This window comes from Scaptodrosophila lebanonensis, unplaced genomic scaffold (genome assembly GCF_003285725.1).
Source record: "Scaptodrosophila lebanonensis strain 11010-0011.00,11010-0021.00 unplaced genomic scaffold, SlebRS2 tig00000072-arrow-pilon, whole genome shotgun sequence".
NCBI lineage: Eukaryota > Metazoa > Arthropoda > Insecta > Diptera > Drosophilidae > Scaptodrosophila > Scaptodrosophila lebanonensis.
In genome coordinates, this window is record NW_022060558.1 from 7,056,459 (window position 1) to 7,167,743 (window position 111,285).

The following is a 111,285-nucleotide window of genomic DNA, read 5'->3' on the forward strand; positions in this document are numbered from 1 at the left end:
GAGTGATAGCCCAGGCCTCAGTTTATATCTGTAGTCGGTAAGGGAGGCGATGTAAACTATATTACCGTTATTTAAGATCAGCAAATTTGGTTTCGGACATTGTAATTCCAATGTATTTTTCTAACTTCGCATTGAAATTCGCATCTGAATTAAAGTGTGGGTGCCTCCTACTGTTCGTAAAATGAACATTGAACAATTGCGGCAATGGGAAATGGGAAAACGAAAATCTTTGTATTTTCCTTTTATTTCCGTTTGAAAGCCATGCAGTGCTTTACGTAATTTATATATTATTTGCTGTTTGCTAAAAAAGGCTGAGATACTGTATATGTCGACGATAAGTCAGTTTAATAACACGTTCTATAACAATTACCTTTACTCTAACCATGGTATTTGCTGGATAAATTTAATATTTTAATTTAAAACTCGATTATTTCTCCTAAGTGCAATCTTTTAACAAACTGCTGCCGCAGTAGAATGTGTATTCATTGTGAGGTTTAACAAAAAATACGGCAATCAACAGGTGTGCCATCACTTATCACACTCTTCTATTTGGAAGGGAAAATGTTGATACACGCCAAAGCCAAAATGATTGAAAACTATGTATTTAAATGGGTTTAATATATACCTAAAATGCTTCTTTAAACATTTTTAAAATTGTTAGTATGAAATGAATTACAAATAAGCAGAAAAACTCATTTTCGATGTACCGACTTTGAAATATTCGGTACCTATGTATGTGTAAAATAATTATATATGTAAATTTAAAAAATACTAACAGAATTGATCATAAAATAGCTCTGTGCAATTATGTGCTCAGTTTAAAATTGAGCCAAATCAGCAACAACAACAGCAATATTTAAATACACTTGATGCAAACATATAAGACATCTATGTATGTGCAAAATGTATCCAATGTCACAAACTCTTATAGTCAAGAATCTACATATATATGTACTTTGTGGGGCCAGCCACGACCGTCCGTCCGTCTGTCTGTATGAGCGCAAGGATCTCAGGAAGTACAAGAGCTATAATAATATCGAGGTTCCCCTAAGTCCTAGGCAGGTCAAGTTTATTTTTATACTCTGTACATGAAATGTACAAGAGTATATTAGGTTTCCGCGAGCTGAAAAATGTAACAGGCAGAAGGAAGCGTGGCATACCCCACAAAGTATATATATTCTTGATCAGCATGACAAGACGAGTCGATTTAGCCCTGTCTGTCTGTCTGTCCGTCCGTCCGTCTGTCCGTCCGTATGATCACCTAGATCTCAGAAACTATAAGAGATAGAGACACCAAATTTTGCACAAAGATGCCTTATGTGTGTATTCTATACGAGTTTGTTTTATTTTTTGGTTTCCCCGCCCCCCCCCCACTTCCCCCCTATGGGGGTTTCCCCGATTTCCCATTCGTATAATCGCCTATATCTCGGACACTATAAAACCTAGGAACACCAAAGTTTAGTCCAAGATGCCTTGTGTGAATACGCAGAAAATGTATATTTTGGAATTTCCCTCCCTCCCCTCTATCCACCGCAAATCGCGATTTTCCCTAACTCCCGTAATTCTTGGAATTTCGAACTAAAATTTTGGAAATACCCCCAGTTGGTTATTATGTGTCCGTGTGCCAAGTTTTACTATGATAGACCGATTTAACAAGAAGTTATAGCCATAAATATATTTGCTGCTGCAGCGCTGAGCTGTTAATGCTTGTGCTTTGGTTGACTGCACACATGTTTACACAGACTCGAATTGATGCGCACAGGCATACATACATTCACACAGACGCAATTGCTATGTAAATGTGCGATATTACACCATTTACGTGAGTTCGAATACCGAGAAAGGTAAAATCAATCAAAAATTGTTTTTTTTAATTTTCTTCATTTTTTTCATTTTCTATAATTATTGTAAACATGTGTACAGAGTATTTCAAAGTCGGGACACCCGACTTTAGCTTTTTTACTTCTTTTTAATAATTTAATTTTTTTTTTAAACATTTCATTTTAGTTTTTATTTTTTTGTGGAGAGTACAGGCTATTTTACTGTCGGGCTTGCTCGACTGTAGCGTTCTCTCTTGTTAACTTTGTACCTTCCGGGTACAGAGTATAAAACAAGAGAGAACGCTACAGTCGAGTAAGCCCGACAGTGTAATACCCTGTACTCAGACAAACTTCCGTCACTGAGTTATATGCATCCCTAGCAGAAGCAAAAAGAAGAATAGCGAACTTGATGCTGATTTTAAAACAGTAGATATTTATATGTAAACTACGTGTACAAAATTTGGTTTATGTAGCTTTCGAAATGTGGACAGTATTGACAAAATTCTGTAGCGAGGAGAGGGGAGGGAAAATCAAAAAAATAAACCAATGTTGTTTCTCTCGTCATACTGATCAAGAATATATATACTTTATAGGGTGGGAAAGGCTTCCTTCTGCCTGTTACATACTTTGCACAAGCCAAATACAATATCCATTTTAACTGTCAAAATTGATTCCAAAATTCCAAGAATTACGGAAGTTATACAAAAAAACACAAAAAGCAGGGGAGTGGGGGGGTGTATCAGAATAGAAAAATAAACTTGACCTGCCTAGGGCTTATGGGCACCTGCATACAAAATTTGGTACTTCTAGCTCTTGTACCTTCTGAGATCCTTGCCTCGTCCAGACGGACGGACAGACGGTCAAACGGACGGACAGGCGGACATGACTATATCGACTCGTCTTGTCATCCTGATCAATAATATATATACTTTTGTGGCTCTGCCTTCTCCCTGTTACATACATTCGTACAAAACTAGTATACCCTTTCACCCTTTGGGTACAGGGTAAAAAAAAAAATTTTTTTGGGTTTCCGCTTAAGAGCTATGGATAGTTGAAGGCTTTCTTTTGTTGAACCCCTTAACAACGTACCCCTTGCCAAGCCCTGCTAAGAAGCTCCTTTAATCTTGAGATTTGGGTATTTGCTTTTGAAATTGTTGTTGTTAATTGACCATTCTCATTATAATATAGACCAACGCATTAGAACCAAGAATGAAATCCCAAAGTCGATCGGTCCAACTCCTATGTACCCTGTATCTACATATGTGAGCAGTTGAGGCAAATCAGCAACAACAACAAAAGCTGCTGGTAGAGTATAGGCAGTGATTACAAATAAAATACAATTTAAAAAATTATAAAATCTCTGACCACTTACTGCTGTGAGTCGGGGCATAGCTTGCCGGACTGGCTTTCAAATTTTCCCCCACCGGGTTGGAGATTTGCCTTTTACTCTATATCTTTATTCTTAATTAGCTGTTAAGTAGAATTACTTTTCCTTCTGTAATTACTATTTTTATACTCTGTACATAAAATGTACAAGAGTACTATATATTAGGTTTGCGGGAGCTGAAAATGTAACAGGCACACAAAGTGTATATATTCTTGATCAGCATGACGAGACCAGTCGATCTAGCCCTGTCTGTCTGTCTGTCCGTCTGTCCGTATGAACACCTAGATCTCAGAGACTATAAGAGATAGAGACACCAAATTTTGCACAAAGATGCCTTATGTGTGTATTCTATACGAGCTTGTTTTATTTTTTGATTCCCCCCCCCCCCACTTCCCCACCAATTTTCTCTAACTCCCGTAATTCTTGGAATTTCGAACTAAAATACCCCCAGTTAGTTATTATGTGCCCGTATGCCAAGTTTCACTATGATAGACCGATTTAACAAGAAGTTATGGCTATAAATATATTTGCTGCTGCAGCGCTGCGCAAGCGCTGCCCAAGCGTTGTCCGCGGCTGTTGTTGATGTTGCTGTTTGGTTGACTGCGAAAATGCTTACACAGGCACAAATAGACGCGCATAAACATTCATACATTCACATAGACGCAATTGCTTTGTACAAGTATATGAGCAATTATACACCCTTTACGTGAGTTCGAATACCAAAAGAGGTAAAATCGATCAAATTTTTTTTTTAATTCTCTTACTTTTTTAATTTCTATAATTATTCTAAACATATGTACAGAGTATTTCAAAGTCGGGACACCCGACTTTAGCTTTTTTACTTGTTTTTAGTCTGTTAGGTCTATAATGTCTATGACCACATACGGCTGTGATTCGGGGCATAGCAATCAATCTATGCATCGGAAAACAAATTAAACTTGATCTTCCCCTAAACCGGGATATCAAACCTAACATACCCTTTTTACTCTACGGGTAAAGGGTATACAAACAACAAGAGAGAACGCTACAGTCGAGCAAGCCCGATAGTGTAATACCCTGTACCCAGGTAAACTACCGTCACTGAGTTATATGCGCCCATAGCAGCAGCAAAAAGAGGAAGAAGAAGAGCGAACTTGTTGCTGCAGTTTGTGGGGGTTGTACTGGCGAGAATTTGTTTCGCTAATAACTTTTCTTAGAATTGACCGAATTGAATACAATTTTGAACAACAGTAGACAATTATATATAAATTATGTGTGCAAAGTTTGGTTTAAGTAGCATTTGAAATGGGGGGGGGGGGGGGGGGGGGGGGGGGGGGGGGGGAATTAAAAAAAATAAAATAAACTCGTCCTTACTCGGACCTAGGAGATGCCAACTTTGGTTATTCTAGCTTCTATAGTTTCTGAGATCCTCGCGTTCATCCAGACGGACGGACAGACGGACGGACATGTCTAGATCGATTTCTCTCGTCATGCTGATCAAGAATATATATACTTTATGGGGTCGGAGATGCTTCCTTCTGTATGTTACATACTTTGCACAAACCTAATATACCCTTTTTACCCTACGGGTACAGGGTATAATAACATGTAAATGAAACATGTACAACATTCGACGTATAATGATGAAACTTAGCATAGACATATGCACCAGCGGCATATCATTACCAAATTTGATTTATTCAAAATTGCACAAATTACGGGTTTTTTGAAGGAAGTTTAAATCAGAAAAATGAAACAACTTGATCGACCTAGGACTTATTCTAGCTCTTGTACTTACTGAGATCCTTGCGCGCATACAGACAGACAGGCGGGCAGACGAACATGGCTATATCGACTCGTCTTGTTATACTGATGAATAACATATATACTTTGTGCGTTCTGCCACGCCTATATTCGCACTAAAGAAAATACAATTTTTTATCGATTTCAAGCAAAGTTTCAATCAAGTATGTAAATACTTTTATAATTGAGTTTAAGCTGATTTCGGTCATTTTTTCTCTGTGTATTACACAAACCATCAAACTGCCAACTGTTCAACCAAAGAGTTCAACTAAAAGAGACTTCGACTTCCCCATGGCGATACTAACAAGAAGTGACAAATTGATGGTGTTAAAGCTCATTAACTTATTTAATGCAGCTATGTGTACCAGATATACCATAGCACTAACTACTTAAGCTTTATGCTCGCAAAACCCCAAAAACCTCAAAATAAGGCGCGCCAATTATCGACATGACAAATTCGTTATCATTTATTTCGGTAACTTGCTGCTGGAGACCGACAAAGAGCGCTCTACAAAGTATGCAGAGGGCGACGTATCAATGCCCGAGCATAGCCCATAATAATACATGTTAATAATGCTCAGAGAAGCTGTCCATAAATTGACAAAGACATGCGAGGCGACGGCCACTGGTCCTGGTCCTGCTTCTGCTTCTGCTCCTGCTCCTGCTGCGGTTTCAACCTGCAACTGCGGTTGTGAATCGATGATCTTGCTAAAAGCGGCCTGGGGTTGCACGTAAGCTGTGTCGAACTCTCCACCGGCCAGCCATTCATGAATTCAAACTAATTGTATTAGCAAGCAGTTGCATTTTGGCTCAAGATGATGCTGATGCTGGAACGGACTCCACATCGAATCTGTGCAGCTGCATGCAGGTGGCAGCGAATAAGAGAACGGACCCTCGGACAACCGGACAGTCGTCGGTCGGCTTAGTTCAGATGCACAAAGACCAACATAAAGCTCGACAGGAAGAAGTTGCAACCGAAATCGGACCGCATCTTTTGTTATTTGGTGTCGTGGTGAGTCGGGGCTAAACAATTTGTGTAATTGACAAATTGACGGCTGTGCTTTGTGCGGAAGCGCTCGTAGCCGTAAATTGTCGCCAACAAGGAGCTACTTGTAAATATTGCACATTAATACATATGTATTTGTTCATAGTATTAGTATATTAATACTTGTACATACATACATAGTATATATACGAGTTAAAATATTCTATATGCTATGTATATATTTGTCGGCCATGAATGTATGTAGCTGGTAGCTACCAAGGCTCGCGTTGTCGATCATTAAATTAAGTCATTAACTATTTAGGCAAGGCGGCCAGTCGCGCACAAATCTTTTATTCGCAATGCAGGGTCTTCACCGTTTGGCGACGCCCAAAAATGCTTTCAAAAAACAAATAACAACAGCCCAGGAACAGGAACAGCGTGGCGCTTCGCAAACAGCGACATAATTCCCATAGTCTGCGGTAAATGAGAGGCGCAAAATTCGTTACCAATCAAGAGCAACAGCAAAGACCGTTCTCTCGACAAATTGGCTTCGTATCTTCTGAATGATTGAATGCGTCGATGATGGGACAGGGTACGAGAAGTGCTTTGCTTTCTGCTGCTGCTGCTGCTGCTTCTGCTGTTGATGTGGCTTCAAACAGTTATGAATTGGCCGCCTGCGCTGAGCCTTAAAACAGCTTAGCCCCTTTGTCGGTTATCCGCCGAAGATCATCGATGGATGTTGCCTTCAATGCGCGTTTGTCGAAGTCTCAGCTTAAACGGTATGATGTTGTGAAACTTTAGTTTTTGTCCTTTTTTATTTTGGCTCATCGTCGGATTTCGGAGCGGTGTTGTTGTTATTATTGTTGCATGCGACTGCTGAAAGCAGATCATCCCAACACTTAACTTAATTTGGCAGCCACACTCTGGCGCGCCGTGGCGTGTAATTATTGGCACAATACTGCTCTGACCTTTTTTTCAGGTATTGGGATCTTTGTTGAGCATGTGTCGCGTATTTGTTTTGGCAAGTAATTTCGAGCGAACTGTCTTCAAATTGATCGCAAAGCGCTAAATCGATCACCTTGCCCATATAATAAAGGTTAATCCAAAAAGTGCGAGTCTCCGTGAGAATTGATACACTGAGATAAATATTGCGCCTGAGATGCAGATGCTTGGAAGTAGTGGACTTCCATGAAAGAGACTTCTAGCAATCAAACTGTTCTATATTGTGTTTTAATAAGCTATATAAATACGTAGGCCAACTTGAAAAATGGAGCCCAAATGGAACCTGCTTAACAAATAATAATTACAAATTAGACTAAGGTACTAATTCGAAACCAAATTATTCACTTTTTATACGTTGTACCCATAGGGTAAAAAGGGTATATTAGGTTTGTGCAAGGTATGTAACAGGCAGAAGGAAGCATCTCCGACCCCATAGTGTATAAATAACAGAGTAATTCACTTTCACGCGTGTATGTAAGCAGCACAACGTTGAGCCAAAGCAGCAACAACAGCAACAGCTGCGGGCAGCGCTGCCGACAGAGCTGCAGGCGGCGCATGAGCAGCGATTTTTCTTATGGCTATAACTTTCTTCAGAATTGACCTATCATGATGAAATTTGGCACACGGACACATTAGTACTAACTGGATGTACCTATCAAAATTCCAAGAATTACGGAAGTTATAAGAAAAAACACGAATTGCGGGGGAGTGGAGGGGTGCATCAGAAAAAAAACACAAACTCGTCCTTTCTCGGACTTAGGAAAACCTGGATACCAAATTTGGTTATTCTAGCTCTTATACTTTCTGAGATCCTTGCGTTCATACAGACGGACGGACGGACGGACAGACGGACATGGCTATATCGACTCGTGTTCTTATCCTGATCAAGAATATATATACTTTGTGGGGTCTGCCACGCCTCCTTCTGTGAACGCAAGGATCTCAAAAACTATAAAAGCTGGAATAACCAAAGTTAGCTCTCCTAGGTCCGAGAAAGGACGATTTTGTTTTATTTATTTTTTTAATTTTCCCCCGCTACAGAATTTCGTCAATACTGTCCACAAAGTTATATAAACCAAACTTTCTATATACACCTAATTCGGTTTCTACTCGGTCTTTTTTTACACGGTTTTGATCTAACACGTTTTGAAAATTAAAACTGGTAGAGAAGCTAAATTCGGGTGTACCGACTTTGAAATACTCTGTACATATGTCTAAAAAAATTATAAAAATTTTAAAAATTTAAAAAATTAAAAAAAAATGATCGATTTGGGCAGCAAATATATTTATGGCTATAACTTCCTGTTAAATCGGTCGTTCACTAATTGGGGGTATTTGCAAAATTTGAGTTCGAAATTCCAAGATTTATGGGAGTTAGAGAAAATCAGGATTTGCTGTGGAGAGGGGGGAGGAAGGGAAATTCAAAAATACACATTTTCTGCGTATTCACATAAGACACCTTGTCAAGGGAGTAGGCAGCTTTTACCAAAGGGGGGGCCAAAAAATGAAAATTTTGATTAAATAATGCAAGATGCATTTAAAAAACAAGTAAAAAAAGCTAAAGTCGGGTGTCCCGACTTTGAAATACTCTGTACATATGTTTAGAATAATTATAGAAATTAAAACAAGTAGAGAATCTAAAGTCGGGTATCCCGACTTTGAAATACTCTGTACATATGTGTATGTCTCGTGTGCCTGAGCAAAGCAGTAACAACAACAATATCTGCGGGCACTACTTGGTCCTATGTACATATATGGCTATAACTTCCTGTTAAATCGGCCTATCATGATGAAACTTGGTATTTGGACTTATAATAACTAAATGGAGGTATTTGCCAGTTTGCAGTTTGAATTCGAAATTCCAAGAATTACGGGAGTTACGATTTGCGGGGGAAAGGGGGGAGGGAGGGAAATTTCAAAATACGCATTTTCTGCGTATTTACATAAAGCATCTGGGACTAAAATTTAGTGTCCCTAGGTCTTATAGTCTCCCAGATATAGGCGATTATACGAATGGAAAATCGGGGAAACCCCATAGGAGGGAAGTGGGTGCATCAAAAAAATAAAATTTGGTGTCTCTAGCTCCTATGGTCTCTGAGCTCCAGGTGTTCATACAAACAGACGGACCGACAGACAGACAAAGATCGACTCGTCTTGTGATGCTGATCAAGAATATATACGATCCCCGACCACTATTAATTCGTACGGCATGCTTTTTTACCCGTATGCAATGTTCAATAGACGATATTTTCAATACTAATGAAGATAACACATGCAAACATATTTTCTTCTGAAATATCATTTTATTCTCTTAACTTTAGAAAAAAAACTTTTGTTGTACAACAACAACTAGATCTCATATTTTGATCCCAGATACCTTATATAAGTACAAAATACACTTCCCCGCTATCAGTGATTTTTCAAAACTCAATGTCTTGGAATTTTTAGCTAGAATTTGGTAAGTGGTTATGTGTCTTTACATAAAGTTTCATCATGATAGATCAGTTATGAAGAAAGTTATGAAGTTATAAAAAGTTATAAGTGTAATCTGTCCCCCAGCTCTGTCCGTAGCTGTTGTTGTTGCTGCTGCATTGCCTAAAGTCAGAAATAAATTCTTTTGGCTGATTACAATTTGGCCCACCTTTTATAAAAACAATTTTACGGCTTTTGGTATCACTTTTTCAAATATAGTTAATACTTATCTTTCTGAGTCATGAATGAATAAAAGATACATTAAAAAACGTAAATAATTTAAAATTTGTTGTTTTTTTATTTTCAGCTTAAATTATAATATCTTAATCACTGTCTTCCATCGGTATATTATCTAAATGAACAATAATATTTAAGTAGTAATTTTCTACTGGATTAAATACGACCTACACCTACCAATCTTGTTAATATATAGTATATACAGAAAAGGTACACATTTTGGCAACTAACAATTTATATTCTCGTAGCTCTCGCTCACCGCAGCAGATCGCCCAAAGCAGAAATATAAGTTTGAGCCATTTGCAGTGTTTCATGTTTGGAGAGCTGACGATCTTGGCCCAGGCACGGAAGATATTGACGTAGTCTATCGAATGCCTGGTTCAAATTCTGCATTCTTCGGCGCTCTCTGGCATTGGCAGCTAAGCGGCGCTTTCGCTTAACTACTGGCGAGATCTGCTTGTTACGTCGCTTCTTGCCCTGGGCAGGCGTCGCACCATCCTGAGCCGCCAAGGCAGCATCCTCGCTATCATTCTCCCCCAGCTCGAAGGAGCCATCATTGCCATCGAAGTCCTCGCCGCCACTGCCAAAAAGCAACATGTCGTCCTCATCGTCGACACTGTCATCAAATAGCGCTGCATTGTCAAAGTCAAAGGCCTGAAAGTCATCTGTATATACATTGACTGGAGCAGGTGGAGCGGGCGCTGAACTAGTAGGCATTGTGGATGAGGAGGGGGCAGCTGCTGCTTCTGTATCTTGGTGCTTACGTGTGTAGTTGCGTTTCGGCTTTGGCGCGGGAGCTGTCGCCGATGTCGTAGATATTTTTGCTGTTGCGGTTGCTGTTGTTGTTTCTCCAATTGGCGTTGTTAATGTCTTGCAGGTACCTGCATTTGGTGAACCCAGAACTGGTAACGCTGGTGGTTGAGAGGATGCAATCTGCTCCAGAGGCAGTCCAAATTGCTGTTGTTGACCCTGCCCCAAACTGTTGCAGCCGTTTGTATAAATGGTGTTCAGGTCCACATATTCGGGGCTCTCCGAGCGATAGCTGGCCGGGGACGAGGTAATCCAACCATCTGAAGAGGCCTGCTCAAAGCTAATAAATCCATTGGAGGACAAATAATTGCTGGAGTTGGCCAGTGAGGTACAATTAAACTGATAATGCGTCATGGTGGGGTTATACGCAGCCATCGGGTTGAAGTAGGGCTCTGACGCGTTGGCTTTGAAGCCTTGCAAGTCTTCCGAGGTCTTGTAGTAGTATCGGTAAATTTCACTAGACGACATGCTGCTTCGGTTTCGGCTTCGTTGAAATAAAAACTGTGCGTTCGCTCGGGCTGCCAACTAGTATCTGACTGAATACTTGTCCTGTCGTGCTATTTATACGCGCGCAGGCAGACAACAATGAAACCTACCACAGCAGGTAAGGGACAGGTAAGAAGCCGGCGATGTTGCCGGTGGTTGTTGCAAACAAGTTGCCTGTCTAGACGTCTGCCTGTTGGTTGGCCTGCTGGCCTGCAGCACGTGCTCACAATCACTCACAGTCGGCACACACTCCACTCATCTACAGCCGGCCAATGGGGGACGGTGGTGAGTTTAAAGTATCCGTCTTGGGAAGCTTAAAAGTGCACGCTTAAAAAATGGCTGCGATGCTGCGAATTGCTCAGCTATCGGTAGGCCACATCTCGACTGAGTTCTACTTAATAGTAAAGTCGACCCGTGGCTATCAGCACCTATCTAAAGCCACTAACAAGATAATTATAGGGTTGGGTAAACCGGAACAATGGCGGAAATACAAACAAAACCCAAGCGCCGCCAATCTGCGTAGTGCAATCGAAGGAGTAACACATTTATTCAAAACAAAGTACTGCGAAATTTGCAAAAATCCAACCGCAAGCCACTACAATCCTAGTTATGACAGTTGGCTGTAGGCAGAAATGTTTACCGAAGATCTAAGGCGGCGTGACAAAGTAAGGCACTCGAATTGTCAGCACCGAAATGGCAAACTATCTTAAGTATCTTATCTAAATCGGGAGACAGCATGAAACAAACAGAACGAGTAACAAGCAACGGACATGGACTCACCGTTGACCGCAGGTATACCCAACTCCGGTCTGACCCTCACAAATTTGCCGCCGACAGGCGATTCGCCATGCTCATTACCCATACCTACCCATAAAAATATCGTAATGAAAAATCTTGTTTATTACAACTTGGCAAATTTTCCCAAATGATACGCTGGTTCGGAAACCTTCCCTCTTTCGGCTCTTTCTTATTAGGTGGCGTCAAGCACACAATTGACCGCTCTCCGTCCGATCAAAGGACTGGCTGGTCATCTCTGTAATCCAGTCCGCCTACCTTCTATTTCGCTTGCCTAATAAGCGTGCGCGGGCTAACTAACCTGAATAGTTGAGCGTGTGTTTTACTGCACGCAGTAAATACACTGAGATCATAAATTTAATGTTTGATACTTAATATTACATTTGGAAGCGAACATTGCAAGTGTTATGTTTATTCACTTAAAAATTGTCAAAAAAAATTACAACTATCCATTATTAAATGAAAGAGGGATAGCAAAAAAAGTAAAAGGAGACAAAATAAATAAATTAAGAAATACCAGTACAATTTAAGAACCGGTACATTCAACAAAAAATGTCATTAATATTTTATAAGAATTTTAGGATCTAAAAGAAGAAATATGTATCTTTCGATCCAAGTGTTTCGTTTTCAATCGAAAGCATTTTCTTTTATAAAATTTTATATTTAAATAACACTAGTTGCTGGCCGATCTTTCTCCGTGTATAAAGGGGGAGTATTATAAAATATATTTAGTCACTCGCTACTCACTCTTTCACATGCATGACGAGGCAAAATTCTCGTACACGGTGGTCCTGTGAGCACGCCCTTTTGTCTAATGATTCCTAAGAAATCGCAGCGCGCTCGCATTTCATATCGAGCTTCTATTGCTTGCCGCAATCTTTGATGTGCCGCGCCCACCTACCACAAGCAGTAGCACGCCCCACGATGCCTTCAGCGCACACACTTTTTGCAAAACAATGTAACGGCTGCACAAGTCTATATCTTCCTGCGCATCTACCGAGGACACACTGGGCAATAAAACGCTGTCAATTAGATAAAAATGTCACACAACAAACGGAACGCGGAGCAGGCAATCGAATTTATTGGTTACACTTGTTCGAGGGATGTTGTGGCTCCTTCTTGTGCAATTGTGACAGTTGCACAAGTGACGCCTTCGGTTACACCTGCAGGACCTGCACAACCACTCGATCGTATCGCCTATGTTGTTTTTTTTATTGCAATGGCTATCGGCATTAGTTGATGCCGAAGTATCTGCAGCATATCGATTTTAATTTTACTTAAATTTACATTTTAAATGCCTCACATTGCTCTACCCGCTGTAAGCTGCAACAAAGGCATGCGAAGGGAAGGAGCAGCGGAGCAATTTTTTCCCGACCTCAAGAGCGCCTTGCGTGCCTGTCAGTTATTGTTATTGTTATATTGTTTGCTGCAAGCTACCAATGAGCAATGCGGCATATACTACCAAATGGATCATGGCAATGGGTCATTTTCGTGCTCGTACGACACAGACAGAGCAGAATCGACAGCTTGTTACGACCACAATCATATCAACATTCATAAGAAAGTACTTATGTATGGTTTTACACACCCTGTCGGGAATGTTCTTTAATCTTCCTAAGTTTCTCTTTTGGATTTTTTTATGTAGGCTACTTTGAAGGTTCACCCCTTCCTGAAATTATTATATACTTTTGTGGACTATGACTTGTAAATTAGACGCAATTTAAGTGAGAAACTACTTCAATTTGCCGATGAGAGAAACCTCAATATTTTCAATTAAAACCGATTTAACTGTAGTCTCGGAATAAATCAAAAGAATCCAAGAAATTCAAACGCCATTTCCTATACAAATATTCACTATTTCTTTAAAATATTTTATCTTATATACTTTCCGTAATGTCGATCTGATCTGAATTTGGCATAATATATTGGGATCGACTCAAGTTTGAGGTCATTGTGAAAAGCTTCGATTTTGTTTGAGCTCGAACGGTCCGTGCAAAATGTTGACATAATTAGCAATACACTTTTGAGCCAGTGCTTAAAAACACTTTTTAAGCTTTAAATGTAGCCTGCGACTGCGTTCTTATCAATATACAGAATACATTCTGTTTTTTACCCTTTACCTACCGTGAGTTAATAATGCTTAAAGCTCCCTTTCAGATCGAGCTACGAGTAAAGCACGGAAATTCGTTCCGTTTGCAATCGGTGTGGTTTGAGAGCAGCGTGCCCAATTTCATATGAAAATCGATGTGACCTGGTGGAGGTAGCTCTTCTCTCAAAATACTTGTACTACGCGTGTAGAAGCTGGAAAAAAGTAGGCACACGTCAGCGAGTCCTATTAGCAAGTCCCTCTGGGCCGTGAAAGTGTTGTCGGCCAGACGCTGCAGCATTTTTGCTGCTGTAGCCCAGTTTTTTGACTTGAGCAGTGCGTAGCATAATTGAAAAATTTGTATGTTACTTATTTTATTAGCACTTAACACTACACCCTCAAGCATTTAAGCCAATTACGTCAGGCACTTTGCAAAATGAAAGGAAAAGCGAAAACATGCCTGCTGCATGTCAGTTGCATGTGGGTGGCCGAACGATCCCTCCTGCTCTTCGGCATGCGACTTTGGGCGCTTATTAAATTTAAAATTCATTAAAGGCAAATTTAATATGGAATTATAAAAAGGAGTCGCAAGGAATCAACAGCGGCACAGCATTGCAACAATGGATGCCACAGTACGCGTCGACTATTTGACTTGGACTGTTTGATGTGCAAATATTGACGGCACTCGTTGAAGAGCAAAAAATGGAAATAAAATACAATTGCTGGTCAGTCGGGGTAGCAGGAGAGGCGGCAAAAAATTCAAATGAAAATCAAAGCAAATACGGGTGTGTGCATTTACACTTACCAGCAGAGGTCTGCGTAAAATGTTCACCAGCTATTCGAAGTAGGTACGAAGATTAAAGCTAGCTAGGAAAGCCCTTGCGACATAGCCTGATGCCCACAATGAACGCCTGCTTATGCGAAAGTGATTGTCACTTAGTTAAGAATCGCTGTTGCGACGATGCTAATCACGGATACGGAAATTCATTTATTTTAATAAAAATAAAACAAGAAAGGAATGCTAAAGTCGAGCAGGCTCAACTCTTAAATACCCTGTACCACCCCACAAAAAAGTAATTTAATTAATTAATTAATTTAATTTAATTAATTAACTAAATTAATTTAATTAATTAACTAAATATTAACTAATTAAATATAAAATATTCCATGCATGCATACATACATTTACATCAGAATCGTGCCTTATGCGTGTTTGTGTACTTGTACATATGTATGTATGTGTGCATTGGGCCTGGTTATATGGCTATAACTTTCTTTTCGATCATTCTATCATAATGAAACTTGGTATACGGATATATAATTACTAACCTAATGTGACTACCAAAAGTTCAAAATTCCAAGAATTACGGGAGTTATAGAAAATTGGTAATAGGGGGGGAGTGGGGGGTTGGATCAGAAAAAATGAACAAACTCGTCCTTTCTCGGTCTCAGGAGAATCTGTATACCACGTTTGGTTATTCTAGCTCTTATACTTTCGGAGATCCTTGCGTTCATACAGACAGACAGACGGACAGACGGGCAGACAGACGGTCAGACGGACAGACGGTCAGACGGACAGACGGACATGGCTATATCGACTCGGCTTGTCATGCTGATCAAGAATATATATACTTTGTGGGGTCTACCAAGCCTCCTTCTGTGTGTTCCATGTGCACTCGCACAAAACTAATATACCCTTGTACCCTTTGGGTACAGGGTATAAAAAAACAAAAACGAAAATGAAACAAGAAAGGAATGCTTAAGTCGAGCAGGCTCAACTCTTAAATACCCCGTACCACCCCACAAAAAAATAAATTTAATTTAATAAATTTAATTGCAATTGGTGGATGAGAAAAAATGAACAAACTCGTTCTTTTTCGGGCTCAGGAGAATCTAGATACCAAGTTTGGTTATTCTAGCTCTTATACTTTCTGAGATCCTTCGTTCACACAGACAGACGAACAGGCGGACATGGCTATATCGGCTCGGCATACTTTTTGGGGTCTGCTACGCCTCCTTCTGTGTGTTCCATGTACACTCGCACAAAACTAATATACCCTTTTTTTAATATGGCTATTAATAAATTGCTCACGAGCATGCAGAGTCCTACTAGTGGGTGTAAATGCAAGCACTCCACAGACTGCCTTGGTGACGTGCACCACCCCTTTCAAATTTTTTGAGCAAATATCGCATAAATCGCTCAATGTTTACACACAAATTATTGCATGGACCAGGGCATGGGTCCCATGTAAAATTTAAACCAGATTATACACACGTTTACTCGAACGCAGAGGCCGGGACAGAGTTCAATGCTACTCCTACTGTGTCATTGTTTGGGCACGCCCGCAGTTCAGGAGCGGCCGCGGCGTGGCTTTTGAAGAATATATGGCATACTGATTGTTATCTTCCGAGCAGAACAACACAGTATTTGTCGCACGAATTAACTTTAAGGCGTTTGTTTCCATGCCAGCATCAGGTACACGGTCTGATTCTTATCAGTAGGTACATATGTCCTTATCGAGTATGTCGAATTGTTGTTTGCGTCTGCTGATCCTATGCTGTCAAAAATCGCAAGTGCCTGGCGCCAGCTTCGATCTGGCGTGACTTGGCTTATGGCAACTTAAATTAATTCGAGCATATTAATCTTGACAGCGATTTGCCTAGGCAATCAAATATTAATTTTACACGGTGTATGGAGTATATCCCTTTTATGTCGGAAGTAGGCATCATAACCGACAAATTGTGATTACTATTTTGATAGGCGCGCACAGGATCGTTCTAAAGAGCAGCATGGCCAAGTGGTCCGGTCAGGTTATCCCACGTTGCCCTTGCTCTCTTACCCAGATCAGCGCGATGATCAATTCAAATTTGAAACATTGGAAAAAAACAAAAACAACAAAGTAAGCATAATGCAACATGAAAAGAGAAATCTACGCAATCACTTGAGAAAAATCAACAGACAGACTCACTGTGCAAGGACCTCGAAAATGGTAAGGGTGTGCACCTTCGCAGCGCCGAGCAGCAACAACAGGTGGCACGGAAGCCGCACAAAATAAAAATGATTAAAGCAATAAAAGCGCATACAAAAGGCCATACAAAAAATAACAACAATTTTTAATAAGATTTTTTCCGAACACTTTGACTGCGATGCCCAAAAATATTTGTAGCAACATTGCGAGCCTAGGATGCGCAACCAACTTCCGATCCTTGGTAGGCGGGACGCTGGCCTCAGTCGCACAGCGGGTAAAGTGTGAGAACATTTTGCGGAAGGATGAGGATGAGGATGTGGCTGTAGCACAGAGGCAGCGATACCCAATTATGAAAAATGATGGCGAAGGGTTGCGCACCCAGGCAACTATAACCTACTCATGCACGTGGTCAAGATTCACTTTCCTTACTAGAGTCTGTGACTCACTCACTAAATGCCCTGCCTATGTAGGCAATATAGAAGATACATATATAGTACAAACAAAATGTCTTAAAAACATTTTATAAAATTTCTCTAGCTTAAAGAATACTTTCTTTTTAGCTCTCTCCTCCACTGCGGCTTATCCTTTTTATGAGCCACCACCAAATTTTTAATTATCGTTTGTTCTGAAAACCAGAACCTCAATTCAATACAATTATTACAATTGTAATTAAATATCCTCAAACAAATACCATTTATTTCATAATATTTCGATTATTTATCAAATATTTGTGAAAAAACATAAAACATACTTGGTGCAGGACCTTCCGAGTTGATGGTAATTTTGTCGGTATTTGGTGTCAGTCGCTAAATTCCTCTTTTTATACGCTGTACCCGTAGGGTAAAAAGGGTATATTAGGCTTGTGCAAAGTATGTAAAATGCAGAAGGAAGCATCTCCGACCCCATAAAGTATATATATTCTGAATCAGCATGACGAGAGAAATCGATCTAGACATGTCCGTCTGTCCGTCCGTCCGTCTGGATGAACGCAAGGATCTCAGAAACTATACGAGCTAGAATAACCAAAGTTGGCAGCCAGATTCTCCTAGGTCCGAGAAAAGACGAGTTTATTTTATTTTTTAGAATTTTCCCTCCCTTCCCCCACTACAGAATTTCGTCAATAGCGTCCACATTTCAAATGCTACCTAAACCAAACTTTGCACACATAATTTATATGTAATAATATATATATATCATAATAATAATTTAAAAAACAGGTTTAAAATTTAATCCAATTCGGTCAATTCTAAGAAAAGTTATTAGCGAAACAAATTCTCTACAGTACAACCCCCCCAAACTGCAGCAACAAGTTCGCTCTTCTTCTTCCTCTTTTTGTGCGCATGTAACTCAGTGACGGAAGTTTACCTGGGTACAGGGTATTACACTGTCGGGCTTGCTCGACTGTAGCGTTCTCTCTTGTTTCTGTATACTGCGAGTATATGCATAAACTATAAAATGGAGTTCACTATGCTAAAACGTTATGCATGCACTAAATGGTATGCCTATATAAGTTCATTAAAAAGTGTCCGAACATATTTAATAAAATAGATTAACTAAACAGAGCCAATCTTATTGGGATGACACGTTTAATATACTATACAGTAGCATTACTAACAATAATATACGATCCTAAGCAACTTATTCCAAATTTGTTACTAGAAGTCTTTACTGTTTGGACGAAACTTCTCTGAATGACAGTGAAATTACTCAGGAATATCGTAGTGTAATTGAGCGTCTAATTTGCGGCGGCAGGCGACCCTACATCTGTAGACCCATGCCCTAAACTCAGCAGAACAAGGCTCAACATTCTCCTGCATACTCGTGCATAGGTGCTCTTTCATGAATGGGAGCGCGTTCTTCACAACGGCCTGTTTATTGAGCTTGAATGGTGAGCGGTGTATTGAAAAGTGTTTCGCCACTCGAGCGCGAAACAATTAACAAGTTTCGTTTTTACTTACCTCTGCCCCGCTGCTCAGCACGAAAACATACTTTGTTACACTCATTGTTACACTTACCCACACTTGAACATCTAGTGGTTGTAGAAACGCGCATTCCTTCGGGCAACCCTCTATATAGAGTACGTAGACAGAATGTACTGACCTTAAGACGCTGGCTTATATGATGCCTGGGGTAGGAGAGTACGCGCCAGAGTACGTCCAGACGAATGCGCAAATAAGCTGATGGAAAACGAAAATTTATAATAATGAGCTGTGAGCATTATTGTTGTGGTATTGAGGGAAACACAGCACAACACAGAACCACGAAAATAAGTAAACCAAAGATACTATTTATATGCATTATTTCGGCTGAAAAGGAAGTACCAAATTACATTTAATTAGGAACATATAAACGCGCGCAAAATTCGCGTACGGTACGCGGTCAGCAGTCGCCAGTGCAGTGGACAGGCGCAGGAGCACAAGAAGTCAGCCGAGCGATTACCACTGAAGCACTGGCGCATTGATCGAAGTGATCAACTGGCTGACGCAGACGCAGACGCAGACTCTGACTCTGACTGGTGGCTTGACTGGCGGCGTCACTGACATGCCTGCTGCCTTTGCGTTTGCCTTTGGTGAAATTCGCACGTTTAACCTTTGGACAAACAGAATTAACAAAACAAAAGATCAGCGACGAAGTGGACGATGTGGACGATGAGGAAGATCGCGTAAAAGTATAAACCTGTTGAACCCAAATGCAATTTTCATATCACTTTGATTGCTGCCCAGGATGACACGCGTTCGCATCGGCGTCGGCCTAGCTATTGTGCCAAATACGCGTGGTGATCTTTTCTGGGACCGCCGCCAGACCGTTCCAATTTCATTTCTGCCGCCGAGGACGAAAATTAGGGTAACAACCGCTGCAACGATGTCCGCTGTTGCGTCTAAAAGCGAAACTTTCAAACGGTTTCAAGGATTTCGTCAGTCGTTGGTTTGCCTTTTGAGGTCATTTTACACATATCCCATACACATACAAGTATCTCATACATTTCCCATAGGTGCTATTACTGTTGGCACCTGAACAGAAATGCCCAGGCAGTGTTGTTGTTGGTTTATCGAAAACCACTTAACTAGAAGTCAAAAGTGGTAACACTTTTGCCTTGGGACACTCGAATGCCTATGCCTGTCATGTGCTATCCAGCACAGAAGAAATCGAAATTAAATACAAACAAAACCGTTTATAATGAGCAAGTAAGTCCCATCCTCTGGCCTCTGGCGAGAGAAAGATCTGTTTCTAGGAAGGCAGCTAGCCAGGCCGACAAGCAAGAGGGCAATCGGCCATTCGGGCATTCGGGCACCCGGGCAGCCAGTAGCCGCGCTCGGTCCGTCTGCGTCTGTCAACGGCGCTTGACTCTTGGTAATTGATATGTTTACCTTATGTACGTGTATGTACACATATACCTTTGGCAACGATGTAAAATAAAATGTAAATTGTAACTGATATCGATGCTAGTAATTTCTCAACATCAATGTTGATGTCTCGTGCAATGAAATTGAAAAATTGCGGAGGAGATAAATTCCTCACAACTGTCTGGCTGGTTGTCTGCATGTGTCGGGACAAGGGTTTGTTTTAGAAGCCAATGCCTAATTTCAAAATCAATCGATCCCATTCATTCCCATACCTTCCCTTCCATACGAACTAGGTGACAATTGCCTTTTATGAAAATTGATATTTTCAACCGCAATCGCTACACTATAGAGTAGGTATGTACAAGTATGTACATAGTTTCAATTGAAACTGACCACACACAGTTAGATTGCTAACTACTCTTTTATGGGTCATGGCAGGTATCGAAAAGGAAACACTGTTGCTCTCACATTCTCGTCCAATTACTAGCAAAAACGAAAGTGCTTGAATAGAGGTTTCCTATTTACAAACGGAAGAGGCGTGGACTATAATTAGAGCTGCACCAAACGTGTGAAACTTCAAGTACTGAACAATTAGTGCAACAACACGTTACTTCCGCATTGCATCTCATATACGAGTATGTGTCCAATTGCGTATGCGGTCATTTCTAAGTTCAGCAAATGACAAATTTACCACAACCCCATCTTACGATTTACGTATTGATGTCAACTTATCTTAAGTCAACTCCGGATTACGCCAAGCACAAGCCTTTTCGAGTATTTTTATCTAACTATAATACTTTTTATACCCTGTACCCGTAGGGTAAAAAGGGTATATTAGGTTTGTGCAAAGTATGTAACATGAAGAACGCAGCATCTCCGACCCCATAAAGTATATATATTGTGAATCAGCATGACGAGAGAAATCGATCTAGACATGTCCGTCCGTCCGTCTGGATGAACGCAAGGATCTCAGAAACTATAAAAGCTAGAATAACCAAAGTTGGTATCCAGATTCTCCTAGGTCCGAGAAAGGACGATTTATTTTATTTTTTAAATTTCCCCTCTCCCCCCCCCCTGCCCCCGCTACAGAATTTCGTCAATAGCGTCCACATTTCAAATGCTACCTAAATTAAACTTTGCACACATAATTTATATATAATTATCTACTGTTGTTCAATTCGGTCAATTCTAAGAAAAGTTATCAGCGAAACAAATTCTCTCCAGTGCAACCCCCCCAAACCGCAGCAACAAGTTCGCTCTTCTTGTTCCTCTTTTTGCTGCTGCTTTGGGCGCATATAACTCAGTGACGGAAGTTTACCTGGGTACAGGGTATTACACTATCGGGCTTGCTCAACTGTAGCGTTCTCTCTTGTTACTTTTTAATCTCAAGTGAGTTCTCTCGTTCCTCACTAAAATCTTCCCTTTCAGCTACCTCCGGCAGAATCACAGATCACCACTGCTGAGAGTAGGGGCATAGCTGGCCGGATTGGCTAATAAACCCTCCCCCAACGGGTTAGTGATTGTCCACCTTTAGCGTTTAATTATATTTTATCTTTTATTATTTAAGTATATAAAGTTTAATTTGTTGTTTTAATTTAATTATACTTCTTTATCTTTTATTGTTATTTTTCATCTCTTATGTAGGTCTAACAACGCCTCTCTCTTCTGTGAATCGGGTCATAGCTGGCAAATAAAATTCCCCCACCAAGTCGGATTCGTTATTAGATATTTTTGTTATTTCTATATGCCTTGTTTTTCTTTGTGTATTGTGTGATTTTTGTTTCCTACAAATAAAATAAATTCAAATAAAACTCTGAATAAGTTATACCCATATAATCTCTGTCAATGCTTCGCACTCAGTTGTTAAAGCTGCTGCTTTCTTCCAAATCTGGCACACAAAATCATTTACAAACAAAAACCTCATAATATGTATTTGTTTGATTAATTTTATTTAATAAATTTGAATTTAAAAATGTGAATGCTCTCGACCATGTTGGACTACTTGTATAATCCTAAACAAAAGATGAAGATGTAGTGCCAATACCTAAATTAATAGAAACATTGACATATTTATTTTTTATACAACATATCATTAGCATAATTACAAGGGAATTGGGCACTGATATGCGGCACATATTCAAAGGACTATAAGGATAAATCCAAAGACGTCCGTTTATTTTACTGCCGAGTGACGGAGAATATTTTTTAAGGCTCGATAATCATTTTATTTCGAGTTCTCCGAAATGTCCGCATTATTTGATAAATTGACCAAAAACTCGTGTTTGACTTAACGCCCCCGCGTGCGAGTCGAAGGGGTTAATTGCCTTTGTTGAGCTGTAAAAGCAAGGGAAATGAATCGCATGGCCACATATGTTCTATCACGTGTTCATAGAGTTGGCCAGCTATGACTAGACGCTACATAGAACAATTTAATTGCCCCAATTCAAACTGATGCCTACGCTGGACGTTTGGCCATCGTCTGACCGCCGTAAGGCACACAATAGAGTCGAGCATGTTTGCGCTGCACACATACAGATATACAAGTACGAGTATAGACATGCATACAAATATAAACAATAATCAATCTCTTCAAGGGCTAAACAAACAAGCACAAAGGCTGCGCAAGGACATGCTTATGAAAACGCAGCAACCAACATTGGAAGGCGTTTTTAAATTGATTATCTCTCTGGCAAGCCTAGGATTAGGTCAGTCCGTACTTTCGTAATAAACATAATCGACCGTATACATATTTATGAGAAAAATATAGATCACTTCTATAATCACTCAATTATCTACCAAATGTATATGCCATATAGGCGCATATTGTACGCTTGTATGTATTGATACCGCAAAATCCTCTACAAAGGCGCTGTGGCCTCTCAGCTGCTTAAATGTTAACCGTAGCTTTTTTACCACAAGTTGATATTTTTCCGCTTCATTAACTTTTTGCCCACACGCGTTCACATTTCTTGTTTTCGTTACCCTTTTTACGGGTTGTCTGACGTGTGTCTGCAAAGAAGTTAGCTGCCTAATTGCTCGGCTTGGCCATGCGCCTGCGAAAGGTATAGGTAGCCTGTGTGCGATCTAAACACCTCGTGTTTGCCGTATTGGTTCTTAGTTCATACGGTAAAAAATTAAAAAAATGTTTTTATTTCCGATTTTTTATATATGTACTTTATTTCAACACTCTACCATGCGACAGCTGCGACGATAACAGCACTTTATTTTTTGTTATGTTTGGAATCCATACAAGAATCTAGATAGACTACTGTTGGTGTGTGGTATTTTCGGTCGGGAGTAACAGAATAGAAATGGCTTATAATAAACGACACACTTAAACCATTTTAAATTCTCGAGTATCAAATTTCTAAATTATAACGGGAGAGGGCTGGCATCGTGTCTCCACTATCCTACCTCCAACCTCGAAAAATTGTTACTTTCTTTAAATACTTCCATTCCTAAGCTGAGACTGTAATCATTGTGTTATTTAACAAATTAAAAAATAATGATTTTTTTAAATTTGATTAATTCGCTCACAATTTAATGATTAATTTTGAGTTTTACTTTAATTAATTAATTAAATTTAATTAACCAATAATCATTACGATATTGATGAGCAAAAAAATAAAACTTATAAAATAATGTTTATTCTTTTTATACCCTGTACCCGTAGGGTAAAAAGGGTATATTAGGTTTGTGCAAAGTATGTAACATGCAGGAGAGAAATCGATCTAGACATGTCCGTCCGTCCGTCTGGATGAAAGGAAGGATCTCAGAAACTATAAAAGCTAGAACCAAACCAAAGTTGGCATCCATATTCTCCTAGGTCCGAGAAAGGACGAGTTTATTTTTTTTTAAATTTTCCCCCCCTCCCACCACTACATAATTTCGTCAATACTCACAACTTTGTTTTTATTTAAAAACGTGTTTTAACACAAAATTTTCTACTTTAGTCTTAAAGAAGAAAAGTTAGTTCAATTTAAATCAAGTACTATGCATAAAAGCTGCGGGAGCGGGTTTGCTCTTCTTTTTTTTTCTGCTCTTGCTATGGGCGCATATAACTCAGTGGCGGTAGTTTCTTGGATACAGTGATCGTTTGTAGCATTCGCTCTTGTTTTAAATTTGAATTGCTTACCTGACAACTAAATATTTCACATACCGAAGCTCACTGCCATAGAACTGAATGCAGATAATATTCAACCTATCGATATGCACTAATCGATTAATTAAATTTTTACATTTGGTTCTAAAAAATAAATGAATCACAACATGAAATTGTTATATTTTCATCAAAGACAGCAACTACTTATATATTTTTTCAGATATAATTAATCAAACGTGTTACACCTACTATTTTAACTCATAACAAAATAATAGCAACTGAACTACATCAGCAAATGAACTACTAGTTCATTAATCGGTGCGATGCATTTGTTCTAAGCGAAAACTGCTCAATAGAACAATTTAATTATATTACCTGGTCTTAAGTTGTTAGCTCGAAGCTTTCATCAAATTTGAAGAATGCCTACCATAGGAGTAAAGCGAGACCTTCTCTTCAAGGCACTGGGGAAAAAGTACAGTGAGTATTAAACAAGCCACGTGTAAGCACGTTTATCTAACACTTTCTTAATTTCAAGCGGACGACGAGTTCCAGGAACTCTGTTTTGCCTTTGGATTGGAGTTAGATGAAGTGGTAAGAAGTTATGTTGCAGAGAAGTGTGTTAAATTCTTATAACTTTACCTCCAGACAACGGAGAAACAAATGTTAACAAAGGAACAGGGAGATGTTGCTGCGGCTGCAAATGCATCCGAAGAAGTCATTTATAGAATTGATATACCCGCAAATCGTTACGATTTGTTATGCTTGGAAGGCCTGGTTACAGGCCTACTTGTTTTTCAGGGAAAGTACGTATATTTCCATATGTGCACATATGTATACATAAGTAAACATTTTTTATTACTTAAACCTACAGGCTAAAGCCCCCTAAATTTGATTTTGTTGAGCCTGTGGCACGTCAAGTACTGAAAGTCGACGCGTCAACAGCGCAAATACGTCCTTATGCCGTTGCCGCTGTCTTGCACAATGTAACATTTACCCAAGAGTCGTATAATAGCTTTATAGATCTGCAAGACAAGCTGCACCAGAATATTTGTCGAAAACGCACGCTTGTTGCTATAGGCACTCACGATCTTGACACCATTAAAGGGCCATTTAGCTACGAAGCGCTTGTGCCAGATCAAATCAAGTTTATACCCCTCAATCAAACGCAAACACTCAACGGAACTCAGCTTATGGACTTCTATGCTACGCACGCGCAACTTAAGCAATATTTACCTATTATACGCGACTCTCCAGTTTATCCAGTCATTTACGATTCCAGGCGCGTGGTTCTCTCTCTACCGCCTATCATCAATGGCGACCATTCGAAGATTTCACTAAACACGCGAAACGTATTTATAGAATGCACAGCCACAGATTTAACCAAGGCTAAGGTGGTGCTGGACACCATTGTGTGTCTATTTTCTGAGCATTGTCAGCAAAAGTTTACGGTCGAACCGTGTGATGTTGTGCTTTCAGACGGCACAGTGGTATCATATCCCGAATTAGCCGTACGCGAAGAGTACATTTCAGCCAAACGTGCCAATGCTTACATCGGCATCGATGAGACACCGGACAAGCTGGCCAACATGTTGACACGAATGTACCTAGAGGCTAATGTAGATGCTGCCAATGGAGACTTGCTGTGTGTCAAGATACCGCCGACACGCCACGACGTAATACATGCTTGCGATATTTATGAAGATATTGCTATTGCCTTCGGCTACAATAAAATAAAAAAATCACTGCCAGCTTTTATGCAAATAGCAAAGCAGTTTCCGCTCAATAAGCTCACGGAACAACTTCGCGAGCAAGTAGCTCAAGCTGGCTTCACAGAGGCTTTGACATTTACGCTATGCTCGCGAGATGACATAGCGCGCAAGCTCAATAAGTCGATCGAAGCTATGCCCGCTGTTCATATAGGTAATCCAAAGACACTTGAGTTCCAAGTGGTGCGCACCACGTTACTGCCTGGACTTCTTAAAACCCTGGTCGCGAATAGAAAAATGCCGCTACCTTTGAAATTGTTTGAAATTAGCGATGTCGTGATTGCAGATGAGGACACTGAGGTTGGCGCCCGAAACGAAAGGCGCTTGTGCGCCGTTAACTGCAACAAAACTGCAGGGTTCGAGGTAGTGCACGGCTTGCTCGATCGCGTCATGCAGCTACTTGAAGTGCCCTGGAAATCGGGCGATGCTCCAAAAGGCTATTACCTGCAAGCTACTGAAGGTAAGTTTAGTCCATGTGTTGTTCAAAATGAGTTTGAATAAGTTTGTTCTATTTTGTTCGACGAATTATCCGTCTATCAAACTAGCTTATTTTTCATTAGTAATATCTCTTGGTAAGTGTGCAAGGGTCGTGATGGATGTCGGCCCGGATATTCTCCCAACTGTCACTACGGTTGGAGTGATTTGCGTACTGTGTGTTCCGCACGCCGATAATTTTCTTCTTTATAAGAGAAATAATTCGAATATTAGCCATAAATTTCCGAATAATTTGCTTAAAATATGTTTTCAGATCCCAGCTATTTTCCGGGCCGGTGCGCTAAAATCAAGTATAATGATGTCGTTATTGGCAAAATTGGGGTGCTTCATCCTACAATACTTCAAGCATTCGAGCTGACTACGCCCTGCTCCGTCGTTGAGATTACCATCGAACCATTTGTATAGGCTTATATGTACATCAGATTTCGAAAATATATTGTATTTGCTGCTCCCTGATACGCTAAATAAATGAACAGAAGTCACAATAATAACGCGCCGTTTTTGTTTAATTTTATTTATGCTGTTTAATGTTCTTTATATTTATAATAATAATAATCCGTATAATATGTATTTAATATATGTAGTTTTTCATCCGTATGCATACTTCGCTCATGCTATGAAGTATTTATTTTTTAAATTAATAAATCTAAGTGAATAACACGATTCTGCTTTTCATATTATGTTTTTGTTTAAAATTTAATTTCGCTTGAAAAAAAATTCTTGATTTGTTTGCTGTCCTGCATTTCAGCTATCTGTTTTGTTTGTTAATAAATTTGTTTTTAAAGACCATGGGGCATATTCACTTGTATTTAACTTTTTGCGGCTATGTAATGTTCTGCATTAACTCTCTTGCATTTATGTATGTATGTATTATGCATGTATATTTATCAAATACCTTTAACGGCCTTTACTCATTACATAATTTGCTTGCAGCTAAAAAATAATATTTGAAACAAAACCAAACGAATGCACAGAAAAAATGTTCTTCCTTATTTAATGCCGTTAAAATCAAATTTAATTTCATTTGATGTTCATGCATGTGTAAAAGCCATATATGCATAATTTGTATATGGTTGTTTTTATTAGCAACATCTTGTTTTACCCCCCCTCTAGCATTTTATATAATCTTACAAAGCAACTTTTATCCACTGCCATGCACTGGACGCCACTTGGCTGACAGCTTCTTTCTCTGTGTGTTCTCGTGTGTTTTTATACATCATTTGTTTTAAATTTTGAAACAATCGAAAATATGTGTTTGCATATGCTATTTCTATGTCTACTCGTTAGTGGTTGAAAAGCATCGAAATGGCAAGCAAACGCTTTTTTTTGCTATACTTTGTCTATGCTGTTTTAAAGTTTTGTAAGTGGAATATTAAAATGTTACTTGACCTTTATATGTTTAATTATTTAAGCAATTTCTACTAGCTACATTTTAGTTTTTCAAACTGCTCATGTTGTGAATGCATGTGACCTTTTAAAACCTTCCTTTCACTTGAGCAACAAAAATAGATTTGACAAACGAAAATAAACCCATTGTCAATAAATTATAAACCAATCTCTTTTGTTCGTTTGTCTGCTGTGGTTGTTTTTGTAAGCTTTCGTTCCTCAAATATATAACAATTGGGTAGTAAATGTTTATGTTAGTAGTAGTTTTAAGTAATTTCTTGCTGGTTTTTGTTGAATGCTTGTTGTTAGCATTTTCAGATAATCAATTTTCTTCTTTTTGTTTTTGTGTTTCATATTTCATAGTTCCGTTTTTCCAAATTTGTGTATGTTGTTTTATTTTTATGTGTTTTAGATGATTTTGAAAGTTGCAATAAAAAATAAGAGAAACTCTGTCCCTTGATTCACAATTTGAAATTCATTTCTCGCTTTTATTTTTAAATATATATGTAACTCATTTTAGCTTTGCTTCCGCTAATTAAACGTTAAAATTTCATTCATAAGACTGATTTCTATCTTAAAATTAAATATATATGTATGTATGTATATGTGTGTGTGTGTGTGTAAGTATTTATATGCATGGTTGTGTATTCACCCGAAACAATAATTTACTTCATGTTTCTCATTCAACAAAATATTGAATTATCTTTTAAAATAAATAATGTATATATTTTTCCATTTATTCTGTCTTGTATTGGTGTGGCTGTGAATTCGTATAGGTATGTTTGCGTGGTGCCTAATTTCAGATTACCAGCGAATTTAAACACCCCCAAATCTAAACATCAATATCGAAAATAAAAAACGAAGCAAAGAACGTGTTTTTCATGGGGAGGGGGTTAGCCGAATAGAAAACGTAAAAAAAAAACGGTTACAAAATTTGCATTCTTAAATTTGTGTGTGCAACAATAATTGCCGCCTGTTGTTGTTAGTTTTGTAGTTGTCGCAATTTCAGATTTGTTTCGTCCTTGTCGTGATTACCCTGTCACCTTTTGAGTATCATCATATAGGTCAGAGGTAACAGATTTCTTTGATTTTTTCATTTACTGCTTGCTTGTGACGTCCTGTTTAATTTAAACGGACGCTGTTTGTTGCTGTTGGAACATCAATTCGACCAGTTTGTTGTATAAGTGGTCCAAGGCTGCTGCGAAATCAGTAACAATTGTCAATCGCACCTTAATGATAATGCTGCGTGCACCACTTACGTGTTTCTCATGGTGGTCCCAAGATTCCACCTTTTCGGGCATGTGTGCTGGCATGTCAGCGGCGCCGGGTGCTCCAACGAAATGTTGAAAGCCGTACGAGGCCTGCATCATATTAACGCGTTGCTGGCTCTGCCCAATATTGTGCTGCGGTTGCATGTGTGGATAGTCCATTGGCATCTGTTGTGAAGACTTTAAATAAACATTCATATACATAAAAAGCCATCTATCAGCCCGTTTTTAAACTGGGTAGGTTTTTTCTTTACTAAAGGGTGCATTTTGACCCAACAATCAAGATTATAAAAAAAATCGATTTAGATTTAGCTCCGTTGCGATATGAAAAAAACACTTTAAGGACACAGATTTGAAACGATTGAGATCGAGATTTCGCGGGCAGAGATTACATTTATGATTATAATTTCTGTACATTTTAACTAATACTGCTTCAAGCACGAACCTTTCAATTTGAGTAAAAAAAATTTAAAAAAATTAGAATTAAGAGTTATTGAATATTACTTATAGCGGAGGAATGGTGTGGCATGTGTCTCCCACACAAGTTACTCCATTCGTGGACCTAGGAAAATCTGGATTCTAAATTGGTTATATATTGGCTTATCATACTGATGAAAAATGAATAACTGTTGCATTAATCAATTATACCCTTTTAGTGTTCCGAGTAGAACAGGGCAATACAAAGTAGAGCCTCCCCCAAACATACGAACAAGGCTGTATCATCACGCTAAGCACAGTACGACTCTTTTTAAATACTCACATTCATTGCTTCATGTTGCGGCTGCTGGGGATATGGTGCGCAAGCATTGTTATAAGGCCGATAAGGTTGTTGTTTCATCCAGTTTGGAGGCTGGGCCTGCTGCTGTAATCCTGGCGGCTGAGCCTTCGGCTCGTGGGCCCAGGGTGGCAGCACAGTGGCCAATCCATCGTCCATATTCAAGGCCGTGGTGGCAACATTAAAGTTATTGTACTTCCATGAGGCCCGCTCCGTGCCAATAGGGCGCGGCATCTTGCGTATGTCATCGTGATTAGGTGACATGGCAGATGGTGAGCTCATGCCAGCCATGGCTCCATTTTCCAAATGCAATATGTCACGCCCGCTGTATGCAGGATACTCCAGGGTGCCGCCGTACCACCGCTGCGGTCCGGGTCCTGGAACACCTGGCTGTCGACCTCCACCTGCCCCCTGTCGCGACTGAAACATATTGGACTGCGCGACTGCTGCCGCCTGGGCCTGCTGTTGATTGCCTTGCGCTTGTTGTTGGTTCTTGCCGTTACCTGCCTGTGAGAACACGGCGCCTCTAGTATTTATACGCAGTATATTTCCATCAACAATATAAGCCGAGCCCGGGTCCATAGCATAATTCATCGGCTGAGCTGTGTTACCCACTTTGTTATCATAAAGTAAACGTTGAAGGTTCGGCTGCTGTTGTCTGTCAATCATATTTGGTGGTGCCACAGAAGCAACCGTCGATGTTGCGGTAGAGCCAATGGCGCCGAAGTTTATATTACCCTGCGAAGGCTCTGAACCCGATGCTGGCATTTGAATTTGACTGCCTACGGGTCCGGGTCCTGGTCGCTGAATTGGCGCTGTAGGCGGCTTTATAACCCCAGGCGAGTGCCCTGTGGGCACATTGTTTCCATCGCCTACGCCCTGGCTGCCGTTCACTGTTGCATTGACTGCTGCTGCTGCTGATGCATTATCAGTAACTAGTGGTGATCTAGCCGCTGTCGAACCGCCACTGCTGGCAGATGTTGCACCTGCGGCATTCGTGGTAATTATGTTAAGTGCCTGTTGCACACTGTTACTGCCATTGTTGTTTTGCTGCTGTTGTTGCTGGATGACATTACCAACTGGTGGCGAGGTCGAATGATTGGACGAGGCCTTGGAGCTGCCCACGGGCGAACTAAGAATGTTGCGATTGTAACCGGGTGCCTTTGAGGCATCCGCCTGTGGCAACACATCGCCTACAATGGAATTAACGCCACTGACATTACTACATTGTGCACTATCGCCACCCACTAGCTTGCCCCATTGCGACTGATGATAGTCGCTGAATAGCGAATAGGCGCTGGACAGCTTGGCTGCGAGTTGGGCTCCAAAACTGTCATTGGTAGTATTCGCATTGACAGCCATTATATCATTGAGTATGTTGGTGTTGATTACCAGATTCTGTTGGCTACTGGTAGACGGCGTATGTTGCGGCTGGTGTTTCTGCTGCTGTTGCTGCGTTTGCAATGGGGAACTAGATCGCTTGTTGGGAGGCGCTATGGGAGTAACCGCGCGTGCTTTAACATTACTGCTACTGTTTATGTTGTTGGTGTTGTTTGAAACAGCGGCAGCTGCTGCTGCCGCAGCTGCATTAACAGCAGCTACGTCGGCCGCATTAAATGTGCCTATTGGTCCAGCCAATGTATTGTTGTTTCCTGCATTACCTAATTGGGAAGTAGACGTAGATGCTGTGACATTTGTAACCGGCTTCCCGCGTCCGTAGGGCGCCACAACACCGCTGCCGCGTCCAGAGTCCAACTTCTTGGGCGAAGCGGCGCTAGCCAACGTAGACTGTGTGCCACCACTAGACGTTCCCTTTATGACAAAGCTCTGCGATGTTGTTGAGGATTTCCCCTGGCCCGAGCTCTTGACTGGCATAGAACTATTCGAAGTAGATGTACTTGACTTATTTAGCTGTGTGCTTTCCTGCTTTGTTGACTTCGTGGTGACACCATTGGCTGGCGTATTCCCACGCGTAGTTTGCTGCTGTGTAAAGTAGGCCTTGTTCACTTGGCCGCCTCGGGAGCCACCAGATGGGGCGTTAGATTTGTTAGTAGCGCCCAATGATTTTGTAGTACCACCACGAGTGGACTGGGCCTTGCTGCTGCCACAACCTACTGCCAGTTGCTGCTGCTTGCTGCCGTTGTTTGGCAAATTATTGAATGAACCAGGTGTAGAACTGGCCGAAGAACTGGATGATGTCGATGTGGTGGAGGCTGCTGAAGAGAAGTTGCTAGTGTTGTGTTGCGAATGTGCCGAAACAGCATTAGCAACAGTCTTGTTATCCCAAGTGCCAACAGTCATAGTTGTCGTTGATGTACCAGACGTTGGTGTACTTATTGTTGTAGCTGCCTTAATGCTAGTGTTTATACGTGGCAACATTTGCAGTATATCTACATCAGGGTCTTTGATAAGCGCTAAGATGAGCATGTGCGCCTGTTTCGTGGCATCAGTAAGGCCCTTAATTGTAATGCTCCTTTCCGATTGATTTTTGCCCTGCTTCTCGACTTCAATATGGGCTCCAGTGGTGGCGCGTATGGCATTAATGTTACTGCCAGCGCGTCCAATTACTCGCGATATGGCGTTGACAGGCACCTGTACCTTTTTACAGGTCATTTCAGGGGCGGCTGGCAACGATGAAGAGCTGTTGCTCGATGTGACAGCGTTGTTGGTGCTACAATTATTGTTGTTACAAGTATTGACGTTGCTTACACTGGTGGAAGAATTGCTTGGAGCCATGTTTGAGCTGAGAGCATTAGGGTTGGCGCCGCTTTGGCTTGATGCCATAGCACCAGTGACTGCCGTTTGTTGTGTGGAGCTCTTACGCACTACCTCCTTCCAACCATCGACTTCGCAACGCTTGCCAACTGCCGGTGCACTGTTACTGCTCTTAGGATCTTCATGCTTCTGCAGCGTGGATGAGTGAGATGGGGCCTTTCGCTGGCTGCTAGAGGAAATGTTGGTGGCGGACTCACTGCTTATTAACTTGTCCTTGATAGCAGGGTTAGTAGTTAACTGGTGCTGCTTGAACGGTACTGATAAGGACTCTTTGGGCGCTAGGTTCTCCTTTTCCCGCTTGTTTGCCGTTTCTTTTTTTCTGTTTGTCTGGTCTTCCTTCTTGATTTGCGCACGTAAATGCACTTGCTGGCTGGTTGTTTTTACACCCTCGATTGTTGGGGTCTTTTTCGCTGGTACCGTACTTTTACAAGCCATTGCGGTTGCAGATGTAGTTGCCTGTACCTTTGGCAATTTCTCAGTTGCTGTGTCACTTGACGATGCTGGTGGTTGAGGGTTCGCCTGCGCTTTATTTTTTTGCTTTTTAGATTTCTTTGTCTGGCTCATATTATTGTTATTGCTTTCCCCCTGTGCGACATTACCGCGTGCAGCCTTTGTATCACCACTAGAACAGGAGCCTTGATCAATACCAGAGTCACCTTCTTCGCGTGGCGGTGGAACCTCTTCGTCTTCCTCGTCTTTATCGCTGTCGTCATCCTTATCGCTATCGCAGTCATCTTCGGCATTCATATCATCGCCCAAGACGCTGCCATTACTGGCCTGTTGCTGACGTCGCTTTTCTTCCTTCTTCTCCATTTTCTTCTTTTTCTTTCGCTCTCGGCGTCTTGCTGCTGCGGCTTTACGACTTTCCTCGCGAGTACGCTCTAGATCGAGCTCCTCAAGCAGTATGGACGCGTTTTTGTTGGCTTTTACAGCCTGCGCCTCTTTGGCGGAGCGTAGAATCTTCATGCAATCGTAGCACTTTTCGATCAGCTCCTTATCACTTATTGTACCAATGAAACGAATCATCTCCTGATCTGAAGGGAATTGTGACACATACTGCACCATCCATTTAACAATCTTGGTGTGACCTTTGCGGAAAGCGGCCATGAGACAAGATACCCGTCGATTATCCTGCGAATCAATGTCCGCATTGTGATTATATAGCAACTCCACCACACTTAGATGGCCCCCGTGGGCAGCCAGCCACAGCGGAGAGTTGCCTTTCTTGTTCTTAACCTCTACAGAGGCACCTCTTGAGAGCAGAAGCTCTACGAACTTTTGATGCCCCTTGTCGGCTGCAATGGTCAGCGCAGTGTCGCGCGAAGTGGGTACGGGTGCGGCATTTACATCCGCGCCCTTGTCGAGTAACACGCGCCCCACTTCAATATAACCACCAGAAGCAGCCTCCATAAGCGGCGTCAAGCCCGTCTTTGCACGATGCTCCACATTGGCACGACGATCTAGAAGCAGGCTTACTACCTCATGTCGTCCTTGGAAGCAAGCAAGGGTCAACGCCGTATTGCGATTTGTCTCAATTTGTGCATTTATGTCCGATCCTTGATCAAGCAACAATTTTACAGCCGCTGTATGGCCGTTCATGGCAGCTAGCATAAGGGGCGAGATGCCCAGTTTGCTACCGGTGCGTGAATTAATCTCAGCCCCATGACTGAGTAGCAGCTTAATAATGTTTACATAACCGCCACTGGCGGCCAAGCTAAGGGGTGTATAGTCGGACACATTGCGATGCTCCTTGTTTGCGCCTTTGCTTAACAAGAGTTCCACAACCTCGTAACGCCCACCAGAGCAGGCAAGCGATAGAGGCGTATCTTTGGTGCGTTCTGACTGCGCCTCCAGCTCTGCGTTGTGCTTAAGCAATATGTCGACGACCTTTTCGTGGCCAGCGGTCGCGGCCAATATAAGTGGAGTAAATCCCTTCTTGTCCCGATGTTCAATCCTCGCGTGTCGCATAATGAGCAACTCCACCAACTCCTCGTGCCCACCGGCGCAGGCCAATGTAAGTGCCGTATCATGATTTGATTCCGTCTCTGAATCAATTTCTATGGTTTTCTCCAGGCCAGCTGCGGCACCAGTCAATTGATTCTGCAGTTGTGGTTGCTGTTGCGGTAGTGGTTGCTGATGCTGATTGGTATTCACTACAAGGACAGGTAAAAACTGAGTATTAAAGCAATTTTTCAGTGTTTTCTGCGTACCTTGACTTCCAGCCGGTGTTTGTCTGAATCCGGAGCAGCGTCTATCCTTTCGCGATTGTTTGTCAATAGCTTTCTTAGCAATACCACCGGGCATGGATTTGGAGCTGACTCCTCCTCCTGTTGGTACAGATGCCGCCATGGGCCAAATGGATAACTCATTTGGTTGTTGATGTTGTTGTTGTTGATGCTGTTGCTGTTGTTGCTGCAATGCAAACTGCGCATATTGTGCCGTTGCATGCGGCACAACGACCGATGGGTGCGTCTGTGTGCCAACCTGCACCTGCTGTAAACAGAACATGCATTTCAATAAAAGCAAAAAGAAAAAACAATCAATGATATAATTCTACCTGAGTATGCTGCATACATGTTTGCGTCTGTAAGTGAGGTGGTGGATGCAATAACAGTTGTTCCTGCAAGTTAAAATGTTTCTGTTTCAGGGCCTGACTCATAGGTCCCTGATTGCCACCAGCCTGGCGTTGCAGGAGTAGCTCCTGAGCGACCTGCTCCAGCTCGGTTTGTTGCTGTTGCTGAAGTAGTCGTTCGGCATCGCGCAGCGTTGGCGAGCGATGTTGATATAGCTGCTGTTTTTGTTGTTCCTGCAGCTGTTGCTCTGCATGTTGTAGCTGCAATTGCTGGGTATCTGAGGGCTGATGGTCGCCTGGTTGTGGTTGTTGTGTTAGTGCTGGTGGAAGCTGGAAAAGCAATTGCACAGGTGGAGTTGATTTATCACTGCCCTCCACATTATAGACGAAGTTTGCAGACGGTGGCAGTGTTGGATGCAGTTGCTGTTGTTGTTGCTGATGCGCGGCAACAGCAGCGGCCGCATCTTCTGGTGAAAAGGGCAAAAGCGAAACTGTTGTTGGCTGATGATATAGGTGAAGAGAACAAGAGGTATTCCATATTTAAACTCTTTGTTTTTAAGAAAATTTTAATTAAATTGTATGCAAAAATGCACCACTATCCGGTGTAAAATTGTTAGAGCTAAGAGTAATACGAATACCGAGTTGGTGATAGCAGAGCGTAATCCTTACGTTCACATGGACTATCAGACAAACTCATATAAAAGGAAAGGGACTTAACGGATATTACTTTTCAGACTAGGAGGGATATCGTAGCGAAATATAAATGCATTTTAACCACCGCATTTTATAGGATAACGCCAAATTCTAAATATAAGGACACAAATACCAAGAGTAAGGGTAAACTAGGTTAATACGAATGATAGATTAGAAGGAAGCGTGGTGAACCCGGTTTTTAAGACATTGGAGCGTACTACTAAAATGTGTTTTCATGATGCTGTACTGATTATTGCGAGATTATTGCGTAACTTGTATGAACTTACCTGCAGGTGCAGTTCGTCGGGATCGGCAAACCTCTGCTGCATGGGATAGTCTAGCAGGACTAAATTTGCTTGGCGCTGTGGATCTTGTTGCTGGGAATCGCTACTATTTAGCAACCCCTGTGTATGTGCTGCCGCCAGCATTTGTTCCTGACTACTCCACTTGGCCGGTGAATCTGTCCAGTTGCTTGCAAAGCGGCCTTTGCACATTTGATTGAGACTAAATTCCGCCAGCTCAGGATAGTTCAGATTGCTGGCCAGCTCCTGCGTCAAAATACATAATATGGAGTTAGAATCGATGCGCAGACTTTGGCTTCAACAAAACCAAACTCTGGACTAACCTGAAGAGTTGGTTCGTTAGCATTCGGAAGTACCTGGAATATATCCTCCATTTCAACCGCAATGTCATAATGACCGCCATCACCACCATCGGTGGCAAAACGCTCCAGCCCGGGGTAAAAGTCGCTACCAGAGCCTGCGCTCACAGAGGCTTCGTCATCTTTAGTATGATAATAATATTTACAACATATTAGGTTTCGTTTATAAATTTATTTAAAAAAAAAAAAGAACTTATACTATATAAATTCCGCTTACCGCATTGATGTTGGTGCTCGGTCTCCTGATGATGTTTAAGCGCAGCTTTAGCCTGCGCCGCTGCCGCCTGCGCTGCAGCAAGCTGCTGCTGTAACACACTTAGCGCAGCATTATTCGCTGCAGCTGCTTTTATGTTGCTAATCTGGGGCAGCACATGCACAAGCTCTGAGGTTCGTAAATCTTGCCTATAATCACATAGGCCCTGGGGTACAGTGCCACATTCTGGTTTAATTGCCACATTCGATAGGATGAGGTTCTCGAGCCGTGTAGTTGACAATTTCCGATTCTTAATTGATGGTAGTATTGCAGGATTATCGGCTACCGACTTGCAGCCGGCACTATCGACGCCGCCACCGTTGCTCTGATCGACCGAAACATTATCATTTACAAAGAGCTCATCATCGTAATCTTCTCCAGCATCATCTTCTTCGTCAACGTAATCGACATCGGCATCGTCTTCGTCATAGTTTGACTTTTCAATAGGACCGCTATTAGTGTCATCCTCCTCATCATCGTCTTCCTCGTCGCAAAATGCTTCGGTCAACTCAATGGGTTCGGGTGGCAATGTGTTTTCCTCGCCGTCAGCATCGGGATCGGCATTAACATCTGGCTCACCTTCACCATCTGCATTTCCCTCTTCATCCTCGCTTTCCGGATCAGTGCTGATTTCATCCTTGTGAGCAGCAACCACAGCTGCTGCAACTGCTGCAGCTGAGCACAAAGTGGCTAAGTTCTTCATTTCAGAACGCGGCTCCATATGCTCCATGATCGTTTCTTCCATTTCTGGGGGAGTTTCAGTAGGCGATTTGGGATGTTCGCCAAAAAAATTATGCACGCCCAACATCCAACCATCCTTAAGGAATTTCAACTGCGGCGCATTCATGCCCAGCGGAGCGGATGCGGGATTGAGTCCCAACTCGTTGCGCTCACGCGTTAATGACTCATTTACAGCAGTCTCGAGAAAGCCACGAAAATCAGCCATTTGAGTCTTATGCGATTCTGCTTCGCCAACTTCTAGGGGGGGCAGATGAAGTTGCTGTTGCTGCTCCACTGCTTGTGGAGCTGTGCCTGTAGGCGACGCAAGCGGAGAAGCTGGCGAATTCGAGAATGCCATCGGTATAGTGCTGGCTGTGGTTGCATTTTCAAGTTGGGTTCGCTGATTCTGATGTTGCTGCAGTTGCAATTGTAGCTGCTGATGCTGCATTTGTTGGTGCAGCTGCAGCTCCTGTTGCTGCTGCAATTGCTGCATTTGAATAAAGCAAGAACAATTTATCAAAACTATATGTAAAAATTCGGTTTAGTTCTCCCTGCTAGTGTTATAACTAGTTTACATAATTTGTTATTTATGTATTTCTTGTTTGTGTTTGTAATCATAAGAGACTAACAAATATCACTTACCAAATTATTGTAGATGGACACCATTTGCTTTTGCTGTAGCGGCAAAACGTTAGCATACTGCGCTCCTGTCTGCTTGCGATTGTTCTTGTTGCTTGCTTTTACTTTAGGGCGATCGCTTATAGCAGTGGTCTGGAGCACATCCGAGGAGTGGGTGATTGGGCTTGTGCTTATATTCGCATTAGCGCCGCCAGCGTTTTTCTGAAATACCATGTAGTCTTATTTATCATTCAAAATTATGGTGCTCAAAAAATTACCGCTAACAGTTGTGCGTTACACTCTGAAGAACCGCCAGACGCTGACAGTGTGCCATCCGTGCCTGTAACAGACAAAAGATTTTAATAGATTAAAAATAATGAAAAACGAAAGTGAAATTACACATGAAGCATGAATAATTGACAAACCTTTCATAGCAGCTGTAGCCTCAGACTCGTTTGCATCGAGTGGTTCAGCTGCACTGGTTTTCTTAACCTCTTGCAAAAAACCGATGCGACGTCGCACAAGGCGCGGATCCTCACTTACGCACATATACTGCTGTTGTAGTTCTTGCTGCTGATCTTCGCCCAGGGGCTGTGTCCGAACCTCACCAGCAAGTTGTTGCTGGTGGTGACGCGGCAGCTCAATATCATCCATGTCCAAATGCAATTGCCGATGTTTGCGACCTCCACAGCCCTTCATTTTCAAATGAGGTTGTAGCTGCTGCGGCTGTTGTACCTGCAACATGGATTGACTTACAGCATGCAACACAGGCGGAGCTGGTGGTGCTTTCTGTGGTGGCGTCAATGAATTGATGTGATCCATGTCCAAGTCAAAGTGCTTGCAAGGCAGCGATTGGTGCTGAGATCCACTGCTTTGTGGTCCAGGTGGCGGCAGTGTTGCTTGTGCTAGCCCTTGTTCAAATCCGGGCTGCAAATGGAACAGTCTCGACTTTGCGATCAGGCCCTCTTGCTGCTGGGCGCTCAGTGTGGTTAAATCGATTCCTCCCACGCCAGCCACATATTCTTCCGAACCTGCTTCGTTACTCGTAGCACCCGATGAAGATGCTCCCGTTGCCGTTAATTGCAGCTCGCCTGTATCAAGGAAATCTCCTGCACCAAGGGCCACAATATTGGCGCCATTACCAGTAAATTGTTGCTGATGGAACAACTGCTGATTAGATACTCGTGCCGCCTCGGACAACTCCTGGAGCCCCGGCGGTGCTGTCAGCTGTTGTTGTATCTTTGTCTGCGAATTTATCACCGGCGAAATATTCGGGTAGCGAAATAACAGCTCCACAACACGCGTATGTCCACCTTTAGAGGCCTCGATGAGCATGGTACTGTTGTCCTTAAGCTTGTGGAATGGATCGGCGTTATTTTTCAAAAGAAGCTCTACAACCGACTGATGACCACCGGCGCAGGCAAGGGAGAGAGGTGTATGATCGTTGCTGGTCGTCTGCTTATTGACATTGGCTCCCTTCTGTATGAGAAACTTCACGGTACACAAATGTCCGGCACGGCAGGCTTTCATCAGAGGTGTGCGACCGCCCTCAGACTCGTGTTCCAACTCGGCTCCATAGGAAAGAAGCACCTCAGCCGCATCAGTATGTCCATTTTCGCAGGCATGCGTTAATGCAGTGTCACCCGTCTGCGTCTCTGCATGCACATTGGCTTTATTTTGTAACAGAAAACGCACTAGATCCGTGTGACCTTCCTGTGATGCTTCCATTAACGGGGTGGACGCGCCCAGTTCTAGATTGGCGCCCTCTTTAATAAGAAAAGCAGCCACTTCACTAAAGCCGCCGCAACAAGCGAGGGTAAGCGCAGTTTCTTGAGTTTCCTCAGTAGTGGCGTTGATGTTTGCGCCCTTGCTGAGCAAAAGCGCTACCATTTCCTCATGCCCTTCGCGGGCCGCCTCCATTAAAGGTGTGTAACCCTCGTCGTTAACCTCCTCAATATTGGCGCCACGTTCAATAAGCAGCGTAGCCAACTCTACATGACCACCGCAAGCTGCGAGAGTAAGAGGAGACTCAAACGAGTCAGTCGGCATGTTAACCTGTGCTCCAGAGTCCAGAAGCAGGCGAGCTACTTCAACGTGTCCATCCATGGATGCCTCCATTAGTGCAGTGTGCATTTCATCTGTCTTATGTTCTTGATCCGCGCCAGCCTGCAACAGAAACCGCACCATGTCCAAATGCCCCTTATAGCAGGCCAACGTCAAGGCGCTCTCTTTGAATTCATTCGAATGGGTATTGATACCGGCACCATGTTCGAGCAATACCTAAAAAAAAAATATAATAAAAAAATTACTAATATGGCATCTACTCTAAAGGATTAGGACAAAAAAAAATGTATAGCACATCAGATAAGATCAAATATAATCACTGATGTGTGCTCTGCAATGATATCCCGAGTGCTAGATCAGTAACTCAACCATAACGCACAACGGGTATCAAAGCAGCTTGCACACTTACTCTCAAATCTCGGATTTTAATCACTTGATTACTTAATCTCTACAAGTCCCCTAAATTCTTAGGTAACATTATGTTAGTCAATACACTACCAAGTAATTAATTAATTACTAAACCTGATTTTATATGACAACCCACGCACCAAAAATAGTGCGAAATTTCATATTAATGTTAGAAGTTTCTCTGGATTCAAAACACGCTGCCATTATCATCACAGAAGCATGATATCGAAGTCAAAACTTGTCATATAATTTAATACATTATTTCTGAAGCTTCCACACAACCCATAAGAATTCAGGGGATAGAAATTTTGTAAATTAGACTTTTCACTAACCTTGGCAACCTCTACATGTCCAGCCGAAGCTGCTTCCATTAGCGGTGTATGCCCGTTTTCATTTTGTTCCTCAACATTTGCGCCATGTTTCAGCAGAACCTTTACCACATCAACATGTCCACCGGCGCATGCAAACATAAGGGGTGTATTTCCAGTTGCACAATGTGCGTTTACATCAGCATTGTGATTGAGCAGAAGCTTGACTATATCCAAATGACCAGCTGATGCGGCTTCCATAAGTGGTGTTGAGTCCTTTTGTCCTTTGTCCTCTACCTGAGCAGCAGACATGGCCAGCAAGACCTATGTCGTAAATTAAAACAAACACTTGTTAAATTACAGGACATTTATTATTGAAATAGGTGGGCATGGTAAGGCAAAAAACTGAACTAGATTTTTGGAAGGAACCTTCTTGACCTATTGAAATTGAAAATAATCCCTTAAAGTTCGTAAATGTAAATAACTTAACAAATATGTTTAGTTTAAAATTAACAAATAAACTATCCAAATAACAAATCAAATATTTGAGTATTAAACGGGGAGCGCGTTGTTTAGATATAATTTTAAATTTTGAGATTTCAATATTCAACTTTGTGACTGGATAACCAAAGAGCAATGAAAAACACAATTCAAACATTGAATTGAATTTAATCATTGAAGCTACACAAAGAAGATGATGCCGTAATGACCGCTCTTTTAAGTAACAAGACTGACTGGCGAGCATATTCAAACAATTTAGAAGACGCGTCATAATATGAGTAGGTGATTTTTAATCAATTGCATACCCCATCGACAAATTGAGTAATTTTCATACATACCTGTGCCAATTCATAGTATCCAGCCGAACAAGCCATTGACAGCAAAGACTCGCCATCATCCGTGGATGCAGAAGCATCGTTCAGATTGACATTGCCTTTGCAAAGCAACCGCTTCACCGTATTCACATCGTTGTCCGTACAGGCAGCGACAAGGGACCGTGAAAAACCACTACTGTAGCGATGGGAAGCATTAGTACACTGTACAAACTGACCAACCTTATGACCTTTTTTACAAACCTCTTATCACGCGGGCTATTGGCGCATCTCATTTTGGTCAACGCCTGCTTAGTTTCGTCAATAGCATGCGTGGCATGACGCAAAACAGGTGCCTTTGCATTCAGGGCGGAAATATTACTCGAACGTTCAAAATTACTGACTTCAGGTGCATCTTCATCTTCCTCATCGTCGATGTCCTCATCGTCGGCATCATTATCCTGCAGGATATCTGCAAGTACAGGCGTCATTGTGCATATGACACCAATATTTGCTTTCCCCAGTACTTACCTAGTTCTTCGTCATCCTCCTCATCATCGCCGTCGGATTCATCAGAATCTTCAGATTCTTCTTCCGTTTCGTCTTCGTCCTCCCGTGCTCCACCCTCGTGTGGACAACTATCTGGATCAGATTCTGGTATATCATCCTGGAAAAACCAAAGGCATATCAGATATATACATATATATATATATACATATATATATACTCTTAAAGGCAACATAGTTTTAAAAGGTTGTGCTAATTAGTTAGAAGGTAGTAAAAGCATTTTAAAATATACGACTGTAATTCACATGGTAACAATGCTAATATATTTCAGCTTTTAAGAGAGCACATTCTTGTTGTCTAAGGCCAGCAAAAGTTGTGTTTATTGTGTTGAGAGAATCCAAGTGGTAGTATTTAGTAGTATTGTTAAATACCATTATTTTGGTTACTGAAACTATGATTAAAGTACACACTACTAAAAATATTTCATTAAATAGACTACAAAACTCGTTAAACAATTGAAGAATTTAATTTTGCGCTAATTTTGAATAGTATTATATCGTTAAGCGCAATTGAAATTCTAGCAACGAAGTTTTATAGATCTTTTGAATTTTGTTATAGAAGCACGTACTTAAGCGCGAAACTTACCAGCAAATCTGGCCTTAAACACAAGAATGCCAATAGGATCTACAAATAAAGAAAAACGAAAGAAAGCATACATAAATAATAACAAAAGATAACTAAAGGAAAATGTTATTGGATTGAACCAAGCTGGTCAGGTCAGCGGGGCCAGCAACTATTAGATTTGGATTGCAACTGAAAGGTTTTGTTGATTACTTGGACAAAAGACTGCAACACAAAGTCCAAGGTAGTTCTCGTCCAACGTATGAGTTCGTTTATAAATGTACGTAGAACGCTCTCAATAGGCGGTAAATACACCATTATTAATTTGTTGTATTTAGTTGTGATGTCAAAAACAATTAGAACAAAAATTTTTTTTAGGAATTTAATTTGAAAAACTATCTTAACGAATGTGATAACAAGCACAAAGCGTACTCTGAGTTATTTAAAAACATAAAAAAAAAATAATATTAAATAATTAATACGATACATACTTTAAACTTGAGTGGAAAAACATAACCACCTATAAATAATCAAAACATCGCTCTTTAGAGCATGTTCATAATTTTTGGTGTTGCCAGATCGCACATGCAAAACAAATGACGCCAACGACGATGTCTATAACTTTGTACATATGTATGCTACATACATATATGTATGTATATACAAGGTATACAAAGAGATATCGGCGGCAGTCAAACATTATTGCCTTGTTCGCTTTTTGCTTTTTTTCAATCCCTTTCCCTCATTTTATATTTAATTCCAATACCAATACGAACGAAACGGGCCAGCCATGCATTGCATGTGTGCGTGAGTGCTGCGTAAGTTTGTGTTGTGTGATTGTTTCTTGTCGGTGCTTTTGTTTCAGAAAATTCTGTTTGCAAACGTACATTTTTTTGGAATTCAAAGAATTGCATGAGTCATTCAGACACTTCGCTTGTGCACAAGCCAAAAGATTCAATTTTAAAAGTCGTACACGCACACACACTCTATTTGTGTATTACGCCCACGCCTAATGGATTAAAGCCAAGTGCCGTACATACATATGTATGTATGTACATACATACATATGTACGTACTATATGTGTCCTAATATACGCAGTCTTATAGAATAATTATAAGACAGTTGCATGCTCTATATTCAAACTTTATTAAATAAAGAGAACCAAGACAGTGAAATCGTGCAGAAAAAGGAAAATTCAACATTATCATGAACAAGTTCTGCGGGAGAGATCCACGAGCAGATGCTCGTTGGTTTTCTCGTGTGTTCAACTGGTCGTGTTTGCTCGTAAATTCTCGTTACGGGCGTGTGTTGGTGTACATTATATGAATGTATGAAAATGTTTTACTTCATGTGTGAATGTATTAAACAATCTGTTTTGCGAAAAAGAAAAGCCGACGTGTATGCGTGAACTTTTTGAAACTTACCGAATTGGCAATTGGCTTAAGAAATATTTTAAATATTATTTTTGGAGTTCATTATACTCAAATTGCGGCAATCAATGATTATTCTTTACACACAATTTCACTCCAACAACAAAGACACGGCAATCAACGTGATGACGCCTGGCGTTGCCAGACTTTAAGGCTGAAGAGCGCGTCGCATTTTAAATTGGTAATGCACATTTGAGTGTGCCAAATTTATAACAAAAGTGAAACGACATAGCAATTAATTAAATAATGCTATGTGTGCACATATACACACAAATGCACAGAAAAATCTAGTAGAAGTAATCATATATGTATGTACAAACATATTTCCGTAAATTAATCTTATTAATGCTGCGTACCTCAGTACGTATATATATATATATATATATATATATATATATATATAAATAAATAAATACATACGTATATACATACGTAAGTACATAATACTGAAGTAGCGAAACATGCGCAAAAACATTAAAGTGGGGGTACTTGGGGTCAACTTTTGTGGTCAATTGAGTGAGCGCCAAGCGGGTTTATTTTTATGACAACATTAATAATTTAAATAAGCCGTAGTTAACATGTTAAAAAAAACAAGAGGCATAAATAGTGGTTAGAAAAGTTACTTTTCTGCTGAACTAACGATATTAAATATCTTGGGTATATTTATATTTTCCATTAAAAAAACATTGGTGAATGTTTAGAAGACCGGCAATTGAAACAGCTGTTCTCCGTCGACATACTGATAACAGTCGCGACGATAGCTAAAATAGTTTGGAAATGGCTATTTTACACTTTGTTTATTTACGGTTATCATTTGAAGTATAAACAAAATGTTATTGGAGTAAGCGAGTCGCAAAAGTATCCATTTCTTTTTGTTTATATATCGACATTTTGCCAAAGTGATTGATTTAAATTAGTATTTTCTATAAAATCTATATAAATCGATAATCAAATGAACAATTGGAGTTCTTTAAGTATATAGCACGCATTGGAAAAAGCACAAGGAAAGTAAACCTATATACATTTAGGTGAAATGCTACATTAAACTAATAGACTATAAAAGCACTTACCTCCGAGACGGACTCTTCTTCAGATTCTGAAAGGTCTGTGGTAGCGGGCTGTGGAGGATAAAAATCAGTGTCCGTATCCGTATCAGTGGCAATTATGTTCTGCAGTGCTGTTGATATAGCGTGAACAATTCCCACAGAGGAGGAGAGTGACGAGGAGTTCGATGATGTTGAAGAGGATGCAGAGCGATTGGCGGCTGCATTTGATGCGGCGGCATCTTTGAGTTTCTGCTTAAGCACCGCCGCTGCGGATGCAACAGCTGCTGCCTGCACCTGCGCTTGTGAGCTGGAGGATGAGGCACCAACAGCAGCGCCCGCGTAGCCATCGGCAGCAGCACCCATAAGCAAAGTAGTGGCTGCGAATTTTAAACTCGCGGAATCCTTGTGGCTGCTTATTGAAGAAGCGGAAGGCGACGAGCCTGTTACAGAGGTGGCCGTTTGCTGCTGCTGTTGTTGCATGGCTACTTGGCGCTTTAAGGCTGCATAAGCTGCTCGAGTTTTCTTCGTGTTCCCGGACGATGGCGCCGATGCAACAGCTGCTCTAAGTTTGGCTGCAGACCCGGCGGTTGACGCAGGATTAGCTATAACGGCACTGCTGCCAGCATTTGGGCAGCCCCCCGACGAAGCGGACGCATTGGTCGTTATCGGGGTAGTTGTCGTTTCCGTCGTCAAAGGTGGCGCTGTATACGAAACGGGTATGGGCGTGGGTGTAGTAGTAGTGCCGGCCGTAACAAAGGCAGCAGTTGCAGCCGCCGCTGCAGCTGAAACCGCTTCGCTGTTAGCTGTTTTGTTTGCGGCCGTTTTGGACATTTTAATGTTGTTGTTGGTGGCTGTGCTGCGGTTTATGTTATTTTTGTTGTTGGTTGTATTGGCAGTGGCGTTGGTATTGTTGTTGACCTTAAGCCTCGCGTTGCTGTTACTGATGCTCGTCGTCTTCTTAAGCTGACTAAGCTCGGCTACAATCGCAGCTGCTGCGTTCTCAACAGTGAGCGGCGGCGCAACGGCAAAAGTAGAACTTGATGAAAAGTCAATAGCGTTGCCAGTGTTACTACTTGCCGATGTTGTGGGAGGATTCACTGAAGACGCTGGCGTTGTTGTAATCAAATCCTGCGTAAAATCAACAGCAGCTGCATGCTTAGCAACACGCTTCTCGCGCTGAGCGTTTTTTAAATCCTGCGCGAGCAATGCTACTGCAATTGAATGTTTTGCTGCTGCTATGCGAGGGCCAGTGTAATTGTATGCTCTACTAACAGCAGAAGCCGATGATTTTTTACTACTGCTGTTGGGGTTATTGTTATTGCCTTTAACAGCTTGTTTTGCCTTTGTTGCAACTCTTTGTGCTTGATTATTTGAAGTTGCAGTTGCTGAGAACGATGACGTTGATGTTATAGTTGCTGTACCCGTTGTTGTTGCTGTATTCACGGCAGCTTTATTACTCACTGCTGGTATGGTAGTTGTTGGGGTTTTCGAATTTTTGGAAAAATATGCAGAGCGCACATTCAAGTCATTGCATTCAATATCTTTCGCATCATTATTCATTTTACACTTGATTAAATACTTTTTTTATTTGAACTCGCGCGTCCTTTAAGTGTGATGAGAATTTAATTTTAGAAAAATTATGAAAGGAAATTTAAATAAATTTGACATAGCTATGTTTAGTACAATTTTTCAAATGTTGTAAACGGCAACAAAACATACATATGTAAGTACGTACATATCTTCATACATGCATACAAATAATTCACATACATATACATAATTATGTATATACATGTAAATACATACAAATGCATTGCGTAGTAGGTCTTCAACCAAAAATTATTTACTACCGCATTCGATTCTAAGAAAAACACATTAAATGCACACATATCTACATGGCCGTTGATGTACGGTATTGTAGGCAAATAATTTCAAGTGCACTTTTATCGATTTTAATTTTTGTAAGGAATTAGATTATATACATATGTATATAGGCGGTGCTACTGCTACACACGCCTTAAGAGTTTGACCAAGTACGGATACGAAGCAGCACCGCACACACATTGACCGCTGCAGGGCACACACACACAAAAGCACAACGCAGCTACGACTGGGTGGCAACGCCGTTTGTTTCTACTTCACCATTGCACACTCATTCGTATTAATTTTCCGTTCTTCGGCAATTCACATTTCGTATTATTTTTACTTCATATTTAAAAAAATATATTTACACAGCAAAAAAGCATTTCTTGATTGGATTAAAAAAGTACAAGCGTTTACTTTGCACTTTCAGGAACACACGATACGCAATTACGACTTTTGAAGGCATGAAGCGTGCTTATGATTTATATAACAACCAAACGGCTAATACAACATTACTTAGCTGTCGATGCATTTTAGCTATTGCGAATTTTTTATAATGAATTGTGGCATTTTAAATATAAAACTTTTTCGAGCAGTTTCGACTTCGCCCGACCGAGCACAAAAAATCACTTTACATTTTACACCATTCGACTGTCGCGAAGAAGCGAGATAACCGATTGCCTTTCCGTCAGCCCAGTTTCGATTTCTGTGTACACAAAAGAGAGCACGCTATCGACCAGGCCAAACACACACGCCAAAATTAAAAAGGCAAGCAGGCAAGGTAGACAACCAATAAAGCAATTGAGAAAATTTTTTTCGCTGCAAATTTTTACCAATTCCGTGTAGCGTTTACACGCAAAAATGTGCAATTGTGATGACACACAAATTAAACTGCACTTTTTTAATACTTTCACGCATTACCGATTTAAATTAATAGAAATTACATTAAGTTTTCAGCAACGATAGCGAATTGTCGCTTGTAGCACGTTTTATCATCATTCAGTGGACCTTTACGTCTACGGATGCATGGAACGTTGGTATTTGTGCCTGGTTGCATTTGCTGGTATTATCGACTGTGCAACCCTTGGCGCGTGTTTTTTAATAAACAATATACATACATACATATTTATGAAATAAAAATATTCAATTGCTTTATTTGCCTTTTGTGCATGGTACTATTTCGCTTCACCAAAATTTACAAAAGTAATAAAATGTGGTCATTAATACGTAAATGCTTACATAAATATGTGCATATTTACATGTGTACATACGTATTCATTTATGTATGTACGAGCAATGATATATCCAGTTTGCTTCAATGGGAGCGTTACATGCATACATATGTACATATATACAAGTATGTATGTATATATTTAAGCTTATACTAGAGCTGTGCGTGATCTTGGAAGGCTAAAAATCCCGTGAATTTTTTTATGTGACTTTCAAATTAGCGTGAAATTTGTATAAGGAGAGATTTATTTAAGATTTCGTGAAATTTCATGACACACGTACATATGCTATAGTTTTGCTATCTAAACCGAATTTGACATAAGAAAGTCATACTTATAAGAAAGATTTGGTAGAACTACACATTTGTAAAATACATACATACATACATACATATAAACTACGATCCAGCCGGTTCTTATATATGTATGTATGTATATACATACATAGACCCTCATGGGCATATTGTGGTACATGGTACATATGTATCTGATTTTAAGCATCACCGATGTAAATATAAAATAAGCATAAAAGTAACAAAAAAAAAATTATTAAGTTCTTCGAACACAAAATTTAAAAAATGTGAGTTGTAGTTCTGATTTCGCCACTAGGGCTTTTACATCGCTATGGTACGACCATCAATAAAACATGACTACAAAAAGTGACCGTCATTTTCAGTGTGAGTTGGAACTTTACATTATAATTGGTCACACTCTCTCACACTTTATATTTATTTTATATTTAAACTATGTCTTGTGTTTTAGTTACGATGAACCCCTTTTAATTTGTACGTAATAGTGATGGGCAACTTTTCAAAAATGATGTCGATAACACGTATTTCATTAGTTTTCTCAGGGATGCCAACATGACGGTAACATGAGTGTACTCAATTAAATTTGGTTAATTCCAAAAAAATATGTGAAGAAGTTCCCTTAATTTGATCAAAGACAACCAGATTTGCCGGGAAAAAGACCTAAGTAACATTCCTGCTATGCATACACTTAACTAATGGAAGAAAAAATATTTTTCAAATGGTATCGATAAAACGACCAATCGAATATATACGTATGTACTGGACTTTTAAAAACACCCCCGCACAGCGATCATATTTGCCTTAAAGACTGGCATCCGTTCTTGTATACACTTTTGAAATTTTTACGACTACGCTTTTCCCTTGGGCAGCGCCGGCTGGCTCATCGGAATTCTCCTTGGGTGTGTGGTTCCAACCCTATGCCCGCGTCTTTTCCTCGTACGGTAAAAATTTCATCTTATTACTATATTGGGTATTTTTCTTATCAAATTCTTCTTTCAGGACCGCTCCGCTGTCATCCTGGTGGGCACCTGTGTCGAGCGCGATTCGCCCACTTGCTCCGCACTCCGACGGCCGTTTCCCGTGCAATCGGGGCATGTTGGACTATAGGTGTCGGGCCTGCCACACCTATAACAGAAAACGCGCCTTTCCGGTGACATGCAGTCGTGGAAACTATGGCCGGCTTGTCTGCAGTTCCAGCAAACTAACGCCTGCTGCGGACGCCTTGCCAAGCGCGCCTCTTCAACTATGCCGAAATCCGACGACTGCTCGCCGTTAGTGTCGTCGACCAACTCCTCCACTGCCGGTGGACGGTTCCCGCCACTAAAACGTGTGCCGCTGCGTGTTGGGAACAAGCCTTCTCGCCGCTGGACCATAGCTTCCACCTCTACGCATTCGTCTCGTAAGTGGTCTACCGTGTACACGCGCATCGCATACACATACCGAGATAACTCTGTTTTCAATCCTTTTTTAATGTATTTCACCATCTCATTTTCAGATGGTGCTGTTTGGAGACGCGACGCCAGCTTCCTCATGGCATGGAAGTACTCCTCAACGCTTTCGCTTGCCTTCTGCCGCCTTTCGCGCAATTGACGCATGCGCTCGAATTCGTCGGCGGCGCCTTTAAAACGGGACAGCATGCTTCGCTTTAGTTCTGGCCAGCTGTCTACCCGGTGGTCCCTGACGTACTGCCAGTACCACTCGCGAGTGTGCCCAGTTACTAACAGATGGAAACTGTTCAATACTTCGGACCATGCGCAGTGACACTGCCTCTGAAGGAACTCCACCTGGAAAACGAAGTCTTCTACCGCCATTTTCTCCTTGTCGCCGCTGAAAACGATGTCCCACTTCTCAACGCGGCACCATCCTGACCTGCCATTCGCCGCTGCATACGGAGGAGGTGGGTCCAGCTGACCACTCCAATCGTTACGCCTGTTGCCTCTTCGACGGGCCGACTGTGCCGCGGTATTTTGCCAATTTCGAGCTGTGTTGCTGCTATTGCCAGCTCCACTGGAGGAATTAGCTGCCGCTGGCCTTGCTACCGGACGCGAAGCTCCTCTTGCTGGTGTTAGAGGTTCAGCCTGGTATTGATGCGGCCGTTTTGGAACCGCACCACGATTCTGGCTGACTGGCGGTTGCCATGCTCCATTTGCAGCTGAATCGCCGCTATTCGCTCGCGGTTGCAGTACTTCTTTCAGCGCGGCCATTAAGTCTTGAAACCCCATTCGGATTTCTTCCTGCAGAACCTTGTTGATGCCCTCTTTTTGCGATTGGCGGTATGTTTCGTTCGCCTGGGCCACTGCTGCTTCTACAGCCGACGCGACTGCTGACTCGGCGTCCCAGCGTACCGCCGGTGCTATGGACGGCCTCTGAGGAGTGTGCACAAGGCCATCGGTGGAAAAACCGACAGCTCCTTCAAGGTGTTCTTCCAGATCCTCATTTCTGGCTGTTCTCGACCTGGTGTTATACGCACGCGCAGAATCCTTCTCCATGTTAAATTTAAAATCACTCTGTTTTCTTTTATAATATTTATTTGTAATTTAGATTACAAATTTGTTCAGCTTTCAAGCAGGCCCCGAAGCAAAATTCGTATTAATTTGATAATTGTATATACATATGTATGTATAAAGAAAAACGGAAAGGTTTGCGAACGCCCAAACAAATCAGAAAATATGGATATGGGCAAGAAAATATATGTAATTGATATATGTAACGTCGATAAATAAATAAATACGCCAATAAGTAGATAATTAAGTAAATATAATCACAAACAACTGTAACCAAATGTACACCAAACTCTGCACTGAAACCAACAAAAAAAAACATATACGCTCAAACACAAGAAAAATGTAAACATAAGTACAAGTATATGCACCAAACGTAACCAAAACAACTTCATAAAATGTAAGCAATAAAAAAAACAAATTTTCTTTTAAACTTCTGTATATAGGGGCTGAGACTCACCCTCAGCCGGAACCCAAACACGGCTCCTATAATATCTATGCCTGTTACAGCTGCCCTACGCCACTATCCTGCAATACTTGTTGACTGCCTTTCATCGCCGTCAGGGCGATAAATGTAGCAGGCAACGAATAGTGCAGGATTGTGGCGTAGGGCAGCTGTAGAAGGCGTAGTAATTTTAGGAGCCGTGTTTGGGTTCCGGCTGAGTGTGAGTCTCAGCCTCTATATACAGATGTTTAGAGAAAAATGCCGTTTTTTTTTTGTTTACATTTTAATAAGTTGTTACGTTGCATGAATGGCTACATTTTCTTGGGTTTGAACGTTTTTTGTGTGTGCATTAACTCAAAGTTTTTTTTTTTCACATTTATTGCCGTATTTGTTCGCGTAATTATTTATTTATTATCTACGTATAGTTTTGCCCATATAATTTTCCATTTTTTTGTTATATATATAACACTATTTTTTGTTTGTTTTTGTTTTGAAGATTTGGTTGTTTATTATATGTATGTATGTAATTATCGAATTTTACATTTGATTTCGGAGGTCCCCCGGAGTCTGGAAAGGAATTCATAACCAAAAAAAATAAATAAATAAATATTAGAAAATTAAATAATTGTGGGGACGTTTTGCGGTGGAGCACGATCGTACGGCTACGCATCGAGGTGTCATACACCATCTCTCTAGTCCATCGTCTCCATTGGAGGTACGCGCCATGCACTCGCTTATTCCCACACATGGTCAGGATCTCGTCATCGCATCCTTGCGAAAGCTCAGTGTCCACCTGGTAGCGACCGGTAAGTACATCAATCAAGTTGACGATGCGAGAAGAAAACGCTGAATCCAAGGAAGATTCATCTAACACTGGCATCGACATAATAACGCGCACAGGCTAGCCACGACGATTCAGTTTTTGGGACATTTTCAAGCCATCTTCGGCGGCCAGTAGGGGCAGTGCACGTGGCGTAGGTGCGCCGTAGTCTCTGGTATATACGTGAATAGAAAGAAGTAAAGAATTGATGGGCGTAGAAAGGAGAGCGCAACTGGAGTTACTCACCAGAAGACTAAGAGTGGGTGTGGCCTACGTTGGGCGCCGCAAAGGAGTCACGCAAGACAACGCCGGGCTCGGAACGGAAAACGGGCTAACACCAGCCGTTGGATGCGCGCAAACATCGCTTCGGTGCGCGAGTGTCCGCCCACTTGGGTGTTTGCGGTGGTGTTACATAGGGCCGGTCGTGGCCAAAAGCTCGAATTGGCAGCAACGGATAAGGGCGCTAAACTTTAAATTCGCATGAGCGCCATCTAGCGGTACCGAGCGAGGAGCCGGGGTGGCAACTGCGGTCGCACAGGCGCAGAGTTGTGGTCCGATGGTACTCGAGAGAGAAGGAAACGAAAGGCTACAAGAAACGGATGAAAAGTGAAAAAGGAGGAAAAAATCCGAGGCACATGGCATCCGGCCTATAAAAGGGGAGTCGTAGCACGCGGGTTTTTTTTGGTTGGGAGCCGTCCGGTCAACGACGTAGTGGCAATTTGACCGAGAGGAAAAGGCGTCCGCTAGCGCGCCAAAGAGAACAGCACCAGCAGCCAAAGTCAACGCCAGCTGCACATCACCATCAACAGCGGTAGCAGCGCACCATTGGCAGCATCAGCACCATCATCAGCGGCTGCCACCATAAACGACAGCAGCGGCCACTATCAGCAATAGCGCGGCCCGAAGCTCCCACGGCAGATCCAGCAACAGCGGTAAATCCAGCAGCATGGGAGCAGACAACGGCCGCCAGAAACGGCCGCACCGACAGCACCAGCAACGCCAGTAGCAGCGCTAATACCAGCAACAACAACGTCAGTCTGCGCCATCAGCAGCGGAGGAAGTTTCAGCGGTGAGGCCGTTCCTTGGCCACGCGCCGGTTACCTTTTTTTTGAGCTGCAACTGCCAGGCAGTCGTCCTACGAGTCGTTTTATTTGTTTTATTACCTGATTGTGCCGCATTCGCCCGCAGCCATATTGGCGCGGCTGGCACGAATAAGGTTGGGCCAGTTTGGGCCTATCCTCTTAGCCTCATCGCAGCTGAGTCGCTGAGTTCGCTACCCCAATCTTGCAGGGATTGAAGAGACAGGAATTTGGCATGAAGTGGTTGCACTCACAATGTGTAAGAGCTAAGCTGATTGATCGTGGCTGTAAGTTCTTAATGACTGATTACACTGCATTTGATAGCTCCATTCCTTCATGGTTGATTCGCGATTGTTTTAGAATCTTACGCAATATGTTTGATTTTTCCGCGAACCCTGACTACTATACAAACGTGTTTAAAAGGCTGGAGAGTTATTTTATCAATACCCCAGTACGAAATTCTGATGGCCGCAGGATCCTGACTGACCATGGCATTCCATCAGGAAGCATGTTCACCAATATTATCGGAACAATGGTGAATTTTATAGTAACACGTTACGTCATTTGGCCCCTCACCAAATCTGATCCAATGTTTGATATTTTCTTCGGTGATGACGGTATTATTTGTTTGAGAGGTTCAAGTATTATTAATATGAATGATATAAAAGATGCAGTCGATCTGCTATTTGGAATGACAATAAACGAGAAAAAGAGTTATTGGACAACAACCCTCACAAATATACATTTCCTGGGCTATTAAAATAATAGAGGAACACCTTATAAGCCTTCAGAAGAATTGTTTGCCTCTATGCTCTACCCTCAGTATAATCAGGATGACTGGGCTTATACTATGTCAAGGGCGCTTGGCTGTTTAAACGCATCTGCAGGCAACAATTACGACGTGTACATGGCTGTACTTAGCGTCTACACGATGGCGCAGTTCCATGATTGAAAGTTGGAACAGGGCATGCAGTTGATTAAGAACCACCCTAGAATTGTTCGCCATTTTACCACGATGGGAATCGATCCCCGTGAGATATCGTACAATAGTATTTGGGATTACAGGAAAACCGTTCCCAAGAGTGATTGCACGAAGTTATTGAAGCCGGTCTACTTGATTTAAGGCAATTACCACCCCTCAGAAGTCCTTGAGGGCGCCCCATAAAAGGAAAAGACGCGGGCATAGGGTTGGAACCACACACCCAAGGAGAATTCCGATTAGCCAGCCGGCGTTGTCCAAGGGAAAAGCGTAGTCGTAACAAAATATAATGCCATTTACATACATTTCCATTTAAAAATTACTCTAAGCCAAAATGTAGTATTGGCTAAAAGTAGTAGATCAAAAAACCGATTATGTTATTGTTTATTTTTAAATTAAATACAACTTTTAAAATGATATCTTACTGCGTATGCAATTCAACATCCCGAAAACAGCAAATTTGAGATTTGCAAGCTTAATATTAATGTATATTGACAAAACCATCTACATAAATTCATAGCTCCCATCGTCAAAATTTCGATTTCCAACCATTGGACCACCAGCACCCATTTGATTACCTATTTGGGGGCGATGAGTGCCGGCAGTAGTCTGATGTTGCAGGAGTTGTCGTAATCCCGGATTATTGTTTGATATCATGGGCCGCACCATTCGCTGCTGTTGCATGGCCGCCACATTAGGCGGTACTTGTAGTTGTTGTTGCAAATTTGGATTTGGTACCGGAACACCTCCAACGCTTACACCCATGGGCATACGTTGCTGCTGCATCATTGACATTTGTGGCTGCATTGGCATGCCGCTAGGGCCTGGGCCGCCACCACTACCACCCAATTGCATATTAAGTTGGCCATATTGATTATAGTGTTGCTGTTGCTGTTGTTGCTGCTGCTGCTGTGCATTGTCCTGTTGCATTTGTTGTTGTAACTGTTGTTGTTGCTGCTGCTGTTGCTGCATGCCTCCGTGCTGCTTTTGTTGAATAACCTTGCGTAATCGTTCAACAAACATGGTCTGATTATTAGGTATAAAGCCAAGGAATGCATTGCGGTCAGGCGTATACAGTAAAATGAGCACTTTTATGTCACAGGCTGGTGCGTTGGGCATTGCTGAGAAATGTACACAGCCTGCAAAACCGGAAGTCATCATTTTGGCGAGCGTGTCGTGTCCTTCACCGATCGTTGGACGAAAAACAACCATTTTTGAGTCTTTAAGGAACTGACCACCAATGTTGCCCACCAAATGTTTTGGCATTAGTTGCATAAGTAGTTTGGGTGGCCAGTTGTCAGCCTTTATTTCGGGCTCCCCATCCTTTATGTTTGTACACACCGTGCAATGGAGTGTGTGTGTAATTTTCTGTTGCTCATTCTTTGATTTTTCAGCCCATTCAAGCACTCCTGACCAGATCTTTTCGCGGAGTGAGGCTTGCTCTTGTTGCTGAGGTTGTTGCTGTTGTTGAGCCTGCTGCTGTTGTTGAGCCTGTTGCTGCTGTTGGGATGCGGTCTGTTGCTGTGGCGTCTGCTGCGTTCCAGACTGCTGTGTTTGTTGTTGCTGATTTGGAACTTGCCCTGCGCCAGATACTGCAGTTTGCATCATGTTTGCATTTGTATTAAGATTACCTTGCTGATGCTGCACTTGTTGTTGCTGTTGCACATGTTGTTGCTGTTGTGCTATCTGCTGTTGTAGCTGTTGATTGAATTGATGTTGATTTAACATTTGTAAGCGCTGTTGCTGCTGTGCTTGCTGCTGCTGCAGCAATGAATTAACAGGCTGGTTCGGAGGGGCATTGATTCGCGATATTAACGCAGAATTTGGATTCTGCTGTAGGGACATTCCTCCGGCTGGGCCTTGCATAAACGGTGGGCGCGGTTGGCCAGGTTGATTGGGATACATCCAGCGATTCTGCCCAGGTACAACGTTTTGCTGGAAGTTTGGATTTTGCATGGGATTTTGCATTTGATTTGGAACAAATTGATTTTGTTGTTGCTGCATTAGTTGCTGCTGTTGCTGAGTATTCATCAGCCCTGAAGTTGAACCGACAGCTCCAGATTGTTGTTGAGTTGCCGGCTGTTGCTGTATTCCAGTCTGTTGTTGCTGCGCCACCGAAGTGTCCATGTTCATACCTTGTCCTGGCTGCTGTTGCTGCTGTTGTTGAGGAGCAGTTTGCTGAATGGGACCTTGAACTGCCGTTTGTGTAGTAGCCGGTGCTCCCATGTGATGCTGCGCTGATGTTGTTGTCATGCTGTTAGGACTGGGTGCCCGCTCTTTTAAGCTGTAGCCTTTGAGCAAGACCAAATGCCGAATATTCTTAGTATAGTTCTTTGTCGTGATTGGTTGATCCCCGTCAGCCTTCATAAACAGTTTAAAAAGTATAGGCATTTTCCGGGGCGCAATAATAGATAGGTTGATCTTGCGCTCGTTAAAAAGCGTTGCCATTTGCTCACATGTCTTTCCCATATATTTCCATGAATCTGTGACGGGCATCTGATAAGGCGGGCTATTGCATATAAGTATGCAATGACGTTGGACGCTTGCCTGCTCCAGCATACTTCGGCTTCGTTGTTCGCTTATATCATCGAAGCACTCGTGAGCAGCGGCAAACCCTTCCGCCATATGAGCGCAAGATTCCATGCCTCCCCCGACGAGAGGTAAGCGTTCGATGACGTCCATGACCTTAACAATTGTTTTTAACAATTAAATATAAGCTGTAGCTATAAAATATTCACCTTTTGTGTTTGCGCGTATGGTCCGTATGTTGTGCAGAGCGGCTCCAAAAGGTTTGCAGCTGTGCGGTAAGTTACAATACCGTAAAGTGTGGAGTATCGCTCTGATATCAAATATTCACGCTCGTCCAAAAAATACGATCCTGAAAAGTGTTCCAATGTTGGAAGGATGTAATTGCTCTTTACTTCGCTTAGATAAGCGCCATTTATGGCACTCTTTTCAATAACGAAGACGATGTCAGCCACGTTTAGCTGGTCCACGTCCATGTTCTGTGTCTTTTCAAATAATAATAAGCAATTATTATTTATGGATGATGAAACCAATAACAATTTCGGCTGAAGATAGAGATGTAAAAAGGCGACGATACATCGAGCACCTCGATTCCCTAACACGATTTTTCGATTTCTTAAATGTTTACAATGTATCGATATTTTCCCAAAACATTGAGTATTTAAAATGCAGTAGTGTAAGGTAAGTTGTTAGATATTTTTAAATTGTTATTTGTGGTTCTCCTCCTAGTGATACAGATTCGGCTTTTACGGTGTAGAGCCACAGCTCCAAAATACAATTTTGCAGTGTGACTTCACAGCCTTCTGAAAGTGCTGTCAAAAAATTGTTAAATCGAAGTCAATTTCCAATTTGAATTTAAGAATTTCCCTTTTCTCTGCAGAATATATTTTGAGTATCTTTATCGTAAATATTAGTACTCTTTAGAATATTTAACAAAACAATTTCAGTACTATCCTCCGAAATTCCATTTAATTTGTATGTGTTATTAAGTAAGTATGCTGGTCATGCTCATGTGGAGAATGTGCGCAAATTGTGTAGACGAAGCTATTAACCTACTGTCTAATTTTTACAAACTTTTTTACAAACAAGGATCTTAGAAAGTATAAGAGTAAGAATTACCAAACGTGTTCTCCGGATTCCCCTAGAGAAACGCTAATGATTTACTCAAGTTTAACAATTGCATCCAGTTAGTGCTAAATTTTAAAGAAAGTTATAGCTATAAATGTAATCTCAAGAAAAATTATAATTTTAAAGGCCCAGAAGGCTAAAGTTAAAATACCGCAAATAAACCTATTATTTGGGCCGGTTGTATAGTAGAGTTTGAATTTTGATGATGTAGAGGGCCTGCATAGCGCCTATTACAGCGAATATTACAATTTTTGACAACCATAACATTTTTCCACCTCTGGTAAGAATTTATAAAAATTTTAAAGCGCCAATATAAAACATACAGCCAAGGTTATTAGATCATATTTAAAGCGCAAAAATGTAGAAATATATTAAAAATGTTTTTAGAAAGAAAGAATGGGACGCTTGTTATTTTAAACTAATTTATTACTGCGATAACGCTAATGAAAATGATTTGCGACACTTGTGCTTCTATTCAACTTGATTAAACAACTACATTTTAATTTCGGCTTTCATGCTAAGCTAAGCCTGAGCTGGCGAGCAAAGGTCGAAAGGCGACATCTGTAAAACAACCGCACTCGCGATCCCTTTTCGTCCTAAACTGAACCCCAAATATTTTCTATTAAATTATCTTAATCTACACAGCATACATATGCGCCAATAAATATGTTGGGAGATGGGTGACATTTCATCTATGGATCAGGACAACAATATCCGCCAACAAAATCCTATTCAAGCTTTTATATGGATTAGGTGCAGGGTATACAAGAGTTGGACTTGCTCCACTCTAGCTTTCGATTCTTGTTTTTTATAAACTTCGAGTGAAATATTGCTCTATACCGTCTGAACTCAAAACAATCCCTTCGGTGAAGCATTGTACTGTGCTAGGCGTTTTTTTTTAACAGTGTGCACAAAATGTTGTTAAGGTTTAAATATAGGCTTTAAGCTGGCCAATGCATTACTTGAAAATGTAAGCTACATAGCCAAAATGGAAAAATTACTTTATCACTGGGTAAGCACATTTGCCCATCAATTATACAATATTGCAATCAAACTTTTTCGTTTCACTGCCACATATTCGTTTCGTTTTAGATTATGTACTCAAAATTTGAAACTATGCTAAAAAGTTCTAGCTATATTTATTTTATTTTCTGCATATAAATAACAATAACGAATATAAATTAAAAATTGCAAATCGATTGAGGCATTTTTATAGTCGATAGTCGTGTCACAGTCACACAATCGAAATATTTTCCACTGTTGCCACTAAAGTAATAAAGGACCAATCACTCGTTTTTCAGTATGGCAGCCCTCCATATCTCTTCGCCTTGCTTGTCAAAACAAAATTAGAACAAAATTGTGTTGTTTGTTAATTAAATACCTAGAAACTGTCCAAATGCAAGACAGAATGTAAATTAAGCCTATTTGTGTCTCTCTGTGCGAGTGTTTTTGTATGTAAAATACAGATCTAGTACGTTTTAACAGCAAGAGTGGGGGCGCGTCAAAAGAAACGAGTAAAAGAAAAGATGATAAACTGCACATATCTTTAACTGAAAAGCAAGAAATACGCTTACTAAAAACATTGCAAACAATATCTTATGATGTTGCAGTATAAAAACACGACCAACGCCGTTGGTGTGACAAGCAACGCACAGTCGGTTACGCCCACCGCTGTTAAGACAGTCCAGACGTCGAACGCTTCTCCAACAGCTCCGCAAATCATAAACATCCATCAAATGCCGCAATTTGTGCAAGCGGCAGGTGGCGCTTCCGCCAACACCATGCCACATAACATGTTCCAGATTGTACAACCTATGCAGACCGTAAACATAGACGGACAGGAGGCAATCTTTATACCGAATTTAAATGCTCAACTTGCTACTGCTGCCCAACCGGTTAATATAAATGGACAACAGGCCTTCATTACGCCCAATGGGCAAATTGTTCGTGCTCCACAGTCAGCACCCCCTACAGCTCTACAATTGCAGCAGGCGACTTCCGCCCAGTTGATCAACGGACTAGGTCAAGCAGTGCAGCTACCAGGCTCTCACGACGCGCAGACGACTCTTTTTACTATACCTGGCACCAATATTCAAATACCATTGGCTAATGTGGCCAATATTGTGCAGCAGCAGCAACATCAGCAACAGCCCCAATCGCAAACGATATCTATGCAGTCTCAAGCAAATACGCAGCAACAGGCACAGCAGTCCTCTACAACAACAACAACAACATCAGTTAGCAATGCTGGGCAGACTCAGACCGCAGTAACAGGTGGAACTGCATCGGTATCAACAGCCACACAGCAGCCAAGCACCTACACTATACCGGGCACCAACTTGCAAATACCAACATCGGTGGCAGCGGCAAATGGTTTGCTGGGAAATCTGTCAAATATATCGAATTTGTTAGGCGGCTCCTCACTTAAGCTGGAAAATGGTCAAACGCTTCAAAATATACAACTGCGTCCGTCACCCCAACTTGTACAGTTTCCGCAGCCGGCCCCTGCACCGGCACCACCAACTATGCAACAAACTGTGGCTGTGCAGATCCCTGTGCAAACTGCTGGTGGGCAAACGATCTACCAAACTGTTCATGTGCCTGTGCAGGCTGCAACTCCCAATTTAATGCAGGCGGCACAGTCCATGCCACTGCACACACAACTTGCCCAGACATCAGGGCAAATGCAAATTATACATCCTCAGTTTACTCAGATCGCACAAATAGTTACACCAAATGGTCAGATTCAGCAAGTGCAGCTTGCTCCGTTAAATGCACTTCCGTACCCCCAACTGCCGGCTAACGCAAACATAATCCACATACAGAATCATCCCCACCAGGCGCAGCAGCAGCACATTGTGCAACAACAGCAGCAACAGGCGCAACAACATCAGCAGTTGATCACTGCCATAAATGAGATTCCCACAAACCAGCCCATAACCATTACCAATGCCCAGGGACAGCAACTAACGGTAATTCCCGCCCAGCAAATGCAGCAATTGCGTGGTAATCCGCAACAGCTGATGCAGTTGCCAAACATCCAAGCGTTGCCCATACAAAATATTCCGGGGCTAGGACAAGTGCAAATCATACAGGCCAATCAGCTACCACCATCCAATCTGCCCGCTAATTTTTCACAGGTGATCACTCAACTCCCCATGTCACAAGCCCCAGTCGCGGGTGTTCCATCTACAAGCGCGGGTCAGCCAGCTTCCCAAATGTCCTCTAATCCTCCACCACCAACGCCCATTTCCGTCCTGCCAAAGCAGGAACCTCAGAGCCCAAACAATCAACTTATTACAAACATCAAACAAGAACCACCAGATTCAAGTGTGACAACGGCATCCGTTTCATTACCCACCGCCTCGCCCGTAAGCTCAAATTCACAGCAGCTTCAGACGCAACAGCAGCCTATTAAGTTTATTGTGCCTAACACGCAGCATCAGTTGCAAGCGCAGGTACAGCAGCAGCAGCAGCAGCAACTTGTGCCCACTATAGTGGGAGATGGCAGCACATCACTTTCCACGGTTACAATTCCGGCTTCAATACAGATTACAGCCTTACCATCCGGAGGCAACGTGTCCGCACCGTCAGTAGCACGGCTAACACCCAAGGTCGTCAACTCCATGAGCAGCAGCTCTAACAGCACTCAAATCAGCATAGCGCCCCCCGTTCAGAGTGGAGGTCAAATGGTGGCCACAGTGGTCACAGCGCCTACGAGATCCTCAACAACTATTCGTAGCTCTGTGGCGACTGCACCCATCGCACAAACAACCACATCCGTGAATGTCAATATCAATGTGAATGATAACTCTGGAGTGGGAGGCGCTGGAAGCGTTGGCCCAATGGAAATTAAGCCGCGATTAAAGCGAGTAGCCTGTACATGTCCAAATTGCACTGATGGCGAGAAACATTCCGATCGTAAGCGTCAGCACATTTGTCATATTCCAGGCTGCCAGAAGGTCTATGGAAAGACCTCACATTTGCGTGCCCACTTACGATGGCATACGGGGGAGCGCCCCTTTGTTTGCTCCTGGGTTTTTTGCGGAAAGCGCTTCACCCGCTCTGACGAACTGCAGCGCCATAGGCGCACGCACACCGGTGAAAAGAAGTTCCAGTGTCGCGAATGCAACAAAAAATTCATGCGCAGCGACCACTTGTCCAAGCACATCAAAACACACTTTAAGACGCGTTCCGGCGTGGAACTCATAGAGCTCAACATTAAACAAGAGCAGAAGCTGGCTAATGCGCCAAAGAGTATAAATACGATGAGCGGAATTGTAACCATTGAAATACCAGGAGCAACCGGAGCCGGTGGTGGTGCAGGTGGTGGTAGCGCAGCATCAAGCGTCGCAGCAACAGTTGCTGGATCAACTATGACGGCGGTGCCTGGTGGAGCTACTATTGTCCAGCTGCCTGCTGAAATAGGTGTTGGGGATCACGATTTGGGCGCCTCCACAGACAGTTTTGGCGAAGATGACGACATAGAGGATGACGAGGGAGAAACAGAAGAAGACGAGGATGAGCTGGATGATGATGACGAGGACAGCGGTGATGAAGAAAAAATGACTATTTCAGTGAGCGAATTTGGAGACAACTCGTCCAACTAGCATTCAGAGTCGCTGTTCATGGAACAGTTTATGTTTGATCACTTTCCATAGCCTTCCGCTCACAGAGGCGATAAGCTTAGCTAAAATTATTTACCCGGTCAGGCCTTAAAACATTTTGGCAAAAGATTCTGCAATTTGAATCTGACCTTCAAGTGAATGCTCTGAGTGTCTATTTAGTGTTCATCTGTACATATGTGTATGTATTTTTCAAGTGTATATAAATCTGGTGTAGAGTTTAGAGTACGATTTTAAAGTTTATTATAATTCGGCAGCAAGCATATAGTAATAAATGCGATTTTAACTAGATGTAAAGTTTATAAGCCATTTTTATACAAATCTCATGCGAACAATTACAAAAACAAAACATTTAAATTATAATTATTGGCACATTTGTGAATAAATAAACTTTTCAATTTTGATGTTCAATATAGGAGGCTTTTTATTTTACAAAAAATTGCCCTGTGTGTCATCGTTCTCCATCGAAAGTGGCGGGCTGACCAAGGCATTTGGTAAGGGAAGAGACTGAGTCGACGTAGCTGGAATTTGTGAATTGAACATTTCATAATCCTGGGAATAAGTTCCGTCCGTCAGCTTTTGCGACTCCGTCTGCGTTTGGGTGTATAGAGTCAAGGAGTCAGAGTTCATATTAATTAGAAATTCTCCAAATTTAGGCTCTGCGGTCAACTGCGGTTCAACTCTAAGCTCAGGCGGAATCTGGGTATAGTTCCCTTGCTGAAATTCCTGCTCATCGATTATTTGTTCCCTACCGCAGTCTAATGGCGTGGAATTTTTTCCCGCAGAGCATAATACGTCTCCAGTAAGATTATTGAGTTCTTCGTATCGCCAACGGTCCAGCCGAATGTTGTTGTCCCTTTTCAAATTACATCGACTTATATGGTTGTATTTGGCTACATCCTCATCAGTATATGGTATTACCATTCTGATTCGAACAGCTTTTGCTAGCATCTCATTGATAAAGCGCTCTGAACGATTAGATAGGCGTCCTAAAAAAGATTAGTTTGTTTCTTTGCCATAACTACCATATTTTTACATTTGCTTACCTTTTTTGGTCAGTCGTTTCTTTGCATCCCAAACACAATTGTACATGTTCATCCTTACACGACACTTGGTGCGCAGGCACAACTCCTTGACCTCGTCGTCTGTGTATTTCCGACTCAAATCCTCACTAGTTACTTGCTGCAATATACAAAAGTACACTTTATAACGGCTATGTGGCATAAGGTGTAGGAATTAGTTTCTGGGACCAACATATCGGTTCTAGCAACTATCTTACTGTGTACTTTATCTCTTGTAGCAAAAGCAAGCTATATTAAGTCAAAACGGTAAAAATTAGCGGTTCGTTTGAAAGTGTTGTTGCTACATATAAGCAAGACAGAAGATGTCTACCAATATTGGTGGAGCAAAATAGCACAGTATTGCACCAATTGATTGCGGTACAACTTGCAGAACAAGGAGTTTACAAATGTATTAAAAATAACTGAAAACCTTACATACATACATATGTACATATGTCTATACTTACAGAAGCTTTGTACAAATCAAACATCAATACTCTCTGCCAGTCTTCAAGGTTGGGATCGGAGATCAGACTTTTTACTTCAATTTCTTCCTCTGCTTGATACTCCAATAATGGCTTAGGCAAATTGCACGACATGTTACTGTTTGTTTTTTAACATACACAGAATCGCACAGGAACGCAAATTTATTAACACAAGATAGTGCGGAAAAATTCAAATAAAAAATATGTATGTTTACAAGAAAATAATTAATTTTTAAAAGAGACTTTGTGTATAATTAAATAATTATATCAGTTCCATAAATAAATGTCCTTAATATGAAACACATCATAAACATATAGACTACTGAAGCCTTCTTGGGATGGAGTTCGTGACTAGAAGTGACAAATCGAGAATTGAAAAGATGCAGTGCCTTATATCGATTGACTTTATTTATCGAGTGTGTCAGCTATCTGGCAGCATTATTATTTTACCTTTTGTTTTTATAACTAATTATAACTCAGGCAAACTTACAATGCTATAAGAAAACAGAATTGGTGGTTTAAAGAATAATTAAAAGAGATAAACAATAAAGTATAAAAAATTCAAGCCGCATTTCCTACATAGAAATTTAATGCGCTTTAATATAACAAAAAATAAATAAAACACGTTCACAGTGGCTAGTAACGCAAGTACAACAGCATTCTGTTATGTTAAGCATATACAACATACATATATTTTTAAGTAATATGCATGTGTAAGATGTATATATAAACATATCCATGTATATAATTACTCGTAAATAACAACTGCATGTACATATGTATGAAAATTTCGAACTAGTGGGCCATTTTCGAATTTGCTAAGCCATTTGCCATGTTGTATTAAAAAAATGTGTTGTACGCAGCTAATGCTGTGAAATGTCAATCAAAAATTTAACAAAATTATCAAATGTGAAGTGCATTTAAGACTTTCAATTCAACTTCTCTGGACAATAAGTGGCAACTCCAAGCCAGCATGTATACAAAAACAAGAATCAACGATGAAAACGAATCACGCAATAAATAAATGGGCAGCAAACGCAAAAAAAAGAAAAAGCGACCAAAACGAGGAGAATAAGTGATTTCGTCGCTTAATGAAAAAAAAAAAAACAATAATACAAAATTTTTCGTTTCGCGGATTTTATTAAAGAGCTATTTTAAAAAATTATATATCAACATACAACAGAAATAAACAACCAAAAACCCTTTGTATTCCAAAATTGTTAAGTAACTAATACGTTTGAGGACGCGTGAGTGAAGGCGGCAAGTAAAGATAAAAATAAGGAAACTGGCAAGCAGGTGAAGTGCCGGTCACACTTGAACAAAAGAATCAAGCGCAAGTTAGACATCAAGCAGCACTGCGAGCACAGAAGGATTAAGGATTGCCCCCCGCACTGTGGTAAAAACTCGATGCTAGACCTATACAGGTTTGCAAAAATTCGCCTCGCCCACGATAATGTGCTTAAAACCGCTTAATACGCCGAACCCTATTGTAACTGTTCCTTAGAAGTTTGTGAGAGTGTTAGTGTGTTTCTTGTGGATATTGTATGCAATGCGTGCGTATGTGTCTGAAATTTGCGCGCGCTTGTATATCCTTTGAAACATATTGCATTTAAAATCCTAATATTGCACACATGTATACCTACATATCTTTATGTTTTTCCGAATGCATTCTCTCTTGTTTACTAATCAAATACAAAATAATAACTGAACCACTTTATTAATATTTTGCAGAGACGCTTATCATCAGACGGTTATTATGAAAGGTTATGATTTGTTTCAACAGTCTATATAAAACACAATAAATAAAATGTTATTTTTGTTGCAAAGCGAGGTTTTGTCTCCTAACATGAGCCCTAACTTCCTAAATTCAAAAATAAATACAAAAAGCAACCAATAGCAAAAGCAGCTTTTACACGCTAGCCTAATACTTACCGTAAGAAGTCCACTAACACCTTTTCACGGCTCTCATTTTTCGCCCACAGGTAATCACTTCAAAATGTCTCGTAACAAAGACAAATATGATAGCACGAATCGAAGGCAGCAGATCTTTCTGTCACCCGAGGACATTGCAGCTGGCAAGAAGACAAACTGGAACGGGTTAGAGATTACAGGTCAGCTTCTGGAGATTTGCACTGTTCATAGGTTTGTTATTACGATTAAATCTTGTAGGTTGTGTGCGAAACATCAGTCCTTCATTGTGGGAGTTTGAACATCTAACCGCGCTTTATTTAAATGATAACCAACTGTTGCGGCTACCAGCGGATGTGGGCATGCTCGTTAATCTTCGAACTTTGGACCTATCCAGCAATAAACTGCGTAGTTTACCCGCTGAACTGGGCGAACTTATACAACTAAGGTAAGCATTATTGAATGATCGTCAGTTACTTTTTTAAAATTCTTATACTCTGTACATGAAATGTACAAGAGTATATTAGGTTTGCGCGAGCTGAAAAATGTAACAGGCAGAAGGAGGCGTGGCAGACCCCACAAAGTATATATATTCTTGATCAGCATGACAAGACGAGTCGATTTAGCCCTGTCTGTCTGTCTGTCCGTCCGTCCGTCCGTATGATCACCTAGATCTCAGAGACTATAAGAGCTAGAGATTTGATTTCGAACTAAAATTTTGCAAATACCCCCAGTTAGTTATTATGTGTCCGTATGCCAAGTTTCACTATGATAGACCGATTTAACAAGATGTTATATCCATAAATATATTTGCTGTTGCAGCGCTGCTCAAGCGCTGCCCGCGGCTGTTGTTGATGTTGCTGTTTAGTTGACTGCGAAAATGCTTACACAGACGCAAATAGACGCGCATAAACATACATACACTCACATAGACGCAATTTCTTTGTATATGTGCAATTATATACCCTTTACTTGAGTTCGAATACTGAGAAAGGTAAAATCGATCAAATTCTTTTAAATTTTCTTATTTTTTTTCTATAATTATTGTAAACATATGTACAGAGTATTTCAAAGTCGGGACACCCGACTTTAGCTTTTTTACTTGTTTATCTTTGGACTATGCTTCAGTCGATTGAAAGCTATACGTTTTTGCTTAAAAATTTAAAATTTTTATACCCTAAACACAAAGAGTAAATACTAATTTATTGCGAAGGTAAAAACCTCCCAGGTTTAGTACACCCCACAAAGTAAATTTCTTTTAGATCAGAGGCATGATGAGTCGATATATTCTTGTCCGTTTGTATGTGCGGAAGGATCTATAAAGGTGCAAAAGCTAAGCAATCCAAACTTAGTATTCTACTTCCCTAAGCTTTTTTGCATACCCTGCATTTAGGAAGTATATAGTATATTCTTGATCAGTAAGAGAGTACGAGTCGATATAGCCATGTCCGTCTGTGTGAGGGCATTTTAGGAAGCACAAAAGCTAGAATAACCAAACTTGGTATCCTCTCACTTAGATCAGTGCTCTCGTTATGTCTTTGATAGTGTCGCCAGTCAGACGCTCGATAATACCGTTCGCGAACGGGCCTACAAAAACAAAATATGTACACAAGACAAAATTTTAAATTGTTGAATTGCACCGAATTGCTATATAATTTTAGGAGCAAATAGATAGTAAAAAGGATTGTTATACTTTTCCGATCGTGTATCTTTAATCTTTAAAACTACTTTACAACTTCATGTTCAAATTATTTCCCAGTCTGACCATATTTTTATAGCCTGTACCCAAAGGGTAGAAGGCTATATTAGTTTTGTACGAATGTATGTAACACACAGAAGGAGGGTCTGCCACGCCTCCTCCATAAAGTGTATAGATTATTGATAGGGATGACAAGACGAGTCGATATAGGCAAGTCCGTCTGACCGTCCGTCTCTATGAGCGCAAGGATTTAAGAAGATTTAGAATTACCTAACTTGGTATCTAGGTTCCCTTAAGGCAGGTTATGTTTGGTTTTTTTATTCTGATACACCGCCCACTCCCCCGCAATTCGTGTTTTTTCCATAACTCCCATAATTTTTGGAATTTTCTACTCCATAGTGATTATGTGTTAGTATGTCAAGTTTCACTTAATAGGTCAAATATGAAGAAAGTTATACCCATAAATATAATCTCTGCACAAGCTCTGCCGGCAGCTGTTGTTATTGCTGCTTCTTCGACTTATTTCTTTACTGCATACAAGCACGCATAGACACGATTCTGATGTAAATGTGTGCTGTTAAAATTGTACATAAACACTTATGTGTGTTGAATATTTTATATTAAATTAAATTAATTAATTAAAAATTTTTAATTAATTAATTTTTGTGGGGTGGTGCTGGGTGTTTAAGAGTTGAGCTCGATCGACTTTAGCATTCCTTTCTTGGTGATTAAAACAATAGACTATATGCATAGTGCATATTTGTATCAAATCCACAACAACAACACCTGTGCCAAGCATATTAAATTACAATTATGGCTAGAATGACGATATAACACTTGATTTTGATCTTGTACTACAAAACAATGGATCAATTCGTTTTGTAATGCTGTAATGTTCTGCTGTTGGTTGTTACATTTTATTATACACCATTTATAATAACCTTTTAAACCTACGTCGAGGTAGCCCCGTATAATGCATGATTTGTCTGCATTTAAATGCTAGGGGAGGAAACCTTCTATTTAACACTAAAATATATTTTTTCTTAATGGCGCAACATATTCATTTTTTTATTATTATATATATTTGCAGAGAACTGCTCCTAAATAACAATTTTTTGCGAGTGTTGCCATATGAGATTGGCAAATTGTTTCACCTCGTTATTTTGGGTCTGATGGGCAACCCATTGCAAAAGGAGTTCATGAACATTTATAATGAGCCGAATGGCACGTCGAAACTACTTACACATATGCTGGATAACTTGTCATGTAAGTCTATATACAAATTTCAAGCGTATGTTATACGATTTTTTGAGAAAGGGAAGCGGACCTGGGCTAAAGCCTACAAAGAAAGTACATATATTGGCTGTATGAACAGTTGTTTAATGTCTATATTGCTATTTATTTTCTTTATATACCTGTGCCCAAAGGAAAAGGGTATACATACTAGATGTTAGGTCACACATAACAAAATATATATCTTCTTGTAAAGAGTCCGTTCTTCTAGATCTATAAGATCTAGAAAAACGAGTTTGGACGAGTTTGTGTTTTTCAATGCACCGCCACTCTATTAGTTATTATACTCTGTACATGAAATGTACAAGAGTATATTAGGCTTGCGGGAGCTGAAAAATGTAACAGGCAGAAGGAGGCGTGGCAGACCCCACAAAGTATATATATTCTTGATCAGCGTGACAAGACGAGTCGATCTAGCCCTGTCTGTCTGTCCGTCCGTATGAACACCTGGATCTCAGAGACTATAAGAGATAGAGACACCAAATTTTGCACAAAGATGCTTTATGTGTGTATTCTATACGAGTTTGTTTTATTTTATTGATTTTCCCCCCCACTTCCCCCCTATGGGGGTTTTCCCGATTTTCCATTCGTATAATCGCCTATATCTCGGACACTATAAGACCTAGGAACACCAAATTTTAGTCCAAGATGCCTTGTGTGAATACGCAGAAAATGTATATTTTGGAATTTCCCTCCCCCCTCTACCCCGCAAATCGTAACTCCCGTAATTCTCGGAGTTTCGAACTAAAATTTACAAATACCCTCAGTTAGTAGTGATGTGCCCGTATGCCAAGTTTCACTATGATAGACCGATTTACCAAGAAGTTATAGCCATAAATATATTTGCTGCTGCAGCGCTGCTCAAGCGCTGCACGCGGCTGTTGTTGATGTTGCTGTTTGGTTGACTGCGAAAATGCTTACACAGACACGAATAGATGCGCATAGGCATACATACACTCACACAGACGCAATTGCTATGTAAATGTGCAATTATACACCCTTTACGTGAGTTCGAATACCGAGAAAGGTAAAATCGATCATTGAATTTTTTTTTATTTTCTTAATTTTTTTTATTTTCTATAATTATTGTAAACATATGTACAGAGTATTTCAAAGTCGGGACACCCGACTTTAGCTTTTTTACTTGTTTTTCATAACACACATCCTGGAGCTTTTTTTTTATTTTATTTATTTTATTTAGAATATGAACAATAATGCTGTCGATTATATAATATAAGTTAATATAACAATTTAAACTAAACTTAAAAGATAAGAAAGCCTAACACAAAGCTGTACAATAACGTCTATTTATGCCTCCGACACGTTGGGGGAATTTTGTTTGCTAGGTGGCCAGCTATGCCCCGATTCACAGCCATATGTGGTCAGAGACATTATAGACCTAAAAAACTATACAAAAAGTTATTATTATAGTTTTGTACTAATGTATGTGACACACAGAAGGAGGCGTGGCTGACCCCACAAAGTATATACATATATTATTGATTAGAATGACAAGAGTAGTGGATATAGCTATATCCGCCTGTCTGTCCGTCAGGATGAACGCAAGGATCTCAGAAGTAGCAAGAGGTAGAATTAACAAAGTTGGTATCCAGGTTCCCCTAATCCCTAGGCAGATCAAGATCCCGCTATTAGTGATTTTCCATAACTTCCGTAATTCTTCGAATTTCGAAATGAAATTTGGTAGTCACATCCGGTTAGTGATTGTGTGCCCGTATGCCAAGTTTCATAATGATAGGTCAATAATACGCATAGATACGATTATTATGATGTAAATGTGTGCTGAAATTTCACATAAACTTTTATGTATGTATGTATGCATGTGTTGAATATTTTTATAGCCTGTACACAAAGGGTGAAAGGCTATACTAGTTTTGTGCGCATGTATGTAACACACAGAAGGAGGCGTGGCAGACCCCACAAAGTATATATATTCTTGATCAGGATGAGAAGACGAGTCGATATAGCCATATCCGTCTGACCGTCTGTCTGTATGAGCGCAAGGATCTCAGTAAGTAGAAGAGCTAGGATAACCAAAATTGGTATCAAGGTTCCTATAAGCCCTAGGCAGAACGAGTTTGTTTATTTTTTCTGATACATCCCCCCACTCCCCCGCAATTCGTATTTTTTCTTATAACTTCCGTAATTCTCGGAATTTTAAAATCAATTTTGGTAGGTATATCCAGTTAGTACTAATGTGTCCGTGTGCCAAATTTAATCATGATAGGTCAATTCTGAAGAAAGTTATAGCCATAAGTAAAATCGCTGCTCATGCGCTGCCTGCAGCTCTGTCGGCAGCGCTGCCCGCAGCTGTTGTTGTTGTTGCTGCTTTTGTTCAACTTTGTGCTGCATACATACATACATATAAACACGCATAGGTACGTGATCTAAATGTATGCTGTTTAAACTGAACATAAACATGTATTCTAATTTAATTAAATTAATTATTTTAATTAATTCATTCATTCATTTTTTTTAATAATTTAATTTTTTTAAAATTTTTTTTATTTTAATTTTTCCTTTTTGTGGAGAGTACAGGCTATTTTACTGTCGGGCTTGCTCGACTGTAGCGTTCTATCTTGTTTATATTTAATTTAATTCATTAATTAAACTTTTTTAATAATTTTTTTTTGGTGGTACAGGGATTTAAGAGTTGAGCCCAGATCTCAGAAACTATTAAAGGTGGAACAACCAATGTTGGTATCTAGATTCTCCTATTCTCCTAGTTATTAGTGAAACAATTTCACTCCGGTACTACGCCCACAACCTGCAGCATCAAGTTCGCTCTTCTTCTTCCTTTTGCTTCTGCTAGAGGCGCATGTACCTCAGTGTCGAAAGTTTACCTGGGTGCAGGGTATTTCACTGTCGGGCTTGCTCGACTGTAGCGTTCTCTCTTGTTTTTTCTTTGGATGGTACGTATGTACGTACGTACCATAAGGTGGACACTACCAACAATAGCACACAAACGTCGCCATGACCCTCAAAGCAGCACATCGAAGCTGGTACCCTAAAGTGGCCAATGGATCCGACAGAACTGCCAGACCCCGGGTCAGGCACCGGACAACCAGCCGCAGGATTTTGCGCAGGCAGTGAATGGAAATGGAAATGAAGCTCGCCAGCTTAGCTACTAAATTGCAACGCAAAACCTTCTTCTGCAATCCATCAACGGAGCGGGCCATGTATTGTGGTACTAGAGCACCAAGTTCCTTGGCAATGAAAGCTGTATACTTTGTGATAACTAAGGTCCCGACCTGTGAATTTAAAGCTGCTACCTCCCACCTAGTCTATCTATGGCGGAGTTCGCCTCAGTTCTAGACGCAATCGCAGACGACGCCAGAGGGCGTAGTCAAACTATTCTAACGGGGGACTTTAGCAAGTGGGCGGTAGAATGGGGCAGCAACGTCACTAAAGCATGAGGTCTAACATTGCTGAAAGTTGCTCAGGTCTGGATCTGACGCTATTGAACAGCGCAGTATACCCTTAGCAAGACAGATATCCATTCCAAAAGCGACTCCATTTAAACAAAAACTATGTGGTCTATTAGCGGCATTCCATCTTGTTTACAGGGTGCGCCATCTTTTATGTCGGTATGTAAATATTGAATAACTTTGTCATTAGTGAACCGATTGACTTGAGTAGATCAGTGTTGAAAACCTCAGTTCAAGAAATTGTACAGAATCAAATTAAATAAAAATATCTCATACTTGAAAGTCGGTTTTTTATTTTCAAAGATATTCAATGTTTGCATACCGGCATAAAAGTTGGCGCACCCTGTATTTCATTATTTGCGTTTAATTAAAACAAGAAAGGAAGCTACAATCGAGCAAGTCTGGCAGTTAAATACCCTGTAATCAAACATACTTCCGCCGCATAAGCAAAAGAAGAAGGACGAACCCGCTCTATGGGAGTAGTAGATTTCGATTGCATTTTAAAACAAGAAAGAACGCTATAGTCGAGCAAGCCCGACAGTGTAATACCCTGTACCCAGATAAACTTCCGTCACTGAGTTATATGCGCCCATAGCAGCAGCAAAAAGAGGAAGAAGAAGAGCGAACTTGTTCCTGCAGTTTGGGGGGTTGTACTAGCGAGAATTTGTTTTGATAATAACTTTTCTTAGAATTTACCGAATTGAATAAAATTCTCTAGCGGGGGAAGGGGGGGAAATTTAAAAAAAAAAAAACCCGCCCTTCTCGGACCTAGGAGAATATGGATACCAACTTTGGTTGTTCCAGCTTTTATATTTTCTGAGATCCTTGCGTTCATCCAGACGGACGGACATGTCTAAATCGATTTCTCTCGTCATGCTGATTCAGAATTTATATACTTTATGGGGTCGGAGATGCTTCCTTCTGCATGTTACATACTTTGCACAAACCTAATATACCCTTTTTACCCTACGGGTACAGGGTATAAAAATGTAGTCAATTATTTACAAATATCATATGCAAAGTTTAGTTAATGTAGCTTTGGAATTGTGCTAAATACTTTGCACAACTTAATACTATACTCCTTTTACAGGGTATTCAAATTATATTTCAACGAGAAGACGAGCAATAATCTCGGAAATTGTAAGAGTTAAAATAACCAAATTCTCATTTGGTCTGGGATGGGGCAAGTGTTTTTTACCGCAGTGCCCAAAGGGTTAAGTGTATACTAGTTTAGTTCGAATGTAGGATGTAACGCATAAAAGGACAGACCCCACAAAGTATATATATTCATGATTTGCAGGACAAGACGAGTCGATATAGCCATGCCCGTCTGTATGACCGGAGGGATCGAAGAAAGTATAAAAGCTAGAACAATCAATCTTTGTATCCAAATTCTCTTTGGTCCGCAGCAGTTTTTTTATAATATTTCCCGTAGTTCTTCGAATTTTTACTCAATTTCGATGCGTACACGCAGATAGTTAAGATTCATCATGATTTATGTCAATTGTTAATAAAGTTATAGTCATAAAAATAATCTCTGCCCAAGCTGTACCCACAGTTATTGATGTTCATGTTGCTTTGACTTAACTTTGTCCTGGACACATGCGCATGCACGGACAGGCATAGACATAATAGACACGTTTCCGATGTAAATGTGTGCTATCGAAACACAAATATACATATGTCTCAACTTATGTACATATGTTATTTTATTTATTATACCCTGTACCCGTAGGGTAAAAAGGGTATATTAGGTTTGTGCAAAGTATGTAACATGCAGAAGGAAGCATCTCCGACCCCATAAAGTATATATATTCTGAATCAGCATGACGAGAGAAATCGATCTAGACATGTCCGTCCGTTCGTCTGTCTGGAAGAACGCAAGGATCTTACAAACTATAAAAGCTGGAATAACCAAAGTTGGCATCCAGATTCTCCTAGGTCCGAGAAAGGACGAGTTTCTTTTATTTTTTGGGATTTTCCCCCCTTCCCCAACATTTTAAAAGCTACCTTAACCAAACTTTTCACACATAATAATCATCTACTTTTGTTTCAAATTTCATCTAAATCTGTTAATGCTACAAAAAGTTATTAGCGAAACAATTTCACTCCGGTACTACGCCCACAAGCAGCAACATAAAGTTCGCTCTTTTTCTTCCTCTTGCTTCTCCTAGAGGCGCATATATGTACCTCAGTGTCGGAAGTTTACCTGGGTACAGGGTATTACACTGTCGGGCTCGTTCGACTGTAGCGTTCTCTCTTGTTTAAAATTAATTTTAAAAATATGGAATTTTTTGTGGGAGTGGGTACAGTGTATTTAAAACTTGAGCCCGCTCAAATAGCATTCCTTTCTTGTTTAATACTATTTGTCATCTAGTTGTTCGAAAATACAATAATAATTTACCATTTTACGGACTTTTGTACATAAGAACGAACATATATCTACATCTGCTATATGTTTATATCTGTTACATCGTCTAAGTTGATTGGGATCGTCAATGAAAAGTAATAGCAAAAACCAGCAAAGAACTGCACGACCTCGACATGAAAAGCCGCCAACAGTGCTTGCCTTACTGGACATTATTTCAAAGAAGTGTGCGCAACTTGTTTGGGTCGGCAGTAACTTGTATGTGGAACGGATGTGGAACTCAAGAGCTCAGCAGAAAGAGAGAGAGAGCGAGCGAGTGGGCTAACATGCATAACGGCATGCAGTGTAAGCTCATTGTACTGTTAACCAACGAAGAAGGCAAAGCTTGCGCAGACAAAATAAAATTTAGCGCTGTCAGTCTACCGGACGCTTGGGTCTCAGGCGGACGCTATTTCAACAAAGCCCGAAAGTCTCGCACGAAACTGAAAATCGTGGCTGTGGCTTTGTCGTAACGTCGTCGCGTTGCGCCTGCGCCAAGTGTTTCGTAATTTGATGGCATTCGCTGTTTGGGGGCAATCGCAATCATCGTTGTGCTAGTTTCGTTTTGTGCGCGGCTCGCGAGCGTATTACTTAGACGCTCGCTTTTCATTTCGTACATATAGTTGCACATGCGCCTAATGGCCAAAATCCATTGAGTGTTGAAATTGATAGCAAAGTGATGTACGCGGCGTTCCAAAGCTGTCATAGACAAAAAACGAAGCATCCAAGAAAGCTAGCCAGCTAGCAAGCTAGCGAGAGCTAGTATCAGGAGTATGAGACCGAATATATCTGTTTACCGTGCACCTCCAGACAGAGAAGCTCCCTTTTCCCGGTACTTCGCGCAGCCATCTGTCCTTCAACCTTTATGGAGCAATGTGCCCCGTTCGCCACCAAATCTCGCAAATGTCTCGTGCTATCAGCTTCAACAGCCGCACCATTTGAATCCTAACGCAACACGTACTCACCAGCAGCCGCAGTCGATGCCGCAATTGAATGCACTTTACAACAATGTCCCGCCACCTCAAATTCATCATAGTACAGCCAATGGCCATTTTGCGCTGCCGCCACTGGTTAATCAGCAGCGCGTGAATGAGTGCGCTGGCATACCTCTTATATCGAATTCTTGCAGTCATCTAACGCCATCGCAGCGCCAGCGAATGTTGCGAAAGGCGACGCATTCGCCTAAGAACTGGACGCAAACTCCACCGCCTACGCCAAATTCAAAAATTTTGCAACTAGCTGTACATGCGCAGGGCATGCCGCTGCTCCAGACCCACAAACAGCGGCATCAGCAGACAGGTGCACACTGGAGCTATAATTCGACTGCAACGACTGCAAATTCCCATAAGCTGTCCGACAAGACTCGTGGGCTTCGCTACCAAAGCTCCAAGCTTCCAGTGCCACACAGTAAGGAGCAGCAAGCACCCGTCGAGCACCCTCCGGGAAACAGTAGTTCAGGACAGGATGTGTCACCAGCAGATACCTGTCTTCCACGCATCATTAAGCCGCGAAAGCGTCGAAAAAAGGATCGCAAGCCCATGGCTAGTGGTGTATTCCTTGAAATGGACGTGGAGGTGCAGCCAGCCACACCATCATCGGTATCTCTCCCAGTTTCATTTACGCGCAAGCCGTGCAGCTCGGCGGAAGAGTTGCTAGGTAGCCTTAAGGGCACGCCAAATACAAGTGCTTGCCACACGGTCCCAGTTCATCTATCGTCACCTTCAACTATGCTACCCTACACCCAACAACAACAGCTGCAGCTTCAACAACATCCTGTTTCGCAGCAACACGATGATACCCATGGCGTTTGCTTCTGTCGCGATTGCGATCCGCTGCGCTCTCTCTGGGACTATCCACTGCGGCGTTCCCTGTCGGACTCCAGCAGCGAACAGTGCAGCGGCTCCTCATCGACATCGTCGATGCACTCGTCGTCAGATACTTCTTGCGCCAGTTCTGTCTGCTCGCAGAGCATGCACAACAACAACAACAACAATTTTGATGAAACAGAGCATTTTGCGCCTATCACGGGAAGCAGCAGTCGCGCAAATATTGTTGGTGTAATTGGTTCTCAACGCAGTGGAAACAACAGCGCCAACTCTAATGACGTCACTGTTGCGCAAAAGTTGCCGTCTTCGCGAACGACGACGACGTCTAAGCCAGGAGAAGGGTCTAAAGAATTATGTTGCCTGAGCGAATCGAATGACTCCGTCTATGGTGATATTTTAAGCGGCATCAATATTGCCGACGATCTCTTTGGCAACAGCATCAATAGCAATACCAAACACAGCCCATTTGGAAGGGCCGAGCGACTGTTGAATGAAAGCATTAATGAGATTTCGCGCAAATTAATCGAGACTTGTGCCGTCAACGAAACCGCGCCATCCGGCCCCATTTTTGTTGCTGCTGTCGCCAATAGTTGTAGCAGTGACACTGGCATAGAGAGTGCGGGGAGCTACAAATGCGACGCGCTTGTGTTCAATTTTGATCATTTAAATCTGGCAGATACAAATTTTTCATTAACGCCGCCCACAGCCTTGGATATTCTATTAGATTGCAACAACAATAATGGCAACATCAAGGCAGTTGAGCAGCAACAATTCTATAACAATTGCTTTGACTTGGTATGGCGGCAACAGCGCGACGCTGACAGCAAAGATGCATCTGTCAAAGACGGTGGTAGCGGCAGCGACTCAAGTAATAACAATGCCACACCCACATCGCTGGGTCTGGGAACGGTTGAAAAATTAAAGCCAGCATTTTCCACTACCTCGTGATGACAGCGCCAGCTACAAGAAGTAATCACAAAAACAACAACACTAACAAGAAAAACGAGTGCACTATAGCTGACTGATGCCCTAAAAAGGCACGGTCATGAAAGTTTTTTAATTTGCGACGGAAATTTGTGACGTCGCCATTGGAAATTCGAGCTAATTGGAAACGTGCAAGTCAAGAAAAAGCTGGCCGTTTCAGATTCAGTGTCTGCATAGTGTGGGCGCGGGTGGCAGTCGCTTGGGCGTGGGCGTGCTTCTTCAACATTTAAATGAGGATCGTTAAATGTTTGCATTGCATAACCTGAAGAAACGGTTAGCAAAAGCAACCAAGAGAAACAGCAACCAAACAAAAGAAGAAGAAGAAAAAATTAGTAAAATAATAGTGCGTTGCCGCCGCACACAAAAAAGAAATTACAACCACGCACACACAAAAACAAAAGACATGCTGCTGAAATTAAAGCCATGGGGCGCACAGTAACAACAGAAAACGCTTCAACATCAACAATTACAACAACCACAAAGGGGCAGAAGCAGCCTGTCAACCAGGCAATGCAAACTTCGAACATAATTCAACTTTCACTTTCACTGAAGCAGAGAGACCAGTGTTTTTGTTTTTGTATTTGTTTTTGCCACCAAACGAACGACTCACACTCGCTCCCGCTCATCGCAGACCAAAAAATCACCTTCGCATAGCATCAGCAGATTTGCTGACAAAAGCAACAACAACAAAAACACAAACAAGATCAACAACAACAACGACCAGTGGCCTTATGCAGATTTTTTACTTGCTGGTAGAGCTCAGCAGCAAAAGTAAAAACATAAATACATATATACATACGATACGTACATGAAAATTGTGTAAAAATGAATCCAGTTAGATACCGATAATACATTTTAAGAGGCGATGCAGTGTTTCTTATATAGCTCGGCATACATACATATGTATGTACATACATACATACACGTATGTATGGTTTTGTTATTTGTGCATTACAAATGAATAACATTATATACTATATAGGAGCTAGGGTAGGGTTTTAGATATCTTTAAGTTACAGAAATGAATTGGGGTGGTTTTCACGTTCGTTATATATGCTATATTTTATTTAGGTTATGTTTTATCTGGTAGATGCAAACTTCTCAAAGTTAAAGCAACGTTCCTAGTTAATATTTTTATCTCCAAACTGTATTTAAAGCTTTGGCTTTTAGTTTTGGTTCGTGTTTTGAAGAGGCGTACAAATATTTCAATATTATAAATGTTCATAGTTCGAAAACAACTTTACTTAGTTTTGTGTATTTGTTGGTTCGCTCTACAGCAATGAACAAACAACTGACAAATATTTCACCATCAAAATAATTTCATCCAACAATAGAAATGTTCATAAGTATGTTCGAAAAGTTAACATAGCTTTGTGGATTTATGGGTCGCGTTTCGGCCAAGAAAAAACAATTGACTTCGTATGTATGAACGTACTATGCAATTGTTATTAAATTTCGCCCATGAATTAATGTCCTACATTATAAAACAATTGCTACATTTTGGCCTTTCTGAACACACCAAAACATACATACATAGATTGTTAAACAAAGCGCTACAAAGTGAACTTATATAGAATTTTAAGTTATTTTATGACATAGGTAGTGTAGGGAATGCGGCGTAAAAGTGACGAGTTTTGTACATTTCGTACGAGTATGTATAAAAATACCCCAGTTTTCCCTAATCAATATAATCGGCTGAAGAACCTGACTAATTTTTTAAGAATTTATATATTTACTACCCGACCTAAATAATGTTAATAATAATATTATTTTATTTTATTTAAAAATTTAGTTTGATTCATTGAAATTAGAAGCTGTATATATGTATCTATATATATAGTTTCTAAACTAAACAAACTAGGTCGGGGAGTAGATAAAAACGGAAACAGGAATCTCTATTATCGGTTAAAGCTTTCTGCACAGTAATGTACTCGTTTGGAGGTTTTTTTTATTTGAATACACCACTGGAGTTTTTATTAAGTTTAGTTTGATGGGTTTGTATCCTATGTCCAATCTCAAACAATTGCCAATTTTGCTGGTTTATTCTCGTACTTGTTAGTAATTAACTTCTCATATCTCATGCTGCTGCCAACTAAGCGTAAAATCTAAGACAAGAGCCATCAGACAGCCCTAGTTACCAGCTCGGTTGGCGTCCAAGTTTCTGCCGTGAGTAAAAGTTTTTGCCTTTTTAATTAAAAGAAACTCACGAGCGCAGAAATTTTCTATTGAGCTGCAACTGCGGCTCGCTTCGATAAACGCGACTGACGACTGCCTGTTGCTTACTGCCAACAGCAAAATGTCACAGTTTAACCATGGCAAGCTCCGGTAGGCGGTAGAGCGACTGATAGACAGACAGACTGGCTGACTGACTATAGCAAGCCAGACGGGGTAGACGGCTGACAGGGCGCTTAATATACTTACTATAATTTCTCATCCGCTAAACTTTTCTTAGAATTACTCTCATTGCTTGTAACAAATTTATTTAATTAATTTTTATAGTTTATTGTATCAGGGGTTTTGCACAAATAACAAACGAAGCGGGAAACTTTATTCTCGCATGCCTTGCTTGTTACACTTTTTCATTTCGCACACATATTTTCGTGCGCAGATACATGTAGTTTTTAGCTGTACCTACACAATAAAATGCAATTTATTTATTTTGGCTAAGAAATGAACTTAATAAAAATGTAAGCGAATGCTGCATGCAAGAAACACGAACAAAAAAAAACAATAAATAATGACTGTTTTTATGACCCAAAATGAAACAGACTGAAATATTATTTCTATTTCTTACAAATTATGAGCCTGCCTACATACAACAATAAGGTAGTTTTCCTTTTTATTTATTGAGCCACAACACATCTAATGAGGCACGATTTCCAACCACCTCACAAAATAAACAAGATCACAAATTTCTTCTGTGTTGATTGCTCAGCCTTTGCCACCCATCATAACAAATTTCAAACTGTGTGGCACAGAATCTTTGGAGAACATCTGTGTAAGTTTGGTTGTACCCGCAGACGGTTCTTAGCACTGTTTTCTTCAATGTACTATATAAACGACTTTTCCCTCCACACATATGATATACAATGAAAAGAGTGATTTGGAGAGGCGTTTATAGAGAAGCAATCATGCTCTCTTGCGACCATTTGTGACAGTTATTCGATTTACTTACATGTACATATATGTGTTAGGAAACAATAACTTACAAGGTAACATTTATTTTCAGTCAAATGTTTCATTGCGAAACAAGAGAGAACGCAGAACAGTCCAGCAAGCTCAACAGTATAATAGCCTGTACTCTCCACAAAAAAGGAAAATTAAAAACAAAATTATGAAAAAATATTGAATTTAAAAAAAAAGTAAATAATTTATTAAATTAAATAAAATATATTTAATACATACAAAAGTGCATACATGTTTATGTACAGTTTCAACAGCATACATTTACATCATCGTGTCTATGCGTGTTTATATGCGTGTATGTTTGCAGTACATAATTATGTCAAAGCAGCAACAACAACAACAGCTGCGTGCAGAGCTCCGTCAGAGAAAATATTTATGGCTATAACTTTCGTTTTAATTAACCTATGGAAATGAAATTTGGCATACGGACTCATAATCATTAACCGGAGGTACTTGCTGAGTACAAAATTCCAGAAATTACGGGAGTTATGGAAAAACACGAATTGCGGGGGAGTGGGGGGTGTATCAAAAAAAAAACAAGAGAGAACGCTACAGTCGAGCAAGCCCGACAGTGTAATACCCTGTACCCAGGTAAACTTCCATCACTGAGATATATTGTTGTACTGGCGAGAATTTGTTTCGCTAATAACTTTTCTTAGAATTGACAGAATTGAATAATTGAAAATTTTAAACAAAAGTAGATAATTATTTATAAATTATGTGTGCAAAGTTTGGTTTAGATAGCATTTGAAATGTGGACGCTATTGACGAAATTCTGCAGCGGGGGAAGGGGGGGAAAATTTAAAAAATAAAATAAACTCGTCCTTACTCGGACCTAGGAGAATCTGGATGCCAACTTTGGTTATTCTAGCTTTTATAGTTTCTGAGATCCTTGCGTTCATCCAGACGGACAGACGGACGGACATGTCTAGATCGATTTCTCTCGTCATGCTGATCAAGAATATATATACTTTATGGGGTCGGAGATACTTCCTTCTGTATGTTACATACTTTGCACAAACCTAATATACCCTTTTTACCCTACGGGTACAGGGTATAACAAGAAAGGAATGCCAAAGTCGAGCAGGCTCAACTCTTAAATACCCTGTACCACCCCACAAAAAAGTTAATTAATTTAATTTAATTAATTAACTAAATTAAATATAAAATATTCCATGCATGCATACATACATTTACATCAGAATCGTGCCTTATGCGTGTTTGTGTACTTGTACATATGTATGTATGTGTGCATTGGGCCTGGTTATATGGCTATAACTTTCTTTCCGATCATTCTATCATAATGAAACTTGGTATGCGGATATATAATTACTAACCTAATGTGACTCAAAATTAGTTCAAAATTCCAAGAATTACGGGAGTTATAGAAAATCGTTAATAGGGGGGAGTGGGGGGATGGATCAGAAAAAATGAACAAACTCGTCCTTTCTCGGGCTCAGGAGAATCTTTCGGAGATCCTTGCGTTCATACAGACAGACAGACGGACAAACAGACGGACAGGCGGACATGGCTATATCGACTCGGCTTGTCATGCTGATCAAGAATATATATACTTTGTGGGGTCTACCAAGCCTCCTTCTGTGTGTTCCATGTGCACTCGCACAAAACTAATATACCCTTGTACCCTTTGTGTACAGGGTATAAAAAAACACAAACTCGATTTGCCTAGGGCTTAAGGGAACGTGAATGCCAAGTTTGGTTATCCTAGCTATTGTACTTACTGAGATCGTTGCGCTCATACAGACAGACGGACATGGCTATATCGACTCGACTTGTCATCCTGATCATTAATATATACACTTTGTGGGTTCTGCCACGCCTCCTTCTGTGTGTTACATACATTCGCATAAAACTAATATAGCCTTTTAGCCTTGCGGTGCAGGCTATAAAAACTAGAGGCAGATGTATGAAATATTTAACCGCCTTGGATCTGGAATGATAGCGTCTACAAGTATTAATCATCGCACTATAGACGCAATTGTATGTTGTGCTTAAATTGTTTAACCATCCAGAAGAAAGCCCTGATAGGTTAGTTTTATAAGCAGGTGCGTAATAGACGAGAGAAATCTTGGTTTTTGGCTAACATGTTTCAAATTGTTTAATATAATGCTACATAAAAAAGTTTTAGAAGCTAGCAAAGTCTATATTGAACAAATCTAAACAAATAACAATAATATCTAACAAAGCGCCTCCGCCTAGATAGGGGGATTTTATTTGACTAGCAATGCCCCTGAATCACAGCCAAGTGTAGCCAGGGGCGTTACTAGTCCCACCAACGAAAATTAAAATATCAAAATAAAAAGAAAAACTGATCAGATAAAGGAATCTTATTGTAAATTAAAAGCTAATTCATGCAATTTTATAGAATTAGTGCCAATGTATGTAACATAAAGGAGACGTGGCGGACTCCATAAAGTATATATAGCGATGTCCGAAAGGATCTCCGGTTGTTCAAGAGCTAGAATAACTCGTGCATAGTCACGCATAAGCAAACATAGACATATTTATGAACAGTCTCAATAGCATACATTTATTTCGAGATTGTGTAGTACAGAGTGGAACCAAAGCAGCATTGGAATACAAATCAGACGAACTTTACATGGCTTGGGAAGTCAAGCTGATAGTTTCCGAGATCCTTGCGTGCATGTTGATGGACAGACGGAATAGCTATATTGACTCGTCTTGTCATACTGTTCAAAATTTATACTATATACTTACATACATATATGCGGTCGACCAAGACTCCATTAGGTTGTTAAAAAAATGAACTATAGTATTTGCATCTTAATAAAATTAAACTGACGTCGTCCTGATCAAGAATATTTGTTATTTGCGTGACTTGCGTTTTCTCAATATTGCTCCAATCAGTTATACTCTCATACATATGTATATGTTATGTTTTTATATGTTTTGAACCATAACATATGGGGAAACAAAATTTGGCGTGCAGTTTTTTATACTCTGTACATGAAATGTACACAAAGTATATATATTCTTGATCAGCATGACGAGGCGAGTCGATCAAGCCCTGCCTGCCTGTCTGTCCGTCCGTATGAACACCTGGATCTCAGAGACTATAAGAGATAGAGACACACAATTTTGCACAAAGATGCCTTATGTGTGTATTTTATACGAGTTTGTTTTATTTTTTTGACTTTCCCCCCACTTCCCCCTATGGGGGTTTTCCCGATTTTCTATTCGTATAATCGCCTATATCTCGGAGACTATAAGACCTAGGAACACAAAATTTTAGTCCAAGATGCCTTGTGTGAATACGCAGAAAATGTATATTTTGGAATTTCCCTCCCCCCTCTACCCCGCAAATCGTAACTCCCGTAATTCTCGGAGTTTCGAACTAAAATTTTGCAAATACCCTCAGTTAGTAATTATGTGTCCGTATGCCAATTTATGCGATTTAACAAGAAGTTATAGCCATAAATATATTTGCTGCCCAAGCGCTGCCCGCAGCTGTTGTTGATGCTGGTGCTTTGGTTATATTTACACATATACGAATAGACGCGCATAGGCATACATACATTCACATACACCCTTTACGTGAGTTCGAATACCGAGCGAGGTAAAATCGATCCAAATTTTTTGTTTAATTTTCTTAATTTTTTTAATTTCTATCATTATTGTAAACATATGTACAGAGTATTTCAAAGCGGGGACACCTGACTAGCTTTCTTACTTGTTTTATCCATACGCCGACTAAACTGTTCGCAAACCACATAAAGCCTCATTTCATATAGCTATAGGAACGATCGATCGGCAAAACCACTCTTAGTACGAAAAACATTTTCGCTAATCGAAATATTGTAACCTTTTTAATGAGTTTTCAATAAGTTGGACTATATTCCCAAACTTAAACGAAAACTCTGCACTATGTATATCAAATAGCATTTTGCGGAATGATTCGAGGAATACAGTTTATTTTACAGTTATGCAACTGTGGGAGGGTATTTAAAAATCGGGCGCGCGAAACTCTAACATATTTCGTGCTTTTGCCGTAGTAAAAATCTTACAGTTTTGTGCAAACTTCATAAAGGTCTTTATCTTAACCGTTACTTTAGTAACCGTAACTTGCAAATTATTTTCTTGTATCTTTTGCATCTTTGGCGCTCGCTCATCTGCGTACAAAGTCGGATTCAAATTGCTTGTCATTAAGCTAATTAATGTTTTTATTTTAGGGTCGCTCATCGCCGGCAAAGACGGCATCATAGTCTATTCATTTGCACATCTTCTAGCTCCACTGTTGATTTTTGTCCAAGCGTTTTTTTAAACGGTCATTTAAGCGCGCATAAAAAGTATATTCTAAGTGGACGCCACCTCTTTCTACGTCGCTTGACTCCGACTGTGGCTCGAGCGCGGGCTTCTTTGGAAACCAAGTACGCCATCGTTTGGGGCGTACGTTGAGTGGGTCAGTGGATAATTGGGTCATTTGCAACACTGTTTGCGCCATCAGCCAGCCGACTGACTGCCTGGCCAACCAGATAAAGTGTTTGGCCACGTCAATAAATAGACAACAGTCTGTTGTTGCTGTCGTAGTTGATCTCGGCGCGGTAGCGTCTTAGTATTTTTTTACTGTCTGCAATTTAATTGTTTTTCTTTTCTAGTTGCGTCGTTATGCTTCGCTTTTTCTGTTGAGATATTGTGCCTCACGATGATTTTTTCCATCCGAGTGCGAATAATTTGCTGTACAATTTTTTATAATATGTAAATATATCTTGCCATGAAATTGAAAGTTTTTTTGTTCGCCTGAAACGTCGGGAAAAGCCATTTGGCTAATTGATAGCAGAGTTTAGTGTGCCAGACTTCCTCTTCACAAAAAGTATAACATCTAACAAATAACAAAAAGTCCGAAATTCTTAGAAAACGGTTACGTCAAATGTCAAACAGTTAAGCAGCTAACGGCCGTAAATGTCATTGTAACATTTATTTCGAGTTTTCGTGTCGTTTGTTATTGTCGTTTTCTAAGATACTTTCGGTACCACATCGTACTATAAAGTACACAGACCCCTCTTCCCTTTGTAACAGAAAATGTCGCACATTTGTGTTAAATTATTTCAGCAGTGTTTGGTTATATGGTCCAACCACAAATGGATAAATTTCTAACGCTAAGGTCACGTACACTTACCTCTTGACAAAAGAGATTACAGCTGAAATTTGCCATAGCATCGAACGTGTATCTGCAATCAAAGTCATTGGAGTACTTTTATGCCCAAAGCTGAGCAGTAATCCGTCCTTTTTAGCTTTCGTAAGATCCGGTTTTGGGTGTACTTAAATTTTTTTTAAAACTACTATGCTAGAGTGCTGCTCATGCGATGGTGCCCCAGTATAAAAACCAGCAGATATTGTATTAAATGGGTCGTATATCAACTTCTTTTTATACTCTGTACATGAAATGCACAATGTGGGGTGGTATAGGGTATTTAATAGTTGAGCCCGCTCGACTTTAGCATTCCTGTCAGGGTGACAAGCCGAGTCGATATACATAGCTATGTCCGTCTGTCTGTATGAACGCAAGGATCTCAGAAAGTATAAGAGCTAGAATAACCAAACCAAACTGGGTATCCAGATTCTCCTGTCAGTAGTCACATTAAGTTAGTGATTATATAACCGTATACCAAGTTTCATTATGATAGAAAGATCAGAAAGAAAGTTATAGCCATATAACCAGGCCCAATACACTCATACATACATATGTACAAGTACAAAAACACGCATAGACACGATTCTGATGTAAATATAACTCATGTGTGTATGCATGTATGGTACAGGGGGTGGTACAGGGTACTTAAATTTCTAGAATTATTCTACATATACATACGATATATCGGGCTATCAGACTTTAGCTTCTCTACTTGTTTTCTCTTCGTAACTGCCATAGTGTGCCTTCTAAAAAACTTAGATATGCTGAAATTGTATTTCAAATCCTATCATTTGAAAATTTGGATAGCCCAAATACGTTGAAATTACAAAGAGTATTAAATATTTGTTAAATTGGAAGTCAAGGGTTCTCTTGACTTTCCCTAGTCGCTGCTGCCGTTTGTCGTAACAATTTTGACTTTTTCTTGATTGAGGTTTATAACGTTGTTGATGATTACGAATTTTTGAGTCACTGCTTCTTCTTCAGACGTTGTTTTGTTGTAACTGTTACCTAATCGTTTTATTGGCTTAAGCCCGTTTAATTTTTTCTTGTTTAATTTATTTTTGATGTCAAATTATGCTTGTAATGCATTTTAAACACGTCGCGGCGTCATCATTTTTGTGGTGTCCGATGTTGCTGTTTCTGCTATTGTTGATTTAGTAGAGCACACCAACAAAAAATGGTTTTAAGTGTAAATGGTCAAGAAAGGCGAAACCGGTATTTTTCGTTTGTCACATTTATAGCTGCAACAAAACGATATTAGTGCCAAAAATAACAGCATCGGACACAACAACGGAGCTATTCCAAAAAACAGCTGTTGTTGTTTTTATTGAGCTTTTTGCCGGTGGACGCGCTTGCCACTCACATCCACATCAATTAGCTCGCATGTGACGCGGGGAAGGGGGAGCACGTCTGACGACGCGCCGACTTTTGGTTTTTGGCCCGCTTGTGCGTGAGTGCGAATTTATTGTGTGATCTTTGAACACCAACTGTTTAATTTCATTGTTATGCTTTGTGCCCGAATGTTCAAAGAGGTATGTATATTCGATTTGTGGAAATGTATGTAACAGACATTGATCAGGTACGATTAGGTACGTCTTTTATCACAATCTCTCTCGTGCACTCGCGTTTATTTTATTTTTCCTTTCCTATCCACAAATTCAAAGGAACGTAAACTAAACTTCGCATACGTTGTTAATATTTAATTCGTCACTTATTTAAACATGATCCGATCAGTCAATCATCATCAAAGAAAAGAATAGCCGAGAAAATTTGTAAACTTTCAATACTGCATGTATAACAACGGCGCCAGGATTATAGTGTATTTCCACGTCGGTGTTGCTCGACTAACAATTTTCTCTCTTGTTTTTTTTATTATGCAACGCAACCTAATTTATTTTTTTATGTGTAATACGAGTATTATATGTATATACATACATACAGACATACATACGCATATTTATTTATGTTTTAACTGGAGCTACGCGTAACTGGTCTATATTGCTGTTGTACGAAAATTCAAAAGAAAGAAGCATCGAAAATCTTTTATTGAATCTATAATCAAGTAGTAAAGCGTTAATTATTTGCGGAAGAGGTGTAAGCCTGTTTTCATTTTCGTTGGCTTTTTGAGAGCGTTTTGCTTTTGAGCGATCAAGGTTGTGTGCATCGAAAATTTGTTGTTGCGTAAAAGGAAGTGTAAATGGTTAGAAAGTTGTATGGGTTGGCAACTAGCAGGGCAATAAGCTAGCTAACAACTCTGTATCGGGCAGACACCAACTTCCCCCTGAGCCTCAGCCTTAGCCTCCTGCTGCTGCTGCGTGCTGTGTTGTCAATGTCAGCGCTTGCTTTCCAACTCGGGGAGAAAGTAAGTAGTACGCGCGAAAGATTTAAAAGTGGATCAGCAGAAAAGAAAAATAAACGTAACCAGCCAGCGAACATTGTTGAGGAGCTGCAGTAAAACTTAACGTTGGTGGCAGTGGCAGTTGCTGTATCTGCCGCGTGGTGCGCAGCTTGCGTGAGGCATACATGCCTATGTTGCCATTGCCTCCTACGACGATGCGACTGCTGTCTGCCCGTTTCTCCGTATGCCTGTAGAAAGCCTACGCGAATATACTATACACATCAGAAGCAGCATCCATGGGGCTCCAGCACACCTGAAGCACTTCGTGGTGCATTATTGTTATTTCAATTGATTTTCCAAGTGACGCAGCAGTATTCGAAGAGTTCGGAGCCACCGGAGCAGCGAGTCTCTTGGCTTAGATTTTGAATATGGCGCTCACAGCCACTTACCAAGCACTGTGCTTCAAATTGTGCATAAAAATGCAGTTAAACTGGTTTGCTGCATGTGCGCCTTAAGTGGCAGCTACGACGCTGACAATGCTGCAGACGATCGATGATTCTCAAAACAGGCAGACAGGCAATGAGTCGTTTTGAACGCCATTGAACATTGGCAGTCATTTGAGTCGCTATAAAAAAATGGTGCAAATGAAACTAGTTATCTAATTGCTTAAGCACAATTCAATGTGTGGCAACCACAGCCACCGTCGTTGCCGCCGCCGCCGATATCGCCAGAGTCGCCTCAACCTCCACTGCTGCAAGTGCACCGAGTTGCAAGCCGAAGCTAGGTGACTTTTGTTTTCTATATGGAGTAGAGGTGGGCTCGTGCCGAATCGATATGCAGCCGATGAGTATTCTTAAAATACATGGACCGGCAGCATAAACGGGCATATGAAAAGGGTTTTCTACTAAATCAGAGCTGCCAATAATTCCATATTTTCATTAAAATTTGCCTGAATGTAGAAAAAATTTAACTATTAAAAACGGTTGTGCTATGCAATACAGCTGGTTGGGACTCGTACTTGTATTTATTTTTTGAATTTGGTGCCCATTTGGTTCGGCGGGATCATGCTCATCTCTAATTTTGAGTGATCGTTGGCGAGGCATGTCGTGTGTTGTGCATACGAAATGTTGGCTTACCCAACAGAAAGACAGACGTTTGGACAGACATGGCGGGCGCCGGTCTGGGTTCGCGCTTTTGATCGCACCAAATTTTAATTTGGATTTCACTTTCTTTTTCGATACGCTCACTTGGTTTTCTGCCTTTCAAACCTATGTATGTATGTAAGTATTTTTTTGTTTCTGTGCGTTTTTGTTTTTAATGCAGCGCGGCAGCGGTCATGAAAAATGTAGACATTGAAGAAATAAGGCAAAAGATCGTTGCACAACTCTCAATTTTGTGTATTGGATACATTTTATTATATGTATGTATATGTAGTACATATATGCAAGTACTATGCTGGAATAACGAGCTTTCCTACCTAAAACAGACTGCATGTATGAATATGTATACATACATATGTATATATGTACATACATATACATGTATAAGTTGCCGATGCTATGCTGTGCTGTGATTTTTGTCACTTCACCCTGCCCTATGGTTTTTTTGCCCGTTTTTTTGGCAGAAACTCGAAATATGAAGATATTTATTTATATTTACCAAATTTAGTTTGTACGCATATTTTGGTACCTCAAGACGACATACCAAGTTTGGTTCAGTTTGGGCCACTATTTCATATAGCTGCCATATTACCGATATGGCCGACTTTCACTAATTTCAGTATTTTTAACTGTATCGAACCAGAAACTGGCCTATATATTGCTCACATGCAATTTATTTTAGTTCACAAAATATAAATAATTTAATATGAGTTTATTTTATTTTTTTGATTTCCCCCCTCCCCCCTCTTCAAGGCTACAGAGTTTCGTTAATACTGTCCACATTTCAAAAGCTACATAAACAAAACTTTGCACACGTAATTTATATAGAATCATCTATTTATTGTTTTAAATTTCAATCAAATCGTTACATTTTTAGAAAAGTTATTAGCGAAAACATTTCACTCTAGTACTACAAGTACGCCCACAAGCACAGCATCAAGCTACCTCATCTTCTCTTTTTGCTTCCGCTATGGGCGTATATAACTCAGTGCTTGAAGTTTGTCTGGGTACAGGGTATTTCACTGTCGGTATTGCTCGACTATAGCGTTTTCTATCACGGCTCAAAATCGCCATCAACATCAACAATCATGTTAAAAGCAAAACAATTTGTGTCTTTTTTTTTGAATGGCTTTTAAGTTTGATTACAACATGGCATGTGTTTTTTAATATAATTGGAGAAGAATTTTACTTTTACCGATATTAACATAGTATTGTATTCATCTAAGATGCTTACGTTAATTTTCTGTAATATATTCTGCTTAAATGCGTATTCTGAGTCTTTGTTGCTGTTACAAATGTCAACAATGTTTGCATGCCCAAACAGTAGTTTTGCTGAAACAAACGCAATTTTACAGAAAACGTGCTAATTGGTACGAAGTTCTTTAGTAATTCCATAATAAACATATATTAGTTAGTATTTCCACATTTATAACTTTTTGCAACTCTTTACCATTCAAAAGTACTATTCCACGAAACACAGCGCAACTTATAAAGGTTAATTTTAAAAAAGCACACGAACAACACATGGCACAATTACGCGAACACACTTCATCGCTTAAAAACAGTTTTGGATTATAATTTTACATACCTTGATTAACGTTTTCCATTATATAACTTAACTTTTGTGGGTTATTTTCTTAGTTCTGCAAGCTCAGAAAGTTTACCAAAAATTGCTGCCAAAATCACAAATACATGTGTTTTACACAACCAGGTAACTTGGACTGCGCGCCAAGAAAATGGTGTTGCCATATCAGCAGGAATTAATTTAATTTTCGCTTAATTAAACAATTTATAATAAAATAAAAATAAAATTTTTTATATTTGTACAAAAATTTTTTTTGGACTTTCTGCCAAAAAAAAACGGGGAAAAAAGTTCAGTCTGTTTTAATATAAGCAAGCCTTTCAATACATATTATATATGTATGTGTGTTTGTAGCGTATTATGCCATTTAGAGACTGGTGTGAAACCAAATTAATATAGTATTCATACGTTCTTATAGGTACACATGTATGTATAAGCAAACAATATTTCAACTTACATTTCAATTCAATGGCGATATGAGATATGAACATACATATGCAAGTAGGAGCTTTGCATTTAAGCAATTGGTGTTACGTATGTATGTAGTTTTAAAGGAGTGAGAAAAGAAGGCTGGAAGCATTGGGCTTTGTAAGAAAAATGTGAACTCCATCTCGACCGAAAATTACAAACGTAAGTGAAAACACCAATTAGTATTCCTAATGGCATATCCCCACAGTTGCGCATTCACATTCTGATTTTTGATCAACGCAGTGCTCTGCCATCCGATTTCTCTGTATGAAAATTTAAAAAAATTTTAAAGGTGACAATTTTGACAAAAGAAATGATTAATACTGAGAATGCGATCGCTTTCTTACTGTACTAGTAAATACACTATTAGATTATTTATGTAGTTTTTATAAATGTAAATGCTTCATACACAAGTTTTGGACAAACAAAATATGTAGATTACATTAAAACACACGTAGTTCAAACAATACATTGCACTTATTAATGATGACTATGACTGGAAGTGTCTTTTAACGCAATCTACTTCTGGGGGAACAAACGCTCATTCTGTCTGAGGAGCAATTCATATTTCCAGATATAGCTGTAAACGTTAGATGGCATTGTGTGGATATTAAAATTTAAAATTATAAAAACTCTTCATATAGCTTCTGTATTAACAATTTAATGCCCCAATAAACATTTTTCCCTGATTTCGGCTCAATCTGGAGGAATTGACATAGAAAATGGAAAAAGCTGGTCTCTGTCATTTATTCATAAATTCTTATTTTTAATTGTTTCGTGTATTTTATCTTTTGTCATATATTTAAACAAAACGAAGCCTTCTTTAAACTTGTCATAGGTAGACAAATTTGCTTTAAAAGTATAATGTTTTATCAATTACTAATATAAAAACGCTTCTGGTGCAACAAGGAACAAAAAGTGACTTTCGATAGAAATTACAATTGAAATTCCAAAGTTTAATTCTATAATATTACATAGATAAATATAATCCTGCTGCTATTTTAGAGCGTAGTACTAGCTTAAAATTGCTTCTGGTCTAAGGAGAGAGGATAGGATTTTTGGAGTAAAGGTGGAGAATTGCACATACAGGGGTGCCACAGAAATCTCTTTTAGGACGTATCAAATATCGTTTGTTTTGCCAGGAGTGTTGATTAAAAACACTAACAAAGACATTTTTCCTCATAAAAAAATCATTAAAATATATAGCTTATAGTTTTTCTGAACAATGTGCGTCAAATATATTTTGCATATCCTTAATGTATAACTGTGTATTAATTAAACAATCTTGGGGATAATTGTGTGTCGCCTGGTCTGTTTGTTAACGAAAATGTGAATGGTTATAAACTGCCATTTAAATTTACAATACGGACCAGGGAAATAAAATGAAAGTACATTTTTGTTTTTTCTGAATTTAATTTGAAATGCTAGTTTTTGCAAAACATAGATCGCCACAACAGGACGCAATTTTCGTCGAATTTATGGAAGCACTACATTTTATAACAAGAAAGGAATGCTAAAGTCGAGCAGGCTCAACTCTTAAATACCCTGTACCACCCCACAAAAAAGTAATTAAATTAATTAATTTAATTTAATTAATTAACTAAATTAAATATAAAATATTCCATGCATGCATACATACATTTACATCAGAATCGTGCCTTATGCGTGTGTGTGTACTTGTACATATGTATGTATGTGTGCATTGGGCCTGGTTATATGGCTATAACTTTCTTTCCGATCATTCTATCATAATGAAACTTGGTATACGGATATATAATTACTAACCTAATGTGACTACCAAATTTTAGTTCAAAATTATTATTATTATTCAAAATTACGGGAGTGATAGAAAATCGTTAATAGGGTGCGAGTGGGGGGGGGGGGGGGTGGATCAGAAAAAATGAACAAACTCGTCCTTTCTCGGGCTCAGGAGAATCTGTATACCAAGTTTGGTTATTCTAGCTCTTATACTTTCGGAGATCCTTGCGTTCATACAGACAGACAGACGGACAGACGGACATGGCTATATCGACTCGGGTATAAAAAAAAGTCTAATGTAATCGTCGACAGTTAGTTGTTGCTGACAACTGAGTGCGTTACAGGATTTTTACAGAATTAGTCAGTCAAATGTGAACGTCAGCTTTGCTGATAGCTGACTTGCAGGGGAAGTTGGAAAAAATTACATCTTTCAAAGTTCTTTGGCACCGACGTATTTTTTTTTATACCCTGTACCCAAAGGGTACAAGGGTATATTAGTTTTGTGCGAGTGCACATGGAACACACAGAAGGAGGCTTGGTAGACCCCACAAAGTGTATATATTCTTGATCAGCATGACAAGCCGAATCGATATAGCCATGTCCGTCTGTCTGTCTGTATGAACGCAAGGATCTCCGAAAGTATAAGAGCTAGAATAACCAAACTTGGTATACAGATTCTCCTGAGCCCGAGAAAGGACGAGTTTGTTCATTTTTTCTGATCCACCCCCCCCCCCACTCCCCCCCTATTAACAATTTTCTATAACTCCCGTAATTCTTGGAATTTTAAACTAAAATTTGGTAGACACATCCAGTTAGTAATTATATATCTGTATACCAAGTTTCAAGTTATGATAGGTTGATCAGAAAGAAAGTTATAGCCATATAACCAGGCCCAATGCACACATACATACATATGTACAAGTACACAAACACGCATAAGGCACGATTCTGATGGAAATGGAAATGTATGTATGCATGCATGGAATATTTAATTTAGTTAATTAATTAAATTAATTTAGTTAATTAGTTTAATTTAATTAATTAATTAATTAAATTAATTTAATTTCTTTTTTGTGGGGTGGTACAGGGTATTTGAGAGTTGAGCCTGCTCGACTTTAGCATTAATTTCTTGTTTTTTTGTGAGATTTCAAAAACAAATGTTACCGAAACCTCGAGATTTCTGTGGTACCCCTGATAAGTTTATGTGACTTTCTAAATGTTGAAAGTAATGATGAAATTCCCTAACTCATGTTGAGTTTTGCTAATGTGGACTGACTGCGACCGATCTTTTCTGTATTAATTTTACAGTTATTACTTACATTAATATGTTAAAAAAAAAGTAGAATCGCTATGGAATTGTTTATTCATCAGTCGGAAATTTTTTATGTAACCACCATTATCACATCATATTTATAAAAAGCACGTAACTCCCTTGATCTCAGAGTATTAAAGAATTATGTTTTATATTATTATTTTCTTTATTTATAACCGAAATGGTGAAAATGGGGTGACTATTACAGAGTATAAAATAATCGAGATGGCGCAACTTTGAACTCGTTATCTTTTTTTTATCCTTATGAAAACCCCTTTTCACAAAATGCAAACGTTATACCAGTTTGTTGGAAATGTTGATACCGTAAAAGAATGTACGGCTTCCCCCCTCATCCTCGCAACTAACTACCACAGAAAATATAACGTAAATAAAAGTAAATTTACACTATTAGTATTAATATGAAATAATACATACTAGTATTCCTGCAGATATAAATTTGTAACTTTTTATTTGGTAAATTTTAAAAGGGAAACAAAATTGTATAATAGAATTACTTTATCCCACAAATTTTTCCAGGAGATTAAAATCAGCGTTTGGGATATTTGTCAGATAATGCAAAGAAGAAGTGATTGGGGCCATTACCTATAAAAATTAGATAAATTTTGCTGCTTACTTACAAATGATCGCTTATTACCTATTTTATTCCAAAGCAAGAATTTTCCTTCTCAAAAACATGAAAATATTAAGAAGAATAAACAATTTGTCGTACTATTTTCATTCAGCATATACATACATATTAATAATATGTTGCATATACGTGCCCCTGCTTGCATTTTTTTGCTTGTTTTTTATGCTTTAATATATATGTATATACCATATACGAGTATGCGTAACTTAGCTGTTGCGATACGACCAAGGAGCTCCGCCTTACAATTTTGCAGGCTAGTTTAGTATGCCACATGGTTGGCATTGAGTATTTTGTTTCTATTTATTATGTTTTATAATTAGTTGTTACTTTAAGTACATAAATATATTTTTTTCGGTGGCTGAAGTACTTTTTGTATTAAGCTGCAACCACACACGAAAACCACTTGCCTATATGAAAGACAACATCGCAAATACCAAGCTAAAGACAGAATTTCAACAACAGCTGGCCAAGGGAGCTCCAAGTTGGCTTAAAGCAAATTATATAATTGAAGTGCAGTCAATCTTTTGCTAATGTAGTCATTAAAGCTGCTATAAACAATAACAGAAGTAACGGCAAGCACCCGGAGAAGGACCAACAAAATTACACAAAATCTTAAAATTGATTAAAAAGTGAAAGTTTTCTTTTTCATCATCGACCGCGGCGCTTTTATCGTCGTTGTTCGTCGTTTGCACAAAATTAACAGAAAAAGAAATGCAAAAACAATCGTACGTTGAGATTTTAAAACAAAGTAAAGAAGCGAGCAACAAGCATAGCGCCAACAACAACAAAGCAAAGCAAAGAGAGAGAGACCGCAGATCGGAGCTCAGTTCAGTGAGCCATATACGTTCCGCAAAGCGAGTGAAGCAACTATAAGTCTATAACAGAATTTGCAAACAAAAACAACATTAACAGCACAAGAAGCTGAACCTATTGGGCACCAGACCCACCATTAAAAAAAAGAAGAAAATGTTGTAAGCAGCACCGGCAGTAGCACAACAACAACGACGGCTAGCAATAGGAATAGGAAAGGTGGCGGCGATGGGGTGTCGCGCCCGCGCTTAGTCTTTGGGCACCCACAGCTTCGCTCTTCTCACGCCACCCAAAGCATAGCTCAGGCCTGGAGAAACCCAGGTGAACAGCACAGCTCCAGTCGGGTGGGGGATGGGGATGGGGAGGGGGATTGCATATGCAAAATACATACATATATACATACTGACACCTGTTTGTGGTTAACGTCGTTGCTGCCGCTGCGCTGGCGGCTCCAAAGGCGGAAGTAATTTCGGCATTGGTGCATATCACTTTCACCATTTTCGTGTAGCACGTTTGTGTGTCACCTTCTTACATACTATACCTGTACTGTGTACTGTGTGTGCTTGTGAGGGGGTGCTAATTTCATAATTGCCAAGAGCTGGTAAATATTTTCACTTGATAAATAAATAATAACATGTTGCTTTTACTTATTTTTCAGTCACCGTTAATCCACCGCCGCAAAGACCTTGGCTGCCACTTGCAAAACCAAACAAAACGCGTCCAGCCTGTAAGTATTTCTTACTTTACCTTTCAAATTTGTCATGAAACACTATTTGTGAAACATCTTTTATACATTCATTTATCCCAAAACATTATTGGCATGTGGATCGTCATTTAAGTTTATTCCTAAATGTTCATAGATGGTACACATGACAAACGCATCACACTTTCCCCTGCTAATATATTAATACTAATCTTTGTGACATTGAAAATATTATTTTGGGCTAACATCCTACGTTTATATTTTTAAATACATTCCTACGTCTAATGTTAAAATACGCAAGCATAACGATTTCGCATTACCTGGCTCTTTTTTGAAGTGCGAAGAGGCAACCATAGTAGATACAAGTAATAAGCATGACGAGATGAACTGATAAAGATTTGTCCAACTCTCCGTCCGTATGAGCAGAGATAACTTTTGGGCTATAATAACTAGGGACACCAAACTTAGTCTTATCCATACACAGAGCAAGTTTATTACAAATTTCAAAATTATTGTAGTTTACCACGATGTCGATAGGCAAAGATTGAATGTAACCTATATACAATTGTATTCAAGAGTTGGGCTGGGCTGACATGATTTTAACTTTATATTCGTTTTTTTAACATTCATTTCCATTTGGGGTGGTGGTAGGCACCACTCTTGATAAAAAGGTTGATTAAATGCAAAATAGGCGAAACTCACTTTTAGATCGATTTGTTTCCTAACTTTCAGCTAAGCCTCCTATCTTAAATTCTGGTCAGGATTTCGATCTTCATTACTTCACATTAAGAGCAAATCGAAATTTAATTATTGAAGTACATACATACGTCTAAACATTACCAAACCAGGTTTGAAGCGCAGTGTAGTAGAGTTCACCTGAGTTGTACAAATAGTCTTTATAAATACTTAATGTTAATCTAACCGTTTCAAAAAAACTTTTAATTGGTTTTCTGGAAACATTAGTCTGATGCAAATCATGTAAAATTTTAGTTTTTAAAATATATTATATATATTTCACGAGTCTGTGCTAACTTGTCGTTTGCAGGCATTTTCACCGTCATGTGCTATAATGTGCTATGCGATAAGTACGCGACGCGACAGATGTACGGCTATTGTCCATCGTGGGCGCTATGCTGGGAGTACCGTAAGAAGTCCATTATCGATGAGATACGGCACTATGCGGCAGACATTATAAGCCTTCAGGAAATCGAAACAGAACAGTTCTATCACTTTTTTCTACCTGAGCTGAAGAACGATGGTTATGAAGGAATTTTCTCACCAAAGTCGCGGGCGAAGACCATGTCCGAAGTAGAACGCAAATATGTGGACGGTTGTGCGATATTCTTTCGTGCATCAAAGTGAGTATGCTTAAGATACAATTGTCATCCATTGATTCGAAGATAATATTCTACATATTCTTTAACAAATTTTGTTTTGGTTGAATTATTCGTTAAATCTGAAAGTTATCATCTTGCTCTTTTATCAGATTTACGCTAATCAAGGAGCACTTGATTGAATTTAATCAGCTGGCTATGGCTAATGCTGAAGGATCGGACAACATGCTGAACAGAGTCATGCCAAAGGATAACATTGGTCTGGCTGCCCTCCTCAAGGTCAAGGAAACGGCATGGGAGCCCATGTCTGAGGTAACACAGATCTCACAACCGCTCCTCGTGTGCACAGCGCATATTCATTGGGATCCAGAGTTTTGTGACGTCAAACTGATACAGACAATGATGCTGAGCAACGAGCTGAAAACAATCATTGACGAGGCCAGCCACAGTTTTCGCCCCGGCCATAAGAACGATTCCAACAGTGTGCAGTTGCTGCTATGTGGCGATTTCAACTCGCTGCCAGACTCTGGCGTCGTTGAGTTCCTTGGCAAGGGCCGCGTCTCCATGGATCATTCTGACTTTAAGGACATGGGCTACAAGTCGTGCCTGCAACGATTACTGTCTAACGACACGAACGAGTTCACGCATTCCTTTAAGCTAGCTTCCGCTTACAGCGAGGACATAATGCCGCACACGAATTATACGTTTGACTTTAAGGGCATCATCGATTACATATTCTATACAAGGACAGGCATGAATCCTTTAGGTCTATTGGGTCCCGTATCTACGGATTGGCTGCGGGAGAACAAAGTTGTTGGTTGCCCACACCCTCACATACCCTCCGACCATTTCCCGCTGCTAGTGGAATTGGAACTGATGCACACGGCGGGGCAGCAGGCGCCACCTAATGGGCTTATCAACCGGCGGTAGCAATAAAGGCGAAGGTGCAAACTAACTGTGGCAACTACAACATCGACTACGGCGACCAAAACAAAAATGATGACTATGACGACTGTGACAGCAACGGGCGGCAATCAAAGCAATTGCAAGGATAGCCGGACGGCGATGAATGGACTATCAGCAAACCTCAGAACCCTTTCAATCAAATCCAATAGGCAAAACCAAATGACCAAACCATGAAATGGCATGACAGGGCAACGGCGACGCAATATTCAATAGGAATGACTTCCCTTAAAACCTTATAACTTATAAGTTGACAACAATATAAAGGTCTCGATTGTGCGCTGGTTCGTCAAGTGCGTCAACCCCTCTTCAACTAAAACGCATCTCTCAAACAAGATTCTAGCATTGTGCAAGTGAATGTGTTTAGTTCAGTTATCTCTTCGGCACATCATATTTCCTTGTATAAGAATCAATATAAGGAAATATGGCGTTTTGCTCTTATAATCAAGAGCAGAGGGCTTTAAATACGAATTAATTTTACTTGCTGCTCTTCTACTCCGCGTTTCTCGTTTTTTTTACTGCACCATCGAATAAAATATATAAATACATATAAATTTGATCACTTACGTTTTTGTAACATTTCATACCTGTAGAATATTTAAGTTAATAAGTTGACACATACTCTAAGCTATAAGTATAAAATTCAAAAAATATGTAAAAATTTAACGATACGAAAATACAAATATTACAAAACATGCAACAAATTATATAGAAAAAACGATTTGCTTCGATTTGAAAGAAATATTTGGCATATTCAAAAATAGCCAATATCAAAAATCTAAAAGAATCTATCAAGCAGGCGCGTCTGGGATAAAAAATATTCATAAATTGCCACAAACTACTTAGAAAGAATAATATTACAATCGCGCACGATGTGAACACAAAAGGTCAAGATTGGACAGATGAAAGGAGTTTAGAAGTGGATTCGTAAATATCTGACTCTATACATATGTAAATGGAAACAATAAAATCTAGCGAAATAGATACGCATATATGTATATAGAAACATATATTCTATATGTTACTAAATGCAGCAACCAATTCTAAATATTGTTATCGCGTAAGAAAGTATATATACTACTATATACAAATACAAACTTTGAAATATCCCTAAATAAGCCAGTAATAGGAGTGTTCCCTAAAATATTAACATATTGACTTTGTTTTTAAACACATTAAAAAATTCAAATATATTATTGTTTTTGTATCATCGTCATTTATGTTTTGAAGGGCAAGCAAGCTAAAATAAGGACTCATCAACGGTAATAAAAACAAATTCAATAAATCTTAATTCAATGGTTTTTAAATACGTCCGCATATGTAAATATTTTCGTTTAAACTTTTGTATGAACAATTTGAAAGTAGTCGTGAAAGCTTTAAGACTCTATAGAGTCGTCATACACCTCCTAAATTATTTTCAACGTATAAAAACCCTAATTTGAGCTCTGCCGGATAAAAGTGGAAGATTTTCCGATAAGAACATTGATGCTCATTATTCTTGGGAGTGAATTTTCTCAAGATACGGCTCCCTTCAAACCATAAAAGTAGTCTAAAGCTCTAAAACGAATGCATAATCAGGAACACAAGTGCTTATATAGTTGCAATATCAAGACGATATAGCCCTGTCCCTTTGAACGCAAAGATCTTGAAAAGTAAAAGAGCTGTATTACCAAGCTTGGTTCCCAGATTCCCTTAACCCCGAGAAAGGAAAACATACAGATTTTACCTTCACCTTCCCACCCCTCCCACTAAAAGGTATTGGCAATCTTCCATAGCCGGCGTAATTTTTGGAATTTTTAGCTCAGATTTGGTAATTACAGCCTGTTAGTGTTTACATATGTGTCATGTTAAGTTTCATCATGTTAGGTCAAATGTAAGGCGGCCAACCGTCCCGCATTGTGCGGGACAGTCCCGCATTGACAGGTGTTGTCCCGCATTGAAAAATCGAATAAAATAGTCCCGAAAAACCTAAAACGCGTCCCCCATGTCCCGCATTACCAACATGACATTTAAAATACATAATATAATAGAGGAAGAGATAAAAAACCATTGTTCTTTCTACTGCATCTCCTCCTCCTGCTCTCCTGTTTGACAAAACAGCGGTGAATTGAGGTGCTTAATAATCTAAGAGAAAAAGGAATACCAATGCAAAATTGCCTAAACTTGATGCTGCAATTTGCCGATGTAGTACTGGAGTAAAATGGTTTCGGTAACTTAGAATTAACCGATTTTCATAAAAATTGAAAAAAAAAAAAAATTATGTATATATAAATTATCTTTGCAAATATGGTTTATGTTGCTTATTTGGTTAATGTGCGCTCAACCGTTTTCAGACGGACGGACATACTTTGATCGATTTCTCTCGTCGTGCTGATTAAGAATATATACACCATATGGGGTCGGAGATGCTTCCTTTGCGCAACCTAATATGTATATACTTTTTACCTTACGGGTACAAGGTAAAAAAAATCCAGTACTGGTCAAAAAGTTTCACTCGTGTGAAAAATATGATTTTAAAAATAAAAAAACATAAACAAATTGAATAATTATTTTAAGTGTTTAATATTTACATACATATGTAACTGTACATATGACACATCGAAAAAAACACCACCTTAAATTGTCCCGCATTGGCTTTTGAAAAAGTTGGCCGCCTTAGTCAAATGTAAGCTTGGGCAGAGATTACATTTATGGCTAAGAATATCATCACTAATCGCGTGGGGGAGGTAGGTAAATCCGAAATGCAAATTTTATGCGAAGTCAGATAAGGCTTCTTGGAATGATAGAACGAACGGTGTTCCCGAAAATCCCCGATAGGGTCGAATAAACTAAAGTAAAACAAAATAGAACGCTACAGTCCAACAAGCCCGACAGTAAAATAGCCTGTACTCTCCACAAAAAAATAAAATTTAAAAAATATATATATTTAAAAAAAATTAAATTATTTAAAAAGAATGGAAGACATGTTTGTGTACAGTTTTACATTTACATCACGTGTCTATGCGTGTTTATATGCGTGTATGTATGCAGCACAAAGTTTAACCGAACAAGGCTATATCGACTTGTCATCCTGATCAATAATATAAATATATGTACATATATACTCTGTGGGGTCTGCCACGCCTCCTTCTGTGTGTTACATGCATGCGCACAAAACTAGTATACCCTTTAAACTTTTGGGTATAGGCTATAACAAACTCATAATAGGGCACCTGTGTACAAAATGTGGTGTCAATCTCTTATAGTCTCTGAGATTCAGGTTTTCATACGGACGGACAGACAGTCTTGTCATGCTGATCAAGAATATATAAGCTTTGTGGGGTCTACCACGTATCCTTCTACTTTTGTACATTTTTTACTAGATTCAATACATGTCAACAGCCGGAAAAATCATTCAAAAATTTTATAGACGCAAATACGCCAAATGCTAAGACGATGATGATTGACGAAGCAACAAATAATAATATGCGGTTTTTCTGTTCGCAATTCTACAATGGTATCCGAAATCGACATTCATTGTTCGCCCACTTGAAATTGTTTATGTACGCGGGATGCAATAGATAGGGCTGTCTATCTATCTTTTTTAAATCGTCGATGTGTTGATAATGAGTACTCGGTAATTCCAATGTTTTGTTGGAATTCAAAAGCAAATGGAATCTTCTTGGAAACTCATGAACTAAAACCAAATATAATTGTCACATAAAAAGCGAAAAGGCAACAAAAATAAATGAATCGATGCATCGATTTTTTGTCGAGAATTATGGGAATGCCATCGATAGCCTTTGACGATAGATCAATTGTGTGAAACATCGATGCTTTGTACTTTATTTACAGCCCTAGCAAATTGCTAGTAGCAATATATAATGAACATGCACAATGCCATTGTAACATGATCCAGGCCTGCAAGTATGGTCATTTATCGATCATTCGATATATAGTAACTAAGGTATCGGTAGTACTCCCGTGGCATCGCAAAACAAAGTACATGCATCGAAGTATTTTTGCAAATCTATTGTTGTTTAGTGGTGGTTAGCATTTCTTTAGAATTAAAACATATTTATCTTCGCATACATTTATGCCTGAATTTAAAATACTCTCTACATCGCTTGACTTTATTAAAGTTTTAAAAGTAAATGGAACAGATTTATTTACGGCAAGCACACTAACAACCCATATAAAACGGGATCAACGGTATTTGTTATGATCCTAATGCGCAAAATTAAGTTTGCCGCGCTTTTTCTATACAAATGCTAACTTTTTCATAATTTTCAAAATCTTTTTAGGAGCCATAATGTCCCGCCGCCGAGTGAGAAATTTGTCGATTTCGTCTGATTACGAACACAACAGTGCTCCAAAAAAGAAAAAAACAGCGCACACTCCTTTGGTAGATGATTTTGAAATACAGAGCCAGTCATCTTCAAAGTCGGGTGAACACTCCCAGCTAGAATTCCCAAATAATCTATCTTTAGAAGGTACTATACCACGTTCGGTAAGTTGTTACTAAAATAAAAATGCACACTTGCATTTATATGTATGTAAATACTTATAATAACATACGTATGTATGTCAACTTAACATTAGATCAACTACAAAGACATATCGGAGCGTTGTGGAAAGGTTTCCTCTATGCGCCTTCAGAACTTCATGTGTCACGAGAATTTGTTCATTGAGTTTGGTCCCAATATAAATTTTCTTGTGGGAAGCAACGGCAGCGGAAAAAGTGCGATTCTAACGGCCCTTGTCCTTGGGTTAGGCAACTCAGCACGTGCCACTAATCGTGCAAGCAGCATACAAAGTAAGTTTTGTATGTATGACCAGCGCGTTTGTGCTTAACATTTTGCATTTGTAGAACTAATAAAAAACGGAGAAACAAGTGCCACTATTGAAGTGACTCTGTGCAACTCGGGACTTCGTCCGTTTAAATCGGATATCTATGGCCCACGCATTTCAGTTGTGCGTCAAATTCGACAATCCTCTTCACAGTACCAGTTGAAAGACTCACGTGGCAATACTGTGTCGAAGAAATTGGATGACATACGTCGAATGTTAGTCTTTTTCGGTATACAGGTTGATAACCCAATATTCGTCCTTAATCAGGACACCGCGCGTCAGTTCCTAAAGGAGTGAGTTTGATTACAGTTTATCACTTTAAATATATATATGATGTATCTATAATTTTTGTAAATTTACAGCCTGGAGCCATCTTCGAATTACGCATTAGTGATGAAGGGTAATTATGAAATATACATACATATAATTCTGAACTTCAACTTATATATAGTGTAGCATTTTATATTTGATATAAGAATATTTTTAGCTAGGCATATTGCTAGTACGAATTTATAATTATTGTAATTCTAAATTTTAATTATCTGTGTTTATACTTGTTGTATAAAATGGAATACTAGTTTACTGTATGTAACGCCTAGAACGTGGCTTGGGAGGCCCTCAAAAGTATATATATTCTTGATCAGTGTGACAAGACGAGTCGGTATAGCATGTACATATCAACAAAGCGATCAGCGGCCCTACCACTCCGCCGCTATTAGTGATTTTCCATATCTCCCGTAGTCATTCGAATTTTGGCAATTATATTCTCTTAGTGTACGTATGCCAAGTTTCATCGTGATAGTTTAATTTTGAAGGAAGTTAACCCGTGAATGTAGTTTTTCCTTGCTCTGCTAGCAGTTGTTGTTGCTTTGCCTCAACTTTGTTTGTAACATACACACACATGAGCGCATTTAATTACACACATATACGAGATCCATTTAGGACATTGAAATTGTGCATGAACATAAAAATCTTCGTTCGTGAAAAATAAATTTTGATAAAGAGTTTTTGTACCACACAGAAAGTAGCTTTTATATGTTTTCCCATTTGTTTGCTTTATAGTTAATTGTGTAAAGGGAGGATGCGTTTTGTTCAAATTCTTCTTTTCATAATAATAATAATTTAACATTATTAAATTAGAATTTTATTAATTATTATTGTGAAAAATAAATGATCTATTTTGAAAGGGACTCAGTTGGACCTTTGCAGTTCAAGCTTAAATCAGAGCTACCAAAGACGAGTAAAAATGGTCCATGAAATGGAACTTTTAAAAGATGTAAGTATCTTGTCTGTTAATATGAAGTGCTCCATCTAATATTTAATGTTTAATGGATCAGAAAAAGGACCAGACGCAGAAACTATGCAATATAGAAGAGGATAAATTGAAGATGCTTCAGAACAAGGAGTCTATTATGGTAAAAATGTTAATAAATCTACTGCCAAGTGTTCATTTGGGTTTGTTTTTTAGACCCGCTTGGAGAAGGCTAAAGCGGAATTAGCTTGGGCCGCAGTCAAGCAGTACGAAAGGGAACTTTCGGGCTACATAGCAAAAATTGATGCCATTGAACTAAAAAAAGCCGAGCTGATCGAATGCACTTCCAGAAAGGATTGTCAGCAACAAGCGCTCTCTCATCAACTGAGGTAAAATCATTTCAAAAGTGATCGACCATTTGAAAATAATTCATTTCCTTAGCAAATTGGATGAAAAAAAGGCACCGCTGTTTGTATTATATAAAAAACAAGAAAATGTTACTAACAGCGCCAAACTGCGGGTACAAGAATGTAATCAGAAACTGTTTGATATTAATATATCCATAAAAAATGCGCAACGCCGAATGGAGGAGGACCAAAAAATCTTAGCCAGCTGTCAGAAACATTTAGAGAACTACAACGTTGACTATGCAAAACATAAACGATTGAAGGAGAGCCATGCCGCTTTGCTTGGTACGCTTAACAAAAAAATGATTTCAAATGAAGAAATAATTCGTCAATTGCGAAAGGAACAACAGGAGCTTACAGCCAAAGCTTTGGAAATACAAGAACAGTCTGAAAATGCAAAGAAGGACTTAAGGAGGCTTGAACAAAGGGATCGTAAGTTATTAGCTCTAATCGAGTGTTAATTTCGCTTAACAGTATTTTTTGTTCTAAATTAGATCATCTAAAATTGGAAATTAACTCGTTGATATCTAACAAATCCAATCAAATGTCTGTATATGGTCACCAGGCGATCGCTGCTCAAAATCATATTCGTAGAGAATTTAATAGCGAGGGCATGAATAATATGCCACTTGGGCCGCTCGGCACATATATATCTGTACCAAATCCAAAGTACCGCGATTTGGTTGAAAATGAATTATCAGGCGTCTTGCGCTCATATATTGTGAATTCAGATGCTGATCGTCGGAAGTTAAGCCATATATTTCAGAAGGTATACACTCATGGCAAGATTCCATCTATAATCTTAAGCCCGTATTCAGATCGTGTGTACGACGTGTCTAACCATAAGGTAAAGCCCATACCAAACACTAGATTACTTATGGACGAAATAAGGTGTGAAAACCCTATAGTAATGAACTATTTAATAGACGTATGCAGAATCGAAACTATTTTAATAACCGAATCAAAAGAAATCGCAGAATACTTGACCTCAGAGCTCGAAAATGTCCCACCAAATTTGTCACGTGTCTTAGTGCCAAATCTATTACTTGAATATTCACCAGCGCCAAATTATGCTATGTATTCGTTAAATTTAAAATCGGCGTGCATCCTTCAAGTAAACGTAGACGAGCGCATAAAGGCGCTTGAAGGTGATGCAGCAGATTTGAAGAATAACATACTGAACTCACAGAGAATATATAAAAGTACAAACGAACAAATTACCAGCTTTAATAGAGAAATCGAAGCTAAAGCATCACTTATCAATCAACGTTCAACGGAAAATAAGGAAACCTTGCGTAAAATAATGGAAATAGAGCAATACGAATACGAGGAGTTGCCTGAGCAAGATCATTTGGTAAGTGGGAACGTAAACATTTTATTTGTATTTAATTTAACAAATACATTTTTTTTTATTATTAGCAAAGAACCATGGATAACATATCTAATAAAATTTGTGAAGGGAAAAAACAGAATGAGCGTTTACAGGCCGAACTTGTCGACATCAGCAAGGACAAAGCATTAGCTGAAAATGAAGAAGCGGAGCAACGTGCGAAAATCAACCCATTACAAGAAAACATTGCGTCTGTCGAAAAAGAATACACGGAAATTGAGTGCAAAATACGCAGTCTAGATACACATTATGATGCAAACTTTTGCAAACTTAACAAAACAATTGAGTTGCTTGAAAATTTTATAAAGCAAAAGGGAAATATTGAAAGAGAGCTTCAGGAGGCGCGCAACAAAGCCCAGCAAAAAGGAGACTACAGTGAAACCGAGCAATCAGAACAAGAAATACGCGACAAAATTAGTCGCTACGAATCAAAAATCAAACAATACAAGAGCTTGAATTTTACTATCGAAGAGGTGGAGAAACAATTGCACCATTTAAAGAGTTCCTTAAGGCTACAAATTGAAAATTTGCGAATTGCTTACCAAGCGGCAAAGATATTACGCATGTGCTATCATCAGCGCGCTCAACGTTTCCAAAGATCGCGACACCATTACTTCACTATGGTTGAATTTCAGTTTCAAGTAAGTTGCATAAATATTTTTAAGTTTCGACCATATATTATAGCTATAGCTTAATAACCATACTAATACTAAAATCTCCTTTATAGCAAGCATTAAATCTGCGCGAATTCAGCTCTGCAATCCATGTAAATCACAAATCACATACATTTCAAATAGATGTACAACCACCGAGCGGAAATAAAACATCGAATTCCAAGACTTTGTCAGGAGGCGAGCGATCGTTTACAACAGTTTCGCTCTTAAAGGGTCTATGGAGCACATCGGATCATCCGTTTTATTTTTTGGACGAATATGACGTTTTTACGGTAGGACTATGTAGTAGCATCTTTATACAATTTTAAAGATTTTACTGAAATTCACATTTCTTCACATTTTTGAGTACCGAAAACCAAAGTCCACGTTTTAAACAAACCAAATGTTATGCCACTATGTTAGAAAACGTATTGAGACCGTTCTGATTCAATTGATCAAAACCATACGGACGGTAGTCCATTAAACGTACAACCAGTACATAAGCACACTATATCAATATGACAGTTAATTTTGACCTTTCTATTGACTTAAATGATTGCCAATATATGATTCAAATGTGTTATAACGCACTTTCAGAATTTCTATGACTTAATTTTTATTTCCGCTATAAATCCGTCTTTAATGTTGTAATTAATTTACAAGTGGTTGTTGATAATAATCAAATAGAACTCTTAATGTCGTGTCGGTTCGACTCTTTTACATCATATCCTCATAAATAAATTTAGCAGTGAGATTGGTTTTTGCCACGAAAGTTGCAATGGCATTTTCGGTTTCAATAAACCATCAAATTCGGATAAGTATCGCAATAAATACTTAAGTTATTCCACTACATGTGATTAGTCGATCAGCTATGACATTACGTGACTCTTTGGTCTGCTTATTATATGCTTTCTCTGAAAATTGAATGGATTTATTAGTAGTAGATTTCAGCCTGACGGCAAAGGAGTTTGTCCTCCAAAGCGAGGTTTTCTGGTGACAACGGGCGCCTTTCTTCGGCCACCGATAGAGCTATTTCTTTGGATGCCCCAGCCATAATTTTATAAAGTTTTTCATGAATTTGATCATTTTGAACACTATTTACTTAATCTTAATTTAAATAAAATTGTTTTTTTTTTTTTTTCGCAGGATGAAGTGAATAGAACATTTATTACACAAATTCTTATTGATGAAGGAAATGCATATCAGAACCGACAATTTTGTTTCCTAACTCCACAAGATACGGAGGTTGCGGCTAGCCATCTCATCACGGTGCATAAGTATGTAAAGAAAATATTTTGCATTCACACTATGACATTAATAATACTTTATATTAAAGGCTGGATCCCCCGGTTCGCTAAGTTACTAAAAGCTAGACCTCTGTTGCAGGACAACTACACAATATAAGCACAGGAAAGCCTAATCAATTCATGTTATAAATTAGTTGTTACTTTTAATTAAAAATATTTGTTAAAGTTTAAAATCTATTATACCATTTTCAATAAAACTACCGAAACACCACCACTCACTGGTGAAACAACAAAATTCAAGAATTCATAATCATAAAATATATTTATATCTCCAATTTCAAATATAAAATTTTAGTCTTGCTGGACTTCTAGATTTAAAAGATGTATACTTTGGCCACAATTGGGATAATTGGTCAACTTTAAGAATATTACATGTATTCTCTCATGTAGGCGCGTATTTCAATACGGCATTCAGAAAATTTGGAATATAAGGTGCGCAAAATAATTAACTGGGACAAAGGCTTGGCACATTATATTTTCCACAAAATGCAAGTTTTCGTTTTCTCTCTTCCTCCTAAATTTCGGTTGTAGTATGCTTCAGCTGTAAGCAAAGAATTTTGCAAAAGTACCGTAAGGTTTTCCTGTTATGTTTATTTGTAGAAGACAACGTTGACTTTTGTGAACGAAATAATTAACTAGGACAGATTAGTTTACTTTCGTTTACGGATAGTTTTTCGCGTCAAATTATTTTTTTGTTATACAGAATTCTTTACAAACTATAAGAATAATTAAAAGTATGTGAATTTTAACAAAAATAATTATTTGTAGCAATTCTTTAATGAGAGATGAAGAGCTTGGGAGAGTATTGGCAGTGCGCAAAATGGGGATGTTCATACGCCAAAATGGGGAAAATATTGGCAGGAATAAGGTCTCGGTGGAAAAATTGTTGAAGGACCCCGAAATTCATGGAAAACCCCATTCCGGGCGCCGCCGATTGATTCACTACTGGGACAAAATACGCATTTTTATACTCTGTACATGAAATGTACAGGAGTATATTAGGTTTGCGGGAGCTGAAAAATGTAACAGGCATAATGAGGAGTGGCAAACCCCATAAAGTATATATATTCTTGATCAGCATGACAAGACGAGTCGATCTACGTCTGTCTGTCCGTCCGTATGAACAGCTGGATCTCAGACACTATAAGAGACACCAAATTTTACACAAAGATGCCTTATGCGTGTATGCTATACGAGTTTGTTTTATTTTTTGATTTCCCCCCACTTCCCCCTATGGGGGCTTTCCCGATTTTCCATTCGTATAATCGCCTATATCTCGGACACTATAAGACCTAGGAACACCAAATTTTAGTCCAAGATGCCTTATGTGAATACGCAGAAAATGTGTATTTTCCTTCCCTTTCCTTACATTCCCCCTCTCCCACGCAAATCGTAACTCCCGTAATTTTTGGAATTTCGAACTCAAATTTTACAAATGCCCCCAGTTAGTACTTATGTTTCATCATGATAGACCGATTTAGCAGGAAGTTACAGCCATAAATATATTTTTGCTGCTGCATCGCTGCTCAAGCTGCTTTGGTTGACTGCGAACATGCTTTTTTCTTAATTCTCTTAATTTATTTAATTTCTATAATTATGCTAAACATACATATGTACAGAGTATTTCAAAGTCGGGACCTCCGACTTTAGCATTTCTACTTGTTTTATTTAGTTATTTCAGTTACTGTTACTCTTTTGACATTGGTATAGAATAGCAGTTAATAAATAATAATTGATCAACACTTAATAATTCGAATTATTTACTTTCTCTCACAAATTTCGAACCATTTGATATTTCAACCTCTCGATAATTTGTAATATTTTAAGTCTCGAGTTTCGAATTAACGAGAGTCGACTGTATATACTTCGTGGGGTCTGCTACGACTCCTTGTGCCTGTTACATGCATTCACACAAAACTAGTATACCCTTTCACCCTTT

General features: G+C 39.8%; 9 protein-coding genes across 25 annotated transcripts; 5 read left to right on the plus strand and 4 right to left on the minus strand.

Moving 5' to 3' along the window:
- Positions 1-9,940: 9,940 nt before the first annotated feature.
- LOC115625526 (protein atonal) lies at positions 9,941-10,963 on the minus strand. The gene has a single exon (XM_030520595.1). It carries the CDS (start codon positions 10,961-10,963, stop codon positions 9,941-9,943), a length of 1,023 nt encoding a protein of 340 aa, XP_030376455.1.
- A 13,641-nt stretch (positions 10,964-24,604) lies between these two features.
- LOC115625051 (phenylalanine--tRNA ligase beta subunit) lies at positions 24,605-27,029 on the plus strand. The gene is made up of 5 exons (XM_030519904.1): positions 24,605-24,754; positions 24,813-24,868; positions 24,923-25,080; positions 25,149-26,503; positions 26,792-27,029. The coding sequence occupies exons 1-5, from the start codon at positions 24,697-24,699 to the stop codon at positions 26,941-26,943; spliced, it is 1,779 nt and encodes a 592-aa protein (XP_030375764.1). The 5' UTR covers positions 24,605-24,696; the 3' UTR covers positions 26,944-27,029.
- A 1,351-nt stretch (positions 27,030-28,380) lies between these two features.
- Positions 28,381-48,270, minus strand: LOC115625053 (ankyrin repeat and KH domain-containing protein mask). Of its 11 annotated transcripts, none has more exons than XM_030519915.1 (18): positions 48,153-48,270; positions 45,481-47,059; positions 43,004-43,042; positions 42,383-42,518; positions 42,116-42,323; positions 41,879-42,047; positions 41,064-41,363; positions 38,685-40,539; positions 38,538-38,599; positions 38,284-38,481; positions 36,886-38,128; positions 36,666-36,790; positions 36,295-36,555; positions 35,300-35,815; positions 34,953-35,235; positions 29,953-34,895; positions 29,184-29,360; positions 28,381-29,122 (listed from the first exon to the last, which is right to left on the minus strand). In XM_030519915.1, the coding sequence occupies exons 2-18, from the start codon at positions 47,014-47,016 to the stop codon at positions 29,084-29,086; spliced, it is 12,090 nt and encodes a 4,029-aa protein (XP_030375775.1). In that variant the 5' UTR covers positions 47,017-47,059; positions 48,153-48,270; the 3' UTR covers positions 28,381-29,083. The 11 variants fall into 11 exon arrangements, with proteins under 11 accessions (XP_030375775.1, XP_030375767.1, XP_030375771.1 ...); XM_030519907.1 differs by having other exon boundaries at positions 29,184-29,372; positions 36,633-36,790; XM_030519911.1 differs by having other exon boundaries at positions 29,184-29,372; positions 41,879-42,050.
- Positions 48,271-55,051: 6,781 nt separating this feature from the next.
- Positions 55,052-57,870, minus strand: LOC115625295 (mediator of RNA polymerase II transcription subunit 25). Its single transcript, XM_030520309.1, has 2 exons — positions 57,422-57,870; positions 55,052-57,368 (listed from the first exon to the last, which is right to left on the minus strand). The coding sequence occupies exons 1-2, from the start codon at positions 57,683-57,685 to the stop codon at positions 55,188-55,190; spliced, it is 2,445 nt and encodes an 814-aa protein (XP_030376169.1). The 5' UTR covers positions 57,686-57,870; the 3' UTR covers positions 55,052-55,187.
- Positions 57,871-59,683: 1,813 nt separating this feature from the next.
- On the plus strand, positions 59,684-63,373 carry LOC115625543 (transcription factor Sp2). The gene has a single exon (XM_030520620.1). It carries the CDS (start codon positions 59,936-59,938, stop codon positions 62,945-62,947), a length of 3,012 nt encoding a protein of 1,003 aa, XP_030376480.1. The 5' UTR covers positions 59,684-59,935; the 3' UTR covers positions 62,948-63,373.
- LOC115625547 (telomere-binding protein cav) lies at positions 63,361-64,732 on the minus strand. Of its 2 annotated transcripts, none has more exons than XM_030520628.1 (3): positions 64,491-64,732; positions 64,009-64,144; positions 63,361-63,930 (listed from the first exon to the last, which is right to left on the minus strand). In XM_030520628.1, the coding sequence occupies exons 1-3, from the start codon at positions 64,620-64,622 to the stop codon at positions 63,392-63,394; spliced, it is 807 nt and encodes a 268-aa protein (XP_030376488.1). In that variant the 5' UTR covers positions 64,623-64,732; the 3' UTR covers positions 63,361-63,391. The 2 variants fall into 2 exon arrangements, with proteins under 2 accessions (XP_030376488.1, XP_030376487.1); XM_030520627.1 differs by having other exon boundaries at positions 63,361-63,951.
- A 694-nt stretch (positions 64,733-65,426) lies between these two features.
- On the plus strand, positions 65,427-100,066 carry LOC115625545 (CCR4-NOT transcription complex subunit 6-like). Of its 5 annotated transcripts, none has more exons than XM_030520622.1 (8): positions 65,427-65,932; positions 66,240-66,271; positions 66,491-66,619; positions 66,678-66,864; positions 69,206-69,381; positions 97,166-97,234; positions 98,256-98,568; positions 98,697-100,066. In XM_030520622.1, the coding sequence occupies exons 1-8, from the start codon at positions 65,916-65,918 to the stop codon at positions 99,472-99,474; spliced, it is 1,701 nt and encodes a 566-aa protein (XP_030376482.1). In that variant the 5' UTR covers positions 65,427-65,915; the 3' UTR covers positions 99,475-100,066. The 5 variants fall into 5 exon arrangements, with proteins under 5 accessions (XP_030376482.1, XP_030376483.1, XP_030376485.1 ...); XM_030520623.1 differs by having other exon boundaries at positions 65,427-65,904; XM_030520625.1 differs by lacking the exon at positions 66,240-66,271.
- On the plus strand, positions 75,890-78,035 carry LOC115625544. The gene is made up of 2 exons (XM_030520621.1): positions 75,890-77,383; positions 77,453-78,035. Exons 1-2 carry the CDS (start codon positions 76,035-76,037, stop codon positions 78,033-78,035), a joined length of 1,932 nt encoding a protein of 643 aa, XP_030376481.1. The 5' UTR covers positions 75,890-76,034.
- A 3,415-nt stretch (positions 100,067-103,481) lies between the features above and the next one.
- LOC115625146 (structural maintenance of chromosomes protein 6) lies at positions 103,482-109,581 on the plus strand. Of its 2 annotated transcripts, none has more exons than XM_030520068.1 (14): positions 103,482-103,535; positions 103,791-103,996; positions 104,089-104,302; positions 104,357-104,630; positions 104,700-104,737; positions 105,525-105,613; positions 105,675-105,752; positions 105,806-105,978; positions 106,031-106,428; positions 106,491-107,350; positions 107,416-108,027; positions 108,114-108,332; positions 109,186-109,316; positions 109,376-109,581. In XM_030520068.1, exons 1-14 carry the CDS (start codon positions 103,493-103,495, stop codon positions 109,395-109,397), a joined length of 3,357 nt encoding a protein of 1,118 aa, XP_030375928.1. In that variant the 5' UTR covers positions 103,482-103,492; the 3' UTR covers positions 109,398-109,581. The 2 variants fall into 2 exon arrangements, with proteins under 2 accessions (XP_030375928.1, XP_030375929.1); XM_030520069.1 differs by having other exon boundaries at positions 103,526-103,698.
- The last annotated feature ends 1,704 nt before the right edge of the window (positions 109,582-111,285 follow it).

What these genes read in the sequence shown, in the direction of transcription:
- LOC115625526 (XM_030520595.1), bottom strand. Translation starts at nt 10,963, where the DNA reads ATGTCGTCTAGTGAAATTTACCGATACTACTACAAGACCTCGGAAGAC.
- LOC115625051 (XM_030519904.1), top strand. Translation starts at nt 24,697, where the DNA reads ATGCCTACCATAGGAGTAAAGCGAGACCTTCTCTTCAAGGCACTGGGG. An exon ending in CTACTTGTTTTTCAGGGAAA is followed by an intron (nt 25,081 to 25,148) that starts GTACGTATATTT and finishes TTAAACCTACAG; the next exon opens with GCTAAAGCCCCCTAAATTTG. An exon ending in TTACCTGCAAGCTACTGAAG is followed by an intron (nt 26,504 to 26,791) that starts GTAAGTTTAGTC and finishes ATATGTTTTCAG; the next exon opens with ATCCCAGCTATTTTCCGGGC.
- LOC115625053 (XM_030519905.1), bottom strand. Translation starts at nt 47,016, where the DNA reads ATGAATAATGATGCGAAAGATATTGAATGCAATGACTTGAATGTGCGC. An exon ending in AATAGCCCGCGTGATAAGAG is followed by an intron (nt 42,051 to 42,115) that starts GTTTGTAAAAAA and finishes CCATCGCTACAG; the next exon opens with TAGTGGTTTTTCACGGTCCC. An exon ending in GGGACCACCATGAGAAACAC is followed by an intron (nt 29,123 to 29,183) that starts GTAAGTGGTGCA and finishes CTGATTTCGCAG; the next exon opens with CAGCCTTGGACCACTTATAC.
- LOC115625295 (XM_030520309.1), bottom strand. Translation starts at nt 57,685, where the DNA reads ATGGACGTGGACCAGCTAAACGTGGCTGACATCGTCTTCGTTATTGAA. An exon ending in CATACGCGCAAACACAAAAG is followed by an intron (nt 57,369 to 57,421) that starts GTGAATATTTTA and finishes ACAATTGTTAAG; the next exon opens with GTCATGGACGTCATCGAACG.
- LOC115625543 (XM_030520620.1), top strand. Translation starts at nt 59,936, where the DNA reads ATGATGTTGCAGTATAAAAACACGACCAACGCCGTTGGTGTGACAAGC.
- LOC115625547 (XM_030520627.1), bottom strand. Translation starts at nt 64,622, where the DNA reads ATGTCGTGCAATTTGCCTAAGCCATTATTGGAGTATCAAGCAGAGGAA. An exon ending in TTGATTTGTACAAAGCTTCT is followed by an intron (nt 64,145 to 64,490) that starts GTAAGTATAGAC and finishes TGTATATTGCAG; the next exon opens with CAAGTAACTAGTGAGGATTT. An exon ending in GAAACGACTGACCAAAAAAG is followed by an intron (nt 63,952 to 64,008) that starts GTAAGCAAATGT and finishes AATCTTTTTTAG; the next exon opens with GACGCCTATCTAATCGTTCA.
- LOC115625545 (XM_030520622.1), top strand. An exon ending in TCAGACGGTTATTATGAAAG is followed by an intron (nt 66,272 to 66,490) that starts GTTATGATTTGT and finishes TTTCGCCCACAG; the next exon opens with GTAATCACTTCAAAATGTCT. An exon ending in TATGCTGGATAACTTGTCAT is followed by an intron (nt 69,382 to 97,165) that starts GTAAGTCTATAT and finishes CTTATTTTTCAG; the next exon opens with TCACCGTTAATCCACCGCCG.
- LOC115625544 (XM_030520621.1), top strand. Translation starts at nt 76,035, where the DNA reads ATGAGACCGAATATATCTGTTTACCGTGCACCTCCAGACAGAGAAGCT. An exon ending in GACGTCACTGTTGCGCAAAA is followed by an intron (nt 77,384 to 77,452) that starts GTTGCCGTCTTC and finishes ATGTTGCCTGAG; the next exon opens with CGAATCGAATGACTCCGTCT.
- LOC115625146 (XM_030520068.1), top strand. Translation starts at nt 103,493, where the DNA reads ATGCATCGAAGTATTTTTGCAAATCTATTGTTGTTTAGTGGTG. An exon ending in TCTATTGTTGTTTAGTGGTG is followed by an intron (nt 103,536 to 103,790) that starts GTTAGCATTTCT and finishes AAATCTTTTTAG; the next exon opens with GAGCCATAATGTCCCGCCGC. An exon ending in TGCCTGAGCAAGATCATTTG is followed by an intron (nt 107,351 to 107,415) that starts GTAAGTGGGAAC and finishes TTTTATTATTAG; the next exon opens with CAAAGAACCATGGATAACAT.